At 41.0% G+C, this 139498-nt stretch overlaps 13 protein-coding genes across 21 annotated transcripts; 6 read left to right on the top strand and 7 right to left on the bottom strand.

Annotated features, from left to right (window-relative positions):
- The first annotated feature begins 30742 nt into the window (after positions 1-30742).
- ints5 (integrator complex subunit 5) lies at positions 30743-35654 on the top strand. The gene is made up of 4 exons (XM_026358493.1): positions 30743-31040; positions 31984-32236; positions 32360-34336; positions 34511-35654. The coding sequence occupies exons 1-4, from the start codon at positions 30964-30966 to the stop codon at positions 35216-35218; spliced, it is 3015 nt and encodes a 1004-aa protein (XP_026214278.1). The 5' UTR covers positions 30743-30963; the 3' UTR covers positions 35219-35654.
- Positions 35655-36703: 1049 nt separating this feature from the next.
- Positions 36704-48216, top strand: ganab (glucosidase, alpha; neutral AB). Of its 4 annotated transcripts, none has more exons than XM_026357801.1 (25): positions 36704-36765; positions 37568-37669; positions 37781-37889; positions 38243-38370; positions 39119-39298; positions 39463-39528; positions 40740-40797; positions 40886-40967; positions 41169-41265; positions 41359-41539; positions 41667-41820; positions 42141-42376; positions 42503-42629; positions 42846-42925; positions 43141-43281; positions 43822-43918; positions 44004-44105; positions 44577-44820; positions 45054-45118; positions 45390-45466; positions 45607-45681; positions 45832-45945; positions 46057-46166; positions 46266-46366; positions 46730-48216. In XM_026357801.1, exons 1-25 carry the CDS (start codon positions 36746-36748, stop codon positions 46837-46839), a joined length of 2856 nt encoding a protein of 951 aa, XP_026213586.1. In that variant the 5' UTR covers positions 36704-36745; the 3' UTR covers positions 46840-48216. The 4 variants fall into 4 exon arrangements, with proteins under 4 accessions (XP_026213586.1, XP_026213589.1, XP_026213588.1 ...); XM_026357803.1 differs by lacking the exon at positions 36704-36765 and adding an exon at positions 36786-36876; XM_026357802.1 differs by lacking the exon at positions 36704-36765 and adding an exon at positions 36933-37025.
- Positions 48217-48805: 589 nt separating this feature from the next.
- si:ch211-114c17.1 (pre-mRNA-processing factor 39) lies at positions 48806-55330 on the top strand. The gene is made up of 15 exons (XM_026357978.1): positions 48806-48878; positions 50046-50296; positions 50409-50534; positions 50651-50769; positions 50973-51140; positions 51306-51486; positions 51601-51705; positions 52046-52163; positions 52276-52430; positions 52578-52704; positions 53434-53705; positions 53994-54178; positions 54291-54365; positions 54495-54660; positions 54808-55330. The coding sequence occupies exons 1-15, from the start codon at positions 48821-48823 to the stop codon at positions 54877-54879; spliced, it is 2178 nt and encodes a 725-aa protein (XP_026213763.1). The 5' UTR covers positions 48806-48820; the 3' UTR covers positions 54880-55330.
- A 688-nt stretch (positions 55331-56018) lies between these two features.
- On the bottom strand, positions 56019-59702 carry ubxn1 (UBX domain protein 1). The gene is made up of 10 exons (XM_026357979.1): positions 59648-59702; positions 59052-59116; positions 58880-58933; positions 58622-58749; positions 58266-58356; positions 57903-58094; positions 57587-57638; positions 57351-57473; positions 56879-57062; positions 56019-56633 (listed from the first exon to the last, which is right to left on the bottom strand). The coding sequence occupies exons 2-10, from the start codon at positions 59108-59110 to the stop codon at positions 56593-56595; spliced, it is 924 nt and encodes a 307-aa protein (XP_026213764.1). The 5' UTR covers positions 59111-59116; positions 59648-59702; the 3' UTR covers positions 56019-56592.
- A 5035-nt stretch (positions 59703-64737) lies between these two features.
- Positions 64738-77785, top strand: ehd1a (EH-domain containing 1a). The gene is made up of 6 exons (XM_026357632.1): positions 64738-65126; positions 69741-69838; positions 74201-74442; positions 75346-75516; positions 76189-76353; positions 76661-77785. The coding sequence occupies exons 1-6, from the start codon at positions 64738-64740 to the stop codon at positions 77192-77194; spliced, it is 1599 nt and encodes a 532-aa protein (XP_026213417.1). The 3' UTR covers positions 77195-77785.
- Positions 77786-82014: 4229 nt separating this feature from the next.
- map1lc3cl (microtubule-associated protein 1 light chain 3 gamma, like) lies at positions 82015-83727 on the bottom strand. Its single transcript, XM_026357633.1, has 4 exons — positions 83564-83727; positions 83365-83420; positions 83163-83269; positions 82015-82896 (listed from the first exon to the last, which is right to left on the bottom strand). The coding sequence occupies exons 1-4, from the start codon at positions 83619-83621 to the stop codon at positions 82707-82709; spliced, it is 411 nt and encodes a 136-aa protein (XP_026213418.1). The 5' UTR covers positions 83622-83727; the 3' UTR covers positions 82015-82706.
- Positions 83728-85551: 1824 nt separating this feature from the next.
- On the top strand, positions 85552-98225 carry si:ch211-168f7.5. Its single transcript, XM_026357681.1, has 4 exons — positions 85552-86209; positions 92933-93152; positions 94065-94313; positions 94466-98225. Exons 1-4 carry the CDS (start codon positions 85958-85960, stop codon positions 97006-97008), a joined length of 3264 nt encoding a protein of 1087 aa, XP_026213466.1. The 5' UTR covers positions 85552-85957; the 3' UTR covers positions 97009-98225.
- Positions 98081-102097, bottom strand: ttc9c (tetratricopeptide repeat domain 9C). Its single transcript, XM_026357684.1, has 4 exons — positions 101471-102097; positions 100176-100533; positions 99406-99588; positions 98081-98624 (listed from the first exon to the last, which is right to left on the bottom strand). Exons 2-4 carry the CDS (start codon positions 100510-100512, stop codon positions 98443-98445), a joined length of 702 nt encoding a protein of 233 aa, XP_026213469.1. The 5' UTR covers positions 100513-100533; positions 101471-102097; the 3' UTR covers positions 98081-98442.
- Positions 102098-102126: 29 nt separating this feature from the next.
- On the bottom strand, positions 102127-111281 carry LOC113160433 (high-affinity choline transporter 1-like). Of its 2 annotated transcripts, none has more exons than XM_026357682.1 (10): positions 110909-111281; positions 108624-108731; positions 107974-108224; positions 107477-107590; positions 106054-106209; positions 104072-104220; positions 103624-103767; positions 103187-103340; positions 102883-103100; positions 102127-102796 (listed from the first exon to the last, which is right to left on the bottom strand). In XM_026357682.1, exons 3-10 carry the CDS (start codon positions 108155-108157, stop codon positions 102224-102226), a joined length of 1692 nt encoding a protein of 563 aa, XP_026213467.1. In that variant the 5' UTR covers positions 108158-108224; positions 108624-108731; positions 110909-111281; the 3' UTR covers positions 102127-102223. The 2 variants fall into 2 exon arrangements, with proteins under 2 accessions (XP_026213467.1, XP_026213468.1); XM_026357683.1 differs by lacking the exon at positions 110909-111281 and adding an exon at positions 110702-110767.
- A 1302-nt stretch (positions 111282-112583) lies between these two features.
- LOC113160799 (zinc finger protein ubi-d4-like) lies at positions 112584-119807 on the top strand. Of its 3 annotated transcripts, none has more exons than XM_026358225.1 (11): positions 112584-112741; positions 113851-114011; positions 114455-114562; positions 114811-115004; positions 115152-115244; positions 115734-115818; positions 116227-116361; positions 116990-117121; positions 117273-117385; positions 117651-117732; positions 118123-119807. In XM_026358225.1, the coding sequence occupies exons 1-11, from the start codon at positions 112710-112712 to the stop codon at positions 118206-118208; spliced, it is 1221 nt and encodes a 406-aa protein (XP_026214010.1). In that variant the 5' UTR covers positions 112584-112709; the 3' UTR covers positions 118209-119807. The 3 variants fall into 3 exon arrangements, with proteins under 3 accessions (XP_026214010.1, XP_026214009.1, XP_026214011.1); XM_026358224.1 differs by having other exon boundaries at positions 114808-115004; XM_026358226.1 differs by lacking the exon at positions 116227-116361 and having other exon boundaries at positions 114808-115004.
- A 1146-nt stretch (positions 119808-120953) lies between these two features.
- Positions 120954-130524, bottom strand: slc24a6a (solute carrier family 24 member 6a). Of its 2 annotated transcripts, none has more exons than XM_026357953.1 (17): positions 130089-130524; positions 129760-129852; positions 127337-127413; positions 127136-127210; positions 126844-126928; positions 126043-126146; positions 125791-125865; positions 125572-125597; positions 125405-125458; positions 125165-125301; positions 124791-124960; positions 123921-124173; positions 123222-123388; positions 123028-123142; positions 122558-122670; positions 122093-122158; positions 120954-121824 (listed from the first exon to the last, which is right to left on the bottom strand). In XM_026357953.1, the coding sequence occupies exons 1-17, from the start codon at positions 130195-130197 to the stop codon at positions 121714-121716; spliced, it is 1830 nt and encodes a 609-aa protein (XP_026213738.1). In that variant the 5' UTR covers positions 130198-130524; the 3' UTR covers positions 120954-121713. The 2 variants fall into 2 exon arrangements, with proteins under 2 accessions (XP_026213738.1, XP_026213739.1); XM_026357954.1 differs by having other exon boundaries at positions 124872-124960.
- A 759-nt stretch (positions 130525-131283) lies between these two features.
- On the bottom strand, positions 131284-135415 carry LOC113161028. Of its 2 annotated transcripts, none has more exons than XM_026358518.1 (12): positions 135366-135415; positions 134553-134688; positions 134279-134437; positions 133923-134034; positions 133735-133785; positions 133450-133527; positions 133279-133335; positions 133098-133157; positions 132760-132824; positions 132524-132659; positions 132269-132321; positions 131284-131581 (listed from the first exon to the last, which is right to left on the bottom strand). In XM_026358518.1, the coding sequence occupies exons 2-12, from the start codon at positions 134573-134575 to the stop codon at positions 131377-131379; spliced, it is 999 nt and encodes a 332-aa protein (XP_026214303.1). In that variant the 5' UTR covers positions 134576-134688; positions 135366-135415; the 3' UTR covers positions 131284-131376. The 2 variants fall into 2 exon arrangements, with proteins under 2 accessions (XP_026214303.1, XP_026214302.1); XM_026358517.1 differs by lacking the exon at positions 135366-135415 and adding an exon at positions 134833-135355.
- A 302-nt stretch (positions 135416-135717) lies between these two features.
- On the bottom strand, positions 135718-138969 carry zdhhc24 (zinc finger DHHC-type containing 24). The gene is made up of 3 exons (XM_026358519.1): positions 138370-138969; positions 137787-138064; positions 135718-137275 (listed from the first exon to the last, which is right to left on the bottom strand). Exons 1-3 carry the CDS (start codon positions 138672-138674, stop codon positions 136983-136985), a joined length of 876 nt encoding a protein of 291 aa, XP_026214304.1. The 5' UTR covers positions 138675-138969; the 3' UTR covers positions 135718-136982.
- Between the last annotated feature and the right edge of the window lie 529 nt (positions 138970-139498).

Raw genomic sequence — 139498 nt, 5'->3', positions numbered from 1 at the left:
GCACATATGACATTCTGTTGCCGACTGGGTCACAGGAGTAAAACATATTTAACAATTAAAGAACTGTAAAAACACATTAAAAGCAGTAAAATAGTAATAAGTGGTTTCAAATATTTAACAGGAACCAATGTGTGTTACAAGCTTTAAAAATAATGTAAAATACTACTGATATGATTTTCCTCTTCCAGTAATCAGAAAGGAGGAACTGAATGAGGCTTTGGTCTTCATGATTGGAAGAGAATTGTACCCCAGCGTTATCTGTGCCTGCAAATGTGTGTTTTTCCAATGTCGGAGAACTAATTTCCAAAAAGAGGAATTGCTTAAACCCCAACACTGCGTCTCGGCTAAAAAGCCTATCTGTCAAGAGCATAATGTTTCATTTGAGAGCATACTTTAATGACCCGCGTAGAAACTATAGATTCTGTTTTCAACTCATAACTAGAGAAACAGGAAAAGAAAAAGTTGTTCTCTATTGACTGCACAACCTCAGGGTATGATGGGGAAACACCTGACTCTCAGCTGATCTAAGATGTGATTGGTTCAGGTGTTGGCTCAACAACAGGACGTTTTATAGAAATGTTTCCTCTTTGATTCACTTTGAAATATTTTGAGTTCATTAGTCAGAGTTTTCACAGTGAAGATAGATTATTTTACAGATTAAATGTGATTTATCAGAAAATATGATTTTAGTCTCAAACTAGACGATTAGGTGACCGATTTCTTCCAGATTATTAAAATCACATCTGCACAGATGTTTCAGTCCTGACAGATCAATCTAATGCATGTCTGGGGTTTCTATTGACTAATTAATGTTTTACATTATAGTTTCATTATAACTATACTGACGTCATAACATTTTTATAATATAATATATTTTCATGTGAAATATTTAAGTAATTTGAAGGTTAAACCATAAACACACCATCTCCTTTGAAGCCTTTTAACAACAAACACAAGTTACTGGAAACTAGAACTTAATTTATTCAGTATCCAACCTCATGGGATGTTTGGTTTTTTTTGCTCCTGACTAGAGCATTTCCACCTCTTAAATCACCACAGAAGAGACCGTCTGAAGAAAACCTGTGTGTCTCTCTGTGACAAGTATTTGTCTTTGTTAAGTTAGCTTGTATTGGTTAATCCACTTCTTTGGATTATTGTTACTACAACAGTAAATGATGCTGAGGATTTGGTGTTTTAAATAGTTCTATTAATAAAAACTGTTAATTTTTTAACATAATATAAAATGCGATTTAAAAAGGCTGTTTGTTATGAAACAGTTCCACCAACCTAAAACTAATATTGCTAAATTCGGAGACCGAGTACAGAGGCCTGGTGGACAGTTTTGTGAAGTGGTGTGGGAACAACCATCTGACCTTGAATGTAAGCAAGACCAAGGGAGTGTTGTGGACTTCAGGAGGAAGAAAACTGGCTTTGACACTGTGTCCATTCTGGGTGAGAAGGTGGAGGTGGCGGAGAGGTACAAATACCTGGGAGTTCACCTGGACAACAGACTGGACTGGAAGTTCAACACTGAGGCTGTATACAGGAAGGGACAGAGTAGACTCTACTTCCTGAGGAAGCTCAGGTCCTTTAATGTGTGCAACAAGATGCTGCAGATCTTTTACCAGTCTGTTGTAGCCAGCACAATATTCTTTGCTGTCAGAGCCAGTGACACTAAGAAACTGAATAAGCTGATCAGGAAAGCTGGCTCTGTGCTGGGGGCTTCTCTGAAACCTTTAGAGCAGGTGGTGGAGAGGAGGATGCTGCACAAACTGCTGAGCATCATGGAGAACAGCTCACATCCTCTCCACAGCCTGCTTATCAAACAGCGGAGCAGTTTTAGCCAGAGGCTTCTCCAGCTCTGCTGTGACAAGTAAAGGTACAGGAAGTCATTTGTGCCAACAGCCATCAGCCTGTACAATGACTTCCTGACAGAGAGTCAGTGTCCACGCTGATGGTTTAACAATATGTAACTAAGTCACTTTACATTCTAGGTCTACAGTGTGTTTTGTTGTTATTACTGTCTATACTGTATGTTATTCTTGTACTGTATCTATCTATCTATCTATCTATCTATCTATCTTTCTTAACATTGTTCTATCATTGAATCTGTACATAAACTTAAGGCCTGAACATTGTAGACTTCTCCAGAAGACTTGGCACATGTGGACTGAAGTAATGGTACCTTTGCCAGTTTTCAAAAATGCATTTACTATTTTAATTTGAGTAAAGTATTTGAAGTGATATTAATTCTCCACTACTATATGTGTCGTACTTTTGAGTTAAGTAGGATTTGAGTACTGAGTTTTGGTCCTAGTCTAACTATCTACATTTTCAGTAGGTAACTGTAAACAAAACTTGTTTGTGCAACACATATGTCATAACTAGTTAAATATAAAATCCACAATGCTTTTTATCCTGAAAAACTGGAACTCCCCTGTCTATTTTTGTGTGTTTACATGTCCATCATACATTTTCCAATGTGGCGGCCATGTTGGCGTTTACGGACAGTACCACTAGATGTCGCCATTGACAACTCTCGGTGCTTCGGGCTTCATTTTGGTTACCGAAGAAGAAGACCAACTTCCGGCTTTGGAGGCACTTTCGTTGTGTTCTAGTCTTGAAACTGAAAAGAGAAAACATCAAAAAGCTGATATTGTAGTTCATGTTGGAGCCCTAAAGTTTGGTGTGACGCTTTGATATTAAAAAACCAAGTGATGTCTGTAGTGTTTGACGGGAGTCCGCTGAAAGCGATGCAGAGCTCACACACTCACACCCCGCAGACAAATCAGGCGGTGATGTTCAGTCACGATCAAGAACGATCCGGTTCTCAATCGCCTTAAAGTTCACTCGTCTCCTGTTTTCTTGAACTACGAGAATTAGCCAGTCACAAGAGGTAGAAGTTCCAGATTCTGATTTGTATGTTGTTGTACTGGAAAAAGAAAACAAACAAGAAAGCAGTGGACGAGTGATCTAAGCAGTGAATAAGTAGAGTGCAGATAAATAAATAAATAAATGTCTGGCAGATTTAATCCTGTTGTGCTGCCATTGGTCCATCAGCTGCCAAACCAGGACTTGAAGCTGTGATGTTTTTAATGGTACCGCTGAAAATGTAGTGAGATGAGGTGTGGGAAGACCTGTTTATCTGAGCCTTGGAGGGAGTGGAGATGCTCCTGAAATCAAGCACCACATTTATGGCAAGGTTGTGATATCTGCACCACACTGCAAGCTGTTCCACCTCCAGTCTATAAGCAGACTCATCATTGTCAGTGATGAGAACAATCACTGTTGCGTCTACAAATTTACCAATTTGTTGGTGTTGGATCTTGCTGTACAGTCATGTGTGCACAGCAGTGGGCTCAGGACACAACCCTGTTCTATTTCGTATAGGCGTAGCCCTCTAAGAGCTGTCGCTATTGGGTTTATCCCCGCGCGCATGCGCAGTCATGAAGAATTCTTTCGCGCCCTGTGCCAGCACAGGGCTACCTCACTCAGGTCCGCCCACAACGTATAAAAGCCCTGCGTGACCTGAGAACTGCTCCCCTTTTTATTTTAGCGTGCTAATGCAGTCACCATGTGAAGGTAAGAATATGTTTTCTACTCTACGTTCCACCGGCGGGGTCCGGCTGTGCCCAAGATGCTATACCGCCTTCATCCTAGATGAAGACCTCCATGCTCGCTGCGAAATCTGCTTCGGCTCCGAACAGGTCGAGCTAGCCCTCACTCCTTGGGCTACGTGTCCCTATTGTGCACGTCTGCCCCTGGAGGAGAAGCAGCGACGAGTGGGCGCTTTTGCGGCGCTCCGGGAGGATGAAGGCGACAGCTGGGCTAGCCAGTTAGCTTCCACATGGAGAAGCTATCAACTGCCTGGACCCCCCCGGCCCAGAGGGCGAGCTCCATGCAGGGCAAGAGTCCCCTGACTCGGCTCCCTCCATTGTTGGCTCCCCTCCTGGTTCCCCCTCTTCCTCGTGGAAGACATGGGTGACGACAGGATGGTTCAGCCAGCACGGCGACACGCCGTCTCCTCTCTCCCGCCTGCTGGCCACCTGCCTGCCTGCGGTGCTCTTCTCCGGGACCTTCCCTAGATTATTAAGAGAGCGGCTGACAGGAAGGGTATTCCTCTGCCTCCAGAGCCTCCTGCACCTGCTTCCAGCGACATGGTCGGCGACATTTATCGCAGTAACAGGAGGCTAACGCCTTCCGCTATGGCCGATTTTTCCCGCCCTCCGCTCCTTCCTATCAGAGGCCGGTGTTATGCCGAGTTTTGCATGCCTGCCGAGATCGGCATCCCCCACTCTAATCGGGGGGCAGATGCAGATCTCGGCAACTCAGAGTTGCCAAATATTGCACCCCCTCCCTTATTAACTGTAGCCTACTGCAAAATGCTGTCATTTGTCCATCTTTTAGATTATTTTAAGCTGACAATAAAAATTCATATACGCAAAAGTGTGAGTAGCTCGAATCATACAGAATTTTATTATTATTAGCAGATATTTTATTAGATTAAACTTGACTTGACAAAGTCTGACACACTGATAACATTCATACATTCAACGAACCACAATGAAAACCTTCATTAACCACAACACTACTAATCTGCTATAACATTTTTAATAGGGAAAAGATCTGTAGTGTACTTTGTCACAATTTTGTGTATGTGAATTTTCACTGTCAGCTTAAAATAATTTAAAAGATGGATATAACGTGTGTTACAGTTAATAAGGGAGGGGGGTGCAATATTTGGCAACTCGGAGTTGCCGAGATCTGCATCCGCCTCCCTGATTAGAGTGGGGGATGCCGATCTCGGCAGGCATGCAAAACTCGGCATAACACCGGTCAGAATCCTGGGAAGCTGAAGGCTCCGGTGGCTCGTTATGACCCCTTCACCAGAGTTCATGGGGAGACGGAACATGGCTTTCCTGCCGTTCCACCGCTAGAGCTGAGTCTAGCCTCCATCTTGCTCCCTAAGGCCTTCTTCGGCAGACGTCGGCCTACTCCGCCATCTTCCCGTGACCAAGTCACCGCCCGCCTCACCGACCGCACACACTAGTGTGCCGCTCAGACGGCAGCCGCCATCAATAATTTGCCCTGCTCAGCTCCTCTGTTTCTTCCATCGCTGCGCAGCCTGGAGTGCTCCCAGCCGAGTCAGCGGACGAAATCGGCAAGGCTATAGCGGCCATCCTCACGTTGTCGTCAGCTGCGGCGGTGGCGCAGTCCCGCATCATGGCCTGGATGACCATGTTACAGCGTAACATGTGGCTTCACATGTCTCAGTTTTCGGTACAGATCAGCCCCGATGGGTTGTTGGTCCGCTCCTTCAGGAAGCCGTTTCTTACATGCAACAGGCGTCAGAGGAGGCATGCAGAGTGAAGAGACTCACATCATGGAGCCGTGCATCAACGCGGTTCTCCGCGCCCCCAGGACTCCTGGCGCGATCGCAGAGACTCCCGCGTCAGACCGAGACGCCCTTCAGCCACAGCTGTCGCTGCATCTCCATCCACTCCGTTCCCCCCGCCTCCTCCTCCTCATTCTCAGCATGACCTGGCAGCGCCCAGGCGGCCTGCCCCTCGCCAGTCGGCTGCTGGAAACCATCGGCCGGCATGCACCTGGTCAAACCCGCCTGCCGAGCCTCCTGGCAAGCAGAGATGGCAATGACGGAATGTGGGGAATGTGCGTCACTCTGCGGTATCTGCCGCACACAACGGCTCTTTTCAGAGCAAACCACCTCTCAATAAAGAGCAGTTTCTGACATTCAGTCCGCTCCTTTCTCCTCTGAGTTTTTTGCAGCCAGTTATGTTGACGCACACGTTTCCCACTCACAAGTACACTTCAACGCACTCACACACACTGTGCCAGCGGCGTTCCGCCACTTCCTTCTCTGGGGTCGGCTCGGATGAGACGTCTCTCTCTCCTGACAACTTGACGTCTCATCCACACACATTTCCTTTTTATGGCCTCCTCACCTCTGATCCTCTTGTAAGTGTTAGCGGTGATTTTTCCCTCTGGCGTGATTCAGACAATGACTCGTTTTTCTCTGGATTCACAGCCTTTTCGCTTCCGCCCTCCCATGGGCTGCGACGAGCGGTCACTCAGCTCTCGCAGCAGCGGAGAGGGTTCTTCTCTGGTTGGCAGCCATGTTCACGGAGGCTCCGCAAAAGTGTGCTCGCCCGCTTTCAGAGTGTTACTCGGTGTGGCGAAGTCTGCTTCCTCTAAACAGGTGGATGAACAGTGTAATAAAAAGGGTTACACTCTCCAGTTCTCCTCTCCTCCTCCTCCTCCATTCAACGGAGTGGTGGAGACTGTGATGCCGTCTCAGGCGGAGACAGCCGCTCTGCAGACGGAATAGACCGAACTACAGGAGAAAGGTGTAATTCCAAAATCCCTATAGGCGAGATAAACGAGGGTTTTTACTCGCGCTATTTTCTTGTTCCAAGGACGGGCGGCATGAGACTCATACTCGACCTGTCTCTGTTAAATAAGCGCATTATAAAACGACAGTTTCACATGCTCACCATAAGACGTGATGGAATGTGTTTGTTCCGGCGATTGGTTCACATCAATCGACCTAAAAGACGCTTATTTCCATGTGCATATCATCCCAAAACACAGGAAATTCCTGCGCTTCTCTTTCCGAGGGGCTCAGTTTCATTACAACTGTTTGTTTCGGTTATTCACTGGCTCCACGCACATTTTCCAAGTGTGTAGAAACAGCCTTGGAGCCGTTACACAGGAGGAGAATCAGAGTCTTATTTTATTTAGACGACCTGCTTCTGATGGCTTCCTCCAGAGAAACTGCAGAGCTTCACACAGCTCAGCTCGTGGAACACCTGTCTCTGCTGGTTTTTGCCATAAATTGGACAAAGAGCTCTCCACTGCCCTCCCAGTTTATTGTTTATCTGGGAGTGTGTTTTTGGATTCATGCAACATGAGAGCGACGCTCTCTCCCGCGAGACGGGAGGCGCTCCTTTCTCTCCTTGCGCGCATCTCGCCTCACTCTGTAGTGACAGCTCTGTCAGTGATGCGTTTACTGGGCATGATGTCAGCCAGTCATGTGGTGGTTCCCCTCGATCTTCTTCATATGAGGAGGATTCAGAGGTGGTTGTGCCGTCTCCACTTGGATCCGATCCGGATCTGAATTATTGGAAAACCCCGTGTGTCGTCAGAAGGAGTTCCCCTCGACGGCGCTGCGTCACACATTTCGGTGTTCACAGACGCGTCTCTGTTCGGCTGGGGCGGCATGTGTCTGTCTCAGGTTGTGGGAGGAAGATGGAGAAGACCGCCGTCTCTCCACATAAACTGCAGCTTACATCAATTCGACAGGGCGGTGTTCGCTCAGCCCGCCTGCTGGAAATAGCCAGGGATCTGCTGTTGTGGTCCCACACCAAGCTCCGCTCCATCAGAGCGGTTTATATCCCCGGCAAAGAGAACCGAGCCGCGGATCTGATGTCGCGAGGCGGACCGTCGCCCAACGACTGGAAAATCAATCCCGCGGTCTCGCTGGAGTTGTGGAACAGGTTCGGCGCGGCAGAGGTGGATCTGTTCGCGTCGCGCGAGAACGCACAGTGCGCGCTGTGGTTCGCAATTGACGCACGCGACGATCCTCCACTCTGGGTGGATGCTTTCGCTCACCATCCATGGCCCAGAGTCCTTCTCTATGCCTTCCCTCCCATTCCTCTGATTCCACGTCTCTTGACACGTGTACAGGAGGAGCGTCTGTCGGTCATTCTGGTGGCTCCGGAGCGCACGAGTGCTTCTTGGTTTCCCACTATGATTCAGTTGTTGTCGAGCGATCCCTGGTGGCTGCCGTGGCGCAGCGACGCGCTCTCACAGGTGATAGGTGATAGTGATAGGTCAGCGCCTGTGGGCCTGGCCCTGAACGGGAACGTTTAGAAAGCCTGGGTCTGCCCCCTGCAGTGATTCACACCATTCAGAATGCACGAGTTCAATCCACCACAGCCTCATACGCGGCAAAATGGTCGGCTTTTCAGCGATGGTGTGTGGAGGAGGACATGGATCCCACTTCCTACCCTTTCATTCCCCAAATTCTGTTTTTTCTTCAGTTATTGGTAGATCGGGAGCTGGCTCTGTTAAACATATGCCGCAGCCATCTCTTCTTGCCATGAGGGTTTTGGAGAGAGAACTGTTTTTGCACATCCACTGATTAAACGGTTCTTAAAGGGTGTCAGAGACAGCGGCCTCCGACTCCTAATATTACGCCTCAGTGGGAATTGCCACTGGTTTTGTGCGCTCTTAAAACCCTCCTTTGGAGCCTATATCGCTAATCTCTCTCAGGCTCTGTTCTTTAAAACAGCGTTTCTCTTAGCCCTGTGTTCAGCTAAGAGAGTGAGTGATCTGTGTGCGCTGTCGGTCTTCCCTTCCTGCATTGTTATCAGGGAAGATGGAACCTCGGCAATTCTCAGACCTACTCCGGCATTTACGCCTAAAATACTGACTTCCTCCTTTAAATCCAGAGTCATTACACTGGAGGGGTTTTTCCCTCCTCCCCACTGTAGTGAGGAGGAGGAGGCTGCGCACCGTCTCTGTCCTGTTCGTTCACTGTCACATTGCGTGACGCGCACAGCTGTTTTCAGACAGACTCAACAATTGTTTGTGCATTACAAGGAACATTCCCAAGGGAAAGCTCTGACCAAACAACGGCTGTCTCACTGATTGTGTGAAGTTATCACACAGGCTTATGTGACAGCGGGTAAAGAGCCTCCGCGTAATGTGCTCATTCCACTGGAACCATGTCCACCTCCACAGCCCTTTTTCAAAGGTATATCAGTGGAGGATATATGTACAGCGGCATCGTGGGCATCCCCGTGCCCTTTTATACGTTTTTACTTGCGGGATACGTCGGTATCCTCCTTATCTCATTCTGTGCTGAGCGTGCATGACGACTGGTGGAGCACTGTCAGTGCAGCACACACGCCACTCGGACACGCTCTGCCGTGACGTGCTTTCTTGTGAACTGGAACATTCTCATAGCACATCCTGACAATATGTGTCTTTCTCTGATGTGTGTTGATTCTTTATGAGAATGGATGTTTTTGACACTGTCATGAGTGACACCGTCTGTGTTGGACAGGACGGCTCTCCAGAAGACCTTGTTGGCTTAATTGATTACATCCTTGTTAGGTTGGTGTGGGTGGACTGGTGTTGTTGGTGCTTGAGGACTCCGGTGGTCCAGTGAGGCATTGACTACATCCAGCTTCGCCCTTATCCCAATAGCGACAGCTCTTAGAGGGCGAAGCCTATACGAAATAGAACGTTGGTTACGTATTGTAACCCCAGCTTCTATGAGTATAGGCGTAGCCCTCTAAGACACGGGCCTCACTGGCTTCCCCTATGTCGGTTGAAGTAAAAGTTGACTTTGGGAGCAGTGCTCAGGTCACGCAGGGCTTTTATACGTTGTGGGCGGACCTGAGTGAGGTAGCCCTGTGCTGGCACAGGGCGCGAAAGAGTTCTTCACGACTGCGCATGCGCACGGGGATAAACCCAATAGCGACAGCTCTTAGAGGGCTACGCCTATACTCATAGAAGCTGGGGTTACAATACATAACCAACGGTATGAGCCTGTGCTCACAGAGATGGGTCTTGATGTCTGACTCAGTGTCCAGTCGCAGGTTGCGGTGTCCACACCTAGCAGCCTCACCGTTTCCACCAGCTGCTGTGAAAAGATTGTGTTGAAAGCTTTTCTGAAGTCAATAAAAAGGACTCTTCCTATACAGATGTGACAGTGTGAGGTGGATACCAGTGGATTAGTTACCCCAATATGCAGATTTTAGGGGGTCCAGGTTTGTTGGGAAACTGTTCTTCATGTGTTTCAGAAGTAATTGTGGTCTAAATAGCAAAAAATTACAATTACCATTTTCGCAAATAATAAAGGTTTTACAATTCTGTAAAGGATTTAGGTTTTATTGATTCTTTGGACTCTCCTTGATAATCTAGAGCTGTTTTAAAGTGTATGTTTTGTGGCTTTGGACATGCTCCACCTGTGAAAACAACAGTATTAACACCCAACCCTTATTGCCATTTAGTAATCAAATAACGTTATTAAAGTTAAACTTTGTAATCAATTAAAGATTTTTAAAACTTAGAAAAGATCACTATATTTACCCAATACCTAAAACCAGTTTTCATCAAAATAGATGCTAACTTCAGCCTTGTCCTTTTGTGACTGTGTACGGTCGGACAGGAGTCACAATGGAAATAGCATTGTTTACAGGCAATGATTAGCCTTCTATTGGAAAATGCAGGCCTTCTCCTCGAATGGAAACCTGAAATTCACCAGGATACTTGAAATCCATGAGAAGCTGAGGAAGTGGAGATGGAGATGTATTGGGGAGAAAAGAAAATAGATTTGCATTTACATGTCAGATTATGTATTTTATTTAATTAAGCAAAAAAAAAGCAAGCAGGAAGCAGCAATGACAGGCTATGCTAGGTCAAGATTTGAAACACAATAGTCCCAAAAGTTACAAAAATGTTAAGATCTCAAAAAGCAATTAATATAACATCAATCAGATACATCCAAGCGTAAATAAATGCTAAGCCACTGGGTTATGTGATCATATCATCTCTCAATCTTTACAGTTTATAGTAAGGTCTAAATATGTCATGTTGATTGTGAATAAAAATGTATAAAAACTCGACCAAAGCTTAAAAATAAGCCATTCACGAGAAAAAATCCCTTTGTATTATTACTTACTTATTACTTATCCTAGATTTTTGCAGTTTGCTTGTTTCTGTGGTTGTCTATTTTTTTCTCCAGAAAACGGAGAGTAATTTGTTCTTTATTGCTTATTGGATGAAGAAGAACTCAGCATAATTGATGGAAGAAGAACTCAGCATAATCTCAGTTTAATGCATGCTGGCATGAAGTAAACACTATAGCATGTCAGTGTCTTCTTACTTGTCTCTCTCAGAACCCTTTTTACAACTACATGAAAACATATAACATTGTATATCTTCATTATTTTCTTATTTTGGTTAGGCATTTTTTTGGTAATAAATCTCTTTCATCTCATCTTCCCCTTAGACCAGGGGTATTCAACTAAAATTTATAGAGGTCCGGTTACACAATATTTTTACAAGCAAAGGTCCAGAAGATTATAATGTCTAACTATTTATTGCGATATATTATTAGGTAGCCTGCATGTAATCAATACTTGACTGTCAAATTAATTCAGTACAATTCAAAAACCTTTTGACTAATTTATTATGTAACATCGAACTGAGCATAGGGCTCCTGATCCTGGTGGACTGGTCATACTGGGCTCTGAGACTAGTAACTTTCTGTGATCACACTTCAGATTTGAGTGGGTATGTGTGTTCAAAACCTTTGTGTTTTGTCTCATAATGCAGTTTGATATTGGCACTTTTAATAAGAGCCACAGTTTATGAACACATCAGACACACAGGTTTAGTTCAGTGGTAATATGAACAGAAAGGAGTCTGTTCATTCTGGATTAAAAACTAAATTGTCCACTTTTCTCTTTTTGGACATTTTTATATTTATCTCTTCCTCTTTCAGTCTTACCGTCACTTTATCAACTCTTACCTATTATCTCGCCCTCTCTCTCCTGTCTGTCGTCTGTATCTCTCCTCTCTGTCGTCTGTATCTCTCCTCTCTGTCGTCTGTATCTCTCCTGTCTGTCGTCTCTCTCTCTCCTCTCTGTCGTCTGTATCTCTCCTGTCTGTCGTCTCTCTCTCTCCCTCTCTGTCGTCTGTATCTCTTTTCTCTGTCGTCTGTATCTCTCTCCTCTCTGTTGTCTGTATCTCTCCTCTCTGTCGTCTGTATCTCTCCTCTCTGTCGTCTGTATCTCTCCTCTCTGTCGTCTGTATCTCTCTTCTCTCTGTCGTCTGTCTCTCTCCTCTCTGTCGTCTGTATCTCTCCTCTCTGTCGTCTGTCTCTCTTTCTCTCTCTCCCTCTCTGTCGTCTGTATCTCTTTTCTCTGTCGTCTGTATCTCTCCTCTCTCTGTCGTCTGTATCTCTCCTCTCTCTGTTGTCTGTATCTCTCCTCTCTGTCGTCTGTCTCTCTCTCTCTCCCTCCCTCTCTGTCGTCTGTATCTCTTTTCTCTGTCGTCTGTCTCTCTCTCTCTCTCTGTCGTCTGTATCTCTCCTCTCTCTGTCGTCTGTATCTCTCCTCTCTGTCGTCTGTCTGTCTCTCTCCCCCTCTGTGTCGTCTGTCTCTCTCCTCTCTGTCGTCTGTCTCTCCTCTCTGTCGTCTGTATCTCTTTTCTCTGTCGTCTGTCTCTCTCTCTCTCTCTGTCGTCTGTATCTCTCCTCTCTGTCGTCTGTATCTCTCCTCTCTCTGTCGTCTGTATCTCTCCTCTCTGTCGTCTGTATCTCTCTTCTCTCTGTCGTCTGTATCTCTCCTCTCTCTGTCGTCTGTATCTCTCCTCTCTGTCGTCTGTATCTCTCTTCTCTCTGTCGTCTGTATCTCTCCTCTCTGTCGTCTGTATCTCTCCTCTCTGTCGTCTGTCTCTCTCTCTCTCCCTCTCTGTCGTCTGTATCTCTCTTCTCTCTGTCGTCTGTCTGTCTCTCTCCCCCTCTCTGTCGTCTGTCTCTCTCCTCTCTGTCGTCTGTCTCTCCTCTCTGTCGTCTGTATCTCTTTTCTCTGTCGTCTGTCTCTCTCTCTCTCTGTCGTCTGTCTCCCTCCTCTCTGTCGTCTGTCTCTCCTCTCTGTCGTCTGTATCTCTTTTCTCTGTCGTCTGTATCTCTTTTCTCTGTCGTCTGTCTCTCTCTCTCTCTGTCGTCTGTATCTCTCCTCTCTGTCGTCTGTATCTCTTTTCTCTGTCGTCTGTATCTCTTTTCTCTGTCGTCTGTATCTCTCCTCTCTGTCGTCTGTATCTCTTTTCTCTGTCATCTGTATCTCTTTTCTCTGTCGTCTGTGTCTCTCTTCTCTCTGTCGTCTGTATCTCTCCTCTCTGTCGTCTGTATCTCTTTTCTCTGTCGTCTGTATCTCTCTTCTCTCTGTCGTCTGTATCTCTCCTCTCTGTCGTCTGTGTCTCTCTTCTCTGTCGTCTGTATCTCTCTCTCTGTCGTCTGTATCTCTTTTCTCTGTCGTCTGTATCTCTCTTCTCTCTGTCGTCTGTATCTCTCCTCTCTGTCGTCTGTATCTCTCTTCTCTCTGTCGTCTGTATCTCTCCTCTCTGTCGTCTGTATCTCTTTTCTCTGTCGTCTGTATCTCTTTTCTCTGTCGTCTGTATCTCTCCTCTCTGTCGTCTGTATCTCTTTTCTCTGTCGTCTGTATCTCTTTTCTCTGTCGTCTGTATCTCTCCTCTCTGTCGTCTGTATCTCTTTTCTCTGTCGTCTGTATCTCTCTTCTCTCTGTCGTCTGTATCTCTCCTCTCTGTCGTCTGTATCTCTTTTCTCTGTCGTCTGTATCTCTCTTCTCTCTGTCGTCTGTATCTCTCCTCTCTGTCGTCTGTATCTCTCTTCTCTCTGTCGTCTGTATCTCTCCTCTCTGTCGTCTGTATCTCTCCTCTCTGTCGTCTGTCTCTCTCTCTCTCTCTCCCTCTCTGTCGTCTGTATCTCTTTTCTCTGTCGTCTGTATCTCTTTTCTCTGTCGTCTGTATCTCTTTTCTCTGTCGTCTGTATCTCTTTTCTCTGTCGTCTGTCTCTCTCTCTCTCTGTCGTCTGTATCTCTCCTCTCTGTCGTCTGTATCTCTTTTCTCTGTCGTCTGTATCTCTCCTCTCTCTGTCGTCTGTATCTCTCCTCTCTCTGTTGTCTGTATCTCTCCTCTCTGTCGTCTGTATCTCTCTTCTCTCTGTCGTCTGTATCTCTCCTCTCTGTCGTCTGTCTCTCTCTCTCTCCCTCTCTGTCGTCTGTCTCTCTCTCTCTCTCTCCCTCTCTGTCGTCTGTCTCTCCTCTCTGTCGTCTGTATCTCTTTTCTCTGTCGTCTGTATCTCTTTTCTCTGTCGTCTGTATCTCTCCTCTCTGTCGTCTGTATCTCTCCTCTCTGTCGTCTGTATCTCTTTTCTCTGTCGTCTGTATCTCTTTTCTCTGTCGTCTGTCTCTCTCCTCTCTGTCGTCTGTATCTCTCTTCTCTCTGTCGTCTGTATCTCTCTTCTCTCTGTCGTCTGTATCTCTCTTCTCTCTGTCGTCTGTATCTCTCCTCTCTGTCGTCTGTATCTCTTTTCTCTGTCGTCTGTATCTCTTTTCTCTGTCGTCTGTATCTCTCTTCTCTCTGTCGTCTGTATCTCTCTTCTCTCTGTCGTCTGTATCTCTCCTCTCTGTCGTCTGTATCTCTCTTCTCTCTGTCGTCTGTATCTCTCTTCTCTCTGTCGTCTGTATCTCTCCTCTCTGTCGTCTGTATCTCTCTTCTCTCTGTCGTCTGTATCTCTTTTCTCTGTCGTCTGTATCTCTCTTCTCTCTGTCGTCTGTATCTCTCTTCTCTCTGTCGTCTGTATCTCTCCTCTCTGTCGTCTGTATCTCTCTTCTCTCTGTCGTCTGTATCTCTCTCCTCTCTGTCGTCTGTATCTCTCTCTCTCTCTGTCTCTCTGTTATCACCGTCTTTCTTTATTAATTCTTTCCAACACCAACTTTCTCTCATCTACTGTTGAGTCGCTAATTTTACCGCCTGTGATCCACAGAATCGATTGGCTAAGTGAAGTCACGTGGGATGGCTTAACTCGCATTCAATTGGTCAATGCGTTCCCGCGTCCACTAAATAACTACCGTAACGATCGCAATAGCTGCGCCGTTTAAATTTAAGATGCCCCGTTAGACTTGGAATCAAAATGTTCGGTTTGGTCTGTAGCTCCGGGTCCGTATGGGACAGCTTCTGGGTCCGCATCCGGACCGCGGTCCGCGTTGTTAGTGACCCCTGCCTTAGACTTTACAACCCTAAAACTCACCATCTGTTATAGCTCTTTGGGTATCTACAAAACAACTCCTTTGCTATGCTAATATCAAAACTGCCTTTAAAACTATTCTGTTATCTTCCTTTGTAGCTTATCTACATTTGATGTCCAAATTTACATTATTCTCCCACAGCTGCAGCATTCATTGATAAGATCATCAGCATCAGTGCATCTAAAAGAAAAAGCACCACCACAATTTTATCTTGTTCTCTGCGCATCTTCAACTGCAATGCATTACTTGATGTGAGCTGTTGTACAGGTCATTTCTGATGCCTAATAAAGGTTGCCTCAAGGTGAACTCAAAATTATTAAAATTAAAGGAAAGTTAAAATGACAGCCCAGCTGGCAGCCAAAGTCCTAAATAAATATGTACTTAGGTCAACTGAAACATATGATGAACTGTGATTGGGTGCAGACGAAGCACAGACTTTAATTCTTGTGGTAGGCACCTTCTGTTTCATTGCCATCTTCACTTCTGGATTGTGGGGTTCATTGTTCACTTGTGCAGACATTTGAGAATGGGGGATTCCATTGACATTCTTTTGGGGAAAAAAGAAGAGAAAGATTAAGCTTGTCATTATACCTTTTTGTTTTGATTTATTTAATAGAGGTTGGTGTTACTCTGTCAAATTTCACCATAAATGTGCAGAGTTGCAAATGTAGAAAACACAAGGAAATTGTGCACACAGCAGTGTTTCTTCATTTGTTTGTATATTCTATATCTGCATTTCTTTATGCCACAATAACAGGAAAAGACACTCGGCCTATACCAACTGATCATGATAATATGACAGTCTAGATCCACAATTCATAACAAAAAACGTTCATACAGTAATTTGCAAAAGTTAGTACCCTCCTTTTAAGTCTATGTTTGTGTCTTTATGTGTAAAAACATATTAAAGATCATGTGATCATTGATGTGGGGCATTTACACATTACACTACTTTTCAGATCTCTGCACTGGCTTCCTGTAGCTGCCCGCATCATGTTCAAAGCCCTGACCATTGTCTACAAAATGGTCAATTCAACAGCACTGGATTACCTGAACCCCTTCATCCTGGTCTACAAGGTCTACTCTAAGTACTTTTCTGAAGGTCTCCTTGGCCTTGGAACTGTATATCTCCAGAGTACAGTTACTGGTCCTACCAACCTGTCCAGTGTTTTTGCTGCTTGTTGTTTTTTGTTTCCTACTGTTCTTGTCTCTCTTTCCACTCACCCCAACAGGTTGAGGCAGATGGCCGCCCACCCTAAACCTGGTTCTGCTGGAGGTTTCTTCCTCTAAAGGGAATTTTTCTGCTACACTGTCCCTAGTATTTGCTCATGTGGGGTTGTTGGGTTTTCTAGATAATTTTGTATACAGTTACATTTTGTAAGGTCTTTTTATATAAAAATAAATTTAAAAAATATCTATTACCATGTTATACATTTGTGATTAAATTTCACAAAAACATGTAACATCAAATAACTAGAATGTGCAATACCTTAAAAAATGCGTGTGATTGCTGAAAGTAAGCTGTCACAGCTCCTTGCATCTTATACTACTAGAAAATTAAAGCTGTGAAAACATAAGAAGCCCTTCCCATAGCGCCTAAGAATTGCAGAAAAGGGTGGTATCATTGAATTCGGTGTGGTCAAATTAGGGAATGTACCATATTTAAAGACATTTTGATAAAGTATGATAAATTATGTTTTAGAGATTAAAAATCGCGGAAAACGTAGTCATACAGAAGTGGGCATTCCAAATTACAAAAATTTTGGAAACAATTTTTTTGAAACATCTAAGGCACACAGGGAGAAAGACGTTATTTCTACCACTTATAGCTTAGGAGTTGAAAGAGTTGAAAAAGTCAGATGCGAAAACTGTAATAACTGTGGGCCTACACATGGTGGTGCTATAGAGGCATGTTTGTAGTATGTGACGCTATTTAGCATGGGGCAGCTCTCTATAAAGTTTTATCACTGTAGCATTTATAGTTTTTTGAGAAAATCACTGTTTTTGAGCACTCCCATAGACTTTCAATTTTAAATAAAAAACTATAAAAAGATTATAAATACTCAACAATAACAAATAGCAGCACTATTAGTATATATTCAAATAGTTATTTTTTAGTAAATTGTTATTTATTAATACTTTTATCAGCTTCCCTTTATTTCAGTGACCTTTGTGTTGGGACCCTTCTGTTAAAGTCTTTGGAAGAAAAGACAAGATTCTGGCAACGGAGAAGTGATTAAACTTTCATTTTTCATTTTGAGTTGCAATGAAATTTCAGCAAAATGGACTAATCTGCCACATAATATTTTCACTTTGATTTTCAGGGTGTCTTCGAATTCAGCCAAGTGAAGTCGATCATTTTCATTTCCAGCAGACAGTGTGGCTTCCTTTCGTTCCTTAGACATTACCCAGTCCATATCAATATAGATTTTCAGCATGATTTTGTTCCCTATAGAGGTCTGATGTGTTCCTTTAATTTTTTTGAGCACTGTATTCTGCAGTTTCACTCTCAGATTCCTTTACCCCATTTCATTTTACAGTGTGATAGCATCAAACAGAGGAGAAATACTACGATTGCAAACTTACCCTGCATTGTCTTAGGCTTCTTGTATCCATGGTAGTTGAATGGTGCTGTCCTCCATTATGTACTGAGCTGTTACCGGCTGTCCTGGCAGTAGCATCGGATGTAAATAGAACTCGACGTCTATATGCTGCAGAACCAGCTTGTCTTCGGTTTGAAGTGTTACCTTGTTCCTCCTAGGGTCAGTGCAGATGAAAGTTATTAAAATTAATTTGCGACAATTAAATCATAAATTAGCCAAGAATTCTAAACATATACTACACACATCTCTATTTATCCATTGAGATCAGATTCAGTGGTCACTTTATAATGTACGTTTTAGCACAAAGGACATTTAAGAGGTAAACACTGAACTGCTAGTATTTGTTGAAGTGAGGTTCACTCTCAGTCTGTTCTATCTCTGATGTTCTACTCATCACTTAACTGTGCACAAAACTCTGGGAATTTAGACTGTTGTGTAAAAAATATAAATGTGAATTAAATCTGAATAATAACTATGGAGGTGATATTCTATTTTCAATGAAGAACATAGTTCTGAAATTTAAGAGCCTAATTTAATGATTTTGTTTTCTTAAAGTTCTCCTAAAACCCTTCCCTCAGACTCAGAATGTCTCTGCTCACGTTCAGATTTGCACTGGTTATGTTCAAATCTCTAACTCTGGTCTCAGATTTCCTGTGCTCCTGCTCAACCTTTTCTCCTTGCACTGAGGCTCTTGATATGTCATTGCAAATTTTAAACACTTGGACACTCTTAAGATTCACTAGCCAATAGAACTGACCGATCACATAATGGACGAGGGTTAAACAAGAAGAGTCTGGCTTAGCAATGGGGTATTATGCTATTTATTTATTTATCTATCTATCTGTGAGCACAGAGGTAAAGCTCCTGGCTGCTGTTTTAGTACCAACCTATGTATTAAGGTTACAAGTGCAAAAGGAAAGTAGCAAAGATTTAGTTTTTTTTCTGACAAGCAAGTGAAGTCTGTGGCAGGCAAAGAGAAGATTCTGGCAACGGAGAAGTGATTAAACTTTACAAAATATGGCTTCTTTTCAATTTAATTAGCTAAACTTACAATGGCACTGTTTCCTCTTTTGCAAACATTTCAGCACATTACCGCCCTCACAGGTGCTGATTGGAATCGACGTTCCCCATAGAGTGAGCGCCTCAGTCAGTTGAAATTTGTGGGCAGCAGGGATGTATGTTTACTTTATCAATGATTCATTTATTTACTTATGATTGTGTCATTTCTTTTTTCATTGGGTTTCACATTTATGTCATGTCCTGCCACCAGGTTGCACCTCAGACTGTTTAGGAGCTCAGTGATGGCTTGGACTAGATCTGGGAAGAGATGCCCCAGGACACCGTCCATTGTCTCTTTAGGAGCAAACCCCGACATTATCAGGAATGCACACAAGCACGAAGCGGTCATAACAACTGCTGAATAACATTTTGAGTTGCAATGAAATTTCAGCAAAATGGACTAATCTGCCACATAATATTTTCACTTAGATTTTCAGGGTGTCTTCGAATTCAGCCAAGTGAAGTCGATCATTTTCATTTCCAGCAGACAGTGTGGCTTCCTTTCGTTCCTTAGACATTACCCAGTCCATATCAATATAGATTTTCAGCATGATTTTGTTCCCTATAGAGGTCTGATGTGTTCCTTTAATTTTTTTGAGCACTGTATTCTGCAGTTTCACTCTCAGATTCCTTTACCCCATTTCATTTTACAGTGTGATAGCATCAAACAGAGGAGAAATACTACGATTGCAAACTTACCCTGCATTGTCTTAGGCTTCTTGTATCCATGGTAGTTGAATGGTGCTGTCCTCCATTATGTACTGAGCTGTTACCGGCTGTCCTGGCAGTAGCATCGGATGTAAATAGAACTCGACGTCTATATGCTGCAGAACCAGCTTGTCTTCGGTTTGAAGTGTTACCTTGTTCCTCCTAGGGTCAGTGCAGATGAAAGTTATTAAAATTAATTTGCGACAATTAAATCATACAATAGCCAAGAATTCTAAACATATACTACACACATCTCTATTTATCCATTGAGATCAGATTCAGTGGTCACTTTATAATGTACGTTTTAGCACAAAGGACATTTAAGAGGTAAACACTGAACTGCTAGTATTTGTTGAAGTGAGGTTCACTCTCAGTCTGTTCTATCTCTGATGTTCTACTCAACACTTAACTGTGCACAAAACTCTGGGAATTTAGACTGTTGTGTAAAAAATATAAATGTGAATTAAATCTGAATAATAACTATGGAGGTGATATTCTATTTTCAATGAAGAACATAGTTCTGAAATTTAAGAGCCTAATTTAATGATTTTGTTTTCTTAAAGTTCTCCTAAAACCCTTCCCTCAGACTCAGAATGTCTCTGCTCACGTTCAGATTTGCACTGGTTATGTTCAAATCTCTAACTCTGGTCTCAGATTTCCTGTGCTCCTGCTCAACCTTTTCTCCTTGCACTGAGGCTCTTGATATGTCATTGCAAATTTTAAACACTTGGACACTCTTAAGATTCACTAGCCAATAGAACTGACCGATCACATAATGGACGAGGGTTAAACAAGAAGAGTCTGGCTTAGCAATGGGGTATTATGCTATTTATTTATTTATCTATCTATCTGTGAGCACAGAGGTAAAGCTCCTGGCTGCTGTTTTAGTACCAACCTATGTATTAAGGTTACAAGTGCAAAAGGAAAGTAGCAAAGATTTAGTTTTTTTTCTGACAAGCAAGTGAAGTCTGTGGCAGGCAAAGAGAAGATTCTGGCAACGGAGAAGTGATTAAACTTTACAAAATATGGCTTCTTTTCAATTTAATTAGCTAAACTTACAATGGCACTGTTTCCTCTTTTGCAAACATTTCAGCACATTACCGCCCTCACAGGTGGTGATTGGAATCGACGTTCCCCATAGAGTGAGCGCCTCAGTCAGTTGAAATTTGTGGGCAGCAGGGATGTATGTTTACTTTATCAATGATTCATTTATTTACTTATGATTTTGTCATTTCTTTTTTCATTGGGTTTCACATTTATGTCATGTCCTGCCACCAGGTTGCACCTCAGACTGTTTAGGAGCTCAGTGATGGCCTGGACTAGATCTGGGAAGAGATGCCCCAGGACACCGTCCATTGTCTCTTTAGGAACAAACCCCGACATTATCAGGAATGCACACAAGCACGAAGCGGTCATAACAACTGCTGAATAACATTTTGAGTTGCAATGAAATTTCAGCAAAATGGACTAATCTGCCACATAATATTTTCACTTTGATTTTCAGGGTGTCTTCGAATTCAGCCAAGTGAAGTCGATCATTTTCATTTCCAGCAGACAGTGTGGCTTCCTTTCGTTCCTTAGACATTACCCAGTCCATATCAATATAGATTTTCAGCATGATTTTGTTCCCTATAGAGGTCTGATGTGTTCCTTTAATTTTTTTCAGCACTGTATTCTGCAGTTTCACTCTCAGATTCCTTTACCCCATTTCATTTTACAGTGTGATAGCATCAAACAGAGGAGAAATACTACGATTGCAAACTTACCCTGCATTGTCTTAGGCTTCTTGTATCCATGGTAGTTGAATGGTGCTGTCCTCCATTATGTACTGAGCTGTTACCGGCTGTCCTGGCAGTAGCATCGGATGTAAATAGAACTCGACGTCTATATGCTGCAGAACCAGCTTGTCTTCGGTTTGAAGTGTTACCTTGTTCCTCCTAGGGTTAGTGCAGATGAAAGTTATTAAAATTAATTTGCGACAATTAAATCATAAATTAGCCAAGAATTCTAAACATATACTACACACATCTCTATTTATCCATTGAGATCAGATTCAGTGGTCACTTTATAATGTACGTTTTAGCACAAAGGACATTTAAGAGGTAAACACTGAACTGCTAGTATTTGTTGAAGTGAGGTTCACTCTCAGTCTGTTCTATCTCTGATGTTCTACTCAACACTTAACTGTGCACAAAACTCTGGGAATTTAGACTGTTGTGTAAAAAATATAAATGTGAATTAAATCTGAATAATAACTATGGAGGTGATATTCTATTTTCAATGAAGAACATAGTTCTGAAATTTAAGAGCCTAATTTAATGATTTTGTTTTCTTAAAGTTCTCCTAAAACCCTTCCCTCAGACTCAGAATGTCTCTGCTCACGTTCAGATTTGCACTGGTTATGTTCAAATCTCTAACTCTGGTCTCAGATTTCCTGTGCTCCTGCTCAACCTTTTCTCCTTGCACTGAGGCTCTTGATATGTCATTGCAAATTTTAAACACTTGGACACTCTTAAGATTCACTAGCCAATAGAACTGACCGATCACATAATGGACGAGGGTTAAACAAGAAGAGTCTGGCTTAGCAATGGGGTATTATGCTATTTATTTATTTATCTATCTATCTGTGAGCACAGAGGTAAAGCTCCTGGCTGCTGTTTTAGTACCAACCTATGTATTAAGGTTACAAGTGCAAAAGGAAAGTAGCAAAGATTTAGTTTTTTTTCTGACAAGCAAGTGAAGTCTGTGGCAGGCAAAGAGAAGATTCTAGCAGGGTGTCTTCGAATTCAGCCAAGTGAAGTTGATCATTTTCATTTCCAGCAGACAGTGTGGCTTTCGTTTCTTAGAGATTTAAAGTGTTAGCTTGTTCCTTTTAGGGTCAGTGCAGATGAAAGTTATTAAAGAATTATATATTGTATACTATACATATATCTATCTAACTATCTATATCATATTCAGTGGTCACTTTATTAGGTACTTTTAGCACAAAATACCTTTAAGAGGTAAACACTGAACTGCTAGCATTTGTTGAAGTGAGGTTCACTCTCAATCTGTTATATCTCTGATGTTCTACTCAACATTTAACTAGGCATCCCTGGGAATTTGGACTGTTGTGTAGTTGGTCAAATGTAAATTAAATATGAATAATAAGTATGGGGGTGATATTATTGCAGTAGTGAGGACTTCATGAACCTTTTCAATAACAAAATTCTAAATTTAAGGCATAAAATTCAGGCCTTAAAACCAGACAATTTAATTGATGCAGATGATAAACTAACCACAGCCAATCAGTACTTAGAATACTTTACTCCCCTTGAAGAGAATGAACTGATTTCACTCATCTCTTCTGCAAAATCATCAACTTGTACATTAGACCCTATACTGACATACTTTCTAAAACAGATAGTGCCAGAAATAATAGAACCCCTGCTGACAATCATTAATTCCTCACTCAGCAGTGGGTGTGTTCCAAAATCTTTTAAATTAGCAGTTATTAAACCGCTAATTAAGAAACCTGATCTCGACCCCTGTTAGCTGTCCAATTACAGGCCGATATCAAAACTCCCCTTTATCTTCAAGATTCTCGAAAAAATTGTAGCTGGGCAGGTATCACAGCACAGAGACAGCACTTGTTAAAGTAGAAAATGACCTCCTATTGGCCTCTGATCAGGGTTGCAGGCTACTTGATAATATATCACAGTAAATAGTTAGACATTATAATCTTCTGGACCTTTACTTCCAAAAATATTGTGTAACCGGACCTTAAATTTTAGTTGATTAACCCTGCGCTATACAAATAAATTGAATTGAATTGAATATTCTATTTCTAATCAAGAGCATAGTTCTTAAATTTAAGAGTATAATATAATGATGGTGTGCAGACACACCACCAAATTGCTATAATTGATCCTATCTCCTTCATCACCATCATCATTCTTCTTCTGCTCAAATAAGCCACATCCCTCCTCTGCACCTGTCCAAACCATTAAATAGGCTATTGATCATTTAAGTAAATATGATTATGATGTATATAACACTGTTCAAATTAAGAGGAGCTGTGTAAATAATACATTTAAAACTAATACAAATGTGGGAAATTTAGAAAATGAAATTAATAAACTGAGACCAGACAAATGCCTTTGTTTAATTTTCATTGATGTATTAAGGTTATAAGTGCAAAAGGAAAGTAGCAAAGATTTTGTTTTTCTTCTGACAATCTGAAGGGACCACTTTCATAACTTGCTGTGTGACCTGTGACCACAAGTTTCAGTCCTCAAGAATAAAATTCACACTGATGGCTCATTAAAGTCTCTGGTATCAGAAAACCTTTTTTTTTTTTAAAGTAAGACTGAAGTTTTTCCCAAAAACATTACTAAATAATTAATGTTCCCTGGATACTGCTGTCAGACAAGATTTTTTTTTTTTTGGAAAACACTCTTAACTCCCTATTCTTCATAATTCAACAAATCTAGTACATAACCTATTTGGACCACCCGTGACTCAATGGTACCAACTAATCTAAAAATAATTCCTTACCATTGTCCTGTAATTTGGTGTTAAAACGGTGCATTGGTGAGTCTTGGGAAATTCCTTCATAAAAGGAAATAATTTCCACATGTGTGAACTCTACTACACTCCTTCTGCTGATATGTTTCGACACAACATATTTATATATATATATATATATACACACACATATACAAATAACATGTAAATTTGTGTATTGGTCCAGGCAAGTGGCCTTTGTGCCTTCAGGAAATTTATACCATTGAAAATTGCTTACAGCAACAAGCTCTGCTGTATATTTTTTAAACGAGGTTCTTGCCTCAAATAAAACATTATGAAATTGCTGTATGTTTTTTTTTTTTATTCCCATTAAACCCCAGGAAAAAAACTGTCCACACAGTCCCCATTCTCTCTCAGGATTTCACCCTTAATTTAATTTTAAAATAATGAAATTAACAAGTCTATGTCACCATTTGAAATGACTGAGCCCTATAGGCATAATTAAGGTTGACTCTATGTAAGAACACTAAATCTTATTTTGTTCCTGTCCTTTCTATCTCATTGTACAGTTTACTTAATATACTTACTCTCTCCCTGGTGTCTGAAGACTCACTGGACTCAGATCCACCATGACGTGGAAGGGAAGTTGATGGTCTTTGATCCCCAGGTTCAGGACGTTTTTGCAGAAATATCTGCAGCTGTTTGTTTTTTAGTATGAGTATGTTGACTTCCTTTGAAATTTCACTTAAGGTAATTTTAAAAGACTTCTTGAAATCTAAGCTTCGGTTCTTGCTCATGCACTTAGTTAAAGAATCAAATTCTTCAAGTACTGCTGGGATGTCAGGACAAGAGTTGAAACGACGTGGGTATCTTGATATCACCTAAGTGTATCAACGAAGAAGAGAGGTAATGTTGTGAATTAAAATACAAATTAATTGTCTATAATTCCCTTAAGTTAAGTCATTATCATTAATCATAGTTGCCTATGAAGCGAAAATATAACCTAAATTATTGAATATCACAATGACCACAAAGTTATATTTTAGTTATAACACTTAGTTGTTTTTACCTGGTCCTTCTGAATTTGTTTCAGCAGCGCCTTGTGGAGATGTCTCAGGGATTTCCCTGTTGATGTACCTTTCAGGTTGTTGATTGCATGTCTTATCTCAGTTTGCAGAAGATTCAACTGTATCTGTAGGCTACGAGCAGCCATCAGCCATTCAGATGTGTTTCCAGATCCTAAAATCTCTTTTATTGTTGTATTGAGGTTTTCTTCAAGCTCAAAAGATCGTTCCTCCATCTCTGTCAACTCCTGGTCAAGATAATCAGATTCATATTATAATTAATTTCATTGCTTGAACATGTCAAAGCAGTCTGTAGGCTACAGTGCTCTAAAGTCTAATCTTATTTAATTTGTGTGGAGATTCTTTATAAACTACTCTGTATTCATCATTTAATTGCTTTTCATTTTTTAAGGAGTTTTAGCAATGTTTATTTTTCATTAATAATTACAACAACATACTTTATTGATCCCCTTGGGGAACTTTTGCCAGGCAATACATGTCAGTACTTCTACAGGTTTTCAATGTATTGTCCAAGGATGGGAAAGTGTGATCAGATGACCAGACAGGCTGATTAAATTAGCAAAATAATAGGAAAGGATCAATATCTTTTGAAAATATTTTCCATTGTAGTAAGAAAGGCTATTACTCAAAAATGGCTCCAATCAGAAATCATGGAAATTATTAAAGAGATATATGAGATAGAAAGACAAATCCTGTATTTTTAATTATTTATTAATTTTATACAAATGATTTGGTTCCTCAAATAAATTTGTATATTACACAAAGATAACTAAAGTAAATACAGTTTTAAATGATGATTCTGAATCAACAAATGACTTTAATAAGTTGCAATAACATGACTATTATGAAACATTAATTCAGATGGAGAACAGTAAAGACGGAAAATATTTATTGTCAGGTGAAGGAAAACTATCTGTTCGCTTAGAGGAATATGATCACAGTTGTGGATTTTTACCCTGATACTGCAGGAATAAATGTGAATTTTAAGGTAAGACAGATCACACTGACACACAAGATTGTTTGATAAATAACGTTACTGCTAAGTTCCATGTTTGACGTGTGTAACTTTACTGTTTTTGTTTTAGGAAACAGCTGAGGACAACAGATAGATTTCCACATTTTATACATATAGACAGATTTCAATGGGAAATTTATATCTATAATATTCCGTAGGGAAAAAAACTTTAAGTGGCACACATTTTCGAGCATTTTTCTGTGTTAAAGTTATGGTTGTTTACTTGATGTTGGTTAACCACTCTCACATGCCTTGTCTTTCCGTCTTTCCAAGTTTTGAATAATAAATATGTTTTATGTGTGCAAATTTAACAAATTGTGAAAGGCTTATCTTGTTAACCATTTAAAATACTTCATATAGCCATTTGGGATCTCAGAGCTCTCTTGTGACCATATGGGGATGTAACATGGCTAATTAAATTTTATTTGTACTGAAAATGGAATGACTTGTCTTACCTGTATATAGGTTGTATTTGGTTATTCTTTGATTAGAAAATGCCACAGACCTGTGTGTTTATTTATTGTTTTGATTTGATGGATTCTGGATACTGGATGTTGTAGCTACTTTGGTGAACTGCTGTTGAAAAGAATAAATTAACCTGGGAGTGCCTGCCTATTCCTTCTGACCAGAAAGATTCAATGAGATGCTGTTTCAACAAGCTATTCTAATTAACTATTAAAAAATGAGTGAGATGCATAAGAAATGCATGAATACTGTTGCTGTGTGACTTAATCTCTGATCTGTTTTGTTGACAGATGCTGTTCTTCAGGAATTTTCATAGACCAGCAGGTGCTGTTTAATAAAACCCATTGAACTCATTAATTAGTAGTTAGTCATAGTGATAATGTAATGTTTGTCAGACGTCTTTGATTGTTGCTACTGGTTAGTTTTGTGGTAAGTTTGCCACCCTCCATGCAGAGACCGGGATTTGAATAGGCAAGACCTCACTACACCTATAGTGCATGTACTGTTTATCTCACTTGTAAGTGGCTTGGGATAAAAGCATCTGCCAAATGACTATATGTAAATGTTATCGAGAATGTGTATTAAACACCAGGAGAACACAATGTAGGTTATTAATTATATATCACTTGTATATTTGTAGGACAATACATTAAGATTTTTTTATTATTATATAATACAGAACTAGTACACTTTAGTTTAACTAATCACAACAGCCATATACACAAGGTATAGGCTGCTAAATATAATTAGAGTTGTTCCACTTCAGCACACAAAAGCAAACAGAAAAATGTGCCAAATTTGTTCTCTAGTAGAGAAGCTTTTAACCCAACACACCTTGCACCGTCTTCACTTTCAATTTCTCAGCCAAAAAAAAAAAAGCCAACAAACCAAACAGATAAAACTGAAAGTTAAAGTTATAGTTAGTTTGAGCAACAAACAACATTTCTGTAAATTAATATCAGCTGCATTCAATCAATCAATTAATTATTATTATTTTTATTATTGTTGTTGGTGGTGGTGATGTCGCAGTTAATTACCTGCAGCAAAGCCTCCGAATCCACTAATCCTTGGTCCGTCAGTCCCGCACTGTAACCCTCGTACACGTATTTATCCTAAAGCGACATCATTTTAAGTTTAAGGTTTAATGCTGTGTGTCTTATAAACATATTGTGAGTCGCTTTGGATCAAAGTGTCTGCCAAATGACTAGGCCTAAATGCAAGGGTAAATATGTCAAACTACGTTATAGTAGCCTACCTTTGAAAGCTCCGGTCGTTCTTCCATAAAACTTTGGAACTGAATTTGAAGGGCTTGGAGCACGAATAATAAACTGTAAATCTTATCATAATTCTTCATCTTTCCTAACGAAAAGAATGAACAAATGTCGACTTAACAGTTGGTCTGCACGTACTGTGTAGATTCAGGAAGTGTTTAGTTGAGGAAGTGTTTAGTCCAGGAAGTACTTCATCGAGGGATTAACGTGCACTGCATGAATGGGGAATATAATATAATAATATATATATATATATATATATATATATATATATATATATATATATATATATATATATATATATACATATACAGTGAGGGAAAAAATTATTTGAACCCCAGCTGATTTTGTAAGTTTGCCCACTAACAAAGAAATGATCAGTCTATAATTTCAATGGTAGGTTTATTTGAACGGTGAGAGACAACAATGACAAAAAAAATCCAGAAAAATGCGTTTCAAAAAGAGTTATAAATTAATTTGCATTTCCATGAAGGAAATAAGTATTTGATCCCTTTGAAAAACGTGCTTTAATACTTGGTGGCAAAACCTTTGTTGGCAATCACAGAGGTCAGCCGTTTCTTGTAGTTGGCCACAAGGTTTGCACACATCTCAGGGGGGATTTTGGCCCACTCCTCTTGGCAGATCCTCTCCAAGTCATTAATGTTTCGTGGCTGATGTTTGGCAACTCGAACCTTCAGCTCCCTCCACAGATTTTCTATGGGATTAAGGTCTGGAGACTGACTAGACCACTCCATGACCTTAATATGCTTCTTCTTGAGCCAGTCATTTGTTGCCTTGGCCGTGTGTTTTGGATCATTGTCATGCTGGAATACCCAACCACGACCCTTTTCAATGCCCTGACTGAGGGAAGGAGGTTCTCACCCAAAATTTGACGGTACATGGCCCCATCCATCCTCCCTTTGATGCGGTGCAATTGTCCTGTCCCCTTGGCAGAAAAACACCCCCAAAGCATAATGTTTCCACCTCCATATTTGACGGTGGGGACGGTGTTTTTGGAGTCATAGGCAGCATTCCTCCTCCTCCAAACACGGCGAGTTGAGTTGATGCCAAAGAGCTCGATTTTGGTCTTATCTGACCACAACACTTTCACCCAGTCTTCCTCTGAATCTGTCAGATGTTCAGTGGCAAACTTCAAACGGGCCTGTAGATGGGCTTTCTTGAGCAGGGGGACCTTGTGGGCACAGCAGGATTTCAGTCCTTCACGGCGTAGTGTGTTACCAACTGTTTTTTGGGTGACTATGGTCCCAGCTGCTTTGAGATCATTGACAAGTTCCTCCCGAGTAGTTCTTGGCTGATTCCTCACCGTTCTCATTATCATTGAAACTCCACGAGGTGAGATCTTGCATGGAGCTCCAGACCAAGGGAGATTGGCAGTTAATTTATGTTTCTTCCATTTGCGAATAATTGCACCAACTGTTGTCACCTTCTCACCCAGCTGCTTGGCGATTGTCTTGTAGCCCATTCCAGCCTTGTGTAGGTCCACAATCTTGTCCCTGACATCCTTGGAAAGCTCTTTGGTCTTGGCCATGGTGAAGAGTTTGGAATCTGGATTGATTGATTGATTGATTGCTTCTGTGGACAGGTCTCTTTTATACAGGTAACGAGCTGAGAGGGCTGCCAATGTCAGCTCGTTACCTGTATAAGATCCACCTGGGAGCTAGAGATCTTGCTGACGGATAGGGGATCAAATACTTATTTCCTTCATGGAAATGTAAATAAATTTATAACTCTTTTTGAAACGCATTTTTCTGGATTTTTTTTGTCATTGTTGTCTCTCACTGTTCAAATAAACCTACCATTGAAATTATAGACTGATCATTTCTTTGTTAGTGGGCAAACTTACAAAATCAGCTGGGGTTCAAATAATTTTTTCCCTCACTGTATATATATATATATATCATATGGCTAATACAACAGGAGACTTGACTGTGAGAGGGTTGTTACCACCGCTTGGTTAATGAACTGCACCTTGCCACCGACCTGACTGGAGCATGTCTACCTCTTAAATAACCACAGAAGAGACGGTCTGAAGAAAGGTGTAGCAGCACGGGTTAAAGCTGCCACCAGTGCCGTTACCTACAAGATGCCGGTGGAAACTGGCCAAGGTGGAGGAGAGTAGAAAGGCATGTCTATAAGCAGAGAGAGAAAAGGAAAGGCAAGAGTGTAGGACTAAAAGCAGGGACATGATGCAGAGAAAGAAGGTGGACATACTGCCTGGAAACGGTGAGGTTACATGGAGCAGAGGTAAAGAAGCTCCAGAACTTAAAGTACTTAGGGTCAACAGTTCAAAGCTATGGAAAAAAGAGGGGAAGAGATGTGTGCAATCAGGATGGAACGGGTGGAGAAAAGTGTTCATGTTCACTTTTATGAAGGCCAATTTATTGTGGGGCTGTTTAGGCTGCACTTTGGTGTATGTGACAGTTTTTGCAACAAATACACTCTTAACTGAGTGTAGTTCTTATTACCTGTTACGATACCTGTTGTTTTATCGAGATACCATATCAAGCATGTCATATCAACCACTGTTTACAATAAAACTAAAAGATATACTCATTGGTTGGTATGTTTTTTTTATACATACAGTAAACAAAAATCATCCACTGATAATACTTCATGTATTACACGCAGTCATTGTCACAATCTATATTTAAACTGTTGATCCAGCATCCCAACAACAGCAATGTTACACATTCACTGTAGCTGCAGGTGATCTGACAGCTGAAAGATCATATAGTGTTTATTTATTAAGCAAACACAATCACAGTGATAACAGAAGCACTGACAAAGCACAGGATACTCTCACTTTATGTAATGTACCACGGTAGACAACAGGTGGCAGTGTTGGACCATCAAGATTATCAATACATAACACAAATAATCTTTTAATGTTTGCTTTGTATATTTCAGTTTTAAACCATACTTTCAGTGCTGTCTTTTTAATTCTCGGATCATTTTAGCTGTTAGGACAGTGTCTATAAGAGTAGATCAGAAAGAAAAAAATGTCTAAAAAAACGTCCTTACAAGGACAGAGCCAAAACAAACTTAAAGAGAGCACTTTAAGACTGAAAAGTATAATAAGATTAGATTTAGATAAGATTTAAAACTTACTTTAAAACATTAAGGAGGTCAAGTACATACACTGACTACCACTAGATGTTGCTACTGACGTCACCTCTCTGTGCCGCTCGTCTTTATTTCTACCGAAGAAGAAGACCTAACTTCCGGCTTTGGAGCGCCCTTTCGTTGTATTCTAGCCCTGAAATTGGAAAGAAAAACACATCAAAAATCTGATATAGTAGTTCACGTCGGAGCCCTAAAGCCCAGAGGTGGGTTTGGTGTGACGCTCTGATATTAAAAAACCAAGTGATGTCTGTGGTGTTTGACGGGAGTCCGCTGAAAGCGATGCAGAGCTCACACACTCACACCCCGCAGACTGCCCTGAGGTGAGTGGAGGTGGAGAAACTGACAGAACCAGTCAGTTTTATACATGTTTTATTTTTTATTGTTTTTATGTTGCCTGTACAAACAGTATGGGGCCTGACGTATTTATATCACACAGTCAAATAGATCCACGGTGAAAGTAGTTAACAATAGACATCAGAGTTACTTAGTAACGTTAACGTTACATATTTTACTATTCAAATGCCCTATATTAATGGATGAAAACATAAATACAACAGTGTTAAGTTCTCATAACCCAGACTGTGTTTCACAGTGGTTTTCCCTGATCAGCAACCAAAAGCATAGCAATTGAAGCAGGTTAAGTGTTTTTATATGTAGCATATTTGGTACACATCTAGAATCTCATACAATCCAATATAGCAGCTTTGCCATGAATTCTACCTCATACCTTTAAAAAAATAAAGTGTACTGTGTGGCATTAGAATGTACAGGTGTACTTTGTAAAGTGTGCAGTGAGTGTGTTTTAATATATATATATCTAGGGCTCCGGTGCAGCTAAGGACTACTTCCAGTATTAATATTTTTCTAGAGTTAAAATTATAACCTATTAAGTAACTGATAAAAAGCCAAGCATCTACTTTGCTGTTTTTCTGTCCAAAATCAGCATTTATTTTGATAATAATATATAGTTTTATTTATTTATCAAGCAAAAATACCAAATACATTTTGGTTCTTCTCTTTTCTCTTCTCTTTTTCTTATATTTTTGTATTTATACTATTTGACGTGATCTTCATAAAAGATTAATCAAAAAAGTAATGTTTTTTTAAAAAGATGAATTTATCATAATTCATATTAGTATCCATACATTTTTAGTTTACAAAGATAGAAAGACAGAAATCAGTCACCAGATTGTTCAGAGTTGGATTCCCTTTCATTGACTATTTGATTATTCAATTAATACATTTTCCACGGTTGTCCTTTAGTGCTCAGGAACTGTCCCAGGAGATAAAGTCTTTTATCAGTGGTGCTGACACTGTTCAGGGCCGGAAACTCAGTGTCCGGGAACATGCCCGCTGCGCTGTGCGGCTGCTGCGCTTGGTCCCGGCTTGTCGAGGGGCAGTGCTGGAGCATCTCAGGGGTGTGTACGATGAGCATGTCTCCACCTTCCTGCATAACTTGGAGACAGAAGGAGATGCCAGCTCTGGGGTCAGTGCTAACCTGGAGGACATCATACAGGTGTGAAGTGCTAGTTTTACATTGTAAAACTGGCAACTTATTGTTAACACACATTCATAAATATATGACAGTGGTCGGAAAACATACCAGTGACTGGTCTTGACTATTTGTGTTTGTTCTTAGGAGGTCCATGCTGTGCTGTCAGAGTTCATCCGCCTCAACCCGCGGGCCTGGGCTCCCCTCGTATCTGCTTGGGCTGTGGACTTGTTGGGCCAGTTGAGCAGCAAGCATGCTGGGCGCAGGGTGGCCCCCCACTCATCCAGCCTAAATGAGCTGCTCCAGCTCTGGATGTCTTGTGCTGCTACTCGGTCCCTAATGGAGGCCTACTCCCAGTGTTTGGCTGCCATGCTGGCCTGGTGTCCTGATGCCTGTGTAGATGCCCTGTTAGATACCTCGGTTCAGCACTCTCCACATTTTGATTGGGTGGTAGCTCACATCGGCTCTGCTTTTCCTGGAACTATAATCAGTCGAGTCTTGGCATGTGGACTCAAGGACTTCTGCTCTCATGGTGCTAAAGATCAGGGGCCAGTGATAATGGGTGTGGATAAAGGAAACAGAGTGCCAAAGATTGGGTCAGTCGTGGGAATCCTAGGACACCTTGCAGGGCACCACTCAGACAGCATCAGAAAGGAACTGCTGAGGATGTTCCAGGAAAGCCTGACTCCATCAAGTCCTCTATCTCCCACTTCATCCTCAACATCTTGGGAGAGTTCGCCTCAGCTCCGTCGGGCTGCAGTTCCATTTCTGCTACAGCTGGCTGCAATGTCTCCCAACCTCTTTGGTGCTGTCTCTGCAGAGCTGGTTGAGCTTTTACGTCCCCCTGTCCTGCTCCAGCTGCAAGCCTTGCTGCAGGGCCTCCCCAGAGAGGAACTGGACAACATGCTGGGGTTGGCGGTCCACCTTATTAGCCAGAGCCCATCAGGAGGGGCCAGAGTCCTCCGTTTTCTTGCAGACACAGCAACCCCAGCCTCAGTTATCATCTCTGGCCCTACACCTTCACCTCATGAAGGAGTCAGAGAAGGCTGTGACCGCCTCCTTCAGATGCTTCTTCTGCATCTCCATAAACTGGTCTTCAACCGCTCAGATGGAGTTGAAGGGAACCCTCATCACTCTGCTTCCTCTCAGCCACAGAGGATCATACCATTCTTGGAGGAACTGCAGTCTCATGTTGGTGATCTATGTGCTGAGACACTACGACTGGAGAGGAAGCGTCACCTCTGGCTGCACCAGCTGCTGTGTCTGCTGTCTGTTTATGGTGGTCCCAGTGTGGCCACTGAGGCTCTCTGCCAGCTACTCACCCAGGCCCGCAACCCAGAGGAGTTAGCTTTGGCCTGGCAGCTCCACACTGTGCTCTCCTCTTGCATGGCTGGACTCATTCCTGCCGCTGTAGCTCGCTGTGTGGCTCAGATACATACACACACACTGGGGCCCCGACAACTGAGGCAACTACTGCTTAATCTAGCTGCAGCTATCCAGAGTCAGGATGAAGAGAAAAGAGGAGCACTGGGTGCTCAGTCCTCCATGTCCATGCAGGTGGGCTCAGCGGTCTCAGGACATCTCCATGATTTTTGCCCCCTTCTTCTCCACGGTGATCCAGCTGTATCTCATGCTGCAGTGCGCCTCATGTCCTGCAGCCCGCTTCCTCGCACCTCCTCCCCAGCACACCTGCTGCTGCTTTCACGTGCCGCTGTTACTCATTTCTTTCTAGTGCTACGGAGGAGAGGAGAAGGGGGAAAGGTAGGGAGAGATGGAGGACAGGCAGGTGAGGCAGTGAACTGTTCAGTCCTGCTCCTGTCCCGTTTCGCAGCCTATTCCCCTCTCACTCTTAAGGCAGTACTTCAACAGCTGGTTGAGGGAGCTCTACATAAAGGCAACACTGACCTTTTTGGAGGGCAAATTGCAGATATGTCTGGTGCTCCTTTACCTTCCCCCTCTGTGTCCCCTGACCTTGGAGCCTCTCTGCTTGATATCAACTGTCGATTTGGTACCACTGTCAACTTTTCTGGCAGTGTGTGGTCTGTATTCCATGCTGGGGTAATTGGCAAAGGACTGAAGGTCCGCACTTCCACACAGCTCCCTGACCCATCAGGAGTCATCCAGGTGAGTTGGACAAATGTAGTATAGTAGACAAAGCCTAGAAACTACATATTCACGCAGGCAAAAATAATTTTATTGGATCAGTGTGGGAGGCAAGAAAATTCAGAATTTTGCCAGCTTTTTTTTCCAAAACCTTGAATGTATCAACATGTCCACATCATTCTCTTCTCTCTTTAGAACATCCAGACTCTGCTTACTGTCATAGTCCAGTGTTGCAGCTCCTCTGGTCTCAACGGCTCTCGACCACCTTCTGACCCTGATGAAACACCGCCTATCAACGCAGAGGCAGCTAAAGTTGTTGCAGTCACACTGGTGGAAAATGTCTGTCCAGATGTGGCCAACGGGGAACTGTCCTGGCCCCCAGAAGAGCATGCACGCACCACAGTGGAGCGAGACATCCACATTCGACGTTGCTTTGAGGCACACCCGGTGCTTTTTCCTCTGCTTCAGGTGGTGGCAGCTGGACGTCCGGCCCTCTGCTACTGCTCTGCTGTTCTCAGAGGCCTCCTGGCTACTCTGCTGGCCCACTGGGAGGCATCCCGCGAAGCATTATCCACAGATTCCCCATGGCATCTCCAGGCATCCTGCCTCCTGGTGTCCTGCATGGGAGAGGGTCAGCTTCTACCTCCTGTGCTGGCCAATGTCCACGAAGCCTTTCCCCACCTCACTCCTTTTGAAGTGAGGCTGCTGCTCCTGGCTGTGTGGGAGTATGTGAGGGGCAATGGACCCATGCCTCAGAAGTTTGTCTTCAGCTCAGAGAAGGGCCTGTTCTGCAGGGATTTTTCACGGGATGGTGACGTGGCAAGATATGTGGCACCGATTCACAGCGTCCTGCATAAAAACATTGATAGATTAGGACACTTATGCTGGCGATTCCAGCTCTAAAAATGGGAAGAACAGACGATAGAATGAATGGAAACAGTACAAAAGATGGAATACAGTGTTACATTGCTTTAAGAGTGGACTGAAAAGTATTTTTGTTTCATACAGTATAGTGTATGTAAGTGTTTGTACCTTTTGTACCATTTCTAGTCTTGATATATTTCTAACTAGTTGTTTCTGTAAAAGAGAGAAGAGGACAAGAGAAATGGCACACAAGTACATTATTTTAATACAGTTAATAATTACTTTGATTACTTTGCTCCACACAAAATACAGTCTTAATGTGTTATTTTAGGTAGCAAGCACACTCTTATTCTGCTGAATCCTTCATAAGTTGTTCTCTATTATGTGTTCAATCTAGCTCCAAACTTGCCTGGCATCTCTTGTTTTAATGTGCGCTTGATTCAACCACAAAATAAATCTTCATTTGGTCCTTGAATGTGTCTTGACTATCTTGTTCATTTCACACTATAAATGCTTTAGGCCAGTGGTTTCCAATCTTTTTATTTGTGATTTGTTAATACAAAACAGGAAATCACAGAGAAGTGGTTCTTCTTTAGAGGCTGATTCATTTTCATTCATAATTTTAGAGGCCTTGAGAGGTAAAACTGGCAACAGAAGGTTTTTGTTTTTTTATGTCCTTGTTTGTATTTAGGGGGAACAAAAATAAGTAATATCTTACAGAATTATTCACATTATTCACCACTAAACTGAAATCACTACAGAATAAAAGAAATATCTTTTTTATGTATATATGGCTCAAAATGTTTTTTGTTTTTGCTTGTCATTTCTATTTGTAAGCCTACAGTTGACATGCTGGGTGCAAAATCTATTACAGATATCATCTTGAAATATTAAGACGATCTAGTATTTGACAACTGTTGAGACGCTTGAATGAAGGTTGGATTTATAAAAATATAAGCAATATCAGAACTGAAGGAGCAACTCAACAGAGATCAAATTTTATTTAATTTAATTAGAGAAACACAATTCAACAAACAACTCGTAGGGGAGCCACCACACAGATCTGTAGATCTGCCTGCATGATTTGTCATTTTGTGAAAATTGCCTGTCTGAATGTGTTAGTATTGCAGGGCTGTTGTTTTTGGTTGCATTCGGCTGTACACGTGTTTCCACTTCCTTTGCATCGCATTTAATGGAAATAAACCCGGTTCAGGCATCATCCAGTGGGATAAAAGCAGAAATCCGGGACCAGTGTGTGGACTTCACTGACTGGAGCTCGGGGATGACGTGTCCGCGCCTGAGAGGATAAATATTCAAATGAGGTTCACAAGCATCCTAATTTAACAGATAAAAAATATATCACCATGGTTAAGTAAATAAATCCGTGGAACTAGGGCTTATAATCTGGGGATGTTCTAGTATCTTCATATTGTTTATGTTTTAATTTGTCTAAATATTTTATATGTACAATATATAAATCTTTTCAGTCAGTTGGTGCGAATCTTACTTTTTCACGATCTTTGTTGCAGACTGAAATGGGCGGAGTCTAGCGGGGGCATAATCAAGATGGCCTCCTTCACTGAAAGGTAAGACAAAGCAGTTCCGCTGTTTCATCGTCATTTTAATCATTTGATTCATCTACTATCAGAGCGCGACAACACAGGAATAGTCGCTGTGGGTACACACTTGATAAACCTGTAAGCAAACGTGCTGTTTCGGGGTTTACCCGGCGCCAGGGGAAATCATAGCGGAAAAGTCGAGATCCCTCCAATTGAATTAACGTTAGCGGTTTGACAGGAGCTCTGTTAGCAAGATTAACGTTAGCTCCATATTCTCATCCAAAGAGGTAATTAAATTACTGCTGTCGGGCTGTCCGGCGTTAGTCCACTGTAAAGCTTGCATGCGACGTTACCACAAGTATCATATTATTTATTTTTGCCTACTAGTATGATATTTATCCATAACTAATTCCGACCGAGAATTTAGCTAGCCTACGTTAGCTCGCATGTTAGCTAGCTAATACTTTCTCTTGGCATCGTTTCAAGCTCATCACATCACTCTGCTTTGAGTATGTGGACTGGACATAAGTCTCTAGATGTCTAACAGTCCAACATGAATAACGGCAGTCTAGTCTAGTGTAGTAAATGTTAATATATTCACATTGAGTAGGAGTAGGTGCAGCAGTGAAATGCTTGTGGTTTTTCTAGCGGTGCTTTGCAATGTGAGGACACATTTTACAGAGAGATCAAAGTCCGGGTGTGCGTTTGAGTCGCTGTGTTTTATATGCTAAACCGTAGTTTTCGGTTCCTGAGCGGTTACATGGGTGTAATAAAATTAAAGTGGTGGGTAGCTTAAAGTTCAGGTTGTGTCCTGTCTTTTATTTTGCAGGATGTCGCCTGTCTTGGTGTTCTGGCTGGCCTTGTGCCTCAGCGGGACGTGGGCTGTCGACAGGGGCAACTTCAAGACCTGTGACCAGAGTGCCTTCTGCAAGTGAGTCCAAGAAAGAAAAATAACGCATCTACTAACTGTTGACAAAGACGAACATACAGTTACTCATTTATAACTCCCTTGAAACTGTCTTTGTTTTAAAAATTTAAACAGGCGTCAGCGAGCATTGAAGCCTGGTGAGTCTCCCTATCGAGCCCTGCTGGAGACTTTGGAGCTGACCAACACCAGACTCACCTTGCAGCTCATCAATGACAACAATAAGGTTGTAAATCTCAATAAATCTCACTTAAACACACAGTGTAGCATTGGACATCTCCCTTGTCTTCTACCACAACAGAACATATTAAACTATTAGTTGAAATGATAAATGCTAACAAGTTCAGTGAAATTTGACATGCTTTCAGCAAAGCACCAGTTACCAGCTTTCAAACTATCTGATCTGGCAAGCTAAGTGTAAGGCTGATAAAACTGGCTCTTGACTGGGCCCATACGGAGGCTGCTGCTGTACTGTTCATTAGATGATAATGAAATCCCTCTGTACACTCCTCTGGCTCTCCTCAATCTCACCCCACAACCCCCTCTCTCACCCCTCTTTGCCTTTTCTTTCTGTGTCAGGTGCGTCTGCTGCTTGAGCTCTACCGCCTACAGGGAAACATAACAAGGGTGAAGATTAATGAGCTGAAGCCACTGAAGCCTCGATATGAGGTCCCAGACGTGCTCATCAGGGAGCCACCTACAGAGCCGTAAGTCTCTCAGGTGTATTACTGACTGTGTGGTTATGGGTGCAAGGAGGTTTTGAGTCAAAAAGAAAAAGCTAAATGTAGTAGTCATACACAAAAGGGGAGTAACCTGTGAAGGTTTAATAGTGGAGGGATCCCTCCTTCACTGTGGATTTCTTTTCCAATACATGTTTTGAGTTGGTAAGAAAAATAACAAAATAATTACAATATTGATAAAGATAACATAAAATAGCATCTGGACATATTACAGTAAGAAGGAAGTCCAACTGTCTGCTGCGAAAACACCTATTAAGTAAATATATGCCTTCAAAGAAAGTGACGCACAGGTGAGGATTAGATAAAGAACATATCAAGAAAATTATATATGACTGTAAATACAAGGAAACAAAACATTTATGTTCTATTGTAGTGAGCTTCATGTGCTCACGGTGCAAAACATGACTATAATAGTAGCAGGAATATGAATACTTTTTAGTAAAACAAAAAAGTTCCCTTTACAGTGAGCTAACCTTTGTAGATAATTGCTTTCTGGGTTTATCACTGTATCATTTCAACTTTACAACCTTGACGTTTTACTTCTCACTAGGAATTAATCTGGGAAGCCTAATAGAATTTTAGAGCAGCTAGATGGTGCATACATAACAGACAGTCAATAAAAGGCTGCTCCAATTTAGTTGATTTGTTTTGTTTTCTTAATCAAAACTAACTCCTCTTGACCTTCACTTCTCTTTCCTTCCTCTCTCTGCTTCAGCCTGTCTCTTTTGTCTCAGGATGAGAACGGGGTGGTGCTGTCCCTGGGTGCAGAGTCTCAGAGGGTCATCGTTAGTGCCCGGCCCTTCCGACTTGACATCATGGAAGGAAGTGACGTGGTGATGTCGCTGAACTCGCGCGGCCTGCTCACCTTTGAGCACCTGAGGATGCGCAAGGACACGTGAGAAAACACGCATTCACACACACAAATTCAAATATCAGCCCTCTCTTTTAATCCACTTCCTATCTCAGTGGATGATTTCTATTTTTGTTCCCATGAAATGGTTTGTTTTTTGAGTATTGTCTCTGACTCGTTGTTCTGTCCTCTTCTCCCTATCATCCTAGTTTCTCCTATAAAGTAACTAGCACAGTGGCTAGCGTGTGGGATAATATCAAGAGGGTATTCTCTAGGTAAAGATCCTTAAGCTTTGTAAGTGTGTATTCTGTTCCTTGTGCTAATGCTGCCAATAGTTACAAATGTAGGGACTCCCATCACACCAAGTGCTGTGTTTACCCTCAAATAAATGTGAGTGAGAGAGAGGGGTGAGTGTGTGCATGGCGATGTTTGATTCGATCTAGGATTAAGGGGCCAACCTGGACCTTTCATCATCCTGATATATTGGAATATTTAATTTAAACAGTGATGGAAACTGAGGATTTCATGAAACAAATGAAAATCATCCTGATCATCACAAAAAAATTCAATGGCACATTATGCTGTAGGTCCAGCAGTGATTTTACTGTTTAGCACCTCCACACCAAATAATGCACCCTGATGTATCTCCAGCTGCTCGTCAATAAAGTGATCTAACATTGCAACACCATGACTGCCTATGTTTCTCATCCAGTTCTGTTGACTTCAAGTGTTTGCTACACTTACCCATTTTTAGGATGAAAATTAAGTTAAGTAGTGAAAAATGCTAGTAGTCTGTTTCCCACCAGATAGTTTTAGCCCTATTTTAGTCTTTAGCTACCCACTTCCTAAATGGCAACATCTCTCTTTGTGGTTATGCTTTAGTTTTGTTTTTGTTTTTTTGTTCTTGTTGTATTTTCCTTAATTTGGAGACATTTTACCTGCTTCATTTGAGCTGTAACAAACTTAAAAATCACTTCTTTGTCACAACTGCCTCTTGCATGTGTGCAACTGCAGAACATGCCTTTCCACAACTGTCCATGACTACCAGCAGTTTAAGCCTATCTCAATGGGTCTTTGGTGCTACACCATGGATTACACCTTGGTTTATGGGGCTCCACTGGGAAACAGATTTAAAGAGCTTTGCATGTACATTATTAGCTATTGCAGCCTCCAGAGCTCCTGTCCCATGATACCAGCTTGACATAGCCACAAGGCAGGGAGTTGCTCAGTCCCCTTTGTCATTAAAGTTAAGTCATCGTGTACTTGTTAGTTGTCAGTGTGGACTCAGGGGCCAATCACCAACCTCCTTGTTTGTATTATTATTTTTTATTTTTTTTTTTTACTTTTATTATGGTTTCTTCTTAATCCCATATATTGTCAGTTGTTACTAGACTGTATGACTATGACAAAGTGACACATTTCTTTTTGGCATCTCCCCTTCTCACTACCCTAACCCTAATCCTTCCCTCCACTCACTATGGAGCAGTCAGGCAGAACCAGAGGCTGAGAAGAAAGACGAGGCTGACCCAGCAAACCAGGCTGAGGTATTACACACTAAAATGCACTTTCTTTTTCTCTTCCTCTGTTGTATTTCAAATGTTTCTCTTACTGTTCTCCCTGTTTGCCTGCCAGACAGCAAAAGAAGAGGAAGAGAAAGTAGAAGATGGGATGTGGGAAGAAACGTTTAAATCGCACTCGGATAGTAAACCTAATGGTAAGTCCTACAGTTCCAGTAAATTAACATTAATTTCCACTGCCATAATATCTGAACGTGTGTTAGAGAGGGAGTGTTGATAAAGAAGTTAACAAAGGGTCTCCAGCTCTAGAATCATTGACTGTTTGATATGATTTTTATTCACAAACTCTGTTAAATATGTCTTCTCTAACTCTAATTATTATTTTCCTCGGCCCACAGGTCCATCTGCTGTTAGTTTAGACTTTTCATTGCCGGGAGTGGAGCACGTTTATGGTATCCCAGAGCATGCAGACAACCTCCGGCTCAAAACGACAGAGTGAGTGGCAACAGGAAGCATCATAAAACAGGAATTTTGTTTGAATTCACACTGAGCGTGCATCATTTCCTTTGGTATGTTTGTGTGTTCCAGTAATGGAGATCCGTATCGGCTCTATAACCTAGATGTGTTCCAGTATGAGCTGTATAACCCTATGGCCCTTTACGGGGCTGTGCCAGTTATGTTAGCACACAATACCCAACGAACCACAGGCATATTCTGGCTCAATGCTGCTGAAACTTGGGTGGACATCAGCTCCAACACAGCTGGAAAGGTTTGTCTTTTCTGTTGTAGAATGTAGCTGATTTCACGTTTTAGTTCTAGGGTCAGGTTTTAATTTTAAAAAGGCCTTTGTGTCTGACAGTATTAGTATTTTGTCCACCTGCTCTGTCTCTCTTCAGACGGTGTTTGGGAAAATGTTGGATTATGTTCAGGGCTCTAGTGAGACACCACAGACAGATGTGCGTTGGATTTCTGAAAGTGGCATAATTGATGTCTTCATTATGCTTGGACCAACACCCAAAGATGTCTTCTCTCAGTATGCCTCACTTACAGGTAGGAAGATGAATGACTGACCAAAGTGCAACATTTTGAGACTTTAAGCCTTCTGTGTTCACTGAGCCTTCCACTATACTCTCCTTTCAGTGCATATTCTGAATGTATGCTCTGCAGAGGAACTGGTGTAAATACTCTGATTTGGTTTTGTTTCTCTTTTGTTTTACTTGGTTCTTGATTGTACATAAAATCAGTTTTTCAAGCCACTTATTGGCTCTTTTTAATTTTAATTGTATTATGTCATAAAATTTATTCAGCCTATTGGTCAGTTAAGACAAAGTCTGAACATGTATGTCTGTCCTTCTCATATTTTTCATCAGGCACCCAGTCGTTCCCTCCTTTGTCTTCTCTGGGCTACCACCAGTGCCGTTGGAACTACAATGACCAGGAAGACGTACAGGCAGTGGATGCAGGCTTTGACGAGCATGACATCCCCTATGACTTCATCTGGCTTGACATTGAGCACACAGATGGGAAACGCTACTTCACCTGGGATCCACACAAGTTTGCAACACCAAAGGAAATGCTGCAGGGTCTCATGGACAAGAGACGCAAGGTACAGATTATAAATCTAGATTTAATCATGGATTTTGTTGGTAGTTTTTCACTGTGTGCAACCTCTGTAAATGGCTTTACATTGTCAAGACATTCTGCTCAGTTTCCTTTTTACACTGTTTTATAGATGGTGGCAATTGTGGACCCTCACATCAAAGTAGACAGCAACTACAAGATCCATAATGAAATCCGCTCTCGGGGTTTTTATGTCAAAAATAAAGATGGTGGAGACTATGAGGGCTGGTGCTGGCCTGGTAAGAGATTGTTAAGCACCTGACAATACACAGAAATTGCATTCACAAGCACTTTATAAACTTGATATTTACAGAAATACAGAAAGCTAGCTTTTATTGTGAAATTCAATAAAGCACATTCATATTGTGCTTTAATGTTATCATGATGGGTATTGATCATGATGGGTATTGCTTTCTGTCTGTTCCTCTTTCTTCTGGATGGATGATGTCCTTCAGGAAGTGCCGGCTATCCAGACTTCACCCGTGAAGACATGAGGGCCTGGTGGGCCAGCATGTTTGCCTACGATCAGTACGAGGTAAAGCCTGGAATTTTCTGTCTGTATTGCTCAGTAAAAGACAAATAGTCACTAATCGGCATTAGCATGTTCTCTGAAATCCAGTTTCAGTCAAGAGATGCCATTTATTAGTTTTTAGGAAGATGATTTTTTATTTAAATTTCTGACTCGTTTCATAGACATAAAATTGCACTTTTAGCCTTAAGACTAACATCCAAAATGTGTCCTCTCTCCAGGGTTCTATGGAGAACTTGTACACATGGAATGACATGAATGAACCATCAGTCTTTAATGGGCCAGAGGTCACAATGCACAAGGATGCGATGCATGGAGCCTGGGAGCACCGCGACGTGCACAACCTTTATGGCCTCTATGTGGTGAGTGAGAAGGCCTGTCTGTTAAACATTTTCCTGAGGTCTGGATAATTTGGACTTACCACTTTATCTTCATGTTTTTCTATTTGGAGGAGTATTCCTTTATGTATGTAACTACTGTCACTTGCAGTACGTGTCAGGTTGTAGAAATTGTCAAGTTGATGCAGAAACCAGCAGATGACACAGTGTTGAACAGTTTTAAATATAATATGCTAATAATATGTATTAGCAAAATAAAATAATAGTCAAACAATTTTGGTAACTGGTGAAAAGGTCAAGACGCTGGCAGTATATTGTGTGTTGCACAAGTTTTGACCTTTTCAGCTAGCTCTTTTACTCATTCCTGCATCTCGACAGTAATTGTGAAGAAAGAAATTCCTACTTAAGCTTAGACAGTTGGAAAAATGTATCACTGTATGTACTTTCTCTTGACCTGTTTTTCTAGTATTGGGAATAAAATGTTATAAACCGAAAAATGCTAAAAAAAAATTTGGTTAAAACATTTCCCCCTCTACCACACTGATTATTGTGTACAACCTGCAGCAAATGGCAACAGCGGACGGTCAACTCCAGAGATCAGGAGGAACAGAGCGACCTTTTGTCCTGACCAGAGCCTTCTTTGCTGGGTCACAGCGCTATGGTTAGCCCTTCACTTAATTTAAATTTATACTATAAAACAAAAGCCATTAAAATGTAACCAGAGATTGTTTAATCCTTGTTTGCAGGGGCTGTGTGGACAGGAGATAATGCTGCTGAGTGGGACCACCTGAAGATCTCTATCCCCATGTGTCTGAGCCTTGGCCTGGTTGGAATATCTTTCTGTGGTGGTGAGTATTATTCGGCCATCTGTCTGTTCATACACCGGTAGTTTATCTCTCCGGTCAGGGTAAGATGACTCTTTAAAATAACACATAATATCTTTGTATAACTAAGTAGCTGTTTGAAGTCTAGTCATCAACATCAGCTTTTTTTTGTCAACATGTTAAAAAGATGTGTTTCTTAGTACTATGAGACTAAAGCAAATGAAATTAGCTCAAGTCTAAACTAATTGTGGCACAGGTCTTACGGTGTTTGTTCATATCGTCATGAAAAAGTGCAATGATAAAGTGAGGTGTTGCCATGGTGATGGTACAGGTTCAATAGATAATCGAGCTGCAGCCATATTTACCACTTAGGCTCAGTGCTAGTGTAGTGTACACTTCAGAGTGTGAGACTCTAGTAGTATTCATGGTTAGATCAGGAATGTGTGTGTTGTTTGTTGCCAGACTTGACTGACATTCACCCCCTCCATCTTACAGCTGATGTTGGTGGTTTCTTCAAGTCCCCAAGCGCTGAGCTTCTAGTGCGTTGGTACCAGACAGGGGCGTACCAGCCGTTCTTCAGGGCCCACGCCCACCTTGACACACCCCGCCGTGAGCCTTGGTTGTTTGGTCCAGAAAACACAGCGTTGATTCGTGAAGTGGTGCGTCAGCGCTACACCCTCCTACCCTACTGGTACCAGCAATTTTACCAGGCACACCGCACTGGACAGCCTGTCATGAGGTGAGCACAGAGCAGAGAGCATTTTACACTGGGTTTTGAAGTAGACTCACATGTTCAACAAAAAAATCTTAATAATGCAAAATATTACAACACAAAAATAAATTGTGTAGTTACCTGGAATTCATTGCCAATTTCAGTAGTGTTCAGCACGTAATGTTAGTTAGTGCTGGCCCCAATAAAAGCATTGAAAGTTCTTTGATGTTACCCTGCTAACATGTGCATTTCTGTTACAGACCCCTGTGGGTGGAGTATCCTCAGGATCCTGCTACTTTTGCTGTGGATGATGAGTTCTTGATCGGTGAGAAAACACAACTTCCACCTAGATTAGAAGTTTCTTTTTCAAAAAAGGGAAAAATACCTTCTAAGTTATCCCCAGTTGATCAAATTACTTGGAGTCCACAGACTCCAATTAATTTAAACAGGGGCAGCACTATGCACATGAATGATTTGTGTTGGAACAGCTGACTAACAAGTGGACAAACCAGAATGACTAAAATTAGTAAGGACATTAAGGTGAACATGGTTCAAAATTGTTAATGTTGGTCTAAAGTTACTTGTTTCTGCTGCAGGGAGAGATTTGCTGGTGCACCCAGTTACTGAGGAGGGAGCCAGGGGAGTCACTGCATACCTGCCTGGCAAAGATGGGGTAAGACACTCTAAAGTTACTATATAATTCTAATGTCATCTAGCTGAACTTCAGTCCTGGACTTAAATTGTCTTTGTTTTTTTAGATCAGGTTGTAGATGTAGGTGGCCTTGTCCTAACCTTTGTGTTTTTGTTTCATAGGTTTGGTTTGACGTCCACACCTTCCAGAAGCACAATGGGGCCCAGAACCTTTACATCCCTGTCACAATGAGTTCTGTAAGACTTGCATCATTTTCATACTGCAATGATCTGGTGATAATTTACAATGACATATTTCTATATTTGAGACCTTCCACATCATTAAATGGTTAGTTTTGTCCGTTTGTATGTTTTTTTTTTATATGGAGCCTTGTGTTTTGTTGTCAGATCCCTGTTTTCCAGCGTGGTGGCTCCATTATTCCCAGGAAGCTCCGGGTTCGCAGGTCCTCCTCCTGCATGGAGGACGATCCCTACACCCTATATGTGGCTCTAAATCTTCAGGTAAATAAAATCTACACACTTTGCTGGAAGCTGTAAGACTGGAGCTGGAGCTGTTTTGAGGTGGGTCAGGCCGTACTGTCATACTTGATGTTTTGACCTTTCATCTAACAGAGAACTGCAGAGGGTGAACTCTACATAGATGATGGCCACACCTTCAACTATGAAAAGAAGGAGTTCATCCACAGGAGGCTGTCGTTCGCCAACAACATCCTTTCTTCTGTGTGAGTGATCAATTTTCTTCTGCAGTTAAGAATTGTTAGAATTAGTATTTTTGATGTTACTTTTTCATTGCTGTAATGTAATACCTTGTCTATCCACAGTAATCTTGCTCCTGATGCCCAGTTCACTACTCGCTCTTGGATTGAACGCATCATCATACTGGGAGCCAGTAAACCCAGCAAGGTTACGGTTAAGACTACTGGTGAGTGGTTGATTTATTTAAACTTTGACTGTTTGCTGACAGTTAATGGAAACTCCTGCTGAATCCAAGCTGATTGCATGTGACCACGGTTACAGTTGCCCTAAATGTTTGCTAAATACTAACATTTTCTTGTGTTTAAGGCAACATGAAAATTAATCTGCCCTGTCAGTAGTACTTATATGTTGTGTATTGCTACATGAACTGAGTATGATATTGAAGTATCAACTAACAATCTGTTTAATATAGAAGATAAAACATGTAAAAATTAAGATTAATTATTAAGAGATACTCTAATGTTGAAAACAAACTTAAACCTCTAGGTTTGCTTTTTGAAAAACTGTTCTTTTTCTTTTACTTTTACAGATGGACAGGAGAACCCGGTAGAGTTTGACTTTGATGCTTCCATGTCTGTGTTGACGCTCCGTAAGCCCGGCGTGAATGCAGGGGCAGACTGGACCGTGACACTTCAGTAATCATGGAGACTGTAGAGGAGGAGGAGACAATTACGGGGGGATAGACATAAGGCTGCTGATACCTTAGCAAGACAACAGGATAGCCACCATGGAAAAACATACACACAGTTATCGTTCTTACACACACACACACACACACACACACACACACCAACAAACCAATGTAGACCTGTTAGTCGTACTGAACCATGTAATGTTTCGACCATGTCCCTCTTTGTGTTCAGTCACACTGTAACACCTTAAAAGAAATGGTTACATCCCGATAGATAATTATCACAATTTATAGACCAATAACAACTGAGAAATCATGCGATGAGGTTGACAAAGAAAAAAGTTCAGGCTCTTTTTTTTGTTTTGTTTTTGTCCACTTGGTTTTCCATCCAGTCTGCTTCTGAAGAAAAGTCACTGTGGGGGGATTTTGCCATTTAAAATGAAGGTTCACATTCAAAGCACATGCTCCACCTGCTGGTGATTCCTTCTGTTTCTGACTTGATTAATTTCATCCCTATTTCTAAGCCGATAACTCTCATTAGCTAAGACCTCAATTTTCTTGAGCTGTGCCACATTTCTTGCATCTAGGGAGGACCTGCCAGCAATCTTCTACATGACTCTTTGCTGCACTTTAATCCTGTAGTTTCTAATTGTCCTGATGCCACCAAATGAAAGGATGAAAGTGTTTCATACCAATTCTGGTTTGTCCATTCTTGTGTAGTCTCTCTGTGTACATGGAAATTATTAATTTTCATCGCTTCACTGTAGTAGAAGCTATTAGGTCGTTCACTGGCTGCATTCAGAGGAGATTTTCGGCTGTTCTTTTGAACTAACTTGGCAATGGGAATCACGTCAGGGGACAGAACCACTGATAGTCAATCTTCATCCTGTTAATGTGCTCTCTTTGTTTTATCAAGTTCTTTTTCCAACGTTGTTTACTAGATTACTTTTTAATGCACTTGAGGAAGAGTAAGAACTTAAAAGTTGTTTAGATTTTCACGTGTTGCTAGATATCGGGACAGTCCAGAGTGTTCAGTATGTCATGTGGATCTTAATGAACTGTCTTTCACTATGAAATCAAATTTAAAGCCTTTTGAATTCAATTAATTGCTAAACGTACTCTGGGTAGTCATAAAAATACAAATGATTCTCTGAATACTCTGGTTTGTTTCCTGTCTAGTCAAATCATCTGAACTTTTAGGGGTTTTGTTCTGAGTTTGTCTTCTTGTTTTTATGATCCTAAATGTACATGTCTATGTGATTTTGTTGGCAATAGCTTGAATTGGAAGAAATGGGAGTGAAGGAACAGACTTCAGCTGTCAATCGATGTTGTCAAATTTACTCTAAAAGATGACCAAGTGAAAATAAAGTTGACCAAATGTAAAAGATGTTTGTGGTTTTTATGAAATAACGTTGTTCAATGCAGATGTACTAAAACATTAAAGAGTGGCTTGGATTGCCATTGGCAAGATGAAGTAAAGGAAAACTAGTAATATTTGACTCTAGAGTGTTAAGTACAAGTGTATAGAAAATGTGAATTGAAGTAAATTCAGACTTACAAATACACCTACCTACTATCATTAAATGATCATTTTCACCATTGATATTTTAAAGCTATGGATGGACAACTGAAAAACTAAATCTTAATGGAAAAAATGCATTGCAGGGCTGCAAGAATATTTTCAATATAACAATATCAGTGATATGATTATTTTCTAAAAGAACCTTTTTTTTTATGAATCACTTAAAAGCTTTTCATTTGACAAAAAGAAACTTTACATTTGTTTGCTAACTATTGTTAAAACACTTTTAAAATATTGCACAGTAAACAGGGTAAGTGTACAAATTAAATTGTTCTCAATTTAATTTGCAACAGATCCTTTTGATTTTTGAAAACTACACATGCACCAGATCCCAACACATCTATTGTGGCTCTGGCGTCAGCGTCTTGTTGTCGCACCTGGATGACGTCGACAAGACGGTGTCCATCATGGCGGCGGAAGGCTGTGAGGAGATGAGCGGCAACGGGGAGCTCGAAGAATCTGCAGGTAGTTCGAATAATGTTAATGAATTTACAGTTTGCACATATTGGTCGTCTAGAACACATTACTGCCCTGTAGTTTTATTTGAGGAGACTATGAATGAAGGCTCCGATCGCACCTGTTTGAAGAAGCAGCATGACGAGCTAGGCTAGGCTAACGTGATTTCAACTGCACACACACCACGAAACAGCAGTGTCTTAACTTTAACAAGCCCAACTTCTGGTGTTTGACAAAGTGGTCGGGGAGTGTCGACCGCTTTTTATTACGGCAAATTAGTTTATGTATTAAGTTCACATCATTCCCAAGATAGTGGTTGGACTGGTTTCTTGAAGGAAATGCACTGAGCTTTACATGAATGAAACAAACGGTGGATGTCGACAGGATGTTATTCAGCAATAAAATTAAGAAATATTACTTTTGTTTTTGTGTTGTTGGGCATTTTAGTAATATGTGAATCACCTTTATATCTAGCAGCATAACTGGTTTATTTGATCGGTGTAGAATAATACAAATTCTATTTTTGTACAAATTGTCTATGGACGTAAATAACTAATAATAAAATAAACTAATAACATGAAAATGCAATAATTTGCCCAACACAATTTTCCTGTGGAGATTCGGTGTAGTGTAATGTGTAGTTTTGACTTACTCTGAGTGCATTTTAGCCGCTCATGTCCACCGCTACAGTATAAGTTTTTATTTATTATAAAGTAAGAGAGCCACTGCTAAGGGAGGAACATGTGAGAGACAACAACACGACAAACAACAGTATGAAACACTTGTTTTGCTCTTGGTTATTATTTGTGTGGAAAAAGTTGTATTGGAAATAGTCTTTGACTTGATGGCAAGTTGTGAGATTCATGTGCATTGTGTTTTTTTTCTAATTAGTCATGAACAGAAGTACTAAAATTATTAATCAAGTCCTTTGACAATCATCTATTCCAGCTCTAATATGAGCTTCTATTAGCTTCCTTTAGTAGTACTAATAGTTAAATTGTAAATAACAGACGTGAATATGATGAGAATTTGTTGCAGATCTGTAATAATTTAAAAAGATTTCAAGTTGTGTGCACCTCATTAAAATACAGAACCACGTTTCCCTGTTTTCCTGGCTTTGGGTTATGAATCAATTTATTTAATAGTTATTTACCATTTCATTTCTCCCCTCTTCAGCCATGGAGCCTTCTGAGGTCCTGCCACAGCCTTCCATTGAGATGGCTGAGATGTCAGAAGAAAACGGCAGCGCTGCCACCGAACCTGAGGCTCCTGTGGGCCCCGACCCTGCGACCTTCTCCATGCCTCCAGGCGCAGAGGATGAGGAGAGGGAACTTCCTGCTGACTTTGAGCGTTTGTGGAAGGCTGCCCACGACAATCCTCAAGACTTCACCAGCTGGACCGATCTGCTGCAATATTGCGAGCAAGAGGTGTGTGCCGAGACACAACCAGTGGTATTTAGATAGAAAATGTTGGAAACCATTGTATTGTCCTTCTGCAACGATGCATTAGCAACCAACAATTTTTCTCTCATCTGTTCAGAGTCACATCACAGCATCACGCAGAGCACTAGTGGCCTTCCTTGCTCGCTATCCGCTCTGCTATGGCTACTGGAAGAAATTTGCAGACCTGGAGCGCCGTGCAGGGTACAACAACAAAGCCGAGGAGGTAAAACAAGAGAGGTTATCCTTCCTTACAACATTATGAATCGTGCATTAAATGTGTTTTTAAAAGTGTTTTCACAGTTTTTTTATGAGCTTATGAGCTGTGGTGTGTTGTGTCAGGTGTGTGTTCAGGGTCTCCAGTCAATCCCTCTGAGTGTAGATCTGTGGATCCACTACATCAATCTACTGCTAGGAACACTGGACATGAACCTGCCTGAATCGCCGATACGAATTCGCAGGTAGACAAACACTCTCTCACTCTCTCTTCGTGTAGCTTAAAGCTTTTTTGTTTAAACTGATTTTACCCAGATTTACAACCATACATTTATTACAACACTAATAATGCACTGTTAAACGTATCCTTACTTGATCTTAAAAGGGATTTGGTAAAAAACAAACAATTAATTTCAGATTTTAATTAATTTCTAATTTCTCCCATCAGTGTGTTTGAGGACGCAGTTGCAGCAGCAGGTTTGGACTTCCACTCAGACCGGCTCTGGGATCTCTATGTTGAGTGGGAGAAGGAGCAAGGGAACATGAAGAACGCAACAGCCGTCCTGGACAGAGTTCTTAAAGTCCCAACCCAGCTATACAACACACACTATGAAAAGTAAGAACGCACATAGAGTTGCAAGTAGTACACAGTAAAAATAAAATCTCTAATTCAATTTACAGAAGATATAAAAAATTCTGATTTAAATGTGATGTGAGACAAAACTGTGATCCAGTGTCTCTTTCACCATGCAACATCTGCCTCTCTCCTGCCATCCCTCAGGTTTAAAGAGCACCTGAACAGCCATGAACCCAAAGAGGTCCTCCCCCCAGAGGAGTACGAGGAGCTGAGGGCGTTGTGCCGTCAGAGCCAGAAGGCAGAGCGTGCTGAACAAGCTCAGGAGGATGAGGCAGAGAGGCCGCCAGGTGAAGAAGAGCCTGCCACGCCAGAGGGAACAGACACAGTGAGTAACACCTGACTCACCCTGAGAGGATTAAGTGTAATGAGAAGTCTTAAACATGGCGAGATATAAATTAAAGAGATGCCCAAATAAATTTTTTCTACCATCCGTATTTAGGAGGAACTGATACAGAAGATGAGGGAACAAGTGCTGATTCGCAGGGACAAAGTTTACCAGGACAATGAGGGACAAGTTCGTGATCGATGGAACTTTGAAGACGCTGTGAGTTTTGTTTATTCTTCTCTTTCTTCACATCTCTGTTGGTGCATCATTTCTCTCATCCTGTGTTATTTCGTGCGTCTCTCATGAATATAATTTAAAATAATAGTTTCCGAGGCTCTTAATTCTGAATAAGTTGGAAGAAAAGCACTTTACTTTTCGCATTGACAAAGAAGCCAAAACAGTGATGCTTTACACCGCACTTGCTATTTATATTCTTAAATTGTCAACAGTGACTATTGATTATGTCTATAAATGTTCTTAGTATTACTAAGTGTTACATGTTGCACTCAGCTCACCAACATCAAAAACACACTTGACATCATCTCTCCCCATCCTGCAGATCAAGCGGCCGTACTTCCATGTTAAACCACTCGACCGTCTCCAGCTCCGGGCCTGGCACTCCTACCTGGACTGGGAGATTTCTCAGCTAAACAAGGAAACCAAAGACCCCAACGAAGGTGAATATACAATGAAGATCCTGTCAGATGTCTCAGTTGATTCCTTGGTCTCATTCATTTGTGTGGACATCTGAAACAGCTGCAGTTTTGACATTATTATATTCCCTTTTAGATCCAAACCAGGCAGCCACAGAGGGAACAGACGTCATGGAACAGCCTCAAGAAGGATCAGGCGATGCTGCGGTTGCCCATGATGATCACAGGGTTCGCATCCTGTTCGAGCGTTGCCTGATCGCCTGCGCCCTGTATGAGGAGTTCTGGACCAGGGTAAAGCAAAAGAGTGTTTGTGTGTGATAATGTAGTTACAGGAAATATACACAAGAGCAAAATTACATCTGTGCGTACTGAAGTCTAGTCTCCTCGGAGCCTGTATGTACGATCTCTGCTAAACGTGCGTGTGTGTGTGTTGTTCAGTACATTCAGTACCTGGAGCCGCAGAGTGTGGAAGAGGCACGAGCCGTTTACAGACGAGCCTGTGAGATCCACCTGACGAACAAACCCAACATCCACATGCAATGGGCCACATTTGAGGAGAGGCACGGTATGACAAAACATGCCCACCGTGTAACAGGACATTTAAAGTTATACTGTAGTGAAAGAGATGCTAGAAGTAAAAGAGCTTTGTTTTGTAGTTTTACCAAAAGATGTCAGTTATTTCACATTAAGCCCATCGTTCACTGTTAATGTCAATTCTTTGTTGTTTTTATTTGTTTTCTTTAGTTTTTAATTGTAAGTTTACAAAACTTTTAGTTGACTCAAGCTGGATTTTAGTTTTTTTCATATTTCATCAATATTTCATATTTTATGCCTTTATAAAGGTCTTTTAAAATGCTTTAGTTTGGTTCACCACATCCTACCAACACACTTTTTTTTCTAACTTGTCTAGATCGAGTTTTCTTGTGAACATAGTTTAAGTTTTCATTTAGTTATACTTTTTGTAGACTTTGTGTTGCAAGCCGCTGGTTGGACACTTTACAGAATGAACTGCAGAGAAGAAACAAAATTGTGACCTCGATGTAGAAACATTACTTTTGTTTTAGTGATCAGCAGTCATATAATAAATATAGCCATCTCATTTCAATAGTTGTTGACAGTTGATGTGTTGATTAAACAGTTTTTTGGGGCTTTCACCTGCAGACTGATCACAAACCTCAAACCACACTGTCAAATTGAATCAACAGAGTCTTCTAATGGACCTGTTGGATAAATGTTTATATTCCACATTTTAAAGCCTTCACACTGATGACAGCTCCTTCATCTTCTCCATTAGGTGACTTAACTGAGGCTCGGCGAGTGTTGGAAGCCCTGGAGAAAAACGTGCCAGGGTTGGCAGTGGTCCGTCTTCGCAGGGCCGCTCTGGAAAGACGAGCTGGCCAGCTGGACCAATCGGAGGCCTTGCTGGAGGAGGCGGTGGCTGAATCCAAAGAGAAGCCCACATTACACGCTTTCTACTCCATCAAACTGGCTCGTCTGCTGCTCAAACTGGGCAGAGACCCCAGCAGGGCCCGCAGAGTTTTACAGGAGGCTCTGGAGATTAGTCCGGTGAGATGATTAACACCCACAGTACCGCCCACAAATATTTCAGCTAATAACACAAACACAGGATTTTGATCGATTTCATCTCATGTTATCCTTAAAAAACTTTCTAAGTAAAGAATACCAATGTAATGTAAATCATGATGTCCATCATGACAAGTTACTCTTGATCAGAGCATCATTACATTTTCTGGGTACACATCATGTGGTCCACACTATGGTTTCCACTAACACCCAACTCTTGAGTTTTTAAAGGTCTCCTCCTTCTTCTTCTCCTCACATGTCCTCATTCAGGATAATGATAAATTGCACTTGAACCTTTTGGAGCTGGAGGTGTCAGGGGACCCCTGGTCCTCAGCTGAGGCGGTGCAGGAGTGTGTGACGCGAGCCCTGGCTGCTCCTCTCGCCCCACACACCAAGATCATTTTCTCACAGAGACGCCTGCAGTTCACAGAGGACTTCAGTAATTCCATCCAGAGGTCAGAGTTCAACTCAAGTCTTCTGATGATGGTTCATATACATATAAATACTAAACACAACAGTTCAATGCAACTGGCCAACCGTGATGGTGTCTGTATCTGTCCTCTGCAGTGTGCTGTCTGTCTATGAAGAGCACCAGAAACTAATGAAGGAGCTTGGTGGAACAAAGAGAGAAGCAGAGAACGGGTGAGAGAGGAACGAAAAACATTCGTCTGTTGCACAATTTGTCTAGAACAAAACATACAGGATTTTCCTGTTCAAATCTGCTTCTTCTTTCTTTTTTGCCAAGACTCTTTGTTCTAATTTAATTTTCAGAGATGAGGATCCAGAGAAGCTGAGCAAAACTGAAGACAGCTCTGCTGTGGCTGCAGAGGTCCCACCTACTATGCCACATGTCCCCATTACGACACCACCTCCTCCAATCATGGGTGCAGACATGAGTGCACAGTCCGGCTATGGAGGATATGGCAGCTGGTACCAGGTATGACAAAGATTATTACACATAATTCAGTTTTTGTAAATAAAACATTTTGGACGGTAAACTGAATTGACGGAAATCTGTAATTGAACTAGTTTGAACAAAAGTACAGTTTGAAATGTTTTGAAATTTCCTCTTATTTATTTCTAGCAACCACAGTACGGTAGCTACGGCTACCAGAACACCTGGAACTACAACCAGGGCTACTACCCTCCCAGCTAAAGAGAGCAACAGCTATTTTACCATACCAGCAGACCACAGGAAGCAGCTTCACCCAGGAAGACCTCTAAGCTGAACAACAGACTGATCAATAAAGTTCCGCTGGTCTTGCTAGAAAAAAAATCCCAGCATCCTTTCCTCTCCGTCCTTCCTCTGAGGTACCTCTCTGTCTTGGATTTGTGAAAATAACAGGCTGAAGTCGACAAATCTAACGAGTCGTGTCGTTTGAGAATGGAAAGGTGATGAAAGGAAAAAGTGACGCCCATTTTCAGAACATCAGTGTCTCTGCATTTTAATCAGAGCTATTTTTGTATGTTTGCCAACTCTTTGCTCATGTTTTAAAGTCATCCAATTTATCCAACTTGAAAGGTGATGTATGATTGACATTTTTGTACCATTCTGCACAGTAGGCTTTTTTTTTCTAATGTATATAAAGGTGTTTTATAGTGTTACATCAGATCTCTTCTCTGTTGTGCGTCTATGTGTGTGTCCATGTTGCTCATTAACTATAAAACTAAACATTAAGGCCTTGTTTATCCTGCTCAATATCTACTGCAGCTACATCTAATAAGCCAGGTATGTCCCTCAGTAGATGGTTCAAGATCAAAATCTAAATAACAATGAAAAAGAAAGCAGCATTTTCCATGATTCATTAAAATTTCTTCATGTCACATTCAGGGATAAGTCCATAATAATTAGAATTAAATTTAATAAGTCAGTCTGCGTGGGAGTGAATCCTCCATGTTGACTATTGAAGCCCCAGCTTCCACTGTAACCTTCCTACTATGGAGAATTAACGAAAGCCATCACTCTGCTAAATTTCAAAGTTCTGTTGTGTACATGATGCTTGTTCAAATGAGTGTTTTATTGCTACATCTCAATATTAAGAGAGTGGCACTCAGAACCAAAATTGTACATTGTTTGAGGACTATATTTAACTGTTCCTGCTGGTGATTTACAGTAATTCTGGCAGCAGGATGATGTATAGTGGACTAACTCTAAATAAACTTCTGCATTTTTGCTCATGGAGAGACATCAGCGTCCAGACAAAAATGGAGCTCCACATTGCAGGTTTAGTCATAATCTACATATAAAGTACAGATTATAAATCATTATTTTTTATAAAATTCAGTCCACCATCATAATTCTCCAAGTCAACTTTATTGTAAGTAGATTCTTGTGATTATGTAGACATAACTGCCCATTTACAGTATTTTAACTTATAAAAAAAACTTGTAAAGAAGAATGTCACAAAATCAGGAAGTGGGCATGAAATTTAAGGCCCTTGCAGAACCAGTCAAGTAGGAATTATATTGTACTTAACTACATAGGAATCGGGATAAAATTAATGAATGTTGTTCTGTTTTATTTTTATAAATGTGTTGTTGAAGCCACAAGCAGTGTTCTTTGAGGCAGAATCAGTCAGAAGCCAGTTACATACACATTTCTTTTTGTTGGTAAAGGTCATTGTCAGACTCACTGCACACACCAAACTACAGCCCAGGATGATGTAACCTGTCGATACATACATTTTAAGATCTATTACACCTCATCTGAATGCAGCTTCAAGTTACATCTGTTTCAGTGCAGGCAGCTGGCTTACTGAGTGATACTAAAAGGTGGAGGCTCTGTTCCTCAGTCAGTCTGTTTCTGGTGTCTCTGGTGTTGATGTAGTGGCGGAGATGAGGTAGGCTCACAGAGCAGATCCCCCTGTTCTCACTTTTTGGTAACAACCAGCACAGCTGAAGGCACCAGACCTAAAATCACAGAAGGAAGAAGGTCAGATGCATTCTAAGCACATCAAGCCTGTGTCACATGAACAGACTTTCAGCTCCTACAGATGGTAGTCCACTGAGAGAGGTAAGTCCTTTCAATGACACAATAGGTCTTAAGAATTTACATTTAAAATTTATTTTTAAAACTTTATCACAGTAATATATTCTGCAGGTTTCATCACACATGTAGTTTCTATTCAAATACTATTCCATGGCGCAGTTCTCACCCAGTTCTTTAAGAGGCTTCTCCATGTCCAGTTCGGTGTAGACGTGACGGGGGTACGGTGAGAGCAGTGTAAAGTCCTGGCCCTCAGGTGTGTTACCATTCATCTGCACGTAGACGCGCACTGCCGCCAACGGCTCCTGGGCCTTGAAGACTGTCGTTATGGTCGAGCCGTCAAGCAGGCGGACCTTTACAGTCAGGGAGGAACAAGTGGGCAGTGGGTGAAACACATTTGACTCAACATCGTCACATGTTTTAAATAAATAGTTTGTCTCAGAGAACATCCAAAGCGACTTACAAGTGAAATAAAAGGTACAATGGCAGGAGGTCTTACCTAAGGTCTTCTAGTGGAGGTAGGCCAGAGCCATTAAAACTAAACTTATAAATGTCTCTTACATTTCTGTCTATTCACTGACCACACAGGATAGACAAAAAATTTAATAAACATGCACACCATGTGTGACTGAGGCCTGTACCTGTATCCTAGACTCATCATATTCCTTCTTAGTGGGTGGTGGACCCTGACTGGTGGGTGATGAGGGGCTGGGCTCAGCAGGTTGGGATGATGCAGCTGTGGTTGTGGGTCCACCACCTCCAAACTGAACAGAAAACAAACAGACATGTAAATTACTGCATCAGATAGAAGCGGTAATAATAAATGCAAAGTTAGCAGGACAAGGGAAAACCCCAACTAGACAAGTGACAGGTATACCTTTTGTGCTCTCTCCTCTCTGTCCCGGGCTATTTTATCTTTAACCCTTTGCCTGACAGAAATGAAGAAATAAAGTCACACAATGAGATTGAGAAAAGAGAAGGATTTCAAATCTACAGCAGTTTAGCATTTGAAATGTATCACTTTATTTTGGCCATGTATTTCTACATTTATTATCTGCCACAAAAATAATCATTTAAAAATTAAACCATATTTCAGTCTGATCATCAGGTTAGTGTTTATATCTTTTCATAGAACTTCAATCTTCAACAAATGTACTTTACCTTGCTTAGAGATGTTTTAATAAAGATCTTACCTTGCCATTTTGTCCTCCATCTTCTCTCTCCTTCGCTGCTCAGCTAACTTCTTCATATCGTCGTCCTGAAGTTTTTGGCGGATCTGCTGCAGCTCTTGGCCCTGCCTCCTCCTCTGCTTTTCCCTCTCCACCTCCTCTGCCCGCTCTCGCTCTCTTCTCTCCGCCTGCTTCATCCGCATCAGCTCCTCTAGCCTGAAAAACAGACAAAGACACTGGCTTACAAAGAGTTAAGTACAAGTTACTGTATTTCAATTTGTTCCTGCAGTAGCTCTAACAAAATGATTTCCACATTTTTAACTCCTAGACATAAACTAACTGTTTCAGGCTTCATTTTTGTAGATGAAAGGCCATGACAATTCTGACCTCTTAACTTGCTCAAGCTTCTCCTCCTCTGTCATTGGCCGCTTTGCACCCATGTCATTCAAGGTGTAGCTGCTGTCTCCACCTGCTGTCTCTGAAGCCAAAACATATTCACATGAAAAAAATAAAAGAAAGACAAGAAAAGAGGAAGAGATTAGTGTAATCTTGGTCATGTCTTCTTTGAAAAGAGGTTGCTGACCTCAATTTACCTGTATAAATAAAGGTTAAATATTAGAGCTAAACATCTTTCTGTCACACTAGATATTGATTATATTTAGTATTTTCAGTTTACTGCATTTTATTTAACTGAAATATTAATGTCTGGCATGTTTCATTATCAGGACCCTACATTTCCCTACCTTCAGCAGTGTCTGCTAGTGTTGGCTGTTCTGTACTGGACTGGCTTTCTGCTTCTCCTCCTAGGGTGTTCCCTACAGGTGGCACATAGGGCTCATCAATATCGGGGTCATTCTCGTGTTCCATTAACCTGAAGAAAGCACAATCGAAAAGATAAAGAAACAAAAAAAGAAAACTGGCTAGTTTGACAAATGAGACACGGGACAGTAGAGCAACTGTACAGTAGGCGGTTTATTTATTCCTGTGTATGTCAGACTCACCAGTCCATGGCTTGCTCTATTCCCTGGTTCCCAGTGTTGACCACTGCCTTCTCCCTAAAAACACCAACAGAAAGTTCCAGCAGGGTCAGTGTGAAGTTACACATGTAGACTCACACTTCCTGAAACCACTAGCAAATCTGGGAAATCTAGAAATTCCTGTATTGTGACTCACGCTCTGTTTCTGTCAAATCCCATCTCCAGCAGACTCTCTAGTGTGGTTAGCTCTGCCATTTTGACCTGGAACAGATTATAACACACTCTGACATATTGTTACACTTCTCTTATTTACTATTACTACAAGTTAAGTCACAAAAAAGGACCAAACACAGTTCTAACTACTTTAACAAACTTAAATCACTTTATAAAATCAATACGACCATTCATGACTTTTCTTCAGCTCAGTCCCGTGTAAAGGAGCTGTATAAATACAGTCAAAATCTAACACTATGTGAACAAATATTCAACTTTACTTGACTAGCAGTCTGATAGCATGCTTGTTTACCCTGCTCGCTAGTTGTAGCTATTCAATATCATAAGTAACGTTGCTAAAATTAGCATTAACGTGGCTAACGTTCAAACTGCTAAAGCTAGCTGGGCAGCCTAGCATGATTTGAAAAGATCAAGAGGTCTAATAAGCTCATCACCAATTTAGCTGTTAATGTGTGTTTATATTTCACATGTAAAGACACAGAGAAGTGTTATTTGTATTTCTTATAGAGGTAATATCAGCTAATATGACGATGAAGACAACGCTAGTTAGCTACTCACAGTGTTAACACCGCCTCAGCAGTACGGGAGCCTACATAGATCAAACAGAACATCGCGAGAAGAGCGTTTGGATGAGAGTCTCGCGTTACTCCTGCAAATTCTCACTCGCCAGTCGCCTCCTTGTAAAACATAAGCAGTGCCATAATAAATCTGACTGTACTGTCCACCATAAATTATAGTACAAGTTAAATGTGAATTTCTAATTGGCTTATTGCTGTGGTATATTGTATGTAGGCTCTCAAAACCAAACCATTGGCTATTTATTCAACTTGTCAGATTTTCTTATCTGTTTAAATTGATTTGTTGTAAGCCACTGCCATGTTATTTTGTTTTAATTTTTGTTAAAATGTCACAAAGGTCATAGCTTAATAATAATGGCACTGACAAGTAGAGACACAACAAGGTTTTTATTATATAAGTCTTCACTCAGAGTCACAATTAATGATAAGCACTCTTGGTTACGGGTAAAGGTACTTCACTCAGCAACAGCACTTTAATGTTGCAGACAAGTGCAGGCAAATGTATCATACTTTATACAGTGATCATATGTTGAGAAGTCTATTGTTAATATCAACTGATATTTCCTTCTTAAGTGTAGTATCAAGAATGAAGCCACGAAGAAATACAGAACTTGTTAAATTTGCCACGTTACTGTAAACTTTCCAAGTTACCAAAGTTCCTTATCAGAGCAGATTGGAAAGGGCTTTCGGTTTCTTACTCATCAAGATTAAAATATAATCTATTGCATGTCGAAATGTTCAATGTGTTCCAGTTCCAGTCTGTATTAATTTATTCAGAAAGTCATTATTTAAAATGTTAACAATGCATATATATGTGTTAAAAATGAAATAGGACGCAAACAGGAAAACTAAAAAAAAAAACTTCCAAAGTAAACTACCAAAGTATAAGAATATGTAATGTAATGTAATCAATTATAAGCACAGTTTATATTGTTTCCAGGGAATTTTTCTTTTGTAATTTGTCTTCAAGTCCACATGTTATTGAAAGTGTAAGAAAAAGTGAGAAGTTATATCTTTCTCCACATTTGTTACATCACAGGATATAACAAGGCAACCACAAAACAACATTTTAGTGCTGGCTCAAATGCAACCACTGCTGTGACACAAACCCAATGATTTTGTTCACTCCACATACAGAAAAGAAAGCAGTTTTAAAAACGTGTACTTTATTTCATGTCTCTCAGTTTATTTATCAATTAATTCTAACCATATCTGCCCTACGTGAGTGATGAGTGATGAATGATATATTTAATTTCGGAAAACGTAACAGTAACGGCAGCAGGCGCTGAAAGACTGAAGAGGACCACAGACTTGGATTTCTCTGAGATGGTCTCTCTCATTGGCTGCGTGGTTTGAATGGTTTTATCCCATCTTCCTATATCTGTGGGTGATCACACAGAATGCAATCTGCTGAGTTTTATGGGCAGGTTGGGTCTGTTACATATTTACCATAAGTGTAATGATTAATTTTTTGTCTCCCGCATGCAGTCTTAAGCAGCCTTCATTCAGGAGTCTACCATTAAGCACAGGAAGATTTCTTTCTCTGTCATATCTGTCTTACTTCTTTCCTCTTTTAAAAGCTCACCCAGTAACCATTTCCTCACACTTTCATTTGGTCGTTTTCCTCTTTTCTGCTTTTGTGACTTATCCTTTAAAATGAATGACTGTAATTCGCCTCGTTTTTTTAGTGTTTTTTTGGTGAGTATGAACTCTTTATCGTCTTTTTAATGTGACTAAGGAACTGAAGATTTGGGACCAAAGAACCAGTTTAATTTGATTTGCATTTGATTAGTAGAGTATTTGGTGTATATGGGCTCTAGTTTGTGTTTATTATCCTGTAATGAGTTTTGTATTTTTAATAATTAAATATTAACTTACACAGTTACACACAGTAACGCGAGCAAATAGTCACTGGAACTGCAATCATTTTCCTTAATCAGTAAAAAGGTTTGGGCATTTTTTTCACCTCATTTGAAGTTAACTAAATGGCTATAAAGACAGACACAAAATGGCCATTGAGTAAACCTAATGAAATGAGTAAAAATTGAATTAAGTTCCAAATGTTTCCTTATAGAGTTGTTGGTTGCCAGGCAACAAATGCATTTCCATTCTGTAAAATAATTTGTTGGATGATGGCGTTTTCCAAAAGATTAATTTGCGAAGCCGCAGAGAGGTCTAAAATCAATTTCACATGTAGTTTTATTAACTGAGAGACTCTTTTCCCTTTACCTTCTGTTCATAAAATCAAAGTTAATCAGTGTAGATTTTAATCTTACTCCTGTATAAAGGTTAAGAGTGAAATTAAATCAACTGTGCAGGTCAAAAGTTTTGTTTAAACTGATGATGATAATGCTTTTCTCCAACCCAATGTCTTGTCACAGTTTTGACCAGATCAGATTACCTGTCCTGACTTCTCATTAACGTACTGATATTCATGATAACGAGTCGTTGATATGAGTATGAATGTACTGATAACACCTTCACAGCAGTTATTTTCTTTAATGTATGGCTGGGGGGACAAAGTCGAAGGAAACAACAGGGGTGAAGGTCTTTTTTCGTCTACCCCTAAATTGCTTTATGGCTCTGTTTTTTACAGAAGGTTCAAGGGTCAAAGTTCAGTCAGGATAAGTTAAGGGAACTGAGGTGCACACAAGCAAACAATGCACAGCCCTGTTTTCTACTTGTGTTGAAAGTCATATCAGTGCCTAAATGTAAAAGATTAATTTTGATGGACTTAAGACTGCTGTAGTTGTGCTGGAGTGTCACTCCCTGTGGACTCCAAGCACTCATTCAATGAGTCAATTGCCCTGATTTTATTGATGCCATGAAGGTAACATGTAATCTTAGAGGCAGTAAAAACCAAGATCAGGAGACTGATCATTCATTAGGCGTGGGTAGTATTATCACATGAGACCTTGGTTATAAAATCTGCAATAAAATGATCTGAAATCACTTGGTCAGGCCTCCGTGACCAGAAGAGGGCAGCATCATTTCATGTGTGAAACCTTTACCACTTTGGTGCCAGGTAGTGCAAGTATGCCATATTATGTAATCCTTAACCACGAACCACTGTTGGGATCGGAGGGTTTCAGGGTGCTGCAACATTCATCCTATTCAGGCCCCTTCTGGGGACCTGAACAATTCACGTACCATTTAACAAACATGTGCATGTTAATTGTCAGTCATAATAACACTATAACCATAACACTATAGAAACATTTTTACAATCACACTAGCACTTAAAGAAAACCTCCATCTACAGTATTTGTCTCAGTGAATGGTATGCTAACCAAAAACTGTACAGCCAATCCTGTTAAATGAATAATACCACTTTTCTGTGGCCTGAAGTGTTGCCAGCTGTGTTGTTTCTGTGGGTCTCACCAGCTGTAACAGCATCTCCATATGGAAAGACCATGGCTTCCAGTGGAGCTGCTGTTATCTATGGAGGGATGCCTCTTGTCATCGAAAAGTTGCTGGGCCTCAGTTACTTAGTGAGTTAGACAGTTAACAGATTTACCTTACAGAGTTTGTTGAGTTGTATTTAATAACTAATTATTTTTGTTGTTTTCACATTCAGTTTTTTAATGCTTATTTCTGTACCACTTTCTCTTTGCAATAAAAAGTTAATCTAATCTATGTGTGTCTTTCCTGAGTCAAAGTATGCAAGTTGATAGAACTCTCTCTGAAAGTAAAACCAAAACTAAATGTGAATATAAATGCAGCATTTCCAGTTAATGGTAAGCACACTCTGGGAGTCCCCAATGCATATTCATGAATGAATGAATAGATATTTTTATCAAAGTGTCACACATTCCAACTGTCCCAACTCATGTAAGCTTACAAGAAACAATCAAAAATCACAGAAACAAGAGAAAACAAAAGGGAAAGCAAATCTAATTCATTGTAAAGGATCAAAACACAGTATATAAAATGTAAATCTAACAAATTCAACATAAAATGCATTTATGCTGACATGATGGAACTATAATTGACAAGAACAGAATAAAGTTTTCAAAAGTTTCATTGTTCCCAGTAAAATGAGGAAGAGGATGGTTGGATTGTTATATTATAATTCAACTGTTTGATTATAACAATGTCCATGAACAAAAGAACAGATCTGAAACCAATTTTTATTCAGATACATAAAAATACAGTTCATAGAACCATACAAGTCAGTATTAAATTAATATCTTTAACATCAGCACAGACAACAAATTTAGTGAGAGGATGTTGGACTAGACAGCTATCGATAAGTATTAATTATAGCGCAATAAGGTCAATTTGTGTGATAAAGATTTTTAAAGCTGATGCTCTCCAGACAATCAAACTACTGAATAAAACACATGTCAGAAGTAAGAAATGGGTTTAATTCCATGCAGGTTTTCAGAATTTGTCTCGATTTGTGGTGCAGAGTTATAGGCTAAACTCAATGGGACAAATTAACTAGACAATAAGAAATTATATCAATTAATATTTACAGTCGTTAGGTAATTGTGCCAAATTGACTGTGTGAGTCTGAGCAATTCATTTAGTGAGATACAACAAGAAAACTTTAAACACGTGTTATGATTGTGGCCTATTGTGTCATTATTACTGTAAATCAATAAAACAGTGACATATTATGAACGCTGGAAATGTCTGCATGATCACACACGTTCCTAAAAGGCTCTTATTGTGAAATCCCCCTTCCCCGGATGTCAGCCTTCTTTGGTGGTGTTCAACTGACAGCCGGTTAGCCACCGCTAGCTAGCTAGGACAGCTTTTAAGGCGCAGTTGTCGACAATCTATCGCTTTCTAGACTTAGATATTTATGTTGGAGTGTGGCTTGCTTGTCTGACGTTAGCCAATCTTAGCTGAAGAGGGAGTCCTCCACGAATGAGTGACTTGTGTGTGGCGAGCTAGCAAGAAGGAGGGTGTGGACAAAAACTTGGAAGACCTCGCCCAGTCGTTACTTCAGTCCAGGAGGCAGCTACTCTCTTGACGGTGTGAGAGACCCACACCACCAAACCAAGTAATAATTCAAGGGTAGATTGACACAGTGGTGTCAGCCGAGGGCAACAATCAGTAATCATGTTCAGAAAAAACATGAAGAAGGAGCCGGAGCTGTTTCAGAACGTGTCGGAGGGGCTGCGGCGGCTCTACCGGACCAAGCTGTTCCCTCTGGAGGACGCGTATCGGTTCCACGACTTTCACTCCCCAGCACTCGAAGATGCCGACTTCGACAATAAGCCCATGGTCCTCCTGGTGGGCCAGTACTCCACCGGGAAGACCACCTTCATCCGGCACCTCATGGAGCAGGACTTCCCCGGTATGCGGATTGGCCCGGAGCCGACCACAGACTCATTCATCGCGGTGATGCACGGTGACCAGGATGGCGTGATACCGGGTAACGCTCTGGTTGTCGACCCAAAGAAGCCCTTCCGCAAACTCAACGCCTTCGGAAATGCCTTTCTCAACAGGTAAAGTCAGTGCCAAGTGCGCAGATCGTATTAAAGAGCTTATATTGAACAATGTGAAGAATGCATCACACTAGGATTTAGGAGCTGAACCACTATTTATTCATTCGTGAGTCAGTGTGTCTGTCATTATTTGATACAGCTGTGTGCTAAGAGACGTGTCACAACATCTCTCGCGATTTTAAATGTCCTCCCTACCAGTCCTGACAAGTGTTAGGCTTTTTTCAGAGTTAACTCACTGTATGCTGTTGCACAATCATCCAGCATAACAACGTATTTCTGGAGAGAGCTGTTTTTTCTTTCTTCCTCATCCTGAGAACATGCAGGTGTGCAGTGTCAGTGCCTAAGTGCACCAGCCAGTTTGTTTATGGAAAAGTATAAGGCACTAAGGTGCTTTCCAGCACGTTATTCCATTCAAATGTGCAAATTCTTTTGCTTTCACTTTGGTACAAAGCTGACATTTAGCACTGCAGCTTTCTCTTCTTCAGCTTCGTTTCCAGAAAAGCTCTTGACATAGTCGCTTGTAAGAGGCCACTTTCTCACAGTGTGGCCCCTTGAATATAAAAATGGTGGACTGTGACGTTGCTAGGCAGCAAGCTGACCTTGTCCTCCCCTCAGCTGTGCCGTAAGTTTCAGAGGCCTGTGGCCATATATAAGTCACAACACATCAGTAGAAGCTGACAAGCCAATTCCATTATTTCACTACCTGTGAATGTCCCTGATGATATCTTATCACAAAGGGTTAAAGGTTATGAAGTGACACTTGTGTCTTTAAGTCGAACTGTTAAATTGAGTCAGCAGATGTTTTATTAAGGTCGCACTCAGGTTGCAGTGACTGGGCAGTCAGTAAATTTAAATAGTTTATAGTAGGTTCCAGATGAGCAACAGATTCTGAGTGAACTTCTAGTGCACTTGCCCAAGTTTTATGAATTACTCATACTGACACTCATGTCTGGTATGTGATGAAAACATGTCCTTGTGCTGAAAACTAAAAGTAATACTCGCGTTGGGTTTTCACTAGTCAGTGGGAAATCAGAGCTGCAAACATTTGGACCCTTTGGGAAAACAGCAAGCAAAAGCAGAAGAGAAAGTGAAACAAAAAAAAGCTCAGACTTTGACGACAAGCCCCCACAAAAGGACGTTTTTTTGTGGTATGTCTTTTTAAATAGATGTAAGAAGGACAGTGGAAGGACTATTTGCATGTCACCCTGAGTTTATGATGGTGCTGCATGTGAGAGCCAGTGTGACAGGGCTGAGATGTCTTGATCCAGTCTATTGTGGGGGGGATTTGTCATGACGTCAGACGTCAGATCACAAACATGTGATTGTTGATGGTGTCGATTCTGGTAGGGGATGTGGGTTTTCCCCCTCTCTTTACAGTACCCAGTGTGATGTCACCCTATAAACAGATGGACAAATAATAACACATAAACACATGACTCAACTCATAGACGGTAATGAATGAGATTGTCAGGTGGATCCTGCAGCCATGTGTTGTATACAGACACTTAGGTTGACATTTCCCAAATAGGCCTATTTCCTATTATCAACTGGAAATCCTTTCCCTCCATTATTGTGTGGAGTGTCTGCTTTATCTTGCATGCCTGTAGACTTCTTGCCAAATAACATCGATCAAACTCACAAAAGTGAAGTAATGTATTTGAGTTAACACTTGAAAAGGGTGGAGGCTTCACAGGCCACAATTTACTGCTCTGTAGTTTATTACGAAGTTGAGGGGAAACCAGATAAGGCTATGTACAAACAAAGGCTATTGTCCATTGTAGCATAATTTGTGAAACTGTTGGATGCAATCCTGTGGTATCATGGGACTTGTGGTTCTCTTTGAATGCAGCCTGCATCGTTTTCTCAGAGGCAAATCAGGTTTCTGTTGTCATACAAAGGTTTATAGTGATACATAACAGGGTATGTGGGCACAACAATAGTAGGTCCATTACCTGTGTGAACGACTCTGTATGTCTAATACATAATCATTTGTAATGACATGTACCATGGAGCGGTTCCACAGCTGATATAATATTTGTCAAAAATCATATCCAGGCAAACATTTTGAAGCAGACTGTTTTTGGCTCAGACTCGGCCAGTTTTCCATTTTCCTTGATTGGCCCTCAGCTGTGGGAAGGGTGTTTTTCCTCCTAATAGGTCAGAATATAAATCGACTGATTTGAGGTGGAGACTGTGCTGGCAGCTCCACTGTGTGGCTCTTTAACTATAGTCATTCAACCTGTGGATTAGGCTTTAACTACCAGGCTCAGATAGGACTTACCTGGAGTATAACCAGTTATTTATGAAGACGGTAAACAGAAATCAGTCATGTGATTCTCACGCCAACTGTTTGCTCATGGATATTGTAAACTCACAAGGTAAAACATGGCGTACTCTACCAGCTTGCCAATTTCTTCAGTTTTTTAAATTTCTATTTTGCAGCACTTGGGTTTCAGATTACTTCCTGTTGGTTGTGCAATGGGTCTGTAAAGGTAACATAATAGTTCCCTTACACCTCCCAGATAAACCTGTATATTTTTTAGCTTTTGTTCCTTTTAGTTGAAAGGTCACTGCTGTCAGAGGGCTCCAGTGTATGTGCACGCTCTGTGAGCCATTAGTCAGTAAAATCAGAGTCAGCAAACTTTAACTTCCGCACTGGCCGACCCCAACCCACACTGTCCTGTTATTCCAGGACACTGACTCTGCACTTTACCGAGATAGGGGCTGACATATGCACAGCACAAAGCACATAACAAATACACAAATGGACATCTGTAGACATAGACTATATGTAATGGAAAGATAAATTATTCAGACACACACAAAAAAAGACAATTTTATAGGAAGCAAATGTGGAAAAGTGGCACATTTGTAACCTCCCTGTCCACACCCCCAGTGCTAGCAACAGCCACCTTGTTTCCTCTTCTCAATGGGAAGTTGAGGTTATGATGTGAGGGAAGTTCATAGATCAAGAGGTGCAGAATGAGAGGAAGACTTTCCCCAAGCTGGTGCCAGACTTTCAATATTACAGGACAGGTCTGACTTTTAAAGTTGATCAGAGGATGGTTTTCTCACTTCCTGAAGACATAATCAGACATTGAAAATAGTTTCAGAGCCTTGGGATCCCCATGCCTGGTAGGGACCTCTGTTCGAAAAATTCCAGCTTGAGTTCATCTGAGTATTTTTTCCTACAAACTGTGTGGAAAATTTTGAGATAGATAGTTGGAAAACCTGAGCCAAAATTCCAACTGGATATCATACACCATCAGCTGTGAGAGGGAGGGGGAAAAAAAGGACATGATTGTTATCTTTGGCCATCACTATTATTGTAATAGAATACCATACATAAGGAGCACAATGTCCTTTTGTCATATTTCTTTGACATATACTTTGTCCTTGGATTTTTCCTTTTTCCTCCCTGTGTGTGGTATAAGACCTCTGTTAGGGTCTGTGGTGTATCTGGCCTCAATGTGGTTGCAGCAGGAATGTAAAATCATGGTTCTCCTGGTCTTGTGACCTGGTGCCTCTGAGCTCATGTTGTGAGTATCGGTTCAAATTGATTCAAAAGGCAGCAGAGCGAGAAGGAGGACTCTGAGCTGTGGGGTGTCTTAACAATCCCCTTCTTTGTCCTGAGTGGGACACATGGGTTTAAGCAAAACCACCCATCCTTTCTCACTCTTTATAGTAGGTGTTTGTGGGTCTTGGCTTGATTTCTGTTTGAGGGCAACACTTCTCCTTTAAAGTTTAAAACCATGCCTCAGGTTAAAGGAGACCATTGTGTAATGACTTCTGAAGCACTGGGAATAGAATCAGGATTTCATAAACCATAATGTGTTTCAATTATTTTATATGTCTGTTATTATCTTGAGTCTTTTGGAGCCAAAACATCAGAAAATAGTGAAAAAGATCTTCAGAATTTCCCTAAATTATAGTTTTAAGTCCAAGGTTGCATCCTCAGCATTTTTAGGGAAAATATGCTCCATAACTTTTCATGCACTGAGATGCTGTCAAAGACACTACTGTGACACAGACTCACAGAGGCTTCCCTTTTTAACCAGCGAGAGAAGGTCAAACCCTGTTCTTCATACTGACAAAAAATGTATCTTGTGTCTGTATAAGAGATTTCAAAGGGTTTAAAAATTGGGTCAATGTTTGATTCCCTTGGTGGATTGATTTATACTATACGATGTCCCATCTTGTAACTTAATGATGAACTTAAACAATTAGTTGAAAAACTTGACGATTAACTAACCTTGGGCAGTTTGTGTGCCCTGTGGGGGGAAAAATGGTTCATTTTTGGAATTAAATCAAATAATTTGGTGACTGAACAATTTCTATATTGAAAATATGTTAGTAGCTGTATCTCCTGCTGCTACATTGCGTCTTTCCCAGCTAGAGTATTATACTAATGTCAGTGCCTGTCAGCGGGGAGGTTGTTATTGAAAAGCTGCAGAATAATATCTGTTTAATGCCAAGCTTATGTATAAACACACTCACCTGACTGGTTTTCTGCGTCATTGTCACGCTCTACCTCTGTGCTTCTTACTCTTTCTCACCGCATGCATTTGACATTTTTTTCCTCATGTGACATGTCTCACTTTATCTACTTTTCAGGTTCATGTGTGCCCAGCTACCAAACCCGGTCCTGGAGAGCATCAGTATCATCGATACGCCTGGAATTCTATCTGGGGAGAAACAGAGAATAAGCAGAGGTCTGCGTTACACACATGCATCTACATTTTACTTAGCTACTCCCTTATTCTACTGCCATTTATCAGAGCATTTCATGATATTGCATGCTTTACTATCATCAGAATGTGTACATATGCAAAATAAACCCACAGGAAGTTTCAAGTTCACATATGAAAGGAAACAAACTAAACAGCCTGTATGATCTTCTTTTCCCTGAGTCTCTCTCTGTCTTTCTCTCTCTGTCTTTCTCTCTCTGGTATTTCTGTTTGGCATGCACTCCACTAAATCAACCATAGCAGTTTTGCTCATAGTGCTGTCATACTTGTGTTTAACTCTTAACAGCCTCAGGTCAAAACGTAACCAAACGGGTCATGTAAATCTGATGGTGGCTTTTACAGTTTGAGAGTGAAGCAAGGAGAGGGTGTAAAACAGTTTGAAGTTCATTTCCTGTCTCTTTACGTGTGGTTTTTCTAGGGCACCATCCTTTTTCATGTCTTCCCCTCTTTTTGCTTTTCTTTCTCTTTTCAGATCTTTCTGCACTGTATTAAAACAATTAACTTAATAACAGGAATTGAAAACATTTCAGATTTCAATCTGTTTTCTGATAGTTTGCTGCACCCTCCTTGTTTATCTTATGCTGTATCATTTATCATGTTATATCAGAGCCATTTCCCCGTTCTGTGGTAGTGAATCATTTTATATTTTCAACAATGCTGTGACCTGCGGGGTCACTTCAAAATTGCCACATACACACATTTTTCTTTTACTTTTGATGATCCTACAAAACCCAGGCAGAAGATAAAGGCACGGCTGAACACAGCTTCTGCTTTTTATACCTGATTTCAGTCGCTTTAAGAGGAAGCTCACTTACAAGCAATAGAGATTTTGTGTACTCTAGGGAAAGGAAATGGAGTAAAATGGCAAACATAGAGTTTCCCAAGACCTCCCCCCTCCCTCCCACTACCACTACCGCATGTGTTGCTGCAATCTGCTCTTTATTATTGAGTTTGATTTTCCCATGAGACACAGCATGAAGGAAAAGAGAATATTAATATATAAAGCTTAAATGTCAGTGAGTCATTCTAAGGCATTTGAAAAGCAGAAGTTCCAAACGTGCTTTAGCCAGAGAGCTTTTTATTTATAATTTTATCTGTTTTTATAGAACTACATAATACTATCATTATGTAATTAATATCTACAGTTCTGACAGCTTATTTAATCAGTCAATAGAAAAATTTAAGGATTAAAATAAGTAGTTTCAGAGCTACGTGAGGGTAAAATGGCAAACAAGTGTATATAAATGTAAAAGTGCAAATTAGTTTCATCTGATGGAGGAATAGGGGTGCTTGCCTTCATGAGTTCATTCATTTGTTCGTCAATGTGTGTGTGTGTGTGTACAGTATGAATGAACAGACTGGCACAGGTTGAGGTGACCCTGAGCGGGTGGAATCTGATACCTCACACCTCAGACAGTTTTGTTTCTGTACATACATACTTACATGTTCTTACTCTCAATGACACACACATTTGTTCTCTTTCTCAAGCGCACACACACACACACTCATCCTCTGCTCTGTTTCTGTATAAACACATACGGTACTGTACTATCGACACATACTGTACTGACTGTGTCATATATAAACAGGACTGAATGGATTGTGCAGCTAAAGTGTGACGGGCATGTGTGTGTGTCAGACGGATATTAGGCTGATACCAGGCTAGGATGTGACGCGATTATATCAGAATTTCCTAAGTGTTGTTAGAGTTGTAATCTGCTAAATGTCCATGTGTGACTGTATAAACATTAGAACCGAACATTTCTAAATTTTTTATGTAGTGCAGCATCTTGCATAGTTTCCACGTTGCATGTCAGGCAGTGTTGCGCTTTACTGTGCATCCTGGTGACAGAGATCCTTCCGGTTTGGGGATAATGACTTTAGCAGAGAGAAGTGTTAAAGAATGATGAAATTGTGTTGCTCATTCATAGATGCCAAGCTCTTTTTATTGCATAATTCTCAGACTTTTGTTTGACTCAGCAGGTATGTTTCACTGCTTGTAGCTCCCTGTAGCATTGTGTAAAAGAACTGTTTGTCATTTGAGGAATTTGACTTTCTAGCTGAGCAATAGATGTGAAGATGAATACCACTCTTCTATCTGTACAGTAAATGTGTAGCTGGGTCCAGCAGTTAGTTAGCCTAGGGTAGCATAAGACGGGGAGAAAGAGCTAGTCTGCCTGCATCTAAAGGTAAGATCTAAGCTTCGTCTTGTTTCTTTATTTATGCATTTGTTTTAAAGGGTACCACATTTTAGATTTTTCCAAAACAAATAAATAACTTTGCTGCCTGTTCATCCTACGTCTGTGCTGTCTGTCTATAATTGGCTCATGGTTTGAGGCCTGTCCATATTTGTCACGAATGACACATGTATCCCAACATGTCTGTGCATATGATACAGACCTAGCTGTTGATGCTGTGTGCTATAAGTATAGGTCTAAGCTTGAGCAGCTGTCTCTCTGTCTGAGTCCCTGACACGTGAGTTAAAAGCTGACTTAACGGAGAATGAACAAATGTCTTCGGCTGGCTCCCACGGGGATCTTGAACTTTTTCATTCCCCTTTTATCCTCTTCTACTTTCACATTTCAGGCACACAAGCTCTTCTTTGCAGAGGGTGGTTTCCTGCGTCCATCCCCTGTGTCCATCTCTTATTACACAAGGGTTTTTTTCTTACTTTCACTTTTACTCACCCCAACTTTCATTTTCTCTGCCTCTATTCTTATTTTCAATCTCTGTTCATCACCCCTCTTCATATCTGTCTAATTTTGTCTCAGCTTCACTCAATCTCTTTGGTACACACATGCTTGGACACAGACTAGAGCCAACAATGTGGGCTGCCTGTGCAGCAGATCTGCCGCTGATTATGCGGCAGCCAAGATGAACTTTAAGACCAGCCTGACGTGCAGACTTTGATCAACACCATAATTCCAACTTCTTCACTGTAGGTTTTTGTGCTCAGGCAGTGACAGATGTTTTCACAGCACAGCTTAGCTGAGGCTCAGCAATTTTTGGTGTCATCATCATTATTATTATTGGCCCTGCATAGCATTTTATTTCTTGTAATGTTAGCTCTCTCACTTCCACATTAATGAACATTTGACCCCTGAGCCTCACACGTGCTGTAGTTTGACAAGTCAGCACTGGTTTAAATTATCTTCAGCTTAATAACGCTCCTTCAGCCCTCTCAGTAAAGCTGGTTAATAGGCAAATCTACATATAAATATATATATATATACATTATTTTATCAACATGACTTGAAATATGACCATAAAACCCACAATTAAAACTTCTTCAACACATGTTATTGACTGGTGTGAACCACTGATGTGTTGAACTCCATTGTCCACTGACAGCTGACAGGTCTCTCAGTAGACTATTTGTAATCAGTACAAGATATGTACATGATAACAAAAGCAGGCTGCAACTAAGCAGGTTCCTTATAGATAAATCTGCTGATTTTTTATTTATTTATTTATTTATTTTTTGATAAATCCATTATTGGGTCTTGCAGATGTAAAAATTATTGTCAAAAAGCCTTTTAATGGTATCCTTGAACCGAAGGCGACGGTAGATATTCAGTTGATATAAGATGTTCCATATTACACTTACAAAATGCTAAATTTTAAGATTATTTTCTTTTGACCAATGAATCAGTCAATTTAATAACTGTTGTTGCTCCATTTTTTGTATTTGTTGAAGGTGCGGCAGAAATGCATATTTTGTTATTTGATTAATTTAGTTGGTGGTTGAATTCTTATTTAAATCCTGTAATAGTAGTGGGTGTGTCCTGTGGGTATTACATCCCACGCATAAAGGCTAATTGCTCATAAAGGCTGTGTAATAAAATATTCAGGAGGAATATGTCTACGTATAGTTTCGGCTCATGTAACAGATTCCTATAGAAAACATGTTTCATCGGGTAATTTATTATATTTTCCTTTTTTTTTTTTTTTTTTGAAAAAACGACTCTTTGTGAATCCAGTAATTCCAATCTTCTGTATACTTATATATCTATATATGTTTTTGTATATATGTTTGTTCATGACTGGAGTAACTGTGAATATATATTTCTGATCATTTGTTAGACATAGAAGCTGTGTGTTACACTCCTGACACATTTGCCTGTGTCAGTGTTTAGGAATGTTACTAATGTCAGATTGTTGTTTTCAGCCTAAATACATAAGACTCCTGTTATTCTGAGTTACCATTTCTCAGTTAGTTTATACCTCATCCAGAATCAGCTGTCAATAAAGACAATAAACAGACAATTTCTGACTACTTTCTAGAAGGCGTAACACTGTATGTCTCCTCTTTTCCTCTGTTTCCAGGTTATGACTTTGCTGCAGTACTGGAGTGGTTTGCCGAACGTGTGGACCGCATCATCCTCCTGTTCGACGCCCACAAGCTGGACATCTCCGACGAGTTCTCCGAGGTGATCCGTGCTCTAAAGAACCACGAGGACAAAATGCGTGTAGTGCTCAACAAGGCGGACCAGATCAGCACTCAGCAGCTGATGAGGGTCTATGGAGCGCTGATGTGGTCTCTGGGCAAAATCATCAATACGCCAGAGGTAAAAGGAAAAAAGCTTTTATTTTTCACTTTTGTTTTTTAAATGATAGTCTGCACAGCTTCTCATTCACCGATGCCAGAGTTGCCAGGCAGCTGACTTAATCCACTAGGAGCCACTGTGGGTTTAGTGCCACAAATTGAACCACGACCTTCCCCAACCGCCCACAATGTGTAATCCACATATTTATTTAAATAGACAGTTTCAAAGCTTGTGTTCATTTCCTGCGCTGACGAGAGCATTACTTCTTCAGCGGGTTTCAATCAACTATTAGACGTACTTGGAGCACTCTAAAGTCTTAGGCGGGTCTGGACAGAGGTCAATGACAAAAATAATCAGTCACAGATTTTTTTAAGACTGAACCAATGTTCTCAGCTTACAAACTAACAAACTAAACCATCAAACGGTGTATCCAAGGCAAGTGACATGTAATGAAAGTACAAAAGAAGTTTTATTGTTATATGTCAGATCCTGTGTCCTGCCTGCTGTCATGTGACCTGACTTGTCTTCAGGATGTTTCCTGGCTGTTTAGTTAATGTTTGATTTGGGGCCATATTAATAAACCAATCCCTGAGAAACCTTTGGATCATGTAGACAATTATTCATTGACTTTGAGAGTGCATTGCTTTGTGAAACGTCTGTACATGAAGTGAAGCACAGTATACTTATGTTTAATTGATTTACTTCTATTGCTTTCTTTCTGCCTCATTTTCAGCCTCACAGTCCTGCATTATGTTGTCACATATGCTGTTTTGTTTTGTTTTTTTAATTAATGATTTATCTCTGTCTGCTTACACTTCCTAGCCTGTTTGCAGTGTCATGTACGTGACCCCGGCTCTTTAGTTGTCATGGTCATCATGGGTGTGGGCACTGAAAAAACCTGATCTTGTGTAAACTTTATTCCAGGTGGTGCGTGTGTACATTGGGTCATTCTGGGCTCAACCCCTGTTGGTCCCAGACAACAGGAAGTTGTTTGAGGCAGAGGAACAGGACCTGTTTGTGGACATCCAGTCATTGCCACGCAACGCAGCACTACGCAAACTCAATGACCTCATCAAGCGAGCACGCCTCGCCAAGGTCAGTAGCAACATTCTACTACAGGGCTAGTGGACCTGCGAGGCACGGTGGTGCTTTGAGCTAAATGCTAGTCTCAGCATGTTAACATGCTCACAGTGACGATACTAGCATGCTGACATTAGCAGGTATAATGTTTAACCTGTTCACCATCTGAACTTGGGGTGTTAACGTTCTAGCTAATCAACACTAAACACAAGTACACCTGAGGCTGATGGGAATGTCAGTTTTATAGGAGCAGACAGTAGATGAGGATTAATCCTGAATTTTACAGCAATCCATTCGATCCAATCCATCTGATAACACCCTAAATACTAAGTACAGTACCAACTATAAAGACACCTATCATACATGCTTTAATATAAACACAAAAGGTTTTCTACAAAACAACTTCAAAAGCTGTAAAACTGCATCTACTCTGCCTCATTAAATGCCTCATTTAAACAACCAGATAAATATAAATGTAATAAATATTTAAAATTAAGACTTAAATTAAGGCACACAAGATTTTAATTATTACGAAAATCAAGGTTTTGAGATTCTACATATAATATAGACCAAAACCCAGTTCATTAACTAGTTCAGAACTCGGTACAGTACGCTAATCTTTTGTTTACGACAAATAAATCCGAATCAATGAAAATATGTCTGTTCTGTGTATTTTTTCATGTCCAGGTGCATGCCTACATTATCAGCTCTCTGAAAAAGGAGATGCCAAGCATGTTCGGAAAAGACTCCAAGAAGAAGGAGCTCATATCCAACTTGGGAGAGATATACCACAAGATTGAGAAGGAGCACCAGATCTCACCTGGAGACTTCCCTAATCTCGCCAAGATGCAGGTGAGATTGAGGAAAAGATTAATCTTGCCGCCTGTACTGTAGACTGATGTGCAGAGATAAAGGTTTGATAAAATAACAACTTTGTGTTACATAATGTGTCCTGCTCAGAGTAGAATGACCTTTCAACCTTTACTCTCTTCACATCTTTGCCCTTCTTTCCTGCCCTTGCTTTTCAGGGTGGGCCAGGACAGAGATGATATTTATTTTTCCTGGTTTGTCAGGAAATCCTGCTTCTTGTCTTTTACATCCATTGGTAGCTACTGAAGCTATTTCAATCACCAATTCCTGTTTTTTTTTCTGCCTCCAGGAGCTGTTGAATGGCCAGGACTTTTCCAAGTTTGTAGCACTGAAGCCCAAGCTGCTGGAGTCAGTGGAGGACATGCTTGCCAATGACATCGCCCGTCTTATGGCCCTGGTACGTCAAGAAGAGACCAACGCGCCCAGCCAGACAGTGCAGGGTGGAGCCTTTGAGGGAACCAAGAGTGGTCCATTTGGCCACGGCTACGGCGAGGGCGCCGGTGAAGGCATCGATGAGCTGGAGTGGGTGGTGGGTCGTGACAAACCCACATACGATGAGATTTTCTACACTCTCTCTCCCATCAATGGCAAAGTGTCCGGTGCTGCAGCCAAGAAGGAGATGGTGAAGTCCAAGCTGCCCAACACAGTGTTGGGAAAGATCTGGAAGCTAGCAGATGTGGATAAAGATGGCCTCCTCGATGATGAGGAGTTCGCCCTCGCCAACCACCTGATCAAGGTGAAGCTGGAGGGCCACGAGCTGCCACCCACGCTTCCTGACCACCTAGTGCCCCCGTCCAAGCGCGGGACAGCCCTGCAGGCCTAGAGGAGGTGGGGGGGCAGCTTGGAGAAAAGCCATGTCAACGCTTTGTATCATGTTTAGGACTCTCCAGAATAAAGTCCGACCACAAGCATGAACACCATCATTCTCCATCAAGCTGTGAGTCTCTGGGCATCCTGACACACCATAAGGAGGTATCGCTGTGATCTTTATCACCAGAGAGAGACTGGAGGGGTTCAGGGGGAGGCGGGGGGGAAGGTAGTCAGTCTAATCTAACATTCAGGAGTCTAATAGAAATACACGGCAGAGGGTGAGGTCAATTTACCACCCAGTGAAAGGACATTACTGCATCATGAACTGATGGTTAGTTGGAGGTTGCGTCATGGAGCTGAACATGGATTTGTGCGTCCTGCGTTAAAAATGTCTTACAAGCATTCAGTTCACATAACCATATGTTGTTCCAAAGAAATATAGTTTGTTTTCCCCATTTGGAGAGAAAGAGGAAATAAATCAAAACAGCTACTAGAATTGTTTTATCTATATTTTTGTATTTCCTGACTGTTAACTTTGACTCTTTCCAAATGCTTCCCTTTTTATTATTTGCCTTATAAATAAAGACGAATATGTACAATTGAACTTGTTGTCATGTGAATATTTTTATGATGCACAATATTAATTTGAGATCACCAGAGGTTTAACTTACAGACCAAATTTGTATCAAATATGGTCTCAATAACTCTGAACTGAATAGTTTTATGATTTTACATTTTGCCAAGCACCATGTCAGTTAGAGGTCAGGCTTTTATTTTGAAATACCCTCATTTTAACACTGTCAATGTGGTCTGCTGCCCTCTGTAGACCAATAAGACTCAAAACATAACGTTCAGGAAGACAAATGAGGTCATTTACCCATGAAACAAGCTTCTGACTGCTTGTTATTAGGGCAAATTCAAAACAGTGTTGGAGACGGACACATGGAGACAATTTACAAAGCTAAGAAGTCAGGGGAGAAGAGCACAGATGGCCTGAGATGAAATCATAAACAAACAGGAAGTTGTCACATATGAGAAACACATTTGCGTCTGGATGTAGAACGAAGTGACTTCATTTTCTGTTTCAGCGTTGGACCTGAACCTGAAGTTTGAATGTGCTGTGAGGCCTGCTTGCATATTCAAATCGTTTGTTAGTATAAAAAACTGAAATGCAAATCGAATTCACCACAATGGCTCACAGGAAGTGAGATGATAACTTTGAAGTGAATTATGATGGTTTCTCATGTGAATCGTTTAATGAGTGGGAACAGCAAGGCCAAGCTTATATAGACATGTTTCCAAACTTTATCTTTCGCTGCATGTCTGGTCATGTATCTGCCTCAACTTGGAAACGTCAGCTGGTTGTTTTTCCGTCAGGCTCCTGACTCTCAATCAAGAGCCCTGATCTGCCTCTCAAGAACACAACGTTACACTCAGAGTCATGCGTCTCTCGCTCATCAGGACACTCAGCCTCCATTCAGACTCATTGATATTCTGCTCACTGACTCAGAAACAGTCAGCGTCACATAATCTCCACCAGCTGTAAGCAGGCAGCAGCAGATTTAATCTTTGATAAAAGTGCAGAGGCGCTCTCTTCTGACTCGATATGTTATTACAGCTTTTGTGTTTGGATAAACTGACATTAGCTGTTTGGCTGCGTCCTCTGTCCTCTGCTGCAGCTACAGTTCAGGGTCACTGCTGACTCCTGAACATTGTGACTAGGTTGTGCATAGATTCCTTGTATTTAATTTGAACCAGCTTATTAGAGAGCACATAAATCATTCTGCACTGACATCCGCTGTACATCTCAATAGTAAAGATCCAAATAAATATTACAAATGCAGACCAGATAGATCGACTTGATTTCAAATCAATTCAATCTTATATCTGACAAACTTTTGAAAAAAGAAATGCAATGTATTTTCTTTAGGTTGTCAAAATTGACTGCAGTGTCAATTGTAGCTTTAGATCCATCTCAGAGTGACAGTAGCATAGGTTTAATGCGTTGAATACACAGTTTTACTGGAGAAAAAGTAAACTGATGCTCTAAAAGAAATCATCATTTTGACATGTAGCAATGTAGGATTCACTGTAATGTACTGATGGTACTGAACCAAAATTCAAACATTATAAATACTGACACTTGTTATTAGATAAGAAATAATCAATGCGATGTTGATTATGTAATTTCAAAATGAAATAAAAATGTCAAAATAGCAATGAACCTATACAAATCAACAGAGATGTGTTACATAATTTGATACAGATGCTGTGGGAGATTTCGAGGCCTTCATTTGGTGCACAGACGGCAGACATGCTCAGACTAAATACTCAAACAACTTGCAGTACTTCACTTCAAGAAGCAGTACCTTTTCATATTCTTTATTAAAACTGATAGATTGAACTTCTAAAACCTGGGGAAATTTGTAGAATATCACAAAAAAGATCTCATAGTTATTAATAAAAAAGCCACTAGTAAAGGTGGAGATGATTTAACTACTTTATGTGCAAAAATATAATAAATCATAATGTATTTATTAGTTGATTACGTTTTAAATTGACAGTCTGCATCTGCAAAATAACTAAAGTCCTCTGAATTGTAGAGGTGTACAAGTACCTCAAAATAGTAATAGGGAGTAACAGGCAGAGCAGCACTGAAGTTAACTTTCTTCAGAAAGTCTTTGGATAATCTACAGCTGGCAGTAGCTTCAGGGCTCCTCTTGCTGTGTAACCATAATATATTAGCAGAAAGCTGCTGGAATGGCCACAGCGGTGTGAAATGAGAGGACTGTACGTGCCTTCTCTCTGTACACTGTGTGTTTGGGGAGCTCCACTGTATATCTCCTCTATACATTGCTTCCTGTCTTCCTCTGTTAGGACGTCACTATTTCCTTCCTTCCCTTCAGCTGTTTATGGAGCACAGTTTTCCCTGTTTTCCTGTTTCTGTTGCTTTGTTTTTCCATCTGTATTCCCATTGCCACCCCCGGCTCAGACTCTTTCTTTCACCCCCTCTCACAGTCACATTTGTCCCTTGCATGTCTAATTATAGTCCCTCTAGCCTTCTGACACACTGACCCCCGCAGATAGTGAGCTGGATAAGGCTGTAACACAGTCATGAGGAGGGAGTGCCACTTCTCAGAAGCGTGAGGAATGAGCCACCTGGATGAGTACAACATATCTGAGTACAAGTACACAGAGAAAGTACTGGATTTCATATGGAACCCACCCATTTCCTCTCCTACAGCAGGTCCTCGTCCACAAAACGTACATTTGACGTCTTACTGCAGTTGAAGCAATAAATATTTCTTCGGTTTGACAAAACAACAAAGCTGCTGTTTCCTGAAACAATACTGATAATGAATTTCAAGCAGCAAGTGACAATTACACACACTTTTTGATGAATTTGAATTTGACTGGACATAGTTTAAAGGGACAAAACACACCTGAATTTAAGGAAATTTCACATTTTTAATTACAACATGGCTTTTTGGTGGGGAGCATCCAGTTTCTTGAAGGGGCAGCTGCCTCTAAACAACAAGGAAAAATAAAAAGCTTAATGAGAAATTTATGTCTAGTTCTAGATTCATAATGAATTTGTTTTCATAATTAATTTTTCATTATGTAGGAGAATCACTGATGAGCTGCCAGAAGTGAATCAGCGAGCAAGATAATCACACACAGAGTAACATGTGAAAGCATCTCATGCACTACGTTTGAAAAAAAAAAAAATTAATGATCATCCCTGTTATAGGCAAGATTTACAGCAACTTTAATCAGACACACTTTACAGTTAAAATAATAGCTGACGGGACATCTGCATGTGATCAGACACTTAGTAATTAGACAACCTTACCACTTTAAATAAAATCCATTAAGTAAACTTGTGCCATTGCTCTGAGGCATTTTCATACTTTTGTGCATTTTACTTTTTTTCATTAAGAGACTATGAAAATAATTAAGGCATTAATACAGTTTGTGTACAAACCACTCCATGCTTACGTTATAAATGCAGTTCATTTAATTCTATTAAAAATTATTCAGGTTGGCAATGTTTGGTCACAAAAATGATAAAATGTTTAAAAACATAATGCTTAGTTAACTATTATGACTACTCTTGGATTTCAAGATATGCACAGCTGTGATTAGTCAGTTTTTTAACCTTTAACTGCTGATTTACCCATAAAGATGAATTAATGTAATTTATAATTCAGTTGTTGTTGATGCATTAGTCTATTGTTCTTGGACTGATGCACCTTTAACTGATTACTGGTAACTATTGTATAGTTCTAAGAGCTCATGAAGTATTTCATGCATTGATTTATGATCGTTCATGTGAAGACCTGCTAAACGAGTCCCCGGTTCTGCTGTGATTCAAACTCTGCCAAAAAAGTATGAATAGATAGATGAAGATAAAATATCTACCAACAGGGGCTTCTACAAAGTATTGAATGTCTAAATACAACTTTCACATTTCTATAAATATTCAACTATGTCTATATGTTTTCACTATGTTATTAAATTAATGATGACAATTTGTTCCTTTCAGAATAAAATACATGCAACACAATGTGCAAAAAGTGACATGAAAGAGTCTGAATGGAAGGAAGAAAGGATCTGTGTGTGTGTGTGTGTGTGTGTGTGTGTGTGTGTGTGTGAAAAGGGTGGTGGAGGGTGCAGTAGGTTCCAGAAGGGAATGTGTGACTGTGGAGTAGATTATTAATAATATTTTTAATAAAAAGATTTAAGTACTTATGACTCAAAGTTACTAAAGGAGAAGAGTTTATTTATTCTTTGATATACTGACAACAGAATACAAGAACACATCAGAACAACATAAAATCAACGTTCATGTCCACTGGGGTCTAACGGTTTGTTCACAAGTTCACATTTCTGAGGGAAGACAACGATAAAGAGACAGTCAGAGAATGGAGAGAAAGGAGGTGAAGTTAGAGTAAGTGCTAAAAATGAGTATTTACGATCACCATGAAGATTTGTGCAAACAGGTTCGTTAGCACTGAAGCTCAACCTAGCAGAGGTAACGTAATTGTAAACGTAATTGAGCAGCAACAACACATAAAAACATCCTAACATCATAATCGTAATAATGTTAATGTTTTTTAGAGCAAGGGAGCACTCACGGCACTCACTCGTTTACATCTTTTGGGTTGTTTCCTTAGTTAAAAACAATAGTTTGTATTGACTTCTACTTTTACTACTAATATCTCAGAGCAGGAAACATCAGCCAGCCTCTACGTTGATCAGTTCAGAACAACAACACTTCTTCAGAGTGAGTCTTATCCACCTCTGGTTGTGGCTACAGTGCCAGCACAATGATAAAGGGGGGTGGAGTGATTTGCTTGAAAATCCAGAAAGGTGCATGAGGTAGGCAGTATTCAGCTCGGGACTAAAAACTGGACACAAACAAGTCTCGGTTTGGCTCAGTTTGTCCTTTTTTTCCGCTTTGGTTGTGTGATGTCACAACAATTAGAGATTTTAGGTGAATTCATTATATCTGGACTTCACGCTCAGCGGGGAGGCCTGCCTGCTGGTTGAGGTGCTCCGAACATTTCCTGAGAGGCGTAGGTGATGTAGAGGAAGCCGTCAGCATCGCTGTAGCGTGAGTAAATCTCCCCCATGCTTGAGGACATGCTGGACATGCTCTTCTCTGCCACCAGCAGAAACAGAGCCTGGCTGGAATCCAGAGCAATCTTGTTCCTAAAATAAAGAAAGGCAGTTGGAGATTTGGATAAATGATGGAAAACAAACAGATATTTTAGGACAAAAGGAGGAGAAAGTATGAAGGAGGCAGAGGTGTGGAGAAGCTGGGAGAGAACAATCACAAATCTGACAGCATGGGGGAGAAAGCGAAGACAAAGAAGAAAGACAATCAGAAACGAGCTGCTTGAAAAGAGACAAGAAGCTTTCACATGTGATTCAAGCACATACTAACATCGAAGCTCTCAGTGTCACTGATCATTTACCTGAGCAGGCAGAGGAACTGACCCAAGGTGAGCTCAAAGGGAACCAGGAACTTTGTCTTGTCCAACAGCGGGAGAGTCTTTTCACGGATGTAACGTTCAACAATCACCTGAACTCAAAAACACATCACTGATCAGCTAAAGGTGCAAACACAGCAGAAAAAGATCATTAAATGCAGTAAATCTGGAAAATATCACAGCTCACCGGCAACTTGTTGGGAAATTTGGAGCGAATGCTGCACACTTCATCTTTTCTTGTCGCTAAAAAGAAATGGTGTTCACCATATTACACACATTTTACACTTTGAAACCAGAATCCATGCACTTTGAGCTCAGTGTGTGCATGCAAGTCGATGTTCGCAGCAGGTACAGTTGTTGGATAATAAGCTGAAAATGTGACCTACCGAGGCATTTCCTCTGCTTGAAGGGCATCATCTCCATGGATTTCTCAAAAGGAGCCATGTGTGTTTGCTGCTTGGGATGGTTTCCAGAGACCAGTGGTGATGGAGGCGTTGCGGCTGGTGGTGGTGCTTGCCGTGGTGGTCTTGCTCCAGGCTGACAGTGAAGTCCCCTCGGGTGGAAGTAAGCAAACCTACATGAGCTGCTGCGACCGCCTGCGTTTTAATAGGAGACAGAGCAGGGAGGAGTCGAAATGTGACTCCAACAAACAAAGACACACTTCTCGCCCTAGTGGGCAGCTACGGACGCAGGGATGCTTTTGTGTGTTTGTGTGTCAGCTCTTCACCGGTTCAAACCAGATTCATCCGTGCTGGTTATCGCACCGATTCTCACATCCACTTGTGATGATGGTGCTGCGGTCACGTACACATCGACACAGAATATAAGCTCGAAGTTTAATGAGGGCAGTACGCTGTGAAGCTCATAAAGGACATGTGACATCAACAATTCATACAAACTGGGAACGACCAGACCCAAAGACCCAAAGACTGACTTTTATTATTAGTTTTCATTACTCTGAATTCAACCACTACATTTTGTACATTTTGTACATTTACTCCTGACCTTTGACCTCACTTGTCTGATAGCCAGGCTGACCATCCAGTCATCCTGTTATCATCCTCTCAGTCTTACACTGCTCTTTAAGCAGTGATGTTAGATGATGTTGTTAAACTAGCACTAGAGTCTCTGTTCTGTCTTTTTTACAGACACAGTATCTCCAAACGGTTGCAGATCTTTCCAAATTCTCCATCATGCACCTGAAGCGTATAATAATCTTGTTCATGGTGCTGTACTGCATCATGTTGTAGAGTATCTAATGTTTTGTCACAAACAGAGCACATGTGCGTACACATGGTTTCACTCAGGTGTAAAAAAAGGCCTGTTCTTTAAGAAGAGAGTCAGAAGGTCAGAGCCTGTGGAAACATGATCAGGGAGCGGGGGGCATGGTTGAGGGTGGAGATCACCCTCTGCTGGACACCAGAGCAGGGTGCACTTCCCCTGAGAGACATACAGAATACTGTATTTACTATAAGCCTGTCAAGTATTTCTTTCCCCACTATCATCTTCACTTGTACAAATCTAGCTCTTTACATCAACTAAAGCAACTTCAGACCATCATGTTGTCTCCACCATGCCTGAGTCCGAGTCTCACAAAGGTTCTTCTTTACAATCCAGATACTTCACGTTTAGATTTGTCTGTGTGTTTTCCACTCCACTTTTTGTTGGCCTGTCTGGGATGGTTTTTGTTCTCAGCTTATCTGCCTAGATGGCCAGGATCTTAGAGTCACCTGTTCACTGTGACATTGAGACTGGACTTTTGGGGGCACTATTTCATGAAGCTGTGTTTAGGAGCTGTGAGGCGTCTGTTTCTCAAAGTGGACATTTAAATGTAATTGTCCTCTTGCTCAGTTGTGCATCTGGGCCTCTCACTCCTCTTTCTTAATTTTGCTTCAGTTTATTTGACAATATCTCACTTGATTGGTGCATAATGTTTTTAGGTCAACTAATTCTAAGCTCCACCCAGTTTACACCTGACAGAGGTCTAATTGTCTTTTAAGCAGCAACGTTTAGGTGTTACATAAATATCCAGTGGAATAAATAATCAGTATGTCCTCCTGAACTTTAGGCCTATTGAAGAATAAAACGCCATTAAATAGAAATACCCCAGACGAGTACAAGCCCTGTCACAGTTCCTGTGAAAGTGCACACAGTTCCATTCCTCCACTGCCTCTGGGAACCTGTATTTATCCTCTGACACTGAAGTTGGACACTCAGGAATCTTTTTTTTTTTTTTTTGCCATGCGTCTGTTCGAAAAACTTCCAGGACCAATGTCTGTGCAGCTCTGGTGCAGAGGCTCCACCTCTCTGCTGCCTGCACCCACATGTAACGCTCTCACCCTCCGTCGGTCTGTTGCATTGTCTTAGTGGGGACGCGGCAAACGGAGCGCAGCGCTGCGGACACTCCGCCGGATCAGGAGGCTTGGAAGTGGAATAAAATGCGGACAGAGTGTGATCAGGAGACCGAGCCTGGGGCGATGTGAGATATGGCTCGTTGATGTTCCTTCAGCACAACAGTGGATTCATTAATTCAGGTCCTGTGTCAGTCAGCAGGGCTGCCTGAAGCTGTAGCTGCATGGCACGTTACAGATGGTGAGGGTTGTATGTTCATCACTGTTGCGGTAATTGAAGTGGTGACTATGTTGCTCTCGCTCGTCCGGCCCTCTGTTGCTCTACCCGGACCTGCACCCTGACCCATTCAGTCCTCTTATTCACTGGACGGTAACGGAGCGGCGGTCAGCGGTGCGCAACCGGTTCCGCCTGCCGGCGCCGCGACGAGGATGGCCGCTCGCCGCAGCTGCGTGAACTCGCTCTGGTCCGGCTCCGAGCGCGTCCGCATCGGAGAACGCCTCAAAGCGACGCTGGCCGGGGTGCTGGAGCTCGAACTGCTCCGGCGCAAACACCTGGACATGGTGGACGCCGCTCTGGAGGACCGAGCCACGGCCGCCACCGATGCTGAAGAGCCGCGGGCAGAGCAGGAGAGCGCCGCCTCGGAACCCGAGCACGGCTCTGCGACATGCTGCAGGCAACAGGTCAGTCAGTGCATCTGTCAGCTCGTAGCCCGGATCTCTACATGACGGGATTATTAAATATGTATGTGGGGTTGATGGTGATCTGCCAACGAGCCAGTCCCTCTGCGGCTAAGTAGACAGATTTGATCTATGCCTGGCGGCGCACGGCTGTGCCCGCAGCTGAATACCCAATTGATTGAGACGGTGCCAGAGATCATCCAAGCACGCAGCCCGATCATTACACACAGCAGCGGTGTGTGACCGTCACATGGAGCAAATGTCATTGATGTCAGGCTGCAGAGACCAGCTCCTGAATGGCTGGCCCTGTGCCCTGCCTCAAGGTTAGAAAAGAGGATGTGGTGCGTTAGAGGGGCTAAAATCAGGTGTAGGTAGCCTATTAATACACAAGGAGCAACCAGATACTGCTGCATTTTCTGGCCCGTGTCCATAAGCATATCTCATGCTATGGGAAGGTCACTTTACAGCTGATATGTCAATTTACTCTGATCACAGTATGGAAGTGGACTCCATCATGTTGTAGCCTACTGAACTAAAAGTTTGGGTCTTTTATTGTGAAATCCTGACTGCTCCACTGGAGTGTGACTAACTCTGAAAGGTCAGGATGTGTGATCTTCAGACAAACCCAGACAGCAAAAGAAACAAACCCACTTCACAGCCTGGTCCCGAAATTAATATGAAGGCCTTTTTGTGATGGGAATGTGAGTTGACACGTGATACAAGAGGACAGGATGTGAACAAGTGCCACCGTGAGGCCCAGATACTGAGTCCTTAGGTGGTGAACCGGTGAAGTCATCGGGGCATAAATCTGTTGAAAATGAGAGGATACAGTGACTGTGAGTGCACAAAGCAAGGGTTTCTTGTTAAAAGAAAGAAGCACAAGAAACAAGAAAAAGTATTGAGTACAATAGAGAGGATTAGGACTGAACTGATTAGTTAATGAATCCGTTACTGTTAAACTGACAGGAAAAATAAACGACTGGCTAATATTTTGGACATCAAGTTTTCTTTATCTCCAAGAAAAGATATATTAAACAGGACTACTACTACATAAAAGACCTAGTTTTGCGAGGAGCTCCTCATTTCAGCAGTAGGCTAAACATGTGCTTTGAATCCAAACCACCATCAACACTGTACAGAACCAGACTCGTTTTCTTTTGAGCTAAACTTCAGTGAGATTTCCTGCATTACAACTGAAGTGCAGTGCAGTGCTGTGAGCATGAGCATTTTCTGCAAAGTCAGTCAGCGATGGATTATCTTTGGAATTACCAAACCAGTGATATGACAGGTTCCTGTTTTTGCATTTTGTTAATTGATACATGTTCAGGATTTTATTTTTAAGTAAAACCTAGTAACTGTGTAAAGAGAGATGTCACCTTCCACTCCATTATTATAATATGATGCGTTTTCCACATCTTTTTAACATTTTATGAACAATTGTTCTACTCAACAGTTACAGCTCTAGGAAACACCACACCCCGTCACACCATTTTGTATGAAGAGATCCTCTCTCAAGCAGTAAAACTGCTCGTGCAGACCAAGAAACATATGAAAACAATTAGACACAGTGTTGAACTGTGAAAATATCAGTTTCTTTCCATGTCCTGAAACTTACTCATATTGAAGAGTGCAGGTATTTGGATGATATTTAGTACAAAATAAAAGCCCATGGCTTATCTCTGGATTATTTCCAGATTTGACATAATTCATCACGGTCACTCTGCACAGAGTATTATTACACTGCAAATATGTGTGCTTGATACAATTGAGGAATGGTATTAGTCAGCAGCCTGTAGCCCATTAATTCATGTTCTGTCTGAAGCGGGCCACAGTTAAGGTCACCTTTGGCGAACAGTGTATTTTTTTTTGACAAAGTAATATGAAGTCATATTCATCTCTCTGCACTAGAGAGATAAAAACAACTCGAATGATCAAATCTGTTTTTATTAGTGCGGGGACAGAAATTGCAGTGCCATCTGAGCGAGGGCATCTGCATTGGAAGTGCAGCTCTTAATGTGCTGCCTTCCTCACCGCCCACCTACCAACATCTCCTGTGTTCCCCCATGGTGTTGAGAGATCCCGCGGAGAGGCTGGGCAGCATTGCTCATTCTCACCTCTGAAGGGAGCTGCCAGTGTAGCAGAGCAGGCTGGCACTCTGCCCTCTGCCTCGGCCAGCCGCCGCCAACACACAAACACACACGACATTTGCATAAATAAAGACAAATAGCTGTTGGAATAAGTGACCGCATCTATTTAAACACTGCAGCAGCTGGAGAGAAAGTAGATGGCGTAGAAGCAGTTTTTATTTACTCATCATAAAAGTGGGAAAGTTGCTGTAAAGGTTTCATCTCCTATTGTCACTTAACGTGAAGTTCTTTATTCGCTGCTTTATAAAACAAAGCCTGCTCTGCTTTTAGACATATAACTATTTTGTAAGCAGAGGATTAGGTGACTCATAACTCGCTCCACTTTAACACCTGCTTTGTTTTTTTGTTTTTTTTTTTAGAATTAAACTCTTGAAATGTGATTCACCCTTTCCCTCTCTAATAGCAGAGAGAGAGGCGGGGGGAGATGTCATCACTGTTCAAATCCACGCACGGCTGGTTGGGATTATTGCAGTCTGTGTCATCTGTGATGGAAAAATGTCATTTAAAGTCACCTTTTCCACCATGTGACGTGCTCCCGACATTTGCGATGCAGATTTTAAAAATAAAACTTCCTCAATGTTGTCTGTGGAAAGAAACAGTTACTTTGCATAAATCTTTTGGTATAAATAATTCATTTTTGTGCATGCAGTCTGTTTTAGACCGTAATGCCAAGATGTTAAATCCAAGTACTCTGCAGATATTGTATAAAGTAGAAGAAAGCTTCAGTTCATGTGCAACATTTAGTCTTCCACGCTTTACAGTAACACCTCTTGCCGTCAGAGTGGATGTCAAGGTCAGGTTGGTGAAATCCTCATTGTTGCCAATCAGCGTGCAAAAATAACACTGAAGAAAATACATAAAGAACTGAAATGATGGAAGCAGAGACATTTTTTAAGCAAATAAAAGCCATACGTTTGGCTGCTCACATGAAAACATTAGTAGCTTTGATGACTATCTTTTGAGTTTTGGGGGCTGATGGTTGAATAAAACAAAGGAGTTGAGGATTTTACCTTGTTCTTCAGAAAACTGATGAGCAGCTCTCACTGTTTTGTGATGTTTTATTGACCGAGCAACTAAACAAGAACACATAAAAACAGTTTTTAGCCGTATTCCCTCATATGCAGCAGCGTGTGTGCGTCTTTCTGAAGGCAGCCTGTCTTGAAATTAGGTTCAGAATTGGAAAGCATCGTCTTACATGCGGAGCCATTACCCTGACTTGTAGAGTGAGACAGCTTTTGTCTCTGGTTCTTGCCTCGGGACTCTTTTGAGCTCACCGGGAAAAGTCTGTAACATTGATACTTAAAAAAAAAAAAAAAGTCTACCTGAATGTTTGGGAAAAGTTGGAGCACATCACTCTGCTTGGTGGTGAAGATGAAGATGCACAGTGTGGGCTGTCTATTAATTTCAGCACCACATTAATAATGGATAAAACAATACTGTGTAGAACGAGCAAGTGCTCCTCACACGCTCTTTGACCACATTATTCTACCTCAGTATTGCAACTGCTGCAATTTTGTCTCGCAGTCATGACATAACGCACTTAATAAGATGAGGTGTATTGCTTGTGCAGCCGGGATCAATGTTGCAGCAATTGTCCAATCGACCCATACGTTTTCTCCATATTGTAGTAGAAGGGCTGTGCAGCACCCTCACATAAAGGAATATCATATTACAGCTCCGAGCAGACCCCCACCCACTTGTCTGTCAGCCTCATATGATTTGATTATGGATTGGTCTGTGTCATATGTAATGTGTCATGTACTATGAGATGAAGAGATGAAGCATATTTGAATACATACTAAAGGGAAGAAGTGAAAAACTGTTGAACGAGTTGAAGCCCACAAGTGCATAAACAGGAACATATGTGCTTTATAAGGCAGCAGGAAGAGAAAAACATAGCGGCAGAGCAGATGAGAGAACATACAGTACATGCGAGTGGAAGTCACAACAAGATCGGATTGTGTGTGTGTGCTCAGGCTGAGGATGAGTTAAATATTTCGCCAGGCCTGTTGTGCTGTTGTGGTTCTGTGTGGGAGGAGAAGCGAGCGAGAGTTAGAGAGCGAGCAGCTGTAGCTATGGTGAGTAGGGGGTGGCTGGCTCCAAGGATATTATAGAAGTGGGAGGGGGGGGGGGATTATTTGTCAAGGGGAGTGTGGGGGAGGCGGGGGTCCTTCAAGATGCCCTTCTCTCTCTCACCCGGCAACCGCTCGCCCCCCCCCCCCCCATCTCGCCTCTCCCTCCCTTCCTTCCCTGTCTTCACTGAGTGACTCACTCCCTTATTTCTCAGTCTCTGTCTCTTTTTTTGTGCCTCTTGTCCGTTTTTGGTCACCCACTCAGCCACGACTCATTTTAGATTGACTAGCTGGAAAAAAAAAAAAAAAAAGGAGTCGGGGACAGGAGCACATTGGAGCTCCCTAATCTCACAGAGCTGAGATAAGCTTAAGGCAGGTCGAAGTCTGAAACTCCTTCTCCTACTTTTTCTTTCTCCTCCCCACTTTCCTCCACCATCCATCCCCCCCTTCCCTTCTGCCACTCTGGCTGCTCTTTGTTACGTCATCTGTCTTCTCCCATTATCTTCTGAATCCCCCCTCCTCTCCTGCCACCCCAGCAGTGACTCACTACCTGTATTGTTTCCTCAGTAACAAGAGGATTGATCAGTGCCACTCACAGTGTTTTGTTGTCTGGGCTCCGTGGCTCTAATGCAGGGACTCCTGGCTGCTGTCCTGCAGGGGCGGGTTAAGGGATTTGGAGGATAATTGGAAGAGGGGGGGGTACTCTACCGAGACCCAGCTAATCTGAGAAATGGAGGCACTTGCAAAGTTGACAGGGTGATTGTTGTTATTGTGTGTGTGCCGGTGCATTCCTGACTGTTCCCGTAAGTGCATTGTGACGTCATCGGAGCGTGTGTCTGGTAAATCATATGATGGACATGTAATCCTCCATGTGTGTTCTCACAGGTCTAACATGTCTCTACACTGATACAGACATAAAGAGTCCAATGAGTTTAAACCAGTGGTCTTACTGTCAGTGATGGAAAGTATCTAAATACATCTTTAGGTGCTTTACTGAAGTATTTCCAGTTGATGCTACTTTCTACTTCAGCTCCACTATATTTCAGAGCACAATATACTTTAACTGTAGTACTTTTTACTCCATTACTTTAATTTGAAAACTAAATTACTTTAAGTGAATCAACTGCAACTTTAAAAACCTTTTAATGCCATGGGGTCAAACACATGATGATGTTCACATGAGACTGACTGAGGACATGAGCGAGAATGGACAAAGAAAGCTTCAAATAGGACAGACATCATCTGTCACTATCATGAATCAAAATGCTGGGAACTTATACAAAAACCCTTCAGCACAGTGGATAAAACTGGATTAAGTGTCCTGGTGAAAATACTGAACTGTCAGAATAGCATGTCCCCTGTGGAGTAATCCTGGAGCTGTGTACAGTAGGTGGTTGAAGAGATTAGAGAATAATACAGAAGAAAACATACTATATCACAGTATTGCTCTAAAACAATATCTTTCCATATTTCTGCCCCCTGAGATTTTGAGATTTTAAAAGCAAGATGGCATTACTTTAAATACTTCACAAGAATTTTAACTAAAACATTTACTAGTAATAAAATACTTTTACATTGTTTCATTTGTACTTTTACTTAGGAAAAAGTATCATGTGTAGTTATTTCGGTCAGCATAGTGCAGGGCAATAAATCAAGTTCCAATTTGTTTTGGTCTCTACAGGACAGTGGAACATAGTTTTTGTATATATTAAATTTAAAAGTTAATTAGCTGAATTTTAGCAGAAAATAAGAAACCTAACAAAACATCCACTCTCAGCTTTTAGCCACATCTCATCCCGTTCCTTGTTGAACAGGGATTTGCTCAGTTATTGGGGTTTGGATGGTTTAATTTGTTATTATGGGACTTAAGTGTGGAATTTCAGCCGTATGATAACGTACAAAGATGATGTCCTAGTTAACAACTTTTTCTTTTATGTGATTTTGAATACACCTGCTGTAATGCCTTAGAGCGTTACATCCGCAAATATTCACACTGTATATAAAACACTTGCTGCCCTGGACAAACTCGGAGCACTGCAACAGGGCTGTGTGATAAAGTATTGTTGACAGGGCATGGTGTGGTGATATGGTCGTATCAGCTTCTGTAGTCATGACAAAGTCGTGATTCAAAGTAAATAGTAGTGAGTGAGCTGTTCTGGAGCTTTTAGCGGTATCACTGCAACTGTATGAATAAAATCTATGGAGGTGGAGACATCTGCTGTCAGCTGCATTTTCTAAGGTCAAGAACAAATCTTCAGTAAATAGAAAAAACTAACAATATTGATATGAGAAAATAATAAAAATGATCACTTTAGCATGGGACTGATCTTTGTCTGTATCAACACTTACATTTTAAACGTGGGATTAAACACAAGGTTGAAAATGGTGGTATACATGAGCATGTGTATAGTATAGGGAAAGGAATTCCCACTAAAATGTGAACAACAACAAACTGTATTACTGAACTGTAGCAAAATGAAATTGATCACAGTTTGTTTTCCTTTCAGGCTCCGTCTCCATCAGATATAATGGTTTTGCCGTGTCAGGGCAGCCCAGACGACTGTGGCAGTACTTCGGGGGACACGACTGTCCACTCCTTGTCTGGCAGGGGCAGTAACTCACGCTGGTCTACTCTGTCCTGGGACGCCCCCTCTGACTTACTCTCTCCCCCGACACCAGACCCCAGTGGCACAGTTCACCTGGACAGTGACTCCAGACCTAGTTCAGGTAAATGTGCACAAGTTAAAACAGCAGATATGGTGTAATAACAGCACGCGGTTTGTCACCTAGTGATAAAAAAAGTCCCATTAAACATTAACTGTATTCTTTTTACTTTTGTTTACTTGCACTCTACATGACTTGGCGCTGACTCACCCAGTCTCCTTCTTGCTGTCAACTTTTCAGCTGTTTTGTGCCAAATCCTTATCCTCTCTCATTCTGCGTTTCTACACCCAGCTCAGACATTTCTCTCTGCTACATATCGTCCTGTTTACTCTTCTATATTATTTGTTGAGACCATCTGAAAACTTAGCAAGTAACTCAAGTCAAACCTAATAACTTAAAAGACATTATTTCAGAATTGCTTGCTCTGCTGTTATTCTTCCAAACCTTCATTTGAATTCAGATTTTTGTGATATTTGTTCTCAGCTGTTGCTTTTCCACTGCACTGCCCACGTTACCTGTTAATCAAACACTGAGACCAGTACTATGACATCTCTGTTCAGGAATTTATGTTAATGAAATTTGAGTTTCAGTGTAGGTGAGGTCTTTGTTTAGCTTTTTACTGATTTGACGTATGTTTTTCTCTTTCTATACATTCACACTAAGCCCTATTTCTACTGAAAACATTCCTCAGCAAAGACCTACCAGACAAACAGCATATAGACAAATAAATATAGACCCTACAGGTTCAGTATGCCATAGGAGCCACCAATGTGAAGTCATGACTCACATCTGAACATGGTGACATTCAGGGACAACTTGACTACAGATTTAAACAGTCCACAAAAGAAGGAAAAAGAAATCAGCATAATAACGGACGGGATACTATTTCTGGCCGATATTACCAGTATCACTATGAAAAACGTGGAACATGTGTGTTAACCCCTGACACCTTCCATTCCTTTCTCCTTTGTCCAGGTTTCTACTCAGTCAGTGGGAGCTCTCTGTCGGACTCCTGCTACTCTGTGTCCAGTGAGGCCGCTCATGGAGGCCCGGCACCAACAGCCAGGCCCCAGAAGCTGTGGGAGCAGGTTCCTCTGTCTGCTGACAACACAGATGGTCTGTGGTCAGAGGGTGCAGTGCAGCAGCAGCAGCAGCAGCAGCAGCAGTCTGTACAACAGAACAGCCAGGGAGACCTCGGTCCAACAGAAGGGACACCAGCTTCAGGTGGGTTGGTACAGTAGTCAACTGAAGACGGTTTCAAACAATGTTCTGGCTTTAAACCTCGTTGAACATCTTACATCTAGCAACAGACAAGATTTAGTAAATGATCATGTCAGTTTGAAATTTTCATATTTTCCTCCTTTCTTCTCTTATAGCCTCGTGTGACCTTGAAGGAACTGGTCTCAGCTTTCTGTCTGACCTCTGCTCAGGACAGGGTGACTCCCTGATTGTTTCACTTCTCCCGATTCTCGACTCCATCTCCTCTTCCTCAACTTCCTCTCTCCATTCAAAGCCGCAGCTGGACCCTCACTACTGCACAGACCTGGTTTCCCGTCGGACCAAAGAGGTTTACACCTACCCCAGCCCTCTGCATGCCGTTGCCTTGCAGAGCCCCCTCTTCACCTCCCAGAGCCAGGAGCAATCAGTCTCTCTAAGTCCTGAAGGACCCCAACATGATGAACAACTGGAGTCCAACAGCGACCCAGCTCTGTCTCTCCAGCCCCAGCAGCCCCCCACACCGGCCTCCTTCACCCAGCTGGAGCAGTACATCTCTCGGCTGGCTCATCAGTACCACAGCCGGGTTACCTCTTCCACCTCTGATCTCACTTCATTTGGCACCCCTGGTCCAGTCATGCACAGAGGCCTTTCTACACCTGGTAAAAGTCATGGTTCCACTCAGTCCCTTTCAGCCTTTGAGAGCCGCAGTACACCCACCACCCTGCCAGGGGGCAGCATCACTCCCTGTAAGTCACTGCTGGGGAACTCTGCTAGAGTCAGCCTCAGCACTACTGGGAAAAAAGCCACCAGGAACTCAATCAACCTGGGTAACCTTCCTTCAGCAACCGGAGAGGACTTGAACATAAACCTGCATCTCAACCTCAACTTGAACCTGGCTCCAGGTTTAAATTCAAATCGCAGTCTGGCAGATAATCCCAAAAATGGCAGTTGTGGAGCGCTGAGAAGTGACTTTGCTGCAACTCCCAGTGCCTCTGCTTCATCACTTTCCTCTGCTGCACCCACCCCAGCACTTAGAACTCGTCCTCGCATTTCAACTTGTCCAAGCAGCCTGAGCCACCGCAGTTCCTTAGAGGTCACTTCTGGGCCTGGACCCAGTCCTGGGTTTGGGTCATCCGCCTTCTGTCGTTCTTTAGACTGGAGCAGTGGTGCTCCACCTGAAGCTGGGCCATCAGTGTTTAGTACAAATGCTGGATCAGCGCCTGGGTCTCAGCGCAGCAGCTTGATCCAAGAGCCTAGCTGCAGTCCCAAGCTAAGTGAGGACTCTGCCATGGTCGGGGAGATCTCCCGTTTGTCTGGCCTGTCCAGGGCTGTTGTGGTCGGACTGATGGAGCAAGGTGTGGAGCTGGATATTGACTGCTTCCAAACAGACACTGCAGGTGAAATAAGGGGTCACAGTAAAACTCATCTGACGCCTCAGACAGATCTGTCACATGACTATAGTAGACTGACGGACTTGAATCCACAGAGACCAATACAGCTCTCTCTCAGTGTCACCCATTCTCCACAGTCTCAGTCCAGTCTCACCCCTCCTCTTTCACACTCCAGCAGCCCCATACACCCTTACCAGTCCATCCATATTCCCTCTCCCCACTACGCCTCACACTGCCATTACCAGCAGATTCCTTCCCCATCTGATCTTCCTTCATCCACAGCCTCCTCCCCTGCATCCCGCCCTACACCCAGACGCCGCTCTCCTCCCCGACCTCTCCAGCCTTCCCCCCTGGGTGCCACCCCTCTCTCCGTTTTCCGTCGTGATGCACCCTTCCAGTGCTCCCTGCCCCGCACCAGGACCTCTCCTCTTGAGCATGGCGGTATTCAACCAAGAGGTGGATCGCTTCGGCAGAGTGCAGGAGGTAGTGGAGGTAGCAGTGGGTGGAAGAGAGTGGAGGGTGAGGGTCTCTATAGAGGGAAGCATGCATCACACAAGCTGATCAGGGCAGCCACAGTTAGCAACTATGCTAAGAGAGAAGACTGCAGTTCTGTTTGGGTGGAGGAGAAGCAGAGGGAGCGAACCGCTACCCAAACACCGAAAAAGACTTCCAACAAACTTTGGAAGGGCTTTGAGGGACGCCTGTGGGGCAAAGACTCCGAAAGTGAAAGGGAGGAAATGGACAGAGCTGAGTACGGCTATGGATGGAGGAGGAACAGTGTTGGAAGCTGGAGGAAGGAGCACCGAAGGGTAAAGACTTCATCCAGTAGCCATGACAAGAGACCAAAAGTGGATAACTCCCCCATCTTCTCGAAGAAGAGGGGTAAGGAAGATGGGGAGAGACGCAGCTCCAGCCTCAGGCTTTCCCGGAGGGCTCTGTTCAGGAGCGAGTCCCAGGGTTTGCTTGTGCCTCATAATCACAGCGAGGAGCCCTCAAGGCGGGCACACTGGGTCTCCTCCTTAGATGTGGGGCAAGGGGGCATGGGCATTAGAAAAGATGAAGGTGTCAGACTGCTAAGAGCAAAGGAAGACCAACGATTGTCCTCTACTGCCAGCCTATTTAATCTTTCTCGTTCTCAGAGCCTTGAGGGCAGCTGCCATTCCATCTCCCCACTATCCTCCCCTTCCTTTTCTCCATCCCCTCCTCCAAGGATGCCCCTCCAGCGCTCTCGATCACTGAGGGACTTGGGGAAGAAAGTGTTTGGCTCCATGAGGTCCTTGAGTCTTAAACGGAAGCCATCCAAGAAGTGACAGTTGTACAATAAATGAATATGACAGTAGATGAATCTTCCATGTGTTAACGTTTAAAACACTAATGATGGTTGGTATTGAATTTCCTGTAAATTAAAGTGCCATTGTTTTCTGTTTTCAAGTTTCAAAGAATTATAGTTAATTATACAGATACACTGGCTCTATAATACTGGCCATAAGATGTCTGCCAGTACTTTCATCCACCAACATGATGGAAGTCCCTCTCAGGCACATGAATTGTGTAAATCTCGCTCTAGCTCATTTCATTTATTCTTGTAATGTTTTTGTAAATGTTTAAAGACTTTTTATTGCCTCCCAAAAATGACAAAATGTCACATTTCTCCAGCTTCTGCAGCATTGTCAGAGTACTCTGTAGCCAAAAGATTGCACTGTCACTCAGAATCTTCCCTGATGATGTATCATCGTAAGTTTTAAAAGCAAAAGTCCTCTAGGAAGCAGCGCAGCCTACAGAGAAATGTCAGGGAAGAAGACATATGTGACAACTTTATTTAGGGGTGAATCATTCATTTTGAGAATAGCTGCAAAGAACTACAGTGTTTTCATTAGTATGGGTTTCAGTGGAGTTTCCCATTGTGTGAATGTTGTTGCAAAAGATCAGGGACCAAAACACTGGTCTGTGATCCTTCATGGCTGCAAAGTAGCGCCATTTAAAAACACTGAATATGAACACATGCTATTACAAATATTGGTTGAACTCTTGTAGCCATGAGTATGAATGTGTATGTGTACACTCTCCCTGCATGCTGCTCTGTGACTTGTTCAGTGATTATAGCTATTGTGAGAATGTGATATTCCTCTTTGTTTATGGGCAATATTGCCTCCGAAGTACAATCATATTGGCCAGATAATGACCAAAACCAAGCAAATACTCTTTAACTTGATATTGTGCTCAGGATTTTCAAATAAATATTACATAACAAAAGTACTGAGCTATTTGAGACAAAATGTGGCTTCTCATGGCTTAAAATTAATAAAAGAAACTTATAATTAAATATGATGTGCCTGGAATGCTTTAAGTTTGTTTAAAAAAAAACACATCTCAGCTTGGACATTATTTATAAAAAATATTTTACTTTAACTCAAAAATCAACATTTACAGCACTGACCAGACATCTCCAACAACTCAGGCAAATCTGAACTTTGAGTAGTGTCACTTTAGCTTCCAGAAGTATTTTTATGAATCCACAAAAAAAAAAAACAACCCAGCTCTGTTTCTTTGTTGCTAGGAAACTAACTTTCCTGTCCTCTCCTTTCTATTTTCAGCAGCACCATCTTTCTCTCTTACTGTGCGTGCTCCTGTTTGTGTATTCTGTACAATACACAATTCTACACGGTAACATTAGAGATTCAGGATGTGTGAACATTCTTCATTTTGTTATAACGTCGAGTTAAACAGTCTCTCCGGTTGAGGCTTTATTTGGCAGGTTGAGCTGTCAGGCTACACCCCTCACCAGCTCTGTTTGTTTGGTTGACTCCTTCTGTAGAGCTGCTCTTCACGCCAGAGGAAAACATGCCTCGATACATGGCCTTCTCTTTTTGCAACTCCCGATTCAGTTTTTCCTCAGCCCTTTGCAAGTGCTTCCTCACATTAGCATCTACAATAGAAAAGTGAAAACAAAGTTTAAAATGTTTAATTCTAATTATTTTACACGTCATACTTGATCTTGTAAATATTAACAAAAGCGATCAATCTTAATCCATAAAATAGAAATACACATAAAAATACAGAGCTGCTTATTTGACCACAGGATTAGATTTAGGATTAGATTACAGGATGTATTAAAAGCTGATGTATTGAAAGTGTACGTATTAAAAGCTGTTCGTATTTAAGTATTGATTTAAGTGAGTATTTTACTGTGTAAAGTGGTGTATACTTAGAATCAGAGCATTTATAAAGGTCTATATACATTAATTATACTAAGAAGATTAAGTCTGTTTTCATAGGCACTAGGAGAAAACAGGCTGTCAACACTGGACATTTTTCAGACATTCCCCCTCCCCCATCTGTCATAAATAGTAGGCTTCCAGTTTAATCAATAACTGTCTATACACACACACACACACACACACACACACACACACACACACACCAAGTAATGGCCTGTGATTCATTTGAGCTTTACACATATTGCTATGACACAGAGTGTACAGCTCAAGTCTATTTTACTCTTAAGTGACTTGTAACTACATTGGCTTTGTGTCACTTCTGGTGTGCTGTGGCTGAACACATTCTGTGAAGACCGTGACAGATGTCTGAAGCAGTTTATGTGCTGCTTTCGCTACATGACCAGAGATAAAAAGAGAAATATCTAAAAAAATTACTATAAATGACCTAACCGGCTACAGATGATCCTGATGTGATGGTTATTTTCTTACCATTAGGCTGTTCTCTGCAGGCCTGTGTAAGGTACTGTTTGGCAGTCTGTGCATCTCCCATCTCCAGAGTGGCAAGACCAGCTCTGTACAGTGCTTTGACATTGCCAGGTTGCCACTGCAGCACACGCAGGCTGTACTCCTGCACACGAGCATAGTCAACATTCTGCCTCTGTAGCAAACAAGCTGAAAGAGAGATAAACAGATTATACATATATATTACAGAAAATAGCACAAAGATGATACTGACCACATAAAACTTCAGATGATTTTTTATTTTTTGAATGACAAACTGTCAAACCAGAGACTAAAATACAGGACTAAAAAAAGACTATGACCACATAGAAAACTCTATGAGGATTTGGGAAATACTTGCAGAATTTGGGTTGTAAATGTGACTATGAGTTAGCACTGTGACTTGAACATACATGTATATAACACGGTACAGGAAAGGCACAAGCTGGGGCTAACAGAACATACCCATGCCTCATGTTCATCTCCTTTTTAAGCTAACAGTGAAAAGCTCTCTAAGGAAGAAGTCACATATTTAATACATCACTTAATTGCAGAGGGATCTGGTGATAGGGCATGTTCAAGTTGAAATGAGTATGCTAAGTACTCCACACAAAACCAGTGACTACAGGAAACCACTTACAGGGAAACAGAAACAGAAGTGCAGAAGAGCTCTTCTCTTAAAACAAATTTATATATAGACTCAAATCATCTGTACTTTATCTGGACTGGAATTTGCACGGTTGTGATGTTTTATCTACCAGCTAAGTTGTTGTAGCAGTCCACTTGTGTGCTTCTCAGTAAAGACTGCTGTTCAGGAGTGAGAGCAGGTGCCTGAGGTCCAAAGCCTTTCACAGGCGACATCACATCAGAGTCAAGGCCACGGAGGATCAGCAAAGCACGATGATAACGGCCAATGGCTGAGCGGATGTTCTTCTCCCTGTAGAAAGCATTTCCTTCTGTTTTCATCTGAGCTGCTTCCTCTAGTAAAGCCCAAACTGGCTTTGCAGTAGTCTGTCGGTGTCCAGAAAAGCCCGGATCTGCTGCTGCCGCTGCCCCCAGTGCATCTGGATTCTCTTCTCCTCCTGCAGCCTCCATGTCTGCCCTAGAGCTGATTAACTAACATACAAAATTGCCGTTACTACCTATACTAACATCAATAAACCTACACTAAACTTAAATCAGAATAGATTCAGCTTTCCTGACAGAGATCATAACACATAGGAGGAATTTCAGATCAGTGCTTGGTGCAAGTGTGCCCGACTCTCTCAACACAACTGTCGTTGCTAGAAGCCCTTTAATGAATTATCTAAGTGTCAGATAAACGCATCAAGAGTCGTACAAATGTATTAATCCCACAGGGAAATCTGCTTTGGCTTGCCACCTTTTTCCTAAACTTAACAGTGGGAATAATATTTGTGAGTCTGTAAGGCTGGACAGAGGGAAGAATTGGTTCCACTAAATATCTGCAACTTCACAATCCAAATGAGACAACTAGTGTTAAGATAAGATAAGATAAGATAAGATGAGATGAGATGAGATGAGATAGATAGATGAGAAAACCTTTATTAGTCCCACAATGGGGAAATTGCATTTAGCTAACAATCTAGCTGCAAGGACGAAGCGGTGAACATTCGTAAGTCAAGAGCAGAAAGTCAATCTTAACTGGGTGTAAAGATCATTGTTCTGTCGTGACAGACACATTTAACAACTCGTTTCCAACACTTTACTTCACCTCACTGTCGTCAACGTGTGTGTAGCTGTAGGCTAACTGCGGCTAACAAACACTGGTCTCTATGGCTACGGTGTCCGAGTTCTGCGGTCCAGCATACGTCATGGTCACAAAACGTCACCCGTCACTAACATTATGACGTAGACGTTCAACGACCGTTGTGTTCATGGAACGTTAACAGTTTTGAGGCTAAGCTAACCGTGCTAGCAGTGTTAGCACGCTTACTTCACCTTCTCACACGCATTGGGAAACTGTGTAGTTTAACACAATTTAACGATTAAGTACATTCAAATGTGATGGACAGACTGGTATAAACAATCTCACCTTACAAAGTACGGGGAAGATGATGAGCGGACAGATAAATGTTACTGCTTACAGTTGACAACCATTCTGCTGCTGTAGACGCTTCCTTGTTTTCTTATGAAGCGGTAAAAACTTCAACCACACGCAGCGTTACTGCCACCACACGGCCAAACGCGGAACTACAACAACATTTTAAATATGAAATATTTCAGATACATGTTTTTAATTCATAATAATCTCTCGCCGGACATACATTCACCTAGTAGTTTTATTTTAAGAAACTATTTTTTCTGTTAAAGAGATCAATCACACCACACCGTAGTCAAAATAATCATTTTTACACACAGTTTATACCGTACTTTAACAACCAGTAACAAAATCATCAGTACACAACAAACCTAATTCCAATTTTTTTTTGAGTGTCATCAGTAATAAGACATACAGGAGAGGAATGTAACCTATAATATAGGTATCTTGTATCAGTGACACATACAATGTATGCTGTAAAATATAATGGTCTAGGAAAATACCATTAACAGTATATCCATATAAAATTACATCTTTATCATGTACTAGTACCAAAAATCAACAATCTCAATTAACTAAACCCAACTATAATATAATTAAGGAAATTACACCAATACGATACAATATCACTAGTATCCTTTTGTTGCAAGTTCTTACACCAACCCAGGATCAAAATTCTCTCAAAAGTACTTTATATAAAAATAGAGACATAATAGAGCTCCATAAAAAAAATATGGCTACTTCCCTTTAAATCATTTGTCTTTCCGAGTTTTGCTGGTTTGTGATTAACATTAGTTCAGTCTCATTCTGAGCGTCAGGTTTTGCCCGTTCCTCTGGATTGGCGGTGCCATTGCTTGTTGGGAACTGATGAGCTGGTTTGTGGGAGTTCACTTTGAATACATGCCACTTCTCTGGGATTATTCCTTTACTAAAGAGTAGTGAAGCAAGGTAGGAGAAAAACAAAGTAGCACAGAGGGTTGACAACATGCAGATGGTCATAACGGGAGCATGCTGGACATACTCCCCGTCCTCTAGAGTACAACCCGGGAAACGGAGAAGAACTGGCAACCCTATTGATGGCTCACCGCTCAGCACTCTCAACAGCACCCCAACTAGCAAGCCCATGATGGCGCCGTAGCAATTGGAGATTTTAAAGAAGAGGACGCAGACAAGTTGAGGGAACATGATGGTATAAGTTATTCCTGAGCCCAGGATCCAGAAAATCATGATGCTGTTGTGTAGAAAGGTGAGTGACGTGCCTGCTAAGCCCACTAATACCACACTCACACGGATCACCCACTGCAGCTCTCGATCTGATGCCTACAAGAAGAAAAAAAGTAGCTCAAATAGAATAAGGCAAGAATGAGAGAAGCAGAAAATGACTAATGCTTATCATCTCCTCTTACCTTGGTCCTCAGAATATTCTTATAAATGTTTGATGTGAAGATGGAGGCAGCTGACAGTAAAGAAGAATCTGTTGATGACATTACAGCTGCAGCTATAGCTCCAATCCCAATAATAGAGATGTAGTTTGGGGTGAGGTGCTGCAGAGCAATGGGCAGAATCTGACCGGCTTCTCCTTGCTCATATGGGGATGGGGAGCCATATGTAGTCATGTTCCAGTCTGGCATTAAAACAAAATAATTAAATACATTCAATACATTGAATAAGACTATTTTCACACTATTCTATTTAACACTATCGTTGCACCTGTTGATGCTGCAACTGCTCCAATCAAAATGGAAGGGATTCCAAGTATGAAGATGAAGGGAGCTGCAATAAAGCAGATGATCCTGGCTGTTTCTGATGAGGAGGCTGACAGCGTCCTCTGGTGGAAGTCCTGATATCCGAGGTTTCCTAAAGCCTTAAAAAACAAACAAAACCACTCTTTCTAGATTTGCTTGTTACCTTTCTGTACATCAGAAAGTTACTGCAGCTAATATAGTCAACATCACAAACTCATAGTTTGGCAAAATATTGATTTCTATTGTCTGCATATGTGCTTTTTCTTCTAAGACATGAGGAAATATCTGTGTCAACAAGGTTTATTTGCATAATAAACAAAACAACAGATTTTTCCCACAGCAGTTATGAATCACTTCCTGTGCAGACAGACTATGCAAATGTACAAAATAATTAGTCCTTGCCAATAATAAGAAATTATCAATCCATCTCCATGCTCTTTCATTTGTCACTGTGCCAATCCAGGGGGCCTGGTAGGTGAAGTTCAAAGCGGTCTTGGTAATGTCAGCTGAATGGGGGTTCATCAGGACAAAGGGAACACAGAGCCACTGCACACAAAGACAAACCAATGACATTTTTAAAAACAAGCATGTCCACCTGAGTTAGAGATAAGTGTAGGATATTAACACTGGTATGTTTGTGTGGGAGGTTCAGAGGCTTGGCAAAATGTAAAGAGGATGCCATCCACAAGACTTTAAAATAGATCAGATGTTTTGTCTCACCGTGAACCTTTTCTTAAACCCGGTGCATTAAATACTGCTGTGTCAGAACAGGGTTTTAAAAAGCCTAAGGGTGTTTCCTTTGATTTGACTTGCTCTAAACTTATGTTAAAATGTGAAGTGAGGAACTCACCAAACTGAAGAACATGAGCGTTAGCTGTATGATGTCTGTGTAGGCTACAGAGTAGAGGCCTCCCAGCAGTGTGTAGACGATGGCTACTGCTGCAGAGAGCCAAATGCAAAGCGTATAGGACAAATCCAGGATCACACTCATTGTTGCACCTACAAAAGTAACACAATCACATGTAAGGCACAGACAAACACTGAACACGATTTCAGCTAATTATTTAATTCAGTTAAGCATGACACTGCGCACAACAACATTATTAAATACATTTTCAATTAATTGATTTATCTGGTCAGATTACTGTGATTATCTCACAACTGATTTTCACTGTGTAAAAATGACGTAAAATACCTGAAACACAAATTTATTTTTTCAAATTATTGTTTATTTTCCGACCTGCTGGACAAACTGAGTTGACCAGGTTTTATTTTGCACGTGATGTACTACAGCTGCCAAATCCCTAACAGTTAACTCACAACTAACAGAACGTTTAGACAACAGCACCAAACCCTTGATTTTGTCATTACGTCTTAAACAAACGCACCAAAACTACAAACATGTTGTGCATCAACTATACCCTGATACTATAAATTAAACATAAAAATACATGGTGTACTCTGTACTTTGTTGCAATTATGCAACACATGTCTCGCAAAACTCCACACTACTTCTTATAATTTTTATGGGGAATGTGCGTACATTGTCCAACAAGTTGGGGGAGTTGTCCAACTTCACCGTCTCCATCACCAGTGCTGCATGCTGTTATTTACAAGGACACGGCTAACAAAGACAACTTCCTCTTCATAGTTTGAGAACAGTTTTACAGTTCTCAAACATGACAGAGAGGGAATTAGGACAGGAGAGAAGTCAGGTGGAGGAGTGTGTATGAATGTGAACTATCTGTTGTGTCACCTCAGTCACGCAACAGTGAAAACAACACTTTCTACTCCAGACATGTAATTGCTAGTGGTGAGTTGCCAACCATATTATCTTTTCTGTGACCTATCTCGTCTTTGTTTGTATATTTTCCTCCCTTGGCATGTGCTAAAGTGGTTACAGAGACTAGATCAGTGTGGCTCCCCAGAGACACCAATTATTGAGACACAGAATTTCAATTTCTTCTGCCCTATTTGAAACTATTTGTTCCACCCACAAGCAGAATCAATCGATTTGTTCTATTCTAACATGATGAACGGTGACTGGCTTTCATGTGCGTTACTGTGACCACCTGAGACCAGACGTGAACAACTGTAAAGCTGCCTGGGTGGCGATGAAAGGACGGCATTGTAAGTCAGTGATAGATTACGCCTTAGGCCACCTCCTCTGTTTAACAAGCATCGTTCAACCTTACAGTTAACTGCTTCCCTCACACCTGGTTTAAACCAGTTGTCTTCCCTGTCCAGATTCTGAACGCTGCTGTCTTCGAAGGAGTGGCCAGATGCAGATGGACTGCCGAATCATCTGTGTGTGTCTCTGAGTTTTGTGGACAGCACTTTGTTTTATGCAGACAGATGTTGGGGTAACAGTATCACTGCCCGTGACGAAACAGTATCAACAAGTTCATTAGAGGACATTACAGACCAGACTTACAGTTTGAGGTCGTCCCCTGTTTAGTGTTTTCAATGATTTTAAAGTTGTGCTGACTGAACTGTTCAGGATGCCAAGGTACTCCACACATCCACAAAAGTTTGAATGCTGATGTATATAGGACTTTGCATTAAGGGTGCATATTTATTTATTTGTTATGCATTGTGTAATAACTGATTTAAAGAATATATTAGTTTGGCAACAGGTATAATTTCGGTCGGTCATCTCTGTTTCAGTCTTTGTGGTAACTGAAAATGTGTTGTTGCAGGTGAGTTTCATCACATGCTCTGCATCAAAAAAATAAAACTTTAACCTCAACATTGTGTATATTCTTTACAGTTCAACAGCAGTAGGAAGTACAAATGGTATGACTGTTTACTACTACTTTACTTACTACTTACCCAAGCCAATAAGAGTTCCAGTTACCCAGATGATGTCGGACAACAGCAGTGCCAGAGATAGAATTCCACTCACTACATTTCCATACTTGATCTGGAACGGGTCCATCATTGTCACATATTTTCTCTCCCTCATTGTCTTGGCGAAGAAAAGTCCACCTTAAAAATTGCATCACACAAAAGGAGACACATTTACTGTATGCTGCTGTAACAATATGTTTTTTTTTAATTGCTTAGGCACTCATTTTGAAACTATCAGCTATTTTTGCAGAACTGAAAACACACTTACTATGACACATTACACCAAACCAGCAAAGCATTAAACACCTCTTACGGGAAGGAAACAGTTCTTACATAACTCTTTAAACTCTTTTTAAAAATGTGTTTTCAAGTGAGCACAATCCACACAAACTGATACCAACTTTATGCACTGATAGTATAAATGAAAAACCCTTCCTGTGTGAATGGCATAGCAATTTCCAAAAGGTTCATACAGTAAACAAACACAGAGGTATCAAAACGAATATGGATTTGAATTCCAAATGTAATACATGGTATAAGGCGGTATATGTAAATGTAATGTAATCTTTGTTAAAATGTTCTACTGTGACAGTTCTCTTTTTCTCCTCCCCATCATATTTCACCTCCTCCTTTTCCACCTCATTGTCAACAACCCTGTCAAACTCACGGTGAACCGTTTAGAAAATATGCTTTAAATCAATGTTATTCTTACAGTGTTGAAAGTGTGAAAACATGGTTCCTACATTGCCCAAAGTCTAATTTGGCTGCAGAGTTTGGTCAGAGGTTCAAACCGAAAGCCTTAAGCAGGATTACACTCCTTTGTTAATTTTATTAATATTGTTGAAATGAATATACATAAATTATACATTTAACTATCCTACACCACACTGTTGAGTTTTTTTTATAGCTTATTCAGTCATAGCTTGATGTTATAATCCATCCAAGATTTTAATCCATCAAGGAATCAGTGTTTATGGAGAGAGTGGTCAAAGAAGAAGACTGTTTGTTGTAAAAACAATATCCACCCATAAAGACTGTTTTTTTCTGTTATTTCTTCTGTGAAATACAGATGTTTTTGTTAGTTTATGACCCAAGGCCTTAGGGCATCACCTGCACACAGCTGTTTGTGGTTATTGGTAATAACTTAAACTGGCTAAGAATCCAGATGGTTACCAGTGTCTCTGTCTGCCCTGTATTACAGAACAGGCCCACCCAGTGTTAAAGAGCATGTAGTTATCCAAGCTGAACATATCACACCCACATATTTATAATTTAAATATTTGCTTTTGCTCTGTTCTGCCATTATAGTATAGTGCAGTATGACATCAGCTGTTCCTCAGTATGATGTCACCACACATAAATAATATATTATCTATAATTAAGATGTTAGATAAAAGTGTCTTACCCACGATGAAAGACACAGCCGCCGTCACTGGCATGACAGCCCAGGTAAGCCCCATAGTTGGCGTGTACACTGCCTCTGTCAGCCCAACGATGAAGCCGCCTCCGACAAACGTAGCTGCAGGAAGCAAGGTGTGATGTTCAATGTTGCAAGGTCACTATCACAGTATTTTGAGGTTTGCTCACACCCTTGTTGAGGAATTTGGCTCATAAAAAGCTCTACACACAAGTCAAATAAAAAAAGAAATAAGGAAAAAAGGAGATAAACATCTCACTTTTATTTCAAAATGAAAGTCTGTAATCAAAACTTTTTTTTGCAGAAACACCACTGTCTTTATTTCATTGTATACATGTTTTCCCCACTGACTGATGATCAATTAGAGTGTAAGTGTTGGCCTAAATGTTAATGTATAGAAGTTTCAAGTTGGGTCTAAGTATGAAGATGGCTTTAAAAATTAAGTCAGTGCACCAGTAACTCCAGACTGTCCTCTGAACACTCACCGGTCATGGTGAAGATTCCCACCACCAGGCTGATCCCCCTGTTTCCCAGCAGAGTCACCTCTGTCTGGTCAGCCTGGCTTTTGCTCTGCACTTGCTTGGACTTCATGGAGGCCCAGATGCCGGTGGCCAGAACCATCAGGTAGAAGACCACCATCAACACCAGTCCCGGGACGTTCAGGCTCATCGTGACTTGACTGAGCGAGTGACTGACTGAGGGACTGTGACTTCCACTGCCTCTCTCAACACAGCGGCTGCATGTTAAAACAAGCAGAACCGGATTTCACCCACACAATCCCGATTATATTGCTCCTCACCAATAAACCCACGAGGAGAAAAAACATCAATCAGTCGTTTTAACGAGCAAACGTTTGTTTTCACTGCATAGTTTTCATAATTGCCGTTTATTTAGACATGTGTTGACTAAGTTTACTACGTTGCTTTAAAGCATTTAAACAGTGGTCGTACACAGACCGTGCGTCATGAGCCAGTGTGCGCGCAAAATTACCACCAGCGAGTGTGCGCATTTCACTGCGTCACAGTTTAGTATCAAACCAGCTACTGATCAACTTAACGAGCTACAGGTGAACAAATGGCGACCAGAAAAAACACTAACAGACTTAGGAAACAGAGGAAAAAGGACTGTGTTGTACCTGTGGAGTCAACCTCTGAGTGATCAACTGGCCATGGCACCCTGAGGATACTGGGCGGCCAGTGAGGGGCGCTGCTCGGCGTGCGCACAGTTGTTGTGTTGGCTGCAGCTGGGGGGACATGAAAAACAACATGAAGCAGAACATGTTCAGTAAACATTCAGCAGTCTACAGTTTGGACACGGAATAATCAGGAAAGAACCTGTGTTGTTTTAACCTGTGTATCCATTTGATGATTGGTCCACAATAGACCCACCTATCGATTAACCCATGGAGGTCCAGAAATGACACGAATGACTCCACATAGAGGTTTTATACCTTATATAATTAGGAATTCTGCTGCACTTTATCAGACATGTACTGTTTTCTTGTGAAATATCACCTCCCTTTAATGTGATAAGAACTCTACACATGTTTTAAGAACTTTGAATAAACTATAACTAACAGAATATCTGTATCCAAGTCAAAAGGCATAATTATAAATATCCCACCGCTTAACATCTGTTATGTTTAGCTGGTGTTGAACTTAATTTGAAGGAGTCAGAATGTGTTTTCAAGTAAAAGTAAAATGATTTGAATTTTCAGTATAAAGATGACAAATAAGAGCAGAGAGCACAGATTATGAAATACATTTAATTTGCGTGTCAGGGTAAATGTCAAGAGCAGTTCAACAGCACTCCAGGCATTTGTCTCTTCTTGACTCACTGGAAAAACTCTTCTTTGCCTAGAGAGTAGCCTATTTTCATCTTGTTTTGTTGCTGGAAAGAAGACCAGCATGAGAGTCCTGATAAGCACAAGTCTCGTCTTTCAGATAATTAGAATTATTATCACACTATTTGTCTTAGGTTTAACAATGGCATGAAAAGGAAAACCTGGTTTTGGGATGAACCTGTTTGACCTGTCGATCACCAGGGTTTTAAGCAATCAGTGTTTTTTGTGAAAGGGTTGGTATCACTTATATCCTGGATTGCACCCACACCAGTTAATGACTTTTAGCCTTCTCAGTCATATATTATCTCAAACAAAAATGACATGATATGTAATGTCCACAAAACACTGTGAATTGTGTATTATACCAGATATGAACAGTGTATAAAAAAAGTGTCTAAGAGACTGTAGTTCTAGCTTCAACACTGCACAGTCATAAGAGTAAACTCACAGATGATTGATTCTCAGATTCTCATTTAGAAAAGAGATTCCTGAATTAAGACTAAGTTTTCCACGTTTCTAGATACAGTGATTAGGCATGTAATCAATAAAATAATACTCCCAAAACCATTCACGTGAAAGTCGTGTATTAAAAAATTCCCTTACTTATGTAAACAATGCATTGATTTTATCAACAAACTGTAGCATACCCTTGTGCCTGAAGGCCACATGATAAGGAATAACTGTGGGTGTAATTAAGTAAACATTCAGTTATTGCCTTCTGTTTATTTGGGGGCCTATCAGCAGTGAAAACCTTGCTGCCCCTCCTAACCACATATTCCAAATCCTACACACAGTGTAGGTCTGCATAATTTGATTAATCACGTATTCTCATACATCAGGGGTCATAACCAACTATGAGAGACCCTCCATCTTGTGGACCCCTGACTTAGTTAATTTTTAACTATTAACACAAAGAAAAAAATCTTGTGTGAGGTTGTATCAGGTTTAAAGCTTTGACACTTGCCCCCTGAGTGGCCGAACTTCGTGACCCTGCTTGTTCAACAGCCTCACAAAAAAAAAAACAAACAAAAAAAAAACTGAACTCTTCTGCAACTCCCTTTGCACATAGAGGAAACTCTATTCTGCCCAATCTGACACATAGGTCTGATGAAACACATTTTCTTTTGTGTCCCAGTTGTGATGAAAGCACCTAATTACTAAATGTCTAATTGCATTATAGAATGTCTGTAAGGCTGAAACCATCAACCAGTGTCATTAATAATACATTTAAGAAGGTATTTTAATAATTAAATGCTTGTGTATAAAATATAAGATCAAATAACAGGCTTATTATCATAGAAAACTAGGTAGAATAATAATCAGTAGAAATAAACAATGGAAACACTCGAGTAATTCAAGATTGTACTTACACTAGGTACGTTACTTGAATAAAAGTACGTCGCTCAGTTATTTACTGCGTCGTGTATCTGAAGATATCTGCTGGTAGCTGCTGTGTCACAGCCATACTGTCAGTAAACCAAGTTCAATTCACGGTCAAAGTCTGACTTCACCTATAACAATACATGTAGATAGCTGGATGCAAACGGTGACATTTTATAGCCAATTCCGTGTCTTACCGTGCTGCTGTGCGTCTGTGAATGAATGGAAAGTCATCCAGAGTCATCCAGGACTCATCTCCTCTCTGGCTGTGTGCGCGTCTCTGTATCCAGCGCTGTAGCGCGGAGGGTTGAGCTTATCACCGCCGTGATGGCCCAGGTCTCACTGCGTCCCAGGACCATAAAAACATATAGTCAGTGATGAAGGAAAGGGAGTATTTTTCTGTTCGGCTGTTATCTGGCTCAAGGTTTTCGAGACGTAAACAACGTGTTCGTGCATGTCAGACATTCATGGTTATGTCCTGAGACAAAACAGCAGTTCTTTGTTCAAGAGCGATTGCACCAGAAACAAAAAAAAAAGGTGAGTGTGAAGCCTACTGGCCATCAGAGGCGCAATGCTCCTTTAGATTAAAAAATAAGAAAATGATTTCTCAAATATGTTTAGCCTTCGACATTTGACCCGACTTCAGAGGTGTAGTACTGAGAAAGGGACATGTTGCATGTAGGGACTTGGTGGACATTCAGCCCGGGGACACCTGTCTCCTCATGGCTGTAGAATATGTTACACATCATCTTCACAATAAGAGTCTTAATGATAAAATATGGAGCCAAATGCGTTTGTCCTGTTTAGATTGGGCTGCTACAAACTGAAACCCCTCTCCGTTTAGGCTGCTTGGTTTCTTCCAGGCTGTGGATGCGCACAGAGGTGCAGAAAAGAAACTGTCCAGAAATAATGTATAAATTAAATTAAAAAGAGTTTAACTATTTCCCTATTTAAAGTGATTTTAGCTTTACTGGTTAATTTATAATTTTCGTACTGGCTATCTACTCTGCCATTAACCCAGACAGGAAAGCCTTGCGAATATTTTCTTAGTCAGTGCTGTAGCTATAAAATAGTAAATTATTAATGTGCAATGTAATTATAACATGAATAAGACTTTAACAGAGGTTGGTTTAATGATAAATATAGCAGCCAGATGATTACTAGTTTAGTGCAGAGATGCAGACAGAGGACACAGCAGGTACACTGCACTCAGACAATGGCAGTGCCATGTGGGATTGTGAAACAGTTAGATTTTTATTTAATAAAATAAATGTGGGCCATTCTAAATAAATGTAAATAATACAACTAGTTAGTGATTTAGATACTATCAAGGACAACGTTTGGATTGCAAGATTGTGCAAAATCCCTATTTAACACAACACTTGTGTTGTTTGCAAGCACCTCAGTTCATTAGTTCAACTCTTACTCATCTTCTACATAGGAACTGCACAGCATCTGGACTTAAAACCAACCGAAAAGTGCTTATTAATATTTACAGCTGCAGATATTCACAAACCCGGACATTCACACATTGGCCAATGTTGATATTAAATGAAATACGATTATGCAACGGCGTGGTTTACACTTGGCCTACATTTAGTCAGACTGGATTTTTTTGTGGATGGTGTTGACACTGTATTTTTTACTTTGGAAATGGGGAGCAATGTAGATACCCCCATCAAGAATAATGTCCTAAACTGGAACACTCATTCTTTTTTTGTGGACCTAGACAAACACTTGATATCATGATCGAAATTTGTATCTTGAGCCCAGTATGAATTGCAAACATGCATTCTTAAGTGATTAGGTGATAAATTATCCATTCGCACGGCTTTTTACCTACTATTACCCTGGCTGGTGTAAACATTTGTTGTTTTTTACAAGCTTTTATCCTCATCTGATCAGCTCTGGACGTTTTTTTTACCTCTGGAGGCAGTAAGGGGCGCTCACATCCTTGCGCAGGCGCACTGCCGCTTCTCACAACCGCAATAAGCAAACATGGCGGCGGCCGTCGACAGTGTTGTGAAAGTGTAAGTTTACCTTTATTTATTACAAGAGTAAAACGATCCGTTAGAGATAAATGAATGTCTAGACGTTTACTCGTCGTGGTACTGTATAGTGGAGGAAACTGTAAACATCGCACCCTCTAGCTAGTATAGTAATTGTCCCAAGAGGATAACGTTATCCACTGAGCTAAGGTTAGCTTTGTTAGCTGAAGGCAAATATGAATGAGGCGAACCCATTGTGGAGCTGCGTTTTAGACACTTCTCACCACTAACTTAGACACTTATTAGAGTGTTTAAGGCGGTCTTGCACACTGTGTCATCTAACTGTTGCTAATGAGCCGTCTTCAGATGGAAGAAAGAGTTAATTTCGTAGTAAGCTGTCAGCTTGGCGGGCGCTTTGTTGTGACGAGAGGCTTGCTAACAATCAACCTTTTGTTCTGACACGGCTCCATCGGTACTGTTACTGTATTATGATCAAACCACGATTGTGTTTGTGTGTCCTGCTAATAAAACACGAGTCTGTGCGGTCTGTGAGCACTATCATCCCACAATGTTTTGCGAGTGAAATGTAAATATGTATTTTCTGACGGTTATTTTCGCGTCTAGCATCGCGATTATTCATTTTAATGGAAGTGGCTGCCATGTTATGATAATAGCAAGGAATAGAAATAGAAAAAAATCTTGAATTAAGTCATATAAAATATATTGTATGAGAGCTATGCAGTTTGAAAGCAAAGCATGAAGGTTAATTTAAGTGATCACACGATCAAAATAGTTTTTATTAGCTTCAGTATGGCTATGCTAACAGCACAATAGTTAAAGTTTGGATTTGAAACTATGTTCCTGTCTTTTAACTAATTGTGTACAATCATGTAGTATATTGTAGTATCATGTAGAGTATATTGGAGGATACAAGCTTATACAGCAGTATTTTAACGTTACTGCGTGAACATTTTCTGAGATGAGATTAGATTTCACATTAAACATGAATAAAAATTAGGTCAGTAACATGAACATTTTTGACCAAATGGCTAAATAATAATAATAAAGAGAGATTATTTGAATTTAAAAGCCACATGTCCTGGTTTGTGTTATTCAACCTACCTGTGTTTTCTACATTTTTCATATTTCAGGCTGGGAGAGCAGTACTACAGAGATGCCATGGAGCAATGTCATAGTTACAATGCTCGTCTTTGTGCTGAGCGCAGCATTCTCATGCCTTTCCTGGACTCTCAGACTGGCGTCGCCCAGTCCAACTGTTACATCTGGATGGAAAAGAGACACCGGAGTGCAGGTATATTAAATTATGTATTATTTCATTAAACAGACTTTATGTTTTACCATGATGATACAGTACCCGGAAAAACATCCTTATTAATAATATAATTATATTCAAAAAAGAAACATTGACTTAAACACATTTGATCATCTCAACAGGGTCCACAAAATTTAATTATGTGATCTGAACAACAAATTATTTATTGACACACAGCAATTGAAAGTCTATTTTTGTCTGATATTTATGTCACTTAAAACCAAAATATTTTCCTTACTTAATGTCTTATCTGATTCAATTTCCTGGAGCCTGAATTGATTCTTGTCTTTAATTAATAATAATATCTACAGTCAAGCTTTCAGTTTTTGTTTGTATGCCATCTGCACAGAAAACACACCTTACAAGGCGCAGAGGAACTTACGTCGCTCTTCTGTTGTACTGTTTGAATTGTGCCACAACAGGTGTAGCTCCAGGGCAGCTGTACTCTTATCCAGCCCGGCGATGGAGGAAGAAGCGGCGTTCTCATCCGCCTGAGGACCCCCGCTTGGCTTTCCCTCCCCTCAAAGCAGGTATCGCATTTGATTGATCAACTTAACCCATTACAAAAACAGTCAGAGGGTTGGGTTCATTCATGCTGGTTGAACTTTACAACTATTAAATATCCACTATAGATACTTTACACTATACATATAGTAATTATGTGTTTTTATTTAACCTCTACTCTGTTAATTAATTGGGAATCTTTGTGTGTCCACCTGTTTCTGTGTTCATGTCATTCCATTGCATGCATTACTGTTGTGCTTGGTGTGTGCAGCAGATTTGGAGCTGGGTCTGAAGCGTGATGCGTTTGGGGCGGTGGATGGCAGTAGTCTGGAGGCACTGCTGAAGGGGGAACCCCTTGACAGGAGGAGCGGCATATCGGACCTGCGTGGCCCAGAGGACGATCAAGCCACTGTGGAGCCCCCGGCTACGTCTACAGCTACACATACATCCTCTGGGCGCATCCGCAAGGTCAGGCTCAAAGGCTAAAAACATAGTGTTTTTGATGTCAGTGCAAATGACAAAATTAAACCATTCAACACCTTGGAGTTGTGTTTTGACCAAGCATGAAACTTTAAATGAGTTCATTCATTTACAACAAGACTTATTGCATTGCAGAGAGTCTTGGACCATGATGACTACTTGGATGACCTGGATGATGAAGACTTTGAGGACGAGACACCCAAGAGACGAGGCAAGAGCAAGTCCAAGGTGAGCCTTGCAGTTAGTTCTGTGTTGGGTTTAGGAATAAAAGCAGCACAGTGTCATGATTGGAAACCACTCAGCATGCTTATTGTCATGTTCAGAGGTGGAGTCAGAGTTGCTGTCAGACAGATTTCTGATCAGTTTCATCATGTTGTTGTTACATTTTTGTTTTAGCAAAATCATTTAAGTAATTTTTCAAGGACTAGCGAACATTTCTTAGCTCCAGTTGCATTTTCCTTTCTTTATAGCTGTCATCATTCTCACGTTTCCTTTATCTTGTCTGTTAAACACATTCTCAAACTGTCCTTGAGAGATACCAATGACTGTAAGCAAATTCCTTGTTATGTGTTAGAATACTTTAACAACTTGATTCGAATCCTTTTCAAATGTAAAAATTTGCTTCAAACTCATCATAGCCCAGTTTTTCCTGTTTTGTGTCTCAATCTTCTTGTTAAAGTTTTAAAAGTGAATCATCTGTCTCAATGGGTTCTGTAGGGTCGCAGTGATAAGAATGGCAAGAAGAAAACAGAGGCTGCAGCTGCAGCACTGGAGGAGAGGGATAAACCTTATGCCTGTGACAGTGAGTAGAAGCTTCCTTTGTAACCAGTGTGTGTGTGTGCGTGCATGTGTGAGATGCATGTCTGCACGTGTGCAAGAGTGAGAATAAGAAATCAAATATTGTGAGCAAAGAAATTGGGAAAAGTTGCCCGACTGGATGTGTTTTTTGTTTTAAATATTACCTGACATTACAGTCGTGTGCTCTGTAACTTCCTGCTGGCTGTAGCTCACTGCAATTGCTCACTTCGCTCTAAGAGTTTTCTAATATCTCGTCAACCAAAAATTAACAATGTAAGAAAAAACAAGTTTAAAAAAAGTAACACAGAGTCGTTGTGAGGTGATGAACAGCGACCTGGGCCTTTTCGGACGGTAGTTAGGATTAGCCGGCATCACTATAACACTTTTGTGTGACCGTGTGTGTGTGTGTCAGTCTGCGGGAAGCGCTACAAGAACCGTCCTGGCCTGAGCTACCACTATACACACTCTCACCTGGCCGAGGAGGAGGGCGAGGACCGCGAAGAGATCGAGGCACCACCCACTCCTCGCCAGCCTGAGGAACAGAAGAGTGAGTCACTCTAGTGCTGAGAGAGACGGAAAGAGAGGGGAGGGAGGTTTGGTTGCATGCCATGTAGCATGTGTGTGTTTGTTCAGGGGAAGTCTCTCTTTCTCTCTCATTCTTTTTTTTCCGCTCTCTTCATTTTTTGGATTTTCATACTGATTTTGAATCCCATATTGGGGATCAGATTCAGTGTTCCAACTGAAACATGCTTGCACAGTTGGAATTCCTGGCTTTTTTTTTTTTTTTTTTAAGCATATATCCATCTTTTTTTTTCTTTTTTGTTTCTTTTACATATCCATGGCATTGCTGTTGTTGTCATTTGTACACCTGCCACCATGTTAGCAAATGCATCCAACAAGTGCGTTTTGTCAGTTGTCATTTATTCCCTAGTTTGAATCATGATTTAGTTCATCATCAACCAGTTATAGATATTAAAGGGTGTTGTTGGCAGAGATGGCAAACACAGGTTTGTACTTTAAAATTTCAAATATTTGATTTATATTGTTGCAATACTAATATTCTAAATACCAGTTTTGATGTTGAATGGGGAGTTATTTAACTGGTCCTACCCCATAGTGTAAAGTGACAGTTCTAAAGTGCACTGAAACATGTCTTCACTCATTCCCCTGCTCAGCTACTAAGAAGGGTCCCAACGGGCTGGCACTGCCCAACGATTACTGTGACTTCTGTCTGGGAGACTCCACCTTAAACCAGAAGACCGGCCAATCAGAAGAACTGGTGTCCTGCTCAGACTGTGGACGCTCAGGTATGAACTTAGATTGCTCACTAAACATTGACCCCCCTTTAGTTACTGCTATTATTGTTCAGATTAGACTGTCTCAGACCAGTTTAACCACTTAACTTATATGCTTAGTCATATTATTTTGTTGGAGTGTAAATTTAATTCCTTCTTCCAGGCCACCCGACGTGCCTGCAGTTCACACCAGTGATGATGGCTGCAGTGAAGACCTACCGCTGGCAGTGCATCGAGTGCAAGTGCTGCAATGTTTGCGGCACCTCAGAGAACGATGTGAGCTCAATTTACATTAATCCTTAGTGTCTCCAAAGATCACGTGGTAGTGGTCACAGACTGCTGCTAAAGAAATTGTGAAAATGTATTCAGTTTACCTGAAGTCAATAATTGAATGTTTGCATCTATTTCTTGCTCAGAGCTGTTTCTTAGTGACACGAACAGTAGTTTGTGCTGTTTCTTTTCTCTTTTATCTCTTTTCTGTCCAATCAGTTTTCTCTTCTTGTTTCATCAGTAGACTGAACTTGATGTTGTGATTTTGTAGGACCAGCTGCTGTTCTGTGATGACTGTGACAGAGGTTACCACATGTATTGTCTAACTCCACCCATGACTGAACCCCCGGAGGGTAAGCTGGCACCAAAACTTTTACTGAAGACATTGACAAACTTGAAGGACGTGCATGTTTTTCTGTTGCATATCATCACTGTGTGCTGGGTTAAAGGTTGGTGGCAGGAAGGTTACCTTCCCCCAGTCTATCACTCAAGGTCCCTTCTTTGCACCTCCAGCCCCTCCAGTCTGTTACGTTATCCTCTAATTACTTGTTTTGAGAACTTTCAGAACTTTTCACTGGGCTATGTGACCTTTATGACGTAAATGCAATCTTCAAAAAGTTTTACTCTTGTGAACATGCTTTAACATCAAGTTTTGGGAGAACACATCATGTAATATGTGTTTTCTATATAAAAATACACCTCAATCTTGATCCTTTCTCACTGTGCTGATGTGTATTTTCCAGGGAGCTGGAGCTGCCACCTGTGCCTGGCTCTGCTGAAGGACAAAGCCTCCATATACCAGCAGAACCAGAACTCCGGCCCTGAGTGACATCACAGTAGCAAGTCCTGCCCCCTCTACGCCAGGACCCCACCTTCGATCGTCAGACCTCCTCTCAGTCCAGAGCTCCAGACTCTGTCAGGATGTAGCAGAGCCAGATTGCAGATCAGCTTTTAGAAGTCTTAGAATCTACAGTGTCAATGGGGGGACTCAAAACCAAAACAGACCTCAGGTCAGTCAACACGGGGATCAGACCATCACTACCAAACTGCCTGCAAAGTGCCAGAGGCCTGCCGTTCAACACGTACATACCGCTGCGTAAATACAGTTCACACACATATTCCTGGACTGTTGCAGAGACAGAGATCATGCAGTAACCATAGTAACTGCTGTCTCCATGGGAGCTCCCAAGAGCAAACGGATTAGCATCACAGCTAATTATCTGCACCCTTTCACACTCAAAGACACAGTGTGGACTATCAAGACAACAGTTTTCTTTTTTCTTTTTTGCCAAATTATCTATTTTTACTCCTGTAATGTAGGAGAAAGAAAACATCACCACAGATAGGGTCAAGGATTATTATTATTAATATTATTGCTAATATTATTATTATTGCTATTGTTCAAGTGGACTTTTGTGGCATTTGTCTGTGTACTTTAGTCTGATCCATTGAAACATTTATCTTTCAAAGACGTTTCCCTGAGGGGAGCTGGTCAGTGCCAAGGTCCATCATCACATGAAATACACATGGCAGTGACCCACAGATCTTTTAATAATCACTGAAACCATCAGTGGGACAAATGTGGTCAAAACAACAAGAACAACGTGGCTTTGACCTGTTAAGCTGTTAGCACAAAACATTTGGCCTTAGTACTATAGGGTTGCACCAAACTAGCTTGTCATTGCTAATTGTGTTACTGGCTAGAGCGGTTACTTTGACCAAACACTATAAAACTGAGCATACACCTTAGGTTGGGCTCGAGAGACACAAACTTGCAGTACGTAATTTTTCCACATTACTCCATTAGAGCTAAAAATGAAATTTGATAAGTCAGATATTGCTGTTCCTATCAATGAAACTGATGGTAGTTCCATCTTTTACTATGACTAGAAACCATAAAAAGGTGCGTCCTTCTTGAAGACGTTTTGTGCAAGCCTTTTAAAAAACCTTTTGGCGGTGACATCATCCATTGACATTTTCAACAGCTGCTGCTGAACTGATGACACAGAATCATTAACAAACTGTAGCTGCTTTTATCATTTGTCTCACTGAAGCAGTTTTGCATGCAGATTGCACCTGTATGAATGCGCACACACTCACATCATGTTTTGTTTGTATTTTTTTTTTTTACATTTTATATTACCTGATAATCCATTGGTATTGGGAGTTTTTTCTAGTAGAATTTTGTAAAGTCTATCGTATAGCAAACACTTCAAGTATATAGCTCCTAATGCATTCTATGTACTGTATTGACTTTTTCTATTTTTGTTATGACTGTGACATGTTTGAATTTATTTGATTATTCTGATATGTCAAACCTCCATTATGAGTATTTGTAAAATTATGTACTTTGTTGTACTATTTTTATTTTTACATTTCTTTGGTATTGAAGCTGATTTAGCGTGACTGAAATAAAAATCAATTTGAATTATGTGTCCACTGTTATTGCTTTAAATATATAATAATTAGCACATTCATCCAAACAAAAACAAAAAAATCGTGCTTACAGATGTATTTGCATTATGTTGAATATCTGATGTGTTTGTACTGTAAAGAGCACATAGAGGAAATGGAAGCATTACCTTCAGCTGAAAAATCAAACACATGGTGGAAGAGTTAAAACCAGTTGGCATTTGAATATTAAATAACAGTAAAAATACTACTTTATTGTGGATTTTCAAAAGGCCGCCTGTTTCTGCTTGTGTCGTTGCGACTGATCGTTCTTTCAGTGAGGTCTCTGATTTCAGCACTTGGACAGCTCCCTTCAACCACCCGCTCTGTGTAGCTGTCTCTGGTTCTGCCCAAAGTAATGTGGATTTGACAGGACATCTGTCTGTCTCTGCAAAACGTTTACTAGTCTACTTCTTCGAGCACATAATGTTCATAGGTTTGTGTGATAAAAACACTATGAACAATGTGTCTGGTTTGCAGTAGCTTCAAAAGTGTTAAAGCCATTACGTGCATCACATGGTAACCATTTATTAAACATGCTGAAATTGTATTTTTAGCCTGTGAAAGGTCTTTGTGAAGTCACTGTAACAGCAAAAAGATAAATTAGATTCCGTCTGTCCAACAAGAATCATCTTTGCGTTTGATAACCACATAGAGAAAATTGACAGGTTGACATGTTAACAGTTGAGTTTCTCTACTCTCTGTTTAAGATGTCATTGAAACAGCTGCTGTACAAACTGGGTGAGTGAAATTTTTCAGCCGGTAAACATTCAGTGTCCTCTATGATTATACAACTTAATCTCAGAATGTGTCACATTAATTATTTTGAGTGATAGGTTTGTGTCCCAGAGTGGGCACAAAGATTACACAGTATATTTAACAATCTAAAAAGTGTGTTCGTGATTTAATAAATAACAAATCCTATGAATGCAACTCTTTTGTAGATCAACTAATAAAACAGCTAAGTTTTAATGCACTGTCCTCCTTTAGCAGAATTCAGCCAAACTCTGTTGTGAAAATGCAAAAAATTAGATACATCATAGAAAACGTTTTTATGTTTCTCTGTTGTTTTTTTTGTCAGCATTAATCCGTCTCACAATCAAAACAGAAAAATTGTCACAGAACAACAAAAGTGTTTTATTACACAAACATACTCTCAATAACTCTCTTCAAACGCAGACATTCAAAAAACACCTTGTAGCATACGGCCACCTTTGTTCCAGCACAGAAACACAACCTCTGGGCACAGAAGCTTTTAGGAAAAGGGAAGAGGGGCGTGTTATGTACAAGGCCAAGACAACAGTGGCTTAGTGCAATTATCTGGAGCATGTTGATCAGCCATGCATTGCGATTTACAGCTACAACACAAAGGCAGGACAAAAGGTTGACATTAAACTACATAAATACCTGCACAGACTGAGAAGCAACTATATAAATGTACAGGATGTATAATCATCTGGTCATTGAGGTTACTTGTGGCAGTCATACAGTAATAATAAGTAAACTAACACACTTTGGGGTTCCTTATACAATAGTCTTGGTTTCAGAATACAAATTCAATACTTTATAAATTTGTTGTGAGACATAGTGCATCAGTCTGGTCTGATTTCACAAAACTCTGGGTTGGAGGTGCTCAGTACAAAACTATGTAAAATACTCATTTATCAAAGGTAAACAATGTCGCTTTCAGGCAGCCTGTGTCAAACACGCACAGTCACTGTGATATGAAATGAAAATTCATCTGTCCACACATCTGACTGATATTTGCAGCAATGAAGGTGGAAAACAAGTCAAACCAGTTTTATAATCTGAGTATTTGACTATATATGTCTTTTTGTGTGACTCTGAGTATAAGTGTGTGTGTGTGTGTGTGTGTGTGTCCTCTACAACCTCTCAAAGCCAATGGAGCAGAGGAGGAAGATGGCATATAGCAACATGAGACAGAGTCCCAGCCTGCGGTCCAACCTCCAGCGGTTCAGGTGGACACACAGAACCTGAGGAGGGATGGACAGAAAGACAGCGTGTTTAATTTCCTGCTGCAGGGCCACAAATGTAATCTCATATATCCCACAGGCAGAAAACAGAAACAAAAGCTTTCCGTCCTTGGCAGGAAAACAGATCAGATAAAAAATAAAAACTTAGATAAGAAAAACGTGTAGCTGATGTTGGAGCTGACTTTGTTTAATTATGTCGCAATCTCAGAAATAACTTGATTAATTAGTTGAGTTGAACGGGTGAAGTGGCAAACAGAGAACTACTCACAGTAAGAGTGACTGAAGCCAACAGCAGAATCACTGAGTACACCAGACCTTTACTGTTGATTGTCACCTAAAACACACAAAGCAAAACACTCAACACATCGTGTTAAAATCCCTTTAGAGAATTATGTCATATTGTACATTCTAGGTCAGGGGTGGCCAACCATAGCCACAGCCCTGCTTGTTTTCCAACTATCTCTGCAGTTCCTGCTTCTGATTGCTTCTTTTTGCTGTTTCTAGTCTCTACCAACTCTTGCAGGAAATACAGTATCTGGCTCATTAGCTGATAAATGCTCCACTGTCTGTACAGTGAGATATTAGAGGTTTTTGCTGAAAAAACGACACTATAAGAGCGGTGACAGTGAACAAAAACTGTAAATTGATACCATTCACCCTCAGTGGACAGCATTAGGAGGATATTGCTATATTTGAGCTGTAAAAGACACTGAGTGGAGGAAACAGTTGTTACCACTGATCCATAGCTGACGATAAGAGTCCTCAGCGCCCAGGGGAAGCCAAGGCCCAGCAGCACATCAAATATATTACTGCCAATGGAGTTGGACACAGCCATGTCGCCTAATCCTGCAACATTTAACATAAGCACAAACACAAAGTAGAGCAGAGAACCAAACATCCTTTTTCCTGACTCATGACACTTTTAATGTACCTATTTAGATGCACTGTCATGATGCAGTATGACTGATTTAGTTCTATGATGTGAAAAATATAATTATGGGACAGAAAAGTCACAGTCAACAGTCATTTGTTACCCTCTATTGTATGATAAGAAGATAACATTTGTTAAATTAAATGAAAGCTCTATGTGTCATAAAGGTATTAATCACTTACTCTGATTCAGTAGTGTCACATGAAGCAAAGGCAATAAAAAGGCTTTAATCAACAGAGTAAATGTGGTACAGACAGATCAAAGATACACACCTTGTCGAGCGACAATAAGACTGGCCATGCAGTCGGGGACACTGGTGCCAGCTGCCAGAAAAGTGATGCCCATGAGGACGTCTGGGATTCCAAGTGTGTAGCTAAGTATGGTCACCTAGACAGAAGAGAGGTTGTTTGTGGGTGTGTATGTGTTTTTATGTGCATGTGAGCTCTTTTGCCTGTCTGTTTCGTACCATCCAGACCATGAGGTAGGAGAAGAGGGCTATCCACAGTGTGGAGGACAGGAAGGTGAGAAGGTACCAGCGCTGCCACCGCGGCAGGTTGCAGTCAGGGATGGAGAAGTAAAGCAGAAAGCTCACAGGCCAGGAGAGCAGCCACTTCAGACGCACACACCAACCATCTGAAGACAACGCACACACACACACACACAAGTTTCCCCACAGCGATCATTAGTTTGAACTTTAACTAAATTATTCCATGCAACATGGCCCGGGTGTGTTTTGGTGTCACCTCTTGTTAATTAGCTCAATCAATTATGAATCAGCCTGTTGTGTCTCAGGTGCAGCTTCAAGGTGTGAACGTGTGTAGCAGTGTGAATGTGATACGAACAGTCCTGAAACAGGGGGGTGGATACTTGATCACAGCTACAGACCTTCCCAGTGCTGCACCCTGGCTCTATTTTCACTGTAGCTGGTCAAACAGGTGTGAAGTAGGAGGGAAACAGGGTGGACAGGTACTAGTCACACACAGACTCCACCTTATCTGAACATGGATCTGATGGAGTCAAATGTGTTCTTCTTATTTGCATATGTTCTGTTTTGTAGTATTATTTTATATTTTGCAATGACGCAATAGAAATATGAATTCTAACATTAGCCGATTAAAGCCCCATTCTGCCTTTGTGTGAGTGTCTGCCTTCGTTCACCACTCACCTGGCACGGTGAATGGTTTGAAGGGGGCGTTCTCCTTCTGTCCTTCCTCCTGATCTTCCTCCTCCTCCTCTTCCTCTTTGGGTGGTGCCCCCTCTCTCTCTTTACTCCTCTCCCTCTCTCCCTCCAGCCTCTGCCTGTCTCCTTCTGTCACCGTCCTGTTCTCTCTCTCCCAGGGCCCGCTAGCACCCACACCTTCCTCCCCTGAAGTTGCGCCCTCCTCGGGGCCGACCCGAGACCGAATCAGCCTCTGTCTCTGCAGGTGGAGAGGGACGCAGGCAGGATGCAGTGAGGGAATAGAGGGGGAAAAAATAAACTGACATGAGAAACACTGCAGCAAGCTTATGGAAATGACTTCATCTGTGACTAACAACAATATGAGAACTGGCAGGATGAGTGATTAGGCAGCCAGACACGTTAACCGGAGGGGATTTGGAAAGCGTTGATCGAGGGCATGGCAGAGAGCAGAGGCAGCATTGGCAGTCATACTTTAATTTTGGAACTGGAAATGGCAAGCACACACGCAGCAGAGATTTGGAGATAATGTTATGCATTAGACAGCAAACCGGATGGTGTTTGATGTGCTAGGACACATTTGCTCATCTTTCAGGCTATTTATTAAAGGTGCATCCTTTCAACTCTATAACTTAAGGTATCTGCAGACAGCTCTTTTCCCCCAAGATGTTCTGGTTTAAATGCACCATGTAAGCTTTCACTCTATTTATAGTAATTTTACCAATATTAACTCGACAGTGACATGCTGATGTTTAAAATGCTGCACATGCACATTTAAATACCCACCAAACACGGCCGGAAAACTCGACGTGACGGGAACTTGATGTTATGTTTATGGCGAGGGAGCGTGCAGTGTACCTCGTTGATGACCATGCGTCCTGCCATGCGCAGGCGGGTGAAGGGGGTGAAATGCGGGGTGATGAGAAGGCGGAAGCTTGCCTCTGAGAAGGAGAGCTGGTGGGGGTGCAGGTTCAGCAGCTCATCCATCGCCACCACCCCTGAGTCTTGGCCGGCTACCACACACGAGTCTGGGTAAAGCGGAGGTAGATGGAGAAAGAAAGACAACACAGAAAGAGAAGAGAGGGATAAAAATGTTCTATTTAACCCAGTTGCAAATTCACAGAGGAACAGAAATGATGTTGACTGACAGCTTAAACTGTGTCACTAGGTCTATTGAACGCAGCTCAGAGACTGAAAAACACATGCACAAGCTGTACTAAGAGCTCCTGCACCTGGCTTCAGAGGCACCATGTCGTTGTCACATTCTCCAATGGTTCCAACAGCAGTCGTCCGTCGCAAGCTGCTCAGACACGGCTGTCCTGCCCTGCTGCAGTGTCGCTCCACCAGGCTGCACAGTGATTTGTTGAATCTACAGAACACAAACACAGACATTGTGCTTTTAGTGGGCGAGACATGCGTGGTGACTTGATACAAACAGGATGGGAATGTGGGAGGAAGAGAACGTCACTCACTTCATGATGATTATATAGATGCCATACATGGAGATCAGGATGATGGTCTCCCACCTGACACATGCACAACAACACAGATTCATAGTAATCACATTAGCACATAACATGTTGTTGATCTCATATCCAAACAGGAGCTGATTAGTCAAAACATTTTGTTTGATTCTTACCACACAACTTTTTCATCATAGATCACCTGAAAATAAAATAAAAATAAACTTCAAAGATATACTAGTAGTTCTTCCACTATAACAGACAGTAATGGATAAACAATGCATTTTTCGCATGTCACTGCTCAGTACATACAAAGACAATTAACAATTCAATTCAGGGGATTGTCTATAACCCTGCTGTCTTTGTTCTTATAGTTATGCCACAGGTCTTCTCACCAGAATAAGCACCACTATGGACAGGATGTAGAAGACCGCATCACGAAACAGAGGCCACCAGCTCAGAGATATAGTCTGGAGAGAATGGACAAAGTTAATTTCTATTACTTCATCTTATGTGTCATATTCATCCTGTGATGACTGTGCGAGTTACTGAAAGTATTTTCGTTAGAAGAAAGAAGAAACAAACAAATAAAAAATATCTATCTGAATAATAACTGGCGAGTTGCTCCTGTATTTATGTGGGTGTACCTGTCCAGAGAAGATGCCACAGATGCCAATGATGACCAGAATGTTAAACACTGCTGATCCCACGATGGTTCCCACTCCCACATCTCCCTTCGTGATAAACACCCCTGCAAACACACAACAGGAAAGAGTCATAAATCATAAGCAAAGAATAATTAAATGTGACAGTGTTGTGACAGAAAGAATGATTATATCTGCCTCCCATACACATGAAGGATATAAAGTAGAAACAAAGATGTAGTTTATCTTTCCTCTGAACAGAAATATTAAATCTTCAGTTTATAACCACAGGGGCCTGGAAGATATCTTTATTCTAAACTCCTGATTATGGAATATTTCATGAATATCACCTCTTGTAAAAGACAGTTTTTTATTCTGAGAGTAAAAGAGATCATTTCAGATGCATTTAATATTCTTAAGCTTCATGGATTTAGAACTAAGGGTTTCTGGCAAATACATAGCAGCTAATAACTGGCTCAACTTGAAATACAGTATATGAAGGGTCCAGTATCATCTCTGTAATCTAACCACCACGTCACTAAGTGTTAACGTCAGTAATGACCAATAAACTTGGTTCCTGTCCAATCAGAAACATCCTCTCTTACAGGTCTGGGAAGTAAAACAGCAAAATCAACATCATCTTTGTTTTCAGTCTACCAAATGCTAATCAGCTGACTACATTCAGTTGACTTTTCTTGTTCCTTCTCAGGTAACATGGTCCCCCATTACGATTGCAGATAAATGGAGTGCTGATGTAGCAGTTATTAGAGAGAGTTACTGATCAGACAAGTGTCATATACTGACCAATCAAAGAGGTGAAGAGCTCGGGGGCCGAGCTCCCAGCAGCCATGAAAGTCGCCCCAGCAACATCCTGACTGAGCTCAAGGTTCTGCAGGACACGGGTTAAAGGTTAAAGGATTTATTGACAGTAAGAAAAAGTATTGAGTCACTTCAGTGTAATCCTTAAAAGGGTTTAAAGGTTAAAAAATATCTGATGCTTTCATAAGAGGCTTGGACACATGGAGAAAACATCAATTATGAATTTAGAAATAAAAACAACATTTTCAACCACACTAGTTATGTCTTTAGTTCATACCTCTGATACTTTTTCCAGAGATGGCACGAAGTAAACGTCGCACACGATGGCCAGTGCATGAAACATATAAATAGCCTGTAAAATGCAAGAGATCCATCACAGGCTGCATGACTTATACAGTCTGTGTACTTGTGAGTTAATGCGCTAAACTGAAGCTTCTTTCTTTTCGAATTCTGGCTCGGCACCCGAACAAATACTCACACAGAGAACGTGAAGCAGTACTGCTCCCTGTCTCCTCTGGTCCTGAGTGAAGATGTCTTCAGGAAACTCACTGATAGCTGCAGAAGAGATGTAGAGACGCAGGTTCAGGTTTATCCTGACAACAACAATGTTCAAGTGGAGGGTCCACCACATGACATTTGAAACATCTGATATTGTTTAACACAGAAAACAAAGACTTTATCAAGTAAACTTGAACATTATCAATCAAAATAAAGCAACAAATGAAAACCTACACAGGATAAAATGGCTTGTAGTAAAATAATGCAGCTAACCCCACTGCTGTGACTGAGCCAGTGTGAAGAATGAATGAAACAGCTGATGCTAAACAGCAAATACAACAAAGTGCAATATCAGTGTGTTGCATGAAGTAAAACTGTGCTTCATCTAATTGCCAAAGTTTTTTTGTCTTATTTTAGGATTTATTATAAAAAAATGAGAAATCAGACAGAAAATCTGCAACATTTCGACTTTGAGGAGTCTCAATTCTCCACAGCAAGGTCAACACTGAATAAAAATGAAATGACTCTTTCTCTTTTATTGCTGCTTGGTTTCAGAACAGACTCCCACTAAATGTCAAGGTTATTTCTGCGTCGTTAACTTTGTGTGTTTAATGTACATAATTATTCTTTTCCCTCTGTCAACACTTCTTATTTTAACTCGCCATTAAGGGTTTTCTTCTTCCTGTAAAACACTTTGTAATATCTGTTTGCTAAACTTGCTTTGTCTGTTAGAAATTACTTGCATAATTTTGAACCTCTAATTCACCTCTATGCAACCTCCTGCACACAATTCTTCATTCAACAATCACTCATTAAGTATCCATTTGTGAAAGATGCCACCTCTGTGTTGCTGTTATCCCAATATATGTGATATCATGATACACATCGTATTGCGATTCTTTCCAGTAGCTGTGTTGTTGTTGTTGTTGTTGATGTTTTAATATCTTCAATGTATTTTAAGAACATTCTGAAAACAAAATGTGTGATTTTGGCCAGTTGTCGTCTGTTTCAGCCGGCTGTTTTAGAAACAGTGTCAAAGTAGACAGACGTGTTTAAGCAAATGAGAAAAACTGCAATGGAAAAATAATCAACAGATGAATCAACAATTTAAATAATCGTTTGCAATAAGCTCTTGTGGCTCTACCCTTCACCTCCAGTCACTTGTGTGTTGCAAGAGTGAAATGTGAGTGAGACCCAAGATGGGTGATGTGGTTGTGTTTCCCATGGCAACAGAGGCAGGGGCCAAGACAGATTGCATTAAAGTGGAGTACCCGGTCATGTGACTAAGCCATTTCAGTTCCATTATAATTGAGTTTCTTCTTGAGTTCTTTAAAATCGCTCCACTTGTCTCTCATAATATCTACATCCACACATTTATACTGATTCTCTTTCCTACTTCATTCAAAATCTTAAAAAACCTTCAGGTGGATCTGATTCAGATGAGTTAGATAATGCATCACAGTCAAACTCTGTCCACGTCTAAGAGAGTATTTTGCCAGACTACTCTGTCTTGCACAGAAGCCCAAACAACAACAAAAAAAAGACATTTATTATAACGCTGTGCAAAAGGCTAATCTGGAAACTTGCATTTCAAGAGGCTTTACCCACATGGTCAGGACTTAAAAAATCTCAGCTGAAGATGAACGTCACAAATGGCAAAATGAAACAAATGAGATAAGACTGGATGAGACCATGCACAGGAAAATACCGTGCATTTAGAGGCTAAGATGCATCACATGTAGACCAAGATCAAACGATATATTTCATCACCAAGAGCAGGATGATGCTCTTTATAAAAATATGTTTAATTTGAAGAAAATAACTTTCAGGTCTTGAAGATAATCTGCACTGTATTTTCCTGAGGCAATACGTTTTTTTTTACTACAAAATCTCTTCATCTCAATATCAAAGCATCAGATTCAGTCACTGTTTGTCTTCCAAACACAGAACCAAGTGATGAGAGACCTGCTGATGAGTGCATCATCAGGTCATTATGACGGACAGCTCTATATGCACGTGGCATCCAACTGCAAATTCAACATTCAGTTTCCTAGCAACTGGGTCCCTCAAAGACTGTGTTTAAACATCTAGATGTGCAGAGTTTGAATAAATGAAGAATGAGATGAACTGGAGAGATGGATCAATGGATGGAGGAGACAGACTTAGATGAAGCACATTAATAGAGCTGGAGCAGCATACTCTCACACTGTCTCTGCACACACTGGTACAGTTACTGTACATATATCAATGCATGAATATCCAAGCCCAAACTTTAATTTAGGACGGCTACAAAAAAAAAAAAAAAAACTCTTTACAACTTAACATGTTCACATGTGACTGTCTGCATTTGTTTTACATGACAAAACTCTTCCTTAATCATAAACAAGTCATAAGCTGTCTCACCAGATCTAGAAATACTGTCCGTCTGGTTGGTGTCTTCTTTTTTCTGAATGATTTCTCTCTTGGACATGGAAATGCCACCATCCACAGTGGGTCCTTGGGGATTTAAAAAAGAGAAAGTGTCATATAAACACACACACTACTACTAATAACACTACTTTAAGTTATTGCACTGTAGATTATTGTGTTGGTACTATATAGTATTATTAACAGTATGAGTATTAAAAACGAATATTTACATAATGATAATGTTCATAATTAAAGGCTAAATAACACAACAACTGATTAATTTAAAATCTGACATCATAATAGTTTAATATAATTTCAAGCACCTGCAACATCACTAAAGTGGACGATCCAGGCGGCTGCGATCAGACCGACTCCACACACGCAGAACCGGCGGAGTCGCCGCGGCTGCCTCGGTCTCCTCGGCGCCTTCATCCCGCCGCCGCCGCCGCCGCTCTCCGGTTCAGAACATGTCGCCGCCGCCGCCCCCGAGACTCCTCTCACACACAGCCCGGTCCTCTCGTCACAGACTGGATTCAACTGGCCTGTTGCTCTGGTTTTTATTTTTTTTCTGCTTTACCGTCTTTCAGCTCTTCTGGCTTTAATCTCCATCCACGGTGCAGGAGGATGTTGGAGATGTGAGTGCTGCCATCAGCATGTCAGCATCCACAGGCTTCAGTTTCCAGCAGACATGTTGAGTCGAGGCACCCGACGTGAAAACATGAATCGTTTCACGCCGTCATCGCATCCTTCCTGCCCTAGATCGGGTCCTCCCTTTATGATTTTGGGAATAGGGGTGTTTTCCAGGGGAAGATGTTAGTTCCTAAGCCTTGGGAGCAGTGACGTCATGACACACGACCAACCAGGAAGTGCGGAGCTGGTGGCTCTAAAATGTCACGTTTGATCCGCCAGTGTTCAACAAACTGATCCGATAAATTAAAGAAATGACTTAGTGCAAATATATGAGCGTCCACAATGTGAGTGTTTTACTCTGCCAACGATTCATTGCAAGCATGGCTTTTACACCAACTAATAAGTTTATTAATAATATGTATAATTCTCCAATAAATGTCTTGGCCAAACCTCCTTATAGTAATAATAATAATAATAATAAAGGTTATTATGTGTTTCTGTTAAATTAATGATTATTGAAGTTTAAACTTATTTTACTTAAGTTGTAAATCACGACAGATGAAGAAGAATTCTTAAAACAGATATATTGACTTTGAATTTATTTGAAATGAATTAGATTGTGCATCTTAATGAAACATTTTTGTTTCAGTTCAAGTCTGATATGTAGCTGCAAACAGGACAGACCTTTTCTAAAATGTGAATTAATAGTTTTTTTAAATTCAAAGTAGGTGCAACCACAGTTGGAGCTGTGTTTGACAATTGTCTTTGGGTAAATATAGAAAATTAATCTGAATATAATTTTCATGTTTTAATGTGTCAAATGTCTTTTCTGCATTTTTTGTCATAGACTTTTTACTAAAAAGTGTTTGAACAAACGAGAATCTCTTCAATAAAGCTTTTATTGTGTGCTGTGTTCAACTACAATAAACAACTAACAATCAGAGATGTGAATGGACACATTCATAACTAGGAGTATTAAGATCACATAGGGGGTAAGGCACCATAGTGCACTCTGCAGTAAGGCTGTAACATCAGACGTGCACTTCTCCACAAGGTGTTGATGGAAAACAAGTCGTATTTTGTTGCACAGATTCCAGAAGTCACAAAGCCCAAAACAGCAAAAAGGAAAATGCACAGTATAAATATTCCAACTTTATGGACGGCTGTCTTCAAGGTACCTGCACACCTTCAACAATGGAGAAACCAGGGGGACGACAACAAGGGAGGGAAAAAGAAGAGAAAAACTGTGTGATCATCATGCATGTTCCAGAAAAGAATATAATGTTCCTACACTTTCTTCCTTTTGTACATGCTAAAGTCTTTAGTCATATTTATCGAGCATCTCTGAATAGGAAGCTGGTCAAAGCTTCACAGAGTGACACACTAGAGTATGTCACTCAACATGTCATGTTCCTAAATAAGGAAATCATCTCCACCAAAATGTAAGAGCTCTCCAGAGGTGTCCTAACTGGTTAGGGGTTACCAGGAGAAGGTATTCAGACAGCAACATATGTGCATGTTCTGTGGGAGGAGAAACGTTTCTAACACTCATTAAAAGATACAGTTTGGACAAAAATTAAATAGTTTTCATGACAAATCTTGTTATTACTGTGGTTTTTACCAAAGAAAAGTGATGATTACAACTCTGAGCGTCACAAATTCATTAAAAACAAGATGCATTTAGACAAATCACTGTTTTCTCTGGAGTTGTTTGATTCAGCAGTTGTAACCATAATAAAATCACTGCACACTGAGCAATGAATGGTTTTAATGTTACAAGGAGGCTTATATGAATCAGAAATATTATCACAGCACCAACACCGAAATGCTCCCTCTTAGGGCCCAAAACTACTTTCTAATGAAATTGAAGTACCTTTTGGTCGTGAGACTTGGAGATTTCAGCAGCTCCTCACCATCAGTTTCTCCCTGAAAACACAGTACCACTAATCTGTCAAAGTCTACAGTCATCTCACTGCTGTCTGACACACTCTGTAGTGACACACACACACACACACACACACACACTATCATAGTCACCTATAAAAGTACAGGAAAATCAACGGGTTAATATGTATGGTATAATTTAAAAGAATCAACAGTGTAAACACGACTCAGAGGGAGTTCATACATGTCTTAGATGTTTGTACTGTGGTGTGCTGGTTTTCACTTTAGTCGAGGAGGCCAGCAGCTTGATTTCCTCTGCAAAGGACAGAACGGGACTGGGCAATCCTTCCCTCTGTCCGATTTGGTCATTCATAGAAAAGCTGCAAACCAACACCAGGCACACATTTTAGTGTGGATGTAAACATGTGGTTCAGTCTATGTCATGGTATTCATAAACAGTAAGAGTATTTGGTGTATTACAATGCAGCCTCATCCTGTCTGTCCTCCAACTGTTTCCTCAGCTCTTGATTCGTCAGCCTCAGTTCCTGGGGCAGAGAAACACGATGCGACAACAAAATACAGTGGCATGAAAAAGTATGTGGACTGTTTAATTTCATGGTTTCCTGCATTTATTTATCATGACATGCATAGTTATTTGTGTAGTTACATCTGGCATTGGTCAACTTTAAACCTGTACATTTACAGTCTGTTCTATAATGCATTAGAACATCATATGACTGCAATAGTAATAGTAATTTTACAAGAATGCAATGTGTACATTCTTACTAAAAATCAGCATTAATAAATTAAAACCTTACTGTTATGAAATTGGAACATTCTTCTATGGTTTCCTCTAAGTACTTTAACTTCAAGTTTTTCTGCGAAAAGATACAGAACCATAAATATTATCACTCTGAACATCAAATTTAAATTTAATAATTTATATTAATTATTATTAGTTGTTAAGTCACTGCTTAGTGCTGTTGTCACTGTTTCTACCTGATGAATAACATCATCCTTATCCTGCAGCCAGATGTCAGCCTCCCCCATTCCTTTCTGAAAGAAACACATTGAATTAACAATCAGGACCTAGTTGATGGTTTTAAGAAACTAACGGGAGCTGGTTGTATGGAAAACTATACATCTCCAAGTTTTAATTCCTGGTGTTACCTCCAGAGTTTGGATTGCAACCTTGAACTTGCTTAAATTACTCTTGTCCTGTTCTCTCTCTTGATGGAGGCTCTTGAGCTGAAAAGGTCAGAATTACATTTAAATGTGGAAATAGTTGTCTAATTTATGCACCACCTCTATCCACAACATGAAAAGCTGATAACAAAGTCAAAAGCCATCAGCACAATTCCTACTGAAATTAAATGGGATCACAGAATACTTTGGCCCAGTGCTCCAGTATAATACAGATTAAGGTTGTTGTGTGAAAGATGAATAACATAATACCTCTGCATTCAGTTTCTTATTTTGTTCCTTCATCATGGTGGCTTCCTCCTCCTGCACAAAAACTCAACAGCATGAAGGGTTTTTTTCTAAACTTAATTCACTGTTAGACATGATCAACAATAAAGGCAGCATCATATCCACAAAATATCTTTTTACACCGTAACACAATATTGATTTTGGCTACTCACCAACCTATGAATCTTTATACCACTGCATTTCTGCACATCCAGATCATTTGACAGGTGGGAGCCACAGGGCTCTGCTTCAATCTGCTGTGCTGCACTGATGGTCTTCTCCAGGCTGACAGACACACAAACACAAGGTCCTGAATAACCAAAGTGTTAAGACACTGATTTAAAACCACAAACCAAGAAAAGAAAGCACAGAACAACAAAGAAAAAAATAGGAACAGTTATGTAGTTACTGTCCACACACTCACTGTGTTCAAGGCAGCATAGAGATCAAACACAATTACAGATAATCAACATAAAAGAGGACTGCGGCGAAAGGTTTGACAGTCAGACAGTCATGTGTAACTAGTTACGTTTTCACTTGTGTTTTGAGGACAGCATTCTCTGAGCGCAGTGCTGCCATATCATCATCTGCAACATCCAGCCATTGTCTCATCTCAGCATTCAGGTCCTTTAGCTGATTCTGGCTGTATTCCAGCTCAGCTATAACCTCAAGCATCTCCTTCAGTGTCCTACACACACACACACACACACACAAAAGCACAGCAGAGATAAAGTTACATAAATTGCTGCTAAGTAAACTTGTAAAGATTTTAGATGTAGGTTCCTACAGTGAACATCACTCACATGTTTTCTTCTGTGTCGTCCATCCTGAGGGTTTATTCCTCCCTCCTCCTGCTTCAGATCAACATATGATCCACCATCAGGGGTGATGCACAGCTTGTAGGACACATCCAGAGAAAATGTTCACTTCTTTATAAAGCTGTAATACCACATAAAACACAATTTAATTCATGTTTCATGGTGGAACAACCTAGTGCATGCTTCTTTTAACAACAGGCAACAGCCTTTTTCTGAAGAAACCAATATTAATGCTTTCTCAGACTAAGATCATCAGATAACTCACCCTCAGCGTGATTTCGACTCTGCAGCAGTCAGCATTAACTTAAAATTTGTAATATGGATAATGCTGCAACCATCAAGTATAACATTAGTAAAAGTGTAAGGTATTGCTAATTAGCATAGCTAACTCACTGTGACTGACCTACAGCCGGCCAATAATGCCAATACATTAAAATATTATTATTAATATGACATTTTTGGCTAGCTAAAGCTAATATATTCCAAGAGTTGCACACATTAACACGGCTTTATAGAAGACAAGGTCTGAGCCTTTTAAGACACAGATATCCTTTAATTAGCTAACGCTACATTTTCACTGACTAGCTAAATACTACCGTTAGTTAGCTAACATTACCACTAAGTGGTTAACGGGTAACGCTAGCTGGCTAGCTAATGTTAGCTTTAGTAAAAGTTACTATACTGCTCCGACAAATAGCTCATGCTATTGATGCGTATTTAGAAATTAAATACAATAATTTTAGAAATTAAACACAAACTAATATGATTCTAGCAGCTAGTTGAACTGTGTGTAACAACCTGCCCTGTCACGCTCGGGAAGCCCGCAGGTTACTGTGCACCTGGCAGTTAGCAGCAGTTAGCAGCAGCTAGCTGGGTTTAGAAACTAACGGCTGTAATAACACAAGACAAACATGTGTTTATAAACAGGTAAGAAACAAACATATTCATCTATTAATATATCTGAGGATGGTCCCAAAATCTGTATTGGTCTAAATATAATCACACTTATATCGTTTACTGCTAGTTTGAGAGTAGCCTCCTCACCTCTCTATTATAGACATATAGGGCTCTTTTAATAGTCAGTGATCATTACTAAATCAGAACACACATTTTAAAACCCAAATTTCATGTTTTAATTATAATTATTACAACAATACAACTTTTTTTTCCAGAGTGTCCCTTCATGAAATTTATTTAAGCGATTTCAAAAAGCAGAAACACATCAAATGATGTGACCCAAATAGTACAAAACAAAGAAAAGGAAGAAAGCTGACATATATATTTAGAATAAAAAGCAACAACATGTAAACTGTTTTGATTGTGGTGCAATCTGTTGTCTAAAAGAAAGGCTTGAAAGATTTCACTCTAATTTAAGGCAAAGAGAAAATCACATAACGCAGAGGAAGAGGAAAGAAGATGAGGTAATGGAAGTTCAGACGCCATCAACATGTTAGCAGCGTCCATAATCCAGAGTACATAAGACCAAATAAAATATAATCAAAACAAACAGGCACCTGAACACATCACAATTCAAATATATATATTTAGGAAAAACTGTGAAAGAAGCATTTCAAATGTATTGTGTCAATTTGTATACTAACCTGTATACTGATGGCAAAAGATGAGAGACAGCTTTGCTCTAGCAGACGTCATGTTATATACTTAGGTTTAATTTTGGTTTGTAGTAGTCCCTCACTGAAACATGGAGGAAGAGTCACGTGACATCTATAGGTAGGTTTCTTAATACTGTATACACCAAATAACTTTACATTAGTCTGTAAACAGGAACACTAGGCGTTCAGACATCACTGTGAACCCCTTATTTGTGTTTTACCGTCTCACTGGCAAAATCCAGTGTAATGGCTGTGATTTTTATAATCCTATTGTATGTTTACGAACAGTGCACGCCAAATTTAGGCAGATTAAGCGTGAGAGTTAAGTAGTCAGAAATTCCAACACACCGACTTCCCAAGAGTCATAGTCAGCAAATGTGAGTGCTTGTTAATTAGGGTTTATACATTTTTCATGGTCAACAAAATACATTCTTGTTTCAAGTGTTGTTTACATATGTTTTCAGCACTCAGGTTGCCAAAGTAACACTGCTAATTTCTGTGTTAATATTCTGAGGCCAGCCTCATTGAGTGTACCGACTATCTGTCGGTGAAAGTCTGTGCATCTTTTCACAGCAGACCCACAATTTCTTTGCCCCAGCACAGGGGCTACAGAGAAGAGACTGGTACAGAGTTTGACCCGGCAACATCTTTAGCAACCACACACTGTTCTAACTTCTTCCTAACCCAAGCTACCTCTTCTTGAACTGAGGTGACCTTCCCAGCTGCTGCTCCCCAGTAACAATCCCCATCACCACTACTAGAGTAAAGATGTGCAGCCTGTTAATGTTCAGATTTTCAGCTGTTACCGGGAAGGTTCCAGGGATCCTGTGACCTGGAAGTTTATCCCATCTCCAGGCAGAGGTGATGTGATGAGTGGGCAGAGCCAGCAGAGATACCAGCGAATGCCCAGAGTGTGACGCAGGTTGCCCTGGAGTCCCAGGTTGTAGGGCCGGCGGGATGAGTACCACTCCCTGGTGGTCTGTCCCCGAAACAGCAGGAAGAGGTGGAAGAAGAAGAAGGCGGACACCAGCAGAAAGCCCACCACGCATGTGTCTGCAATGAAGGCGAAGGCAAAGGCACGTGCAGAGACCTGGCCTAGGACACATAAAACAGACACAGTTAGTAATGACACTCCTGACTTTGGTTATACACCAGAGGTATAAAGACAGTATCTGTCCAGTTTTATAATTAAAGAGCGATTAGTAACCTTCAGTGTGTATAAAATTAAATAAAAGACAAGAATTCCCCTAGGGATGAAAGCACTGTTTTTCCCCATTCACTATTTACTCAGTTTGACTTTTAAAGTGTCATCCACATATATTAATTAATGCAACTGCTGTTCCCTGTGGAACAATGTGGGTGATTAAGAGGACAATATAACCGGACATTTATCAAGTGAGCAGATAAATGTAGAGGACACAGGAAAAACAAAGAAGTAAATAGCAAGAATCAAGGGTTTGTTGTGTGTAAGGGCTCGTACAGGGTTTAATTAAGGAGATCCCTGTATCTATTTTTAAAAGAGCATACAGAAGGAAAGACAACTGTAAGATTTATACTTTATTTACCACAGTTATAGCAAATATAGATGACAGATAACAGATATTACCTGAAACTAACATGATCCACGGTATGAGCAGCAGCAGGATGCTGTGCACAGTCACCCCCTCCTTCAGTATGACAATGAAGACCTCTGCGTTCATCAGTGTGGCGTACAGGAGCCCAGACCACATAAAGAGCAAGCAGCACAGGAAGTACCGGTAATTACGGAAACCAACACACTGGCCAAAAAAGACACAGTGGTGATCCCGCCGCAGCACACACACCTTACAGTCGTAGCAGTGAGAACAGCGTGGAGGAGTGTGTGTCTCACATGTATAGCAGTACCTGTGTTATGATAAGAAATAATATTTAGGTTCAGAGATGTTTTTAAACAACAAGCTGGTGTATATCTGGTTAATCATGTTTTCTGTGAAGGGGATTCAGAGATCTTGCAAGAACACAAATATGTTGTATTTAACAAAAGGAAAAGACCAGAAGCACACAGGTATGCAAGTACAGGTGTCCACAGACAGTTGGGCATGCAGTTTACTGTTTATTCAGGCAAAGACACAATACCACTATAATGCTAAACTCTAATGGCTATTGATTCTGTCAGGTCTATAACCATCTCCAGGCTGCTCTTTCCTTACCTCCACCCCTGGCCAATACCCTCTCCACCCAGGAACACCCCCTTGATGCTGGGGCTGGTTCTGAGGAAGAGCAGGGCGTTCCAACAGATGTTTCCCAGCAGGAAGTACTGGCCCAGCAGGTGAATCATCTTCCACCATGAGGACCACTCCGTCTTCTTCTGATCCGCCTCCAGCGGAGCCTCAACCAGGACCAGGTAGCTCACCTCCCCAGTAATGGAGAAAACCAGGAAGGTGTTGAGCGCCACTGGCAGGTGGCGACACACCCTGTCGACCCTACTAAACATTTTGCTGGCAAAACTCGTCATGTTTCCTGCGCGTCCAGCGATTCTCTGTGTTTGAATCACAGCTCAAAGCACAATGAGCTCAGTGGAAGGACTGGTTTGACAGACGCACGGTGGCAGCCGTCTGTTAGCTTAGTTAGCTAATAACCGCTCCATTAGCTTTCTGACTGACATTAAATCTACCGCATTATATTAACAATACCCAGAGGACCTTAAGAACAAATTAACGTAATATAGGGTTTTAAGTGTGGCGCTGTTACTCTATAAACAAATTTCCTTACCACGATCTACTGCGAGTGGACGGAATCGGGCGTCTGCCAGCGACTGTTACACGAAAATATTTCCGTAGTGCAACAAGATACTTCGTTCCGCTTTCATTTTTCTGTCGTCGCTTCAAAATAAACATCATAACGTAATATAGATGAACACAAACTACACTGAAACAGTTAGCTGATAAGCAATTAGTCAGTCGATTAAAATATAGCTATGTAATATGTTTCAAAAACATGCTGGTATTTTTTGTTAATAGTTCTTATTTTTCATGCATATGTCATGTCAAATGCAATTTCATGGTTCCAGCTTCTCAAAAAATGCCTCTAAACACAAATAATAATAAAAAAAATGTCTGAGTTTCTGATTTTGTTATTTATCGGATAACAAATAATCAGAAATATCAGATGAATATATAGTGAAAATAGACATGTTAATGCATTAGTTATTTATTTTCAACAGTACAAGAGCCACAAGATTTTACACACTGAATACTATGCTGCTTCAGTGCATTTTTGTTTGCACTGAAGCCCTTTATTTTCCCTTTACCCTAACCTAACATAATAAAATCCCTAAAA

Source organism: Anabas testudineus, chromosome 10, assembly GCF_900324465.2.
Source record: "Anabas testudineus chromosome 10, fAnaTes1.2, whole genome shotgun sequence".
Lineage (NCBI taxonomy): Eukaryota > Metazoa > Chordata > Actinopteri > Anabantiformes > Anabantidae > Anabas > Anabas testudineus.
Note: the sequence above shows the minus strand (reverse complement) of the source record. Positions and strands in the feature narration are given on the sequence as shown.

Coding starts and splice junctions, on each gene's coding strand:
- ints5 (XM_026358493.1), top strand. CDS start 30,964: ATGTCTGTGGTGTTTGACGGGAGTCCGCTGAAAGCGATGCAGAGCTCA. Junction 32,237..32,359: donor ACCTGGAGGACATCATACAG/GTGTGAAGTGCT, acceptor GTTTGTTCTTAG/GAGGTCCATGCTGTGCTGTC. Junction 34,337..34,510: donor ACCCATCAGGAGTCATCCAG/GTGAGTTGGACA, acceptor TTCTCTCTTTAG/AACATCCAGACTCTGCTTAC.
- si:ch211-114c17.1 (XM_026357978.1), top strand. CDS start 48,821: ATGGCGGCGGAAGGCTGTGAGGAGATGAGCGGCAACGGGGAGCTCGAA. Junction 50,770..50,972: donor TCGCCGATACGAATTCGCAG/GTAGACAAACAC, acceptor TTCTCCCATCAG/TGTGTTTGAGGACGCAGTTG. Junction 53,706..53,993: donor AGGCTCTGGAGATTAGTCCG/GTGAGATGATTA, acceptor GTCCTCATTCAG/GATAATGATAAATTGCACTT.
- map1lc3cl (XM_026357633.1), bottom strand. CDS start 83,621: ATGGCTCCTTTTGAGAAATCCATGGAGATGATGCCCTTCAAGCAGAGG. Junction 83,270..83,364: donor AATTTCCCAACAAGTTGCCG/GTGAGCTGTGAT, acceptor TTTTGAGTTCAG/GTGATTGTTGAACGTTACAT. Junction 82,897..83,162: donor CAGTTCCTCTGCCTGCTCAG/GTAAATGATCAG, acceptor TCTTTATTTTAG/GAACAAGATTGCTCTGGATT.
- LOC113160433 (XM_026357682.1), bottom strand. CDS start 108,157: ATGAGCCTGAACGTCCCGGGACTGGTGTTGATGGTGGTCTTCTACCTG. Junction 103,768..104,071: donor CGCTCATGTTCTTCAGTTTG/GTGAGTTCCTCA, acceptor CTTTGTGTGCAG/TGGCTCTGTGTTCCCTTTGT. Junction 103,101..103,186: donor AGCAGTTGCAGCATCAACAG/GTGCAACGATAG, acceptor TTTTAATGCCAG/ACTGGAACATGACTACATAT.
- ubxn1 (XM_026357979.1), bottom strand. CDS start 59,110: ATGGCAGAGCTAACCACACTAGAGAGTCTGCTGGAGATGGGATTTGAC. Junction 58,934..59,051: donor GGATTTGACAGAAACAGAGC/GTGAGTCACAAT, acceptor TGGTGTTTTTAG/GGAGAAGGCAGTGGTCAACA. Junction 57,639..57,902: donor ATGGAGGACAAAATGGCAAG/GTAAGATCTTTA, acceptor CATTTCTGTCAG/GCAAAGGGTTAAAGATAAAA.
- ehd1a (XM_026357632.1), top strand. CDS start 64,738: ATGTTCAGAAAAAACATGAAGAAGGAGCCGGAGCTGTTTCAGAACGTG. Junction 69,839..74,200: donor GAAACAGAGAATAAGCAGAG/GTCTGCGTTACA, acceptor CTCTGTTTCCAG/GTTATGACTTTGCTGCAGTA. Junction 75,517..76,188: donor AGCGAGCACGCCTCGCCAAG/GTCAGTAGCAAC, acceptor TTTCATGTCCAG/GTGCATGCCTACATTATCAG.
- ttc9c (XM_026357684.1), bottom strand. CDS start 100,512: ATGGAGGCTGCAGGAGGAGAAGAGAATCCAGATGCACTGGGGGCAGCG. Junction 99,589..100,175: donor CTGCTACAACAACTTAGCTG/GTAGATAAAACA, acceptor TCTCTCTTTCAG/CTTGTTTGCTACAGAGGCAG. Junction 98,625..99,405: donor CTGCAGAGAACAGCCTAATG/GTAAGAAAATAA, acceptor TTTCTATTGTAG/ATGCTAATGTGAGGAAGCAC.
- zdhhc24 (XM_026358519.1), bottom strand. CDS start 138,674: ATGACGAGTTTTGCCAGCAAAATGTTTAGTAGGGTCGACAGGGTGTGT. Junction 138,065..138,369: donor GGTATTGGCCAGGGGTGGAG/GTAAGGAAAGAG, acceptor ATCATAACACAG/GTACTGCTATACATGTGAGA. Junction 137,276..137,786: donor GTGGATCATGTTAGTTTCAG/GTAATATCTGTT, acceptor TATGTGTCCTAG/GCCAGGTCTCTGCACGTGCC.
- LOC113160799 (XM_026358224.1), top strand. CDS start 112,710: ATGGCGGCGGCCGTCGACAGTGTTGTGAAAGT. Junction 115,819..116,226: donor TAAACCTTATGCCTGTGACA/GTGAGTAGAAGC, acceptor TGTGTGTGTCAG/TCTGCGGGAAGCGCTACAAG. Junction 117,733..118,122: donor CATGACTGAACCCCCGGAGG/GTAAGCTGGCAC, acceptor TGTATTTTCCAG/GGAGCTGGAGCTGCCACCTG.
- si:ch211-168f7.5 (XM_026357681.1), top strand. CDS start 85,958: ATGGCCGCTCGCCGCAGCTGCGTGAACTCGCTCTGGTCCGGCTCCGAG. Junction 93,153..94,064: donor TGACTCCAGACCTAGTTCAG/GTAAATGTGCAC, acceptor TCCTTTGTCCAG/GTTTCTACTCAGTCAGTGGG. Junction 94,314..94,465: donor AGAAGGGACACCAGCTTCAG/GTGGGTTGGTAC, acceptor CTTCTCTTATAG/CCTCGTGTGACCTTGAAGGA.
- slc24a6a (XM_026357953.1), bottom strand. CDS start 130,197: ATGAAGGCGCCGAGGAGACCGAGGCAGCCGCGGCGACTCCGCCGGTTC. Junction 129,853..130,088: donor CCACTTTAGTGATGTTGCAG/GTGCTTGAAATT, acceptor TAAATCCCCAAG/GACCCACTGTGGATGGTGGC. Junction 125,459..125,571: donor TATGATGAAAAAGTTGTGTG/GTAAGAATCAAA, acceptor TGCATGTGTCAG/GTGGGAGACCATCATCCTGA.
- LOC113161028 (XM_026358518.1), bottom strand. CDS start 134,575: ATGGACGACACAGAAGAAAACAT. Junction 133,336..133,449: donor TTGCAATCCAAACTCTGGAG/GTAACACCAGGA, acceptor TGTTTCTTTCAG/AAAGGAATGGGGGAGGCTGA. Junction 131,582..132,268: donor CCAAGTCTCACGACCAAAAG/GTACTTCAATTT, acceptor CCATTGTTGAAG/GTGTGCAGGTACCTTGAAGA.
- ganab (XM_026357801.1), top strand. CDS start 36,746: ATGGCCTCCTTCACTGAAAG. Junction 39,299..39,462: donor CTGAGGATGCGCAAGGACAC/GTGAGAAAACAC, acceptor CTATCATCCTAG/TTTCTCCTATAAAGTAACTA. Junction 46,167..46,265: donor AACAACATCCTTTCTTCTGT/GTGAGTGATCAA, acceptor GTCTATCCACAG/TAATCTTGCTCCTGATGCCC.